General features: G+C 32.1%; 10 protein-coding genes across 19 annotated transcripts in view; 5 read left to right on the forward strand and 5 right to left on the reverse strand.

Annotated features, from left to right (window-relative positions):
- The first annotated feature begins 15,475 nt into the window (after positions 1-15,475).
- Positions 15,476-25,733, forward strand: LOC137811668 (Remorin family protein). 4 transcript variants are annotated; one of them, XM_068613485.2, is made up of 6 exons: positions 15,476-15,712; positions 15,926-16,052; positions 16,489-17,067; positions 17,414-17,903; positions 19,020-19,101; positions 25,351-25,733. In XM_068613485.2, exons 1-6 carry the CDS (start codon positions 15,683-15,685, stop codon positions 25,561-25,563), a joined length of 1,521 nt encoding a protein of 506 aa, XP_068469586.1. In that variant the 5' UTR covers positions 15,476-15,682; the 3' UTR covers positions 25,564-25,733. The 4 variants fall into 4 exon arrangements, 2 of the variants coding, with proteins under 2 accessions (XP_068469586.1, XP_068469585.1); XR_016518685.1 differs by having other exon boundaries at positions 15,480-15,712; positions 16,489-17,024; XM_068613484.1 differs by having other exon boundaries at positions 15,480-15,712; positions 15,902-16,052.
- A 10,346-nt stretch (positions 25,734-36,079) lies between these two features.
- LOC137811664 (CCCH-type zinc finger family protein) lies at positions 36,080-40,096 on the forward strand. Its single transcript, XM_068613475.1, has 3 exons — positions 36,080-36,548; positions 37,681-37,791; positions 37,909-40,096. Exons 1-3 carry the CDS (start codon positions 36,423-36,425, stop codon positions 39,790-39,792), a joined length of 2,121 nt encoding a protein of 706 aa, XP_068469576.1. The 5' UTR covers positions 36,080-36,422; the 3' UTR covers positions 39,793-40,096.
- Positions 40,097-48,614: 8,518 nt separating this feature from the next.
- TOM3 (tobamovirus multiplication protein 3) lies at positions 48,615-54,859 on the reverse strand. Its single transcript, XM_068613476.2, has 11 exons — positions 54,368-54,859; positions 54,149-54,239; positions 53,966-54,018; positions 53,774-53,866; positions 53,600-53,671; positions 51,628-51,700; positions 51,491-51,536; positions 49,967-50,030; positions 49,808-49,861; positions 49,649-49,726; positions 48,615-49,113 (listed from the first exon to the last, which is right to left on the reverse strand). Exons 1-11 carry the CDS (start codon positions 54,530-54,532, stop codon positions 49,021-49,023), a joined length of 882 nt encoding a protein of 293 aa, XP_068469577.1. The 5' UTR covers positions 54,533-54,859; the 3' UTR covers positions 48,615-49,020.
- A 9,376-nt stretch (positions 54,860-64,235) lies between these two features.
- On the reverse strand, positions 64,236-71,852 carry SWC2 (DNA binding protein SWC2). Of its 2 annotated transcripts, XR_016518686.1 has the most exons (10): positions 71,504-71,852; positions 71,351-71,400; positions 71,035-71,275; positions 70,682-70,757; positions 70,462-70,581; positions 70,276-70,344; positions 68,908-69,035; positions 68,229-68,271; positions 67,766-67,831; positions 64,236-64,716 (listed from the first exon to the last, which is right to left on the reverse strand). XR_016518686.1 is itself a non-coding variant. In XM_068613474.1 (9 exons), the coding sequence occupies exons 1-9, from the start codon at positions 71,708-71,710 to the stop codon at positions 64,527-64,529; spliced, it is 1,062 nt and encodes a 353-aa protein (XP_068469575.1). In that variant the 5' UTR covers positions 71,711-71,852; the 3' UTR covers positions 64,236-64,526. The 2 variants fall into 2 exon arrangements, 1 of the variants encoding a protein (XP_068469575.1); XM_068613474.1 differs by lacking the exon at positions 68,908-69,035.
- Positions 71,853-74,329: 2,477 nt separating this feature from the next.
- Positions 74,330-76,628, reverse strand: LOC137811660 (glutamate decarboxylase 1). The gene is made up of 6 exons (XM_068613471.2): positions 76,467-76,628; positions 76,114-76,318; positions 75,559-75,974; positions 75,224-75,477; positions 75,085-75,137; positions 74,330-74,962 (listed from the first exon to the last, which is right to left on the reverse strand). The coding sequence occupies exons 1-6, from the start codon at positions 76,550-76,552 to the stop codon at positions 74,495-74,497; spliced, it is 1,482 nt and encodes a 493-aa protein (XP_068469572.1). The 5' UTR covers positions 76,553-76,628; the 3' UTR covers positions 74,330-74,494.
- Positions 76,629-80,641: 4,013 nt separating this feature from the next.
- LOC137811661 (glutamate decarboxylase 1) lies at positions 80,642-82,926 on the reverse strand. The gene is made up of 6 exons (XM_068613473.2): positions 82,757-82,926; positions 82,432-82,636; positions 81,877-82,289; positions 81,542-81,795; positions 81,403-81,455; positions 80,642-81,308 (listed from the first exon to the last, which is right to left on the reverse strand). Exons 2-6 carry the CDS (start codon positions 82,627-82,629, stop codon positions 80,841-80,843), a joined length of 1,386 nt encoding a protein of 461 aa, XP_068469574.1. The 5' UTR covers positions 82,630-82,636; positions 82,757-82,926; the 3' UTR covers positions 80,642-80,840.
- A 10,887-nt stretch (positions 82,927-93,813) lies between these two features.
- Positions 93,814-96,073, reverse strand: LOC137811659 (glutamate decarboxylase 1). The gene is made up of 6 exons (XM_068613470.2): positions 95,936-96,073; positions 95,643-95,847; positions 95,101-95,516; positions 94,766-95,019; positions 94,627-94,679; positions 93,814-94,524 (listed from the first exon to the last, which is right to left on the reverse strand). Exons 1-6 carry the CDS (start codon positions 96,019-96,021, stop codon positions 94,057-94,059), a joined length of 1,482 nt encoding a protein of 493 aa, XP_068469571.1. The 5' UTR covers positions 96,022-96,073; the 3' UTR covers positions 93,814-94,056.
- Positions 96,074-112,511: 16,438 nt separating this feature from the next.
- On the forward strand, positions 112,512-118,478 carry LOC137811658 (protein NRT1/ PTR FAMILY 8.3). Its single transcript, XM_068613469.2, has 6 exons — positions 112,512-112,613; positions 112,728-113,002; positions 113,940-114,045; positions 114,122-114,339; positions 115,004-115,560; positions 117,302-118,478. Exons 2-6 carry the CDS (start codon positions 112,952-112,954, stop codon positions 118,122-118,124), a joined length of 1,755 nt encoding a protein of 584 aa, XP_068469570.1. The 5' UTR covers positions 112,512-112,613; positions 112,728-112,951; the 3' UTR covers positions 118,125-118,478.
- Positions 118,479-120,226: 1,748 nt separating this feature from the next.
- LOC137811657 (protein NRT1/ PTR FAMILY 8.3) lies at positions 120,227-127,780 on the forward strand. 3 transcript variants are annotated; one of them, XM_068613468.2, is made up of 6 exons: positions 120,227-120,360; positions 120,495-120,600; positions 120,691-120,908; positions 121,256-121,812; positions 126,845-126,932; positions 127,011-127,780. In XM_068613468.2, the coding sequence occupies exons 1-6, from the start codon at positions 120,310-120,312 to the stop codon at positions 127,665-127,667; spliced, it is 1,677 nt and encodes a 558-aa protein (XP_068469569.1). In that variant the 5' UTR covers positions 120,227-120,309; the 3' UTR covers positions 127,668-127,780. The 3 variants fall into 3 exon arrangements, with proteins under 3 accessions (XP_068469569.1, XP_068469568.1, XP_090154834.1); XM_068613467.2 differs by having other exon boundaries at positions 126,845-127,780; XM_090298708.1 differs by lacking the exons at positions 126,845-126,932; positions 127,011-127,780 and adding an exon at positions 123,903-124,510.
- A 14,158-nt stretch (positions 127,781-141,938) lies between these two features.
- ASHR2 (ASH1-related protein 2) overlaps positions 141,939-144,179 on the forward strand; it is a 4,097-nt gene continuing 1,856 nt past the window's right edge. For 3 of the 4 annotated variants that reach the window (XM_068613463.2, XM_090298709.1, XM_068613465.2), the window contains exons 1-3: positions 141,939-141,993; positions 142,099-142,164; positions 143,309-144,179. The exon at positions 143,309-144,179 is cut by the window's right edge. In XM_068613463.2, the coding sequence (XP_068469564.1) occupies positions 143,530-144,179 (650 nt within the window). In that variant the 5' untranslated portion in view covers positions 141,939-141,993; positions 142,099-142,164; positions 143,309-143,529. Of the gene's footprint in view, positions 141,994-142,098; positions 142,165-143,308 lie in introns of those variants that run through there. The other variant, XM_068613466.2, reaches the window with a different exon arrangement.

Raw genomic sequence — 144,179 nt, forward strand, 5'->3', positions numbered from 1 at the left:
GTTATTTTAACCAAAGCGTTTTAAAACTAATAATAAGAACTTCCAACTCAGAGTGTCAAAAGCTTTATGAATATCAACTTTGTAAGCCACATTACCTCCTCTAATCTTTTTAGAAAGCATGTTAATAGCTTCAGAAGCAATACCAATACAATCCTGAATTTGTCTACCCTGCACAAATCCATATTGATTAGGAGAAATGATTCTAGCAGCCACAAGTGCAAGCCTATCCGCCAGTATCTTGGAAATAATCTTAAACTTGAAATTAGTAACAACAATTGGCCTGTAATCTTTAATGGAATCAGCACCCTGAACCTTTGGAATAAGAGATACCACATTACTGTTCATTCCAGGGAGAACCCAGTTTTGTTTAAAAAACTGTTGAACAACATTGCAAACATCTGTCCCAATAATTTCCCAACAAGAATGATAGAAAACACCACCAAAACCATCAGGACCAGGAGCACTATTACTGTTAAGATTAAAAACAACATTTTTAATTTCAGAAAAATCTGGACATTTAATCAACATCATATTCTCCTCAGAGGAAACCATCGCAGGAATATAAGTACCAATAAAATCTTCCATATTATCAGTATCCAGAACATTAGAAATAGACTCAGCATAAAGATTTTTATAAAAGTCCAAAATATGATCCTCAATGATTTTAGGATCCTCCGTAACCTCATTATCAATCCGTAGATGATGAATCCCACTAGAATTATTTCTCCTTTTGACCACAACATGGAAAAAAGCAGTATTTCGATCTCCATCCTTGAACCATAACATCTTAGCCATTTCTTTCCAAAACAAATATTGACAGTGAAGAGCATGATCAAGCTCCTCCTTAGCAATATTTTCTTGACAGACAAGTCCATCACTATCACACAAACTAGCAGTCTCTAAGCTTTTTTGAATACCAAGAAGGATGCCCTGCTTAAGAAGAACTCCATTATAAACATTACCAAAAGAATTTTTATTCCAGTCTCGGAGCTCAAGTTTCAATCTTTTTAACTTATGTTGCAAGATAAACATAGGACAACCAACAACCTTATTAGCCCAAGAATCATGAATAAGCTTTAGACACGAAGTGTCCTGAAGCCACATCGAAAAGAAACAAAAATTGCTAACCTTCCACAAAGAATTACTAGCAAGACTAGCAAGAATAGGGGAATGATCAAAACAATTTTTAACAAGAACCTGATAAGTACAAGAATCCCATTCATCCAGACACACTCCATTACACATAAAGCCCTATCCAGTCTTCTATGTATTCTATGCACCCCTCTCCTTCCATTACACCAAGTATAACTAGATCCAGTAAAAGGCATACAAGAAAGATCATTAGTATTAATCCAGTCAAGGAATTCATTACAAGAAACTTGATTAGGTGCCACCCCCCCTTTACAGTCATCCGTCGAGAGCACATCATTAAAATCTCACAGAATACACCAAGGCCCTGTGAAGAAACTAAGATCCCTCCACAAAAATCGTCTAGTCAAGTATGTGTTAGCTCCATAAACACCTGCAAAGCTAAAACATTTATCACGCAGAAGACAAGTTACAAAGATAAATTGATCATTAACTAAGAAACTTTGGACAAGATTAGGAACCGACAAACACCAAATCTTAGCAACTTTATTAACAATAGGAGATGTAGCCACCAAATGCATATTAACAAATTTGAAAAGGACGTCGAAAGCATTAGTGTACGACATCATGGGTTCAGCAAGAAAAACTAGGAGGGGTTTATGTAGTTTAAGTAAACTAATCAACATCTCCACAGTTTTGTGGTTTCCCAATCCTCTAACATTCCAGAAAAATGAAGAGACCTTCATTACGACGTTGTAGAAAGAACTGCCTTAGCAGTTTTCCTGGATTTACCAGTCCCCTTAGGTGGTCTCCCTGGTTTTCTTTTAGTGCGAACTGCTTCCTCCCCACACTGACATCCTCCTCCATCTCATTGGAGTCAGCCCAAAATTTTGAAACAACCTGATTTTCAATATGATCAGAATTAATTCCAACAGGCGGAATAGTTGACGCTCCAATATGAGAATCACCTCCCACATCTGTAGTTTCCAAACCATCAAGAGAAGAAAAGTGATTTTGAAGGACCAACGATATTGCTTTAACATCCCCAAGATATTTAGCCTTCCGAGGGGAGGTATGAGGCGACTGAGATGGTACAGTCACAATAGCAGAGACCTCCACATTAGGAACTGGTGCATTAGTGTCTGCATGTGATTTAACCCTCCGAGGAGAGGTAGTACGCAATGGAGATGGTACAATCATAGGAACAGATACCTCCACATGATGATCATCAATAAAAGTTGTTGAATTTGACTCTGAGTCCTTAGCTTGCATAACAGCAAGTGAATCCAAAGTGGGAGTGGACAACCCCTGCTTGGGTGAGGACCTATCACGATCTGAAGCATCCTCAAGAGGAGGCATATATGCAAAATCATCATCCCCTCCACCTGTTTCATCAACTTTCAACTTATCAATGAGGCCTTCCACGAGTTTTGTCTCTGGATCTTTTTTTTCTATATTCTTTACATTGTTTAGGAATCACGGTCCTCCCTTGTTCCCGTTCATCAGAAGATGTCTTCTGAGAAGGTTTATGTTGAGGCCCAAGAACACGACCCTGGTCATGGATCGCCCGACACTGAGCAAGCTCGTGCCCAATCATCTTACAATGAGAGCAAAATGGAGGGAGCCATTCATATTCTACACCAGCTACAAAAGCAAAGTCTGGACGTTCAACCAAAAGTTGATCGGAGAGAGGGGACAGTAGATCAATATCCACCAACACTCTAGCAAACATACCCCTGTTCTTTCTCATAGTATGCTCATCCAAAGACAAAGGAGTACCAAGGCCTCTAACGATGGAATATATTGTCTTTGGTTTCCAATACTCCAAAGGCAAATGGTAGATTCTAACCCATGTCTGAGCTTTGGTACTCTTCATGGTAGCTGGGACAAAGTCTTTTGTCCAGGCAAACAATCTCAATAAACCAGGAGATAACTTCAGCGAACCCATCCCAAGGGCCCATCGCATGTCTTCTACAGAAGCGAACTCAAACTCATAGAAACCTTTTCCAAGAGGAATTGCTTTCCATGGTCCAAGAGCTTTCCACACCGGCTGCAACTTTTTAGTTAAATCCAGGTGTGTAAGAGGTTTATCCCCCTTAGATAGAATAATCCGACCATGGAGATGGGTTTTGCAATCCTCAAGACCAGCCAAGTAATCTGCCTCATCAATCCGGACAGCAATCATGTCACCCTTAATACAAGGAGTAGGTAGCTGGGACAAAGGAATGTCACATGTATTTCCCAAAGCCTGAGCAAAAGTCTTCCTTTGACCGGATATAGAATATATTTTTTTATCAGATCATACTTCCCGATCCATCAAACAAGCCCATGGTATGAGGAAACCCGCAGAACCCTCCGTCATTTTAGAAGGCTAACAAGTTGCCGCCAAGAACTTCCACAAGAACACGGAACACCGCGCGAGCCAACCACTCCGCCGCCACAAGAGCCACCCCCTTCACCGGACCTACAGATGCCGCGCACCAACCCAGCAACCACCGCGCTCCGTCGCCCAGGCGCCGTCGCACAAACAAAAACCGCACGCTGCCCATGCCGCCGCACCGGGCTCTAGCATCGCACCGCGTCGTCGTCTACAATTCTCGCACCGCATATTACTGTAGCACTATCGCGCCACACCTCCAGCTATTCCACTGCCGTCACGCACAATGCTGCCGCCTTGCACCGGACACCCTAAGATGCAGAGGCGTTCCGCTGCTGCCATGCACGCACAAGAAACCCTAATTAGGTCTCTCCCGTGCTCTGTGTTCCAGATGGCTCCAAATATTCGAAGCGCACTTTTGATTTCAACCCCTCATTTGTCGGTTGGATTAGTACAATTCTCCGTTCAGCTATGCTTTCTATCAGAATAAGTGGTAATTTGGTGGGTTTTTTTCCTTGCAGTCGAGGGGTAAGACAAGGTGATCCATTGTTTCCTTTACTTTTCTGTCTTGCAGAGGAAGTTCTTAGTAGAGGTCTCTCTATGCTTGTGAATGATAAAAAGATTTTAAATATGGCCAGTCCGCAAGGTTATCTCACTCCCTCTCATATTTTGTATGCTGATGACATATTTATTTTTTGTAGGGGGGATATTAAGTCTCTTAGAAATTTGAGTTCTTTTCTTAAAACATATGGTGATTTTTCTGGTCAATATATTAATAACTCTAAAAGTAGTTTCTTCACCATGGATAATTCTCCAAGATTTGTTGCCAAAATTCAAAATATTCTTTCTTGTAGTCATGGTTGTTTGCCTTTCAATTATTTAAGAGTGCCTATCTTTGTTGGTGCTCCAAAGTGTCGGTTTCTTCAACCTTTGGCTGATAAAGTTAAATTGAAGCTAGCATCTTGGAAAGGTAAATCTCTTAGCATGATGGGTCGAATTCAGCTGGTCAATACGGTGATTACTGGATTTCTAGCTTATAGTTTTAATATGTATAAGTGGCCTGTTTCACTTATTAAGCAAGTTGAGCAGTGGTGTCGGAATTTTATTTGGACTGGTGATATTCTGAAAAAAGGTATTACTACCGTTAATTGGGGGAAAATTTGTTCACCTCTTGAGGATGGAGGCTTGAATATTATTAATCTTCATCATGAAAATAATGCATATCTTCTTAAGCTTGCTTGGAACTTTGCTTATAGCAACAAACCTTGGTCTTTACTCTTGAAAGCCAGGGTTCTTAAATCAAAATATGAATTTAGAACGGTTTATAGATCTTCCTCTCTCTGGCCTGGAATTAAGCAATTTTATTCTACCATACTTGACTATACTTCTTGGACTGTTGGTACAGGTTCTTTTATTAATATCTGGAATGATAAATGGTGCTCTACTACTTCTTTAGCAAATATTGCAGGGTTATCTGATGGTGTTAGCATTCCGGATACAGTCTCTCAATTTTGGACAGGTTGTGATTGGAATATTTCCTTATCTTTACAGCAGATGCCTCATTTTTTTAATCATATCATGGTTAGAGAGGAACAGGATATTCCTAATTGGATTCTAAATGAGTCTGGTCGTTTCACTCTTAAATCGGCTAGGACTTTTTTCTTGGAACCAGGAGTTCCAGGTGGTTGGGGTAAATTCATTTGGTCTTCATCTATTCCACCTTCCAAAACTCTAGTACTCTGGAAAAATTTTCATGGGCGACTTCCTACAGATCAACATATTCAGAATAAGGGTTTGCATATATGTTCTATGTGTTCGCTTTGTGAAAAGCAAGAGGAATCTATTCAACATCTATTTTTTGAATGTTCTAACACATTGCATATTTGGAGTTGGGTTTGACAAATTTTTCTTACTTCTCATTTCTCTAATAAGGATGATCTACTTTCTTTTATTAAGAGTGATGGTAGTCCTTTGGTTAAATTGATTACGCTTGCGGTGATAACCTTTTCTATATGGATGATATGGCGTATGAGGAATTATGCTAGATTTCAGGATAAGATTGAGGTTTCTAAGGCTATTTCGATAATTAAAGATTTAACTTGTCTAGTGGGAAATTCGTCTAAAGCTACAATGAAGAATGATATGTTGGACTTCAACGTGATTAAGTTTTTCAGTATTAAGACTCGTAGTGGTAAAGTTCTTCGTCCTCTTCCTATTAGATGGGAATTTCCTTCACCAGGCTGGGTCAAAATTAATACTGATGGGGCTGCTAGGGGGTATCCTGGTCTTGCTACTTGTGGAGGTATTTTTCGTGGGAGAATTTATTGGTGCTTTTTCAGCGTTTCTTGAAGTTCAAACTGCTTTGGTTGCTGAGTTTTATGAAGTTATACATGCTATGGAGGAAACTCAAAAAATGGGACTTACTAATGTCTGGCTTGAATGTGATTCTGCCTTGGTTTGTGTTGCGTTTACTACTAGGACTAATGTTCCGTGGATTCTTCAGAATCGATGGAATACTTGTCTTAATTTTTGTGGGACAATCAAGTTTAGGGTAACTCATATTTTTCGTGAAGGGAATGCGTGTGCTGATAAGTTGGCTAATTTATGATTTATTCATAGAGAATCATTTCATTGGTATAAAAGACTCCCAGCTAGTCTGTTCTTAGAATTCTTTATGAATAAGTATAATCTACTTATGTATCGTTTTTGTTAACATATGAGTTTTGGTCTAGTCCCCCCATATTTTTGTATTTTTGTATTTTTTTTAATAATATTTTTTTTTCATGTGATGGCAGATGATTGCTGTTACTTGAGGTGTCAGCTTATCTGAGATGTCAAGTTGCATAGTGGTGCCTAACACGAAAACTTTATAAAAAAAAATGGTTATTTTAATAAGTTTTTGTAAAATTTTAAATATGAACTTTAGTATTATATTATAAATTAAAATTATCTAAAAAAAACTATTTGGATCATCTAACAAATTAGTTATATGTGAGAACAAATTGATTAATCATAGTTTCAATCATTCAATTAACCTCCTCACATTATTCTTAACAACTACAACACCATTAATTATTTGGGTTAGCGAATACCAGTTGATTGAAAGTGCAAATCAATTAGATGAACTTAATTAGGTTTGTTAGATAAAACAAGAAGAAACAAAAGTAAAAAATGAACAGGTTTTATTAATAACTTTTTTTATTTATTATTCTATTTTTTGTATTTTTCTTCAACAAAAACATTTTTCACTTTATTTTACTTTTAATCACTTTCACTTATCATTTTAATTTTCACATTTTTTGATAAAAATAATTAGGTGTAATTGTAATTTTCGGTCCCCTATTTTGGAACTTCTTGTTAGGACAATAAATATTTATACATATATCATAAATATTATATTAACTAAATTATTATTAATTATTATATTCTGTAATATCATATTTTAGTCTAATATTAAACTGCAGAATACGTCTAAGCAAAACGTGTGCATGCAATCTCTGCGTATATTTTAACACCTTGTATTTTCTTTACATATATTTAAAAGTATAATAATAAAATATTAAATTAATTTATTAAAGTAAAATATAAATTAAACTATTATATAAAAAAAGTAGTTGTTAAATTGGAATACAAATTTTAAAGAATATTAAAGTATCGTTAAAAAGAAAAAAACAGAACACAACCGGGCTAATGGGGTGATCATAAAACTGTCACATTGTTATTCTCCATTTTAAAAATTTAAAAGATATTAGAATATTTTTTTATCAATAATAACAAATAAAATTATGTTGAACACTTAAAGGTTTGCACCTACTTATATACTAAGTAAGACTCTAATCTCTAGTCGATGTGGGATCTCCAACACCTCCCTCAGATAGCGGCCCGATAGCGGGTGACACGATTGGCCCAACAGAAACACTCGCTAGGATAGGCTCGAAAATGGCTCTGATACCATATTACAAAGTGGACTTTAAGCCTAATTCAATCCCATAAAACCGGTTCATAGGGTTGAGGTTTGCACCCACTTATATACAATGAAATGCTCTAATCTCTAGTCGATATGGGATCTCCAACAAGTTTTGAAAAAACACCTCTCTGTCAAATCTGTATTTTAATTATAACTAAATTCTTACAACAAATTATCAGGTATAGTACTATTTTTATTAGCTAAAAGTACCTTGCATTATACCAAAATAGGTAAAAAAAGATAAAAATAAATTCATCCTAATTATAACTTCTTTATACTTAACAATCAAACCGGATGGTGTATAACTTATATGTATAGTTTACATAGGTAACTAGTTGTTGGTATAACATGTACAACAACATTAACATTAGGAAAGAAAATAATCAGATTTTATCAAAATTTGTTAGAACTCATATAGTTATGAAATAATGATATGACTAATGAAGACATCTAAACAAAATTGAACATAGAAAATATAAAATTAAAAATGTTGGTAGCGTGGTTCATGTAGAATATAGGTTGAACAAACTGTAAAATCAAATCGTAGAATAATAAATAATAATGCACATCATCATCTTAAGGATCTTACAAACTATGATTCTCACACATCATATTTAATTATAATAGAGATAAACACTTACCTTGATCCATGAAAGTTCCTATGTGAGCAGTTTCTTTAATTTTCTTTTCTCAATCTATCTCTTGGCAATTCAGTTTTTGTCACACCCTTTATTAATGATCAACAGTGAGACAACCTTCTTTGTAGAGACAAAACACTATTTTTATTCTTTCCCAATTTTCATCATATTATCTTTTCATTAGGTATCATAATATATATATACTTCTCATATTAACCAATGAACCTTTTATTTTATTAAATCATATTCAGGCCAAAGCCTGAAATCTATTTCATACGAGTCACATTATAAAATTAATTTACATAATTTTCTAACACAAACTACAAAGGTTCTTAGCTAACACACTTTTTGATATTGTACATGTGTTACATCCAAAACAAACTGGATATTTGTCCCAAAAAAATTAATTGATTTGGTGCACTCATAATAAATTGATAATCATGCATGAGAATACAATTAGAAAGAGAAACATCTTTTTCCTGAAATCTTGAAACTATATTGACAAAATCACAGTTATAAACTAATATATTTCAATTTGCAGTTGTCAAAGTAACATTTTCCTTAAAGGAGTTGCATACATATAAGCAAGTTGATCCCTACATATAACACATACCTACTCCATACATTAACTTGCAATTATCTACCTCCACTCCCATTTTCACCACCTTCCCTCTAATACTTACACCAATGCACATGAAAGGGGATATGACTATAACGGCCATAGAAATCCAACCAAATAGAAAGTGTTAAGGTTCACATTTGTTGTTGTGCTCAGTCATATCCTCCTATTTACAACATCACATCTTATCATTTATAACATAACGAAATTGTTATAATATTTTTTTGGTGAACATCCCCTCCCATTACTTCTTATCTGATGGAAAAAAAAACATTATTGAGAAACCTTAAAAGACAATGAGAAAAACAAATACCACCACCAATAACTTTATTATGAAGATCGATTCTCACTAAGTTTGTTGTCAATATGATTAGAATCTGCGAAATCATGTGAGGAGGAAAAACATAAATGAACGAAGTGGTTTGGATGAATATTTCTAAATTGAGAAATTAATGAATAATTAACTTATAATTATGAAAAATAGAGTAAGAATAAACGAAAGTGTCATGAAATTAGCACACAAGAAGGCGGAACTTATTATATTAACAAATGTTAATAAATCACAAATTTCTTAATTTACAGTATTTAATAATATGGATTATTTATAAATTTCTTATAAAATATTTTAAAGATCACCAAACGGATATTTGATACACAAGTACTTTTACTCTTTCTTTTTTATCTTTAACTCTGTTTCTTGTTGGTTCTCTCAAATTAATTTCCAAGGAGTCATTGGCATGCAATCATCTTTCAAAAGATATTATTGGATAATGAACATAGTATAATTGCATATTATATGCCGAATTTCTCATAGCTCATTGTGAAATTTTGAATTCTAGTAAAATTGGAGTTCTTGTATGAAATAGTTGTGCAGCACTATATTCAAAGACTAATTGCAACTTTACTGAGTACTTTATTTTAATAGCAAGAAAAGCTCAAGATCAAGATAATAATAAAACTGAAACAGTTTTAACTTAATTTTATCAGGAATTGCAAAGAATAAAACAATAAAAAAATAGTCTTTAGATTTAGATCGACTTCTTAGAATAATTTATTTATAATTATTCTAGCTTTTTAATCTTAGAACTTATTTTCTTCTTTATAAAATGTTTATGGGATGTATATTTGAATTTATATAAATTTTATCATATTTATAAATTTTTTTAATCCATTTGAAAACATTTATAATTATAATTAAAGATATTGACAACATGCTATAATATAATTTTTTATAATGATAAATTTAGGGTTAAATATGTGGTTATTAGAATTGATATCATATCCTATATAAAATGTACTTCATTGGTTATAATTATAATGAATTTTGAAAAGTACAATTTTTTATCTTGGTTTTAATTATATCCGATTTTTTTTATCTTACCACTAACTTTTAAATTGGTAACTAATATAAAAAAATGTATTTTTGTTATTAATATATGTATTAAATCTATTATGTCATATATTATGTATATCTACTAAAAGTTAAATATCATAAATATATAATCAATTAATTAGAGTTTGTAGGAACTATGTTTTACACATTTAACCGATTAAGATACATAAATAACTGATTAAATGTTAATTATACTTCTATAATTTTCTTCATTTTCAATTTATTTTACTTCAACAAAACATTTATTTATACTAATTTTGTCGTCTCTTATTTTTTCCTTCACTCTTCTATTTTCTAGGTTTCTTTTTCTTTATACTAAGCACAACATTATTAAATTATTTTGTCGTTAGTACCAACTTTTGTTTCTCATAAATCCATTAATGTTGATGCCACATTATATAGCTAGATTTTAAATTTTGGCAAGTGTGGAGTAAGATAATATGTTTTTTTATACATGAATAATCGTTCAAGTAGCTCAACAACTATAACTACATTTATCCACCAAAATAACTATGTGTAATGTTTCCTTATTTTAGCTTGTAAGTACTTCACAGACTCACCAATTTTAATGCAGTATGCACTTTGATTCACCGAAAAGCACCACTATGCACTTTCAGGTAAATGAGAATACTAAAACGAGTCCACCACCTTGTCTTTTCCTTAAATGTAAATATTGAAGTCAATCGCTCTCTCTCACACAAACAAATTGAATCTATGATTGTTTGTAGTTGGAGAAAGTTTACATAACTCACATATAAATAACGTTGTTTTTTAAATTTCATGTTTTAAGTTAATATAAGAAAGTAAAATGCTTACGGAAAATTGCAAAGCCATAGAATTCTTCATTCTTATCAAATGAGAATAACAATCATACATATAGAGTTTGGGATATATTGAAATGATAATTCACGAGATATACACCTATTGAATAAGAAAAAAAAAATTGAATTATTAAATAAGCAACATATGAAAACGTAAATTTCCGAAAAATAGAGTAGATTAAAATGATCTAAGTAAAGTTATAACTCATGTGCTTATATAGAGAATGAAAAAACAAAACAGAACATAGTTAGATGGTTTTGTTACAAGATCACTATACAATCTTATAATGAGACTGTCTAGTCATACAAGAACTATTAGTTGATGATCATTTAGTTTCACCAGAACCACTATATAATCGTACATGATCGTTAATCATTATAGAACCATTAGACGATGGTCATATAGTCTGACCAAAATCGATAGACAATGGGTATAACTCAATAGGATATGGTTGTAGCAACGAACTTTCTTAGACCGGAAGAAAACACATTTAATTAGTTAAAAAATAGTCTTTATACCATTTAGATGTTTGGATTTGGTGTTTATTAGACACTAACATTACTCTATGTTGCATAAGAAACTTTGTCCTTGAGTTGGAAATATTAAGAGTTGACACTATTCCGAGAATGAACAATGTTAGAGTAATGAATTAGGCTAATAAAAGGATTGTGTGGGAGACTTTTAGGAGGTGTGTGGGCTAAATTGGGAAATGGTTATTATCATACTAAAGGAGATATATTAGGTTGGGTCCTAGACACAAGTGATAGAGCAAACGTTGGTGTTGTGTGAGTTTTGGTTGGATTGTGGATGGGGAGTCCAACATAAAGGGATTAGGTGATGTATGCAATGTTAAGGCATAAACAACTAGATACAAGTCTATAAGATTTCCAACAAGTTATCCAAAGTTTTGATGATAACAAATAATTCAAAACTTTTGTATATCTAACAAGTTAGTGTGGACTAATTTAAGTTGCTTCAAGTAAAAAACAGACATAATCTATCATTTGCTAGATGTCTTATGAAGAACCTTTAGATGACCTAAGACTAGACTACATGCAACAAAAACATGAGAAGTATTATGGAGTATTGTTAGACAATCAAAGATTAGACAACTTACAAAGGAGTGTCGGGCGACTCATTTAGAAGTAACATATGCATGAAATGTTAAACTACTGGGATTAGGGTAGTTGATGAATTCTCTTGGCAAGTGAATCAAGTCAGTTGTAGTGTATTGAAAGAAGGTTGTCGTATCCTTAGGGATTAACAAGTATAATACCATTATAATTTCTTTTATAAAGAATTGCATAAACATAAAATTATCAAACTACATAATGGATATTGAAATTAAAATGAGAGAGTTCACAAAATTAGAGTTAAAGGGTAATTGAATATAAGGATTGTAATTCTCAAGTATATATGATTAAGTATTGGGATTGAATGAGACTTGAAAACTAATATGTTTATTGTTTATACATGCAATATATTATAGGTTCTCTTGTTCCATAAGACCAAACTAAGTTAATTCCTTAATCTTGGTTATCTAAGAATCCAATCACAATAAATCAATTTCTTGATTAATGTCGTTTGACTCCCACGTTAAGATCTGAACAATGATAGCCAAATACAACAACATTGTTCCCCAATAGTTGAAATCTTTGGTTGGTTTAGTTTATTTCAGAAAAAGAAAGTATTTCCCAATAACATTCAATTTCTAAAATCAAGTACAATGATCCCTCTAGTGTCAAACATTAAACACAAAACCAAATCAATTAAGAATGGAATGTAATTGCATATATAAATAAAGAAATTAAAAAAAAGTTATAATGTCATTCAATCCCAATACTTATAGAAATTAATTACTCCTGATGAGTAGGATGATTCAATGAGTACAATGATAGTCTGCAACCAAAAATATCAAAATTCTAAAAATATCTTAAGTTATAATTATCCACCTCTTGACACTAGTCTTTTTCTTTCTATTTATATTGCTAGATAATTTGTCTTTGGTTGATTTTCTACACCCAGTCCTTGGATCTTCTGCTCAACAAATTGCAATTCTTCATATGAAGCTTTCCTTTATGTTGAGTTTCTCTATAGCTCGCTCAACGAATTACTTTTCTTCGCTTTGAGGGATTCCCACATGCTGAGCACATTTGTGGCTAGCTTAACATATTCTAAACTTAAAATACACCTTACTTTGGAATATGTCCACTCGACAACATTTATTTCTGCTCAGTGCTTTGAAGTGAAATTTTAGGGTGTTTTCTACCTTAATTATGCTATGTAAATTTCCTGCGCTCACATAAACTTCTTGCGCCGATTCAAATCTACACAACTGTTTCTTGCTTTTTTTGTTGCAAAAAAATATTTAAGCATAGGTTAAGAATTTAAAGTAACTTTTCTAATTGTAAACCTTTTGAATTTCTTAGTTGGTAACAATTCTCTTTTGCTAAAAGTAATGCAATTTGTGCAAATTAAGTGCCTAAATCAAGTAAAATGACAAGTAAATTTGATACTTATTAGTAGGAAACTTCAATGATATATTGGACACCAAAAAAAACGTTTACAAGTTTAAAAAATCAGTCTCACATACTTTAAAGAAGATCCTGACACATAACCTATTAATTTGAATGATGTATACTCGATTTGTATGGTTAGTACAATGAACATATATAGTTATTTAGATGAAGTGTGTTATTTTCCTCAACAAAAGAGTACAATCTTGAAGTGTCAGCCTAAAGTCAAACATTTATATTGAAAAACTTTGACACTAAGGACAACAAAAGCATTGGGTTATAATAGATATTTATGTAACACTTATAAATAAAAATTCATCGTGTATATGAAAACATGACAAACAATCATACGTGCATATGTTATTATTCTTTCATTCTTTAAAACTTATAACGCTCAAGAGATATCACTTTTTAGATGACTTGTATACGAGAGTGCTTAATTTTTAAATCTTTCATTTTTTTGTGAAGTTATTCTCTAGAGAATGAATACTTGTATTACATATCCATTCATTTGAGTGTGAAACCTTGTAAATAAAATTTTACTATTGTACAACCTAGAAAGACTTACTTAGCATGGAGAGACATTCTGCACTTGCGTTAAACTCAAGGGAGTCCCGTGGATAGTCTAAACAAGTTTTGCGTACTTACGTAACACAAAAGTGACAATAAAAAATACTTGAAAACATTTATTTATTTAGTGAACGTAACCCATGATAAGGACAAACTAGTGTAAAAGTTTAAGTGATTATTTTCTTTTTCTATTACTTGAATATTTTCTCATTTAACATTTATAAAGCATTTTAGAAAGTTTTTCTATGAACATTTTGAAAAAAAAATTTGTGCTATATAAGAAAAAAAATTGTTCCTCTTAAAAGAGTCAATCAAGGGGTGCAAAACCATCAAAGTGAACAAGTTATTATTTGGATGGGTAAAAAGGTTGGAAAAGTTTGGATGGGCAGAAGGTTGGAGAAGGTTGAGGGAAGGTGGAGAAAGACAATGTTGTATGAGATGGAAAAAGAGTGGGTTTTATGTTTGAGTTAAGACCAAAGATGTATAGGGAAGTGGGTAAGGGGAAGGGTTGTTGTGGTCAAATGGATGGGGGAGAGGGTAAAGTTTGAGAAAACATAAAGGACGAGGCCATGCCATGTTGGAATTTAATTGAGTGCTAAAAGTTGGAGAGATTTCAAGGTGCTTTTGAAAGTTTATAATTCACCTAAGAAAGTAATATGTAAAATTATGAAGACAAAATAAAAAATAAAGTTATGCATTGCCCTCAAATGGTAAGAAGAGTCGTATATGTGTGTGTTGAGTTCATGATAAAATTACACTAATGAGCAAATTTAGGTTCTTAAAGAAAACATATAATTATTCAAAAACAAGATCTTTAAACCATTTAAGTGTTGTAGTTTATTTAGAGATGGTAATTGATTGCATTTATTACCGATAATGGTTGTATTAATTATAGTAATAATAATAGCTTTGAAAATAGTAATGCTTTTAAGTTGTTTTTGTTAGAAAAAAATCCCATGATGAAAACATCCAGCAATGTTTCAAGAATGTATAATTTTTTTTACTACCTTTGTTTTTCGTAAGAAAATATTAACCATTGTATTTTTGGGTTAATGGATATTTACTCTATATGAGAGTTTGATATTCTCTTAAAACAGGGTTATATATATTATATTATATATTATATGTTTTGTTATATAACAGCATGTAAGTAAATCCTGAAAATTAGATTAACACATAAAATCGTATAAATTAATTGACATGAAATTATTTGTCAAAAATTTATTTCATTTTAATTCCGAAATTTCAAACATGAGGAAGAATTATGAGTGGGTGATTGGAAGCTAAACTCTTTTGTTATGATGATGAATTGCCATAACTATGAAGTTATTAAATTTGATAGATTTTGCATTAGAAGAGAGATAATAATTGCACATAGCAGATGGAACTAAACAAAAAGTAACATAAGGGATTACATTATATATAGGGTGGGAAAGTGGGCCCCAAAAACCTATGTACTACAACAACGGGTCAGAGACAGGTCCGGCTATTACTGCATCTTCTTGTCTACCAACTTTCTTTCTCTCTCTCTGCTCATTCAAAGTTGAAAACATTAGGGAACACTGTCACAGTTGCAACTCAAAAGCTTCAAACCCAAAGAACTACTTCCTAACTTATGCCAGAGATGAACTTTCACCACATTGTGTAAAGATTGCATTTTTGCCCCCACAAGCACACCCCATTTATCCACTATGGTTTACGAAAGGATCCAAAAGCCTCAGGTCTCTCTCTTCTACCTTTTTCATCCACTTCACCTTTTTTTTTGTTTTTGCTTGATTTGCATTTTTCACCATTTCTCTCCCACCCCTGTTGTGTTATTTGGAAAGTGAGTATCATTTTTTTAGTGTTCTGCATAGTGTAAACTCTTGTTTTGATCTGTTTGTTTTTTGGGTTCTTTGATTTGCCTTTAGCCTTATGGAAACTTGGGTTTGCAGAGTGGTGGGGGATTTTCACCGGGAAAATTGAGGAACATGCTACTGGGCGTGGAAAAGAAGAGGAAAGAAGAGGAAGAGCTTGATTCTACTTTCACGAGATCTCAGAATTCGGACATGGATGAATCTGGTACGTATGCTCTTGGGTCTTTATCTTGATGGATGTAATGCGTCCATCAAGATTGCGATTTTGTAAATCTAAAAGATATATATATGTACTTCCTAAAAATGTAAGATTTTGACTGAGTATGGTTATTCTCTATTATCATTATCTCCCATAGTTTTGTGATGAAATTTAGAAGTGTACTATGATTTAAATTGTATAAAAAAAAGGGAGAAGAAAAGGGACCGGACATTCTTTCATATATAATGTACTTGCGTACTTGGTATCTCAAATATGGTAACCTACAAGTTAAAGCTTGTGCCTGTCTTTCTTTTGTTTCAAATTAGTTTATACAATGATATTTGTAAGCAGTGTCAAATATGTAAGTGTTTGTTATTGTGGATGGTGTTTCCTATTCTGGTCGCAGTCGTAAGATTACTTCTATTTGACATATCTGTTACAGGTGGTAGCAGTTCTGATCATTGTAAAGATGTAGATGTTGTGAGTGTCCTTCCTGAATATTCAACTTCTGCTTTAGCTCGCACCAGTAGCATAGAGGCAGTTGGTGATGATCGTTTTGTGAAGGCTAATGCAGCAGTGACTTCAAGGAATAGAATCTTAGAAGACCCTTCTACAGATTATGATAGTGGGCATGATAATGTGAGCATGTCGTCATCAGTGTTTGAATTTCAAAAGGCAGAGCGACCTACACAGAGAGTGCCAGTGAGGCCATTCTCAAAACCAGCACCATCTAAATGGGATGATGCTCAGAAGTGGATAGCAAGTCCAACATCAAACAGGCCGAAGACTGCGCAGGCTCAAGGGCAAGGGGGGCATGTAGGTTCACGTAAGGTTGGTAGTCATGGTTTTGTAAGCCGGCAACCTTCAATGAAGGTTGTTGTTGAAGTTCCGGATCAAAGAGAAATTGCTTTAGATGAACCGGATACCAAGCAAATTGATACAAATCAAACTAAGATGGAAAGTGGAGGACAGAAATTTGTGAGTTGGGAGGCTGATCCCTATGCAATTGCAAGTTCTTGTGGTAAATGTTTGATTGTGTTCTGGAATTCATTACAGGAGATAAAAACATACTTTTAGTTTATTCAAAATGTATATATTTGATTTTTCTGCTATTTTTGTCAAAGATTATATGTTTTAATCACTTGTGTGTGTTAATCACTTCTGTGTGTCGAGTATATATGTTGGCTCTGCAATTCAGATGACACAAGCTTAGTGTTAATTCAGATCATAATTAGAAATCTTGTTCATTAGTGTTGATTTATTTGAAGGAGTTAAATAAAATGTGTTTAGTTTTAGTAATTATAGTTCATTTATGGGACTACTAACTCTTTGTTCTGTTTTCCCTTTCTGCTATTTTATGTTGACAGTTAGCCTTAGCCAGCACAATTCATCTCTTGCCATCCAGAATGCAACAACATTTATTCCTCCCCCTTCAACAGCTCGGTCAGTATCAATGAGAGATATGGGAACCGAAATGACCCCTATTGCTAGCCAGGAGCCTTCAAGAACCGGTACCCCTGTGAGGGCAACAACACCAATGCGCAGCCCTAATTCTTCCCGGCCTTCTACTCCCCCCAGATCCTCCCCTGCATCTACTTTAACTGATCTACATAGTGACAATCTGAATCTCAACAATAATGAATTGTCCGAAAAGGAGCTACAAATGAAAACCAGGCGTGAAATAATGGTCCTTGGGACACAACTTGGTAAAATGAATATTGCTGCTTGGGCTAGCAAAGAAGAGGAGGATAAGGATGCATCCACTTCCCTGAAAACAAAAGCAGAACTGCCTAAGAGTGTTGTTGAAGCACGTGCAGCAGCATGGGAGGAAGCTGAGAAGGCCAAGTATATGGCCAGGTCAGTTTATACTATCATGTAACTTACGTTGCTTTAGGGATGTAAATCCATTTAACATACCCAGTTGTTCATTTATAAATTAAATTTCATTGAGCAAAGGGTGCTGCCCAAAAGCTCCTTGCATGAAGAGCCTTGGCATCTCAAAGATATAAAAGTAAATCAATTGAAGTTGCTTCATTTAATAGCTTAAGCTTTCTAGCGTATTGTTCTTTGTCAATCGTCTATTTAATTTTCTGCTACAAATAGATCCATGCATATTTGTCAATGAATCTGGACCAATCATTCTCTTTTGGTATTTAATATTTCTACTACATTTCTTCTGTAAGTAGCCTTTTGTAAAACTTTTTCATGTTTATGGTTTCCCCTGGTTTCTTTATAATTAGGCACCTGGCTTCCTATGTTGTGTTCGAACAAATCATCATAAATGACTTAGTGATGACAAATCTAGGCAGGAAATGTGAAAAGAAAGGAAGAAATATAGCCAAGGAAAGAAATATAGTTACAAAATTGACTTGAACACTAAAAACTACAGTGCAGAACTTCAAGGAACTAATTCTTTTATTTGTGTAGATTCCAATCATGTAGCATGTATAGTTATCCAAGATAAAAGAAGAAGATTATCATTCTTGGTAGTGTACATGCATACCTCTAGAAGATACTCATTGTTGCCTTACTCCTTTTGACCATGTTTCCATCAATTCAGTATCCTAACATTTGTTTGAAAGTGACTGCAATTATATATCTATCCCTCATGAAATGAAAACAAGGAAACAAATAATAAAAGTCAAGAGAAAAATTTAGAAACCAAGGAAAGATATAAGGCCAAAGTATCTGAATTCTTAAACAACGTGTGGAGTTTATGGCCTATAGGTGTGTGTGTTTAATTTTCATGTCAGTTTCTTCGGAAATAATAGCTTAAAACTTGTCTTCCCTCCCTTAGTCAGAGATATGTTTGTGACAAGATGAATAAAATTTCTAAATATAATTAACCACATTTTCAAAACATGAGACCAATATTTTATGGGCATTTAAACAGTTTCAGAAACACGGTAACATCATTTTGCATTATTACATACTAAAATTCTCTGAAGCAGGAATATGGTGTTAATTACGCAGGTTTAGGCGTGAGGAGATGAAAATTCAAGCATGGGAAAATCATCAGAAAGCAAAAACAGAAGCCAAGATGAAAAAAATTGAGGTATACGCCTATCATTACTAATTATGTTGTTTCCAATATGGTTCTTTAATTTAGTTTTTTGGGACAATTCTTTGGACATTAACTTCTAGTCCTAATTTGGAATAATATATTAGTCAGCCTAACAATGGCAACATGTGTAAGGAGATGAATAAGAAACGCTAAGTAATGTAAAACTTCTGAATGACAAACAGGAGAACATCTAATATATTTGAATCCCTATCTAACCATAATTTATAAACTTGTAAGTTGTAGTCAACTTCATAGGGTCTAGCAGAAATGTATCTCACTTTAATAGTTCAATTTTTTCTATACTTTCTTTGAAATATCTTGCATGGAATCATCTATTTAATGTTCTGCAGAAGTGAACAGTTTACTTTAAAGAACATTTTATTTAATGTGTAGAATGCAGAAGTAATAATTTGTATGATATGGTTATCTTTAAAATTTTATTTTATATTTGTCTACCTTCTATTGTTCTTTTGTTCACTGGTTGTTATGCAACGACTGAAACGCCTGACTTCCAAACATGAGATAATTGCAAGTTATGATGTTGTGTAGCCATAGGAACTAGGAAGGTGATTTTTAATGAAATATCTATCTTGATATTGTATTGCTTCTGAAGATAAAGAAGGAAGCAATGATGTTTATGAGTTTGAGGGAATTTTGTTTCAAGGATTGGCATTGTATTCTGCTTATTCAGAGGGATGTTATCCATTTGGGACGCTAGAGTGGCTACACAGTAGACTCTTCTTGAATCCATTTGGTAGTTAATGTATACTCAAGTGGGTGTGATATGTAAAAAATCTGAATTTAATACCTAATTGTATATTGCTATGGCCTTTAATAAGAGAATGTTCTTCCAAGTTGCAAATATGTTGCATGCTTCGATGCTGTGGTAGTATGTGCTTTGTGCATAATAGGACATCCTTTTTGTTGCCATCTGATGTGATCAGACATTTGTCTTGTGCACCTGATGACTTTGGCTCAATGCACAAGGTGTGGCCCAATATTTCTGTTTTCTTGTGTTACTAATTTGAGAAAGCTTTAATAAAATTCTGACGACTAATTGTAGGTGAAGCAATGTGCTGTTCTCTTATTGGTCAAGACATTGACAACTACAAGAAGTAAAATAGTTTCTTTGTAGAAATACCTCCAAGAAGAATGATAAGAAAACAGAATTCAGATTAGACTTTCCATAATTGTAAAGGGAAATTACAAGGCATGTAATGTAACACATGCCATGGGCCTACTAATAAAATACGTTCTTACATCCATTTTGCAGTAACATATCCTAACAAACATCTTCTAAAGTCTCTTATTCTCCTATTATTAAATGTACTCATTATCCCAATTCCTCCTAATTGTGCTTTGAGGTGTTATAAATTAGGCTTCATTCATGTCCATATCAATACCACCCGGTTCAACAAAACCTTGTCCTCAAGGTTGTAATTCTTGCACAAGTAAACCCACCTCTCCTGTGATGTGTCATTCAAAGGAAAACCTTGCCATTAGAGAAGAGCCATTTGCATAGGTCCATTCAAATAATCCACAAACTATAATTAAGCTCATAATGGTCAAGGGAGTAACCAATGGATCATAATCCACAAACTGTAAGACCTCCTCAATAATTTAGTTAGGAGGAGGTTCAAGGTGCTTTTAGGATAGAACAATGGAAGACAATGTGAATTTTGAAATAAAAGGGTAGGGCTACTTGGTATGGACCCCAAAAGCACTTAGAAAGCTTATGGTACTCCTCTTTAAAAAAATGAAGGTTTGTCTATTTGGTTGCAACTTCACATAAACCCAAGGGTTCACCTCAAAGTTAAGTTCTACAATGTTGATCAATTGTGGTTTTCATAGAGTTGAAAGAAATAGATGGAATGTATTTCTGATGTGTTTTACAAATGTGATTACAGTCTCTATTTATAAACTGTTTTACAACCTAATTAAGGAAAGAAATAATAGGTAATGAAAGCCAGAAATAATGGGTGTTTAAAGCTGTACAAATCAAATAAAATCAAATTACTAACAAATCTGTCCTAATGAATATAGAATGGAATCTGCACTTAATTACAGAATAATTTTCCTGATTATGCAACACAGCATTGTGGGCCTTGGTCACTCTCTTTTGCATTATGGCCAACATCTAATAACAGGTGACTGATGCAAAATCGCACGCATCAATGGAGGATGTGCCATTAACATAAGTAGAAGTGGCGGGTGGAGGCTTGCCATACATAACATGGTAAGAGAGAGATCGAATGAGGAAGGAACTAAAGTGTTATGATGAAACTTTGTCCATGGTAGAAATCAAAGAAGCCAATTTGGTGCAAGTGAAACTCATAAATACTGCTCTATACTTTGTTTCATAACTTCAATTTATCCATTTGTGTGGGTGCTAAAAGGAGCTTATCTAGAGAAGGGTGTGATTGAGTTTAAACAAATTGGTCCAAAACTTGCTAATAAAAATGAGATCCCTTAAAAAACTAAGCTCTTGGCAAATCCATGGCTTTTGCAAACAAGCTCAATGAAAAGCTTTGGCCACTTTGTAAGAAGTAAAGTGAGTTGCCAACTGATGAGTACATGAATAAAAGACCAAGAAAAAGGATTAAGATTAGAATAAAATTGTACATTTTTATATTTGACCTTTATTGGGCCATTGTATTTGTTCCTATATTCTTGTGACTAGAAACTCTCTATGGACATTAATTTCTATCAGCTAATTAAATAACTTACTGGATGAGCCTAGTAGTTTTGGTCCATAGTGTGAATAGACTTATGTTCTCTTTTGTTGAAGTTAAGACTTATTTTATGAATACAAGCTTATGCTTTATGAGTTGGGATGATAATTATTGTTTGAACTTGTCCCAATGTTGACTAGGAATATTCAGATTGATTAAGTATAGGTATGAGTATGAGTAATACTCAATTTTTTAAATTAGGAATGAGGATATGAATGCATACATGTTCATCTCGTCTCCATATCTATCCTTGTTTTAAATTACTAAAACACCCTTAGTTAATTTGGTAATCTATTTTGAGATTTATGCAATTATAATTTTTTTTCATTGTTACTTGGCATTGAAGAGAAGAAAATCATGTTTACCTTTGCTTTGATTTGTTTGTAAAAAAATTATTGAACAAATATTTGAGCGATATGAGTGTGGGTATGAGTATATTCGTTACCCACTGAGTATGAAGATGGGATACAAATTTCATATGCATTGGATATTAGAGATGAGAGATGGGAATGAGTATGAGTTTTTACTTTGGGGATGCGACGGGTATTAAATCCGTACCCATCCCGTCTTGTTTCCATCCCTATTTGTGAGAGAAATTCTCTTTAGATTCTTGAGTAGAACTTTTGATTCTTATATTTGAATTGTTGTTCAAAGTAGCAAATCTTTCTTGACATATCAATCATTCGTGGCTGTGGCATTTTTTTCATCTTCTAATCTCCTTTTGCATTTTTTATTTTTCTTAATTGTTCCTATAAGTTTGTTGAGAAGGATCTTTTTCCATAATCCGTTATTAGATGTTCATAGCTTCTATTCATAAAATGAATCAACATAAACCTATTTGTATTATGATCCAAGAATATTAAGGGCATCCTCTAATTTGTCCTATCCAATAAATTATCTAATTAGCTAATAAAAAATAAAGTCCATAGAGAGTCTCTAATTACAAAAATATACAATTTCTATTCAAATCTTAAGTCTTCTTCTTGGTCTTCTATCCATGCGCTCATTAGCAACCTCCAAATGGATTCTCTCATAAAATCTATCAACCACAACGAGTATCATTGTGAAGCCACTGGGAAGAGGAAGACCCAACAATAAAATCCAAGGGGAGATCCCAAATGGCAGAGGTTGGAGCAGCTTGCCATGTTTATGAGATGAGTACTGAGTCTATTAGCACTAATGCCCTGAGAAAGAAATTGTTGTATATCTTGTAACATGCTAGCCCAAGTAAAATTACCAGCCAATCGCTTCACTGTCTTAGCTATCCCTGCACGTAATCTTATTGGTGATTGATGGAATTAACGTATAAGGAGATCCTTGAACCTTAAAGTGGGGCTAACCCAAATCTTACCCTGCTTCAACTACAAACCTAATGATATTTAAATTGAGAGAGAATCTAGAGTAGTCAGACACTTCTCACACAAATCCCAAAAAGTAGGATCAGTCTACAAGTCCTGTTTTAACTCATCTAAAAACATGAATTGAGGGGTTGATAAAGACAAATAAGAAGTAGGAGTCTCTTTCGGAGGGCACAACAATACTGGTTTTGCGTGACTTATATTTTATCTCGTAATTATAACCCTTCACTTTGGACAAATAATGTTACTACTCAGGGTTTGAATCACTTGGGTCAATAGTTCCTTGAGGCTCTCATGATTAGTTTGAATGATAACGAAATGGCCTTGTAAGTATTGGTGCCAATGCTTCACAACGCTAGTGATTGAGTGCAATCCTACAAAGGAGACATGTGCCAAGTGTGAACAAAAGGGTTTATTGAAGTAAGCAAATGTGTGCCCATTCTGAAGTAGGGCATCACATGTTTCAAAGTTTGAAGCATATGATTATACCACAAAAGGATAAAAAAGGTCTGACAGTTAAAATTAGTGTAGTTCTAAGAGCCCTCTTAAGAACTTCAAACACCTGCTTGAAAATTATCTTTCTTAAGAAGGGAGTTCTAAGGCTCAACAATGGGACCGTAATCACAAATGAACTTGCAATAAAAAAGCCTTACAAACCTAGAAACCTATGTGAGGCCTTATTTGTTATGGGACTTGGTCAATTAAGGAAACAATATGTACCTTGGCCGGATCTAGAGCCAACATGCCCATGAATAAGAAATGATCCAAATAAGCCAATTTGAGATTGACCAAAAATACATGGCTTGAGGAAAAATTGATTCTGAGCATTTGAGACTTAATGCTCCCAATGCAATAACCAAAATGTTGAAGAAGACAATGATGGTCTTACAAAATAGGGGTTGGGAGAGGTCATTCATCATAGCTTGAAATGATGTGAGGGCATTACAAAGCTCAAATGGTACCACAATGTACTCATAGTTTCCATCACGAGTTTGAAAGGCCGCTTCGTGCATATGAAAGCCAGAGAAGTAAAGTCCAAGTTGGACAAAATGTGCATTACACCCAACTTGTCTGGTAACTCTTCTATCGTTGGGAGAAGAAACTGATCCTTGATTGTAAAAGCATTTAAAACATGATAATTCACACACATTTGCAGGTATGATCTTTTTTCTGGGAGTTTCACTAGTTAAGAGAATGTACTAGTTATTGGTTGAATCCATCCATTTGACAAGCATAGCACTTTGATTTTAAATTTCAAGTTTTGTGCATGTGGGTAATGGTATGACCACACATTAACAAGGACGGAATCTGGGAGTAGAGGAATAAAATGGTCACTTGGATGCGAAGGAGATAAATGGGGAGGGTTCCTAAAAAAATAGACGAAATCTCGAAGAATGATGTCATCAAAGCGATCAGGTTGGTTAGATGAATGCTTGGATTGAGTGCCCTCAGCCATAATTGGTGGGGGATGTACTCAATGAAAGCACCAAATGATGTATTATAGTTTCTCTGTATTTGAGGTCAGAGATACCTCCAAGAAGAATGATAAAAAAGAGAATTCATATTATACGTTCCATAATTGTAAAGGGGAATTACAAGGCTACATAACACCTACAATGGGCCATGTGCCTGCTCCTCAGAATATGTTCTTACATCTATTCTTCACTGACAAATCCTAATAAACATATTCTAGAATCTGATTATTCTTCTATTAACAATAAATATACTAACAATGCCTCTTAATTGTCCTTTTGGGCCAAAAAGATTAAGCTTCACTCATGTCCATACCAGTGTAGATGTATATCAAATAGATCTGTATTCTTAGTTCTTTAGACTGTACATTTTCCCTTTAAATTGGGCATTGTGATAACACCAAATCAAACTTTTAGGAGAATAGTGTGATGGGTTGCTGAATTGAGAGTTTGATTGCTTGATTGATACATCTGAATAGGAAAACCAGATGTTGATGTTGAAAATAGTAAGCAGTGGTGACTTTGAAGTAGGTTTCTAACATTTTAGCAAACTTTGTCAGCAATAAGTGAAGAAGTCACCATAATAATACATAGTATTGAAAAACAAAAACTTTGGTTCGTTACCCAAAAGTATAATATTTTTATAATAATAATAATTATTATAAAATGTGGTTGCAGGTAGAAGTTGAGAGAATACGTAGTAAGGCACATGATAAGCTAATGAATAAATTAGCTGGTGCAAGGCATAAAGCTGAGGAAAAACGAGCAGCAGCAGAAGCCAATAAAAATCATGAAGCTGCAAAAACTGAAGAGCAAGCAGAGTATATACGAAAAACTGGTCATGTACCTTCCTCATATTTATCATTTTCTTGCTGCAGTTGGTGCTCTTAAAGAAAAGCCAATCCTTTTCAATGTGTAATTTTTTTGTTCTTTTGGCATGCAATGCCTTTTGCTGCTTACACCCAATCATGTTAAATATGCCTATTGCATTTTCTCCGGGGTGTAAAACATTACCTTCTGCAGAATAATTGCAATTTGGAAGTGCTATGCTTTTTTCTCCAGTTTATATTTTCTGAATTTCTTTTGGGTTTGATAATTATTCCTAGAATTTAGTCTCGATCCAAATTTTGTAAAAATCCATATTCAAAACTAGTTTGAATTAGCATTTTTCAAAAACTACTTTGTTAATTTTTTAGATTTAATCTAAAACATTTTTTAACATTAAGAAAAAGATATCTAACAAGATTTACAATTTGGTATATATTATTTTATTAATTATTATTAATATTTTCTTATGGACCTTTTCCTTTGTTATACACGTCTCTTAATTGGGTTTCTTCTTGCACTCCATCATTCTTTTTGCACCCCATCATTTTTCGAAATCTTGAAATTGTCGTATTTTATTTCAAAATGCAACTTCCATGGTAGTGTATGGGTTGTAGGTGAGATCATGGAGGTTGTTGCAACAAAGGTTAAGATTGGTGAAGGTATAATGGAGTTGATAGTGTGCTGAGAAGGCATGGTTTGAGGTATAAAAATGAGGTGTATTGTACTTTTAAAGGTTAGGTATGGTGGCATGAGTGTTTTTGGAAGTCGGGTTTTGGGAATGAGTTTTAAAATTAGTTTTCTGAAATGGGAAAATGAATCTAGAATTGGAAATTTGTAAGCGAAAAAACGCATTCTACATTCTACTGGAATGAAAAGTTGTTTTCTAAATAGTTTATAGAAGTGAAAAACATCCATTTCGGAATGGGTGTTTTGTAATGCAAAGTTGGTTTCCATAATAGACATTTCAAAAGAGGAAAAACCATCCCAAGGTCATTTTCGTCATTTCAGATTTTTGATGGGGTGTAGGAACGAAAATGATGACAAACCCTTCTTAATTTGGTGTCCAAATACAATTGAGTTGATTTTTTTTCATAAACTAGATCTTTCAAATTGGTTTGACCTTAATCCACAGGAGCCAAAACACTCATAAGAATTTGGTTTTTTTCATAAACTACATCTATCAATTTGGTTTAACCTTAATCCACATATTTCAGAGTCAAAACACTCGTAAGAAAAATGCTCATGGGGAGTCTCATGGACTTAGGTAAAGTCATAAGCTATTTTTTAAAGTGAATAATCTTGTTTAAAAATGAAGATGGAAAAACAAACATTTACTTAAAAATATCTTTTATATTCATGAAAAATATTTATTTAATCTAAATCCAAAGCTAGGACAATATGGATAAAGTCAAGAATAAGTCAAGTTAGACTAGACTCTGACCATGTCAAGCTAGTCAAGACGAGCTTAGTTTAGGTCAAGTTGGGTTATGAAATATTTTTTAAGAACTAAGTTGAGTTAAGAGCAATTATGAATCCTTTTTTTTACCTGTTGAACATCTTCACTTCAAGTCTTCATCTTTTATTGCTTCGTCTTTGACTTACCTGTTGAATGTCTTCACTTCTTCATCTTCATCTTTTACCTGTTGAATTTCTTTAAGGATGCAATAAATGCGCTTCATGCAATATTAAATGTTAATATCCTTTTCAAGCAACATTATGATAACTGGTGTGACTTATCATATCTTGGTCAGAGTGCTTTTATACAAATTAAGGAAAGAGTGTGGGAACGTACGAGGCAATTAGTCATTCCAAAATTGTTTAAAGGGTGCTTTAGAATGTGTGTTGATGTGTAATAACTTTATCATGTATTTTAAGAGATATTTGATAATGACTTGGGCTTTGTTAAATCTTCTTGGTGGATGTGAAGATGAGAATATCCTTTGCAACATAAGATAGATTCATAAATGTAAGTGTTAGTTTGTAGTACAATGTGGATGCATATAGCCTTGTGTGATCGTCGCTTATAAGACGAAACATAGTCAATCATCTGGCAAACAAAACTCATTTAGTCTCACATGATCTATTGTATAATCCTTTCATCTTACAAACAAAATATTTATACTTTAAACTTGGTTGTTTCAAAAGCACTTAATCAAAACATGGAAGGTTTGATGAATTTTTTAACATTTCCCCCTTTTTTATGATGCTTAAAACAATAACATTTAAACATGAGTCTTCATAAGAAGATTCCAATATATCAAGTTTTTGCAAAGCAATTTTTGAAAACATATCTTGAGTACAAGTCTAATGGCATTACAAACTACTTTAACACATTGCATTCCATTAGATTAGATTATATGAAGGCGATATAGTATAATTACAATGTTTGAGAGAGATAGCGTAGTTGCAAGAATCGTACTTTATATATTATTATGTTACAAGAGTTGAAAAATAGAAAAAAATAGAAAAATATAATCTTCAACTTTTTCCTTCTAACACCTTCTCCCCCTTAACACGAGTTTCCCCTTAGCTTGACATTTTTGTTCTTCTTCTCCTTCTTTACATTTTCTTATAGAATTCTACCTTTTTAATCACAGTTTTTCCTTTAACATCTCCTTTGAAATTGTCTTCCACACAAACTGTAAGCCTCATGGTTCTAGTAGTTTCTCAAAGCGAGAAACTTTACCCAACCTATTGGACTAAACAACTTGTCGAAAGTATAACCAACATTCTCTAAGTTAGTGATCCTGAGAGAATGATTGGGAATTAACTAAGCTTCTAGAACCATCAGCTTCAGCGAGATTAATGACAGAAGGGATAATTGATCTTTTGGGTTCCATGGATTTCATTTTCATCTTTTTCAACTTGGACAAATGTATGAATGAGAGGGTCATCATGGCTTGTGGTTTGACATGTTGAATTTCTTCAACATTTATTTGATGTACTTTGTTGATGGATAATAATGTCCTTTTCTCTTTGCTTGTTTTGGAGGTTAAGGAAGACCTTGAGCTCTCCATCATACTCTTCTCGAATTCCCCTTGCATTAACTTAGAAAACTCCTTGTATAAGGATTCATTATCAACACTAAAGATAATATCATCAACATATATTTGAATAATAATATAATTTTTATTATGTCCTTTTCAAATAAGATTGTATCAACCTTTCTTCTTACAAACTCGTTTTTTAAAAGAAAAATTGCTCAATCTGTCACACCAAGCTCTAGAAGCTTGCTTAATACAATAAAAGCCTTTTGAGTTTAAAAACATGGTCTGCTTTAGAAACATATTCAAAATTAAGAGGTTGGTTTACATAAACCTCTTCTTCAATAACCATTCAAAATGCACTTCTATCATTCATTTGAATTTTTTTTTTGCTTTTGTAAGCAACAAAAGGCAACAAAACCTTATAGGTTCAAGCCACAACCAATGGTGAATCCAGTCAAACAATATTTTCAATTCTATAAGAAATAATTAAAAGTTAGTAATAACAGTAAAGTGAATGGGAATTGAGATTGTTGTGAAAATTTTTTTAAAGTGAACGATTGAAAATGCTAAGAACATGTTGAGCCTCAAGTTCATTCAACAATGAGTTCTTCATTAGTTGATATATGTATCATTCATTCAATCTCCAAACAAGATCAAATTGACCAAACATGTGTCATCCAAATCAATGGAATTTTAATTAATGAAACATACATCCATTAATTCATTCAGTACATTACTTGTCTCCATGCATCTACTCGTAAGGGTTTTAATCTTTTACCTATTGAATCATCCATCCAAGATATTGTTCAAAATAATACAAACTAAATAAGAATTCCAATTAAAAAACATAAATAGAATTATCAACATGAATTAAAAAATAATTCCTAAAACAAAACCTAGCGTAGTTCGTTATAGATATTGAAGAATAAAATTGCACAAAGTCTGAAAATTCATTATGAAATCAAAAGAGAATCAACCTAAAGAATGTGGAGGCAAAAAAAAAAAAAAAATTACAAAGAAAAGAATAGGAAAATTAAGAAAACGCTAATGCTTTGTTTTACAAAATTATCCCAAAGTGAGACTCAATTTGATTCCACGATTTCTCCTTGTAGCGTATATGTATTTATAGGTTTCTTTCCTCCATTGATTTAGGAATTATGTTATGGTTCCAATATTATTCATGAATTCTTAGTTTCCATCTTTCTAGAATTTTGGAATACCATTTCTTGTTTTGACATGAGTTTTTGTTTCTTCTTATTTTTCCAGATGATTTGCTTCAAAATCTATTTATGAGATATTTTAGATGTTATTCACTAATTTTTTTTACTCAGATTTTGTTTTCTGTTTTGATTCACATAAATAACTTGAACTTTGATTAGTTAGGTCCACTCACAACAATAGACACTCCTTAAGACTTGTGCATTAGTGTAGTAGACACTTGTATAAAACCATCTAGTCTAACACGTCACATCAGACTTTTTCTATACTTTCGTCTTTATTAAACTTAATGTTGTTGAGGTTTTTTCTTCAGCTAATTATTTGTAGATGAGTCATTGGACTGTCTACTCTATGTAATCACTAGACAATTTGCTCTAAAATAGATTATACTGTCTATTGTGAAAGAGATTAGATCGTCTATTATGACTAAAAATGAAAATTTAACATAAATAAGAGTTAAAGCCCAAATAAAACAAATTACATGAATATTATTAAAAATAATAGATTTTCATAATTTAGTCAAAAAAACTATGATTAAAGGTTCTAAGTGTGAGTAAAATTATGTTTATTATCTAGTCTTTATGTTCATTTTTGTATTCCACAATCCCAAAAGAAAGGTTCACCTCACTTATCCATTTCCTTCAAAGAACAAAACATTCAAGAGTATCATAGTAACAATGACATGTGTCATAACACAATGGTATGAAAGGAATGTTAACTCTAGAAATGAGGTGTTTGAATAAATCTTTGAAAATTTCTTAGGAAGATTTTCACAAATAAGCCTATTAAACCTTATAGGGGTCATGGTTTTATAAGCAAGTTCACCAACAATTTTTATAACTTTTTAATGATGGCCAAGAAAGCAATATTCTTGTAATAGAAAAAAAAAATAATAAACACTTTATTTTTATACTAATTCACCTTGAACTATGGCTACGCCAATCCTCTAATGCCAATGAAAAATGGTTTCACTAAATAATCAAATGTTTACAAGTATTATCATTATCACTTATATGTTATAACGAGTACACAAAGTCTTTTCATGTAATTTGGTAAACTTCGCTTAAGTTATAACAAGAGTATGTAATGCCTTTATAGGTTAAGTACACAAAGCCTATCCAAAATAAGTATATAAAGTCTCTTTTAAGCTATATAAAAAGAAATATTGTTTACATGTTTCACATTCAATGGATATGGAATACAAACACTCTTGTTCTAAGATATAACTTCACAAACATGAAGGACTTACAAGGAATATCATTCTCTATATCTAGATTGTCTTGTAGATACTTTAAAAGAACATATAATCTTTCAAAATAAGTGAAACTCGTTTAGTTATTCAATATCTCTAATCTTTCATATGCATGGTGAAACTTCTACTTATAGGTGTCACAAAATGATCATTTGTGACCTAGTGCTTGTAGATTGTACTTTGTTTCATAACTTTCCATTAAAAATGTTTGATTTTATATTGACATTTTACTATTATACTCCTTTTCCTTTTGTTAAGAAAAAGATTTTGCTTTATGTTTGAAATATATTCATTGTATTTAAAAGGGTTAAATATATTTCTGGTCCCTGTACTATAGTAAGAAATTAGTTTTCATCCCTGGTCTAAACTTTTAGACCATCTACTTATAATATGGACATGATTGAAATAAATCATTTTGTATGTGATGTGAAATGATTGTTAATTTTTTTTCAAAGATTGTTAGTTTTTTTTTTTAAATTCGTTGTTATTTTGATTGCGTGTTGTTGTCCAATATAACTACTTCTAATGGATTGATGAAGTAGAATCTTAAATTGAACCAAATCTTCATACAAAATGACCAATTCCAATCATTTTAATGCTACAAACACTATTTAAAAATATTATAACAAGTTAAAGGTATTTAAGATAAGGACTAGGTTTAAATTTTAATTTTTTTTTCATAAATAAAGTTTCACATTTTCTTACGTTATAAAGAAAATATCACTATCAAAAGATTGTTTTAAGCCAAGGATACATGTTTTAAATGGAACAGATTATATATTAAAGTTTGGTTAAGTTTAATCAAAAGTTTTCAAAATAATTTGGTAAGGAGACAGACACTACTTAATATATCAATTACTTTGAAATTTGTTAATAAAATAATTAAAAATAGTATATTATAAAATAGAACTTACAAAAACTGAGAAAAAACTTATTAATAAGTTTCAAATAAATACTTAATCAACTATTATAAGTGATAATTTATTATTCTGAATCAATCAATTATCTATAAAATTACATCAATTATCATGAGAAAATTCATTAATAAATTTTATATAAATAAATAAATAATTATTATAAGGTGATAATCTATCAAGATAACCAATTAATTATCTATAAAATCACATGAATTATCATAATTGATCATATCAAGATAATAATATATTATATTTTTTTAACATAAAATAATTTAAAAAAAATATTTATAGATGTGAGATAAGATTTAAATAATAAGCTTATCTCAATAACTTAAAAATTCATTTAAATTAAGGTAAGATTTACAATATTACATAAAAGTATGAATATCTGTTACTACTAGAAAGATGAGACCTAAAGAACTGTTGAGAAGCTTCATCTTCTTCTTCTTTCCTTTCTTTCCTTAATCTGTTACTACTAATGGTTGACCAATGCTTCAGCTTCATCCCTTAACCTCCTCGTTAATCCTTCAGTTTTAGTTGCTCGTTCACTCGGTCTTCTAGAGAATACCGAATGAGGGGTATCTGTAGAAGGCACTCTGACACTCAAGTCAGCAAGAGGGATCGACACTCAGATGTCAGAGTACAGTAATTAATGACGTACCTACTTCTTAGAATGTGCGCTATTTATATTATTTTAATGGGCTTACCTTGTTGGGCCGAATTAGTGAGATGGATCGTACTTAGAGGTGTATTACCTAATTCTTAATGATGGTTTAGCTTTATTGACCTTGATTGAGCGTAATTGGACCGAAGGAGTATTACTCGATCATCTGGTATCTTATCTCGGTCGCATGGAGTGTTCGGCTGACGAAGTATATCAACCATTCTTCTCCCTCCACTTCCTGCACCAGCGCGACACTAACCGCCTCCTCTGAGACCGCTAAGTACACCAGGATAGACTGATCGGTCCTCGACTTTTGAATGACTGTCGGTGATGATAGAAAATCCTTCAACTGCTTGAAGATTTCTTCGCACTTTTCATCCCAACTGAAATTGGCTGCTTTTCGCAGTAGCTGCACCATCGGTCTTGTTCGTTCGGCCATGCGGGGGACGAACCTGGAGAGGGCCGTGAGGCGCCCTAGGAGTTGATGCACCTTCTTTGTGTTCTGGGGGCTTCGCATGTTGGTGATCGACCGACACTTGTTTGGGTTGGCTTCTATCCCTCTATGGGTCAACATAAAACCCATAAACTCCCCCCACCCTCAACCCCGAACGTGCACTTTTCAAGGTTGAGCTTCATGTTTGCCCTTTTGAGGGCCTTGAACATCTCCTAGAGGTCCTCAACGTGTCGGTCGAAAGAGTCGGATTTTACGACAATGTCGTCCACATATACCTCTACACACCGACCGATCAGATTTTGGAAGATCTTGTCCATAAGCCGCTAGTAGGTCGCTCAAGTGTTATTCAGGCCGAACGACATGACCTCGTAGTGGTAGTTGGCGTCGACTGTCATGAAATATGTCTTCTCTTTGTCCCGAGGGTGCATGCTTATCTGGTTGTAGCCAGAGTAAGCGTCTAGGAAGCTGAGAATTTTATGATCGACCGCTCCATCCACTAACCGGTCGATGTTGGAGAGTGGATATGAATCCTTCGGGCATGCACTATTCAAGTTTCTATAGTCGACGCACATCCTCCAGTTACCATAACAACATTGCCCAACCAAGTTGTATATCAGGCCTCGCGTATAAACCTAACCGACAAAAGCTTTTCAGCTTCTGCTTTAGCTACCAGACGTTTCTCATCGTCATAATCACTCTTCTTCTGCGCGATCGGTCGCACTTCCTTGAATACCGACAACTTGTGGGTGATAATGTCTGGGCTTACCCACGACATATCGGACGAGGTCCATGCAAACAAATCCATGTTCTTCTTCAGCGTGGCGTGCATCATCTCGGCCTCAGCAGCCGCCATGGTCATGCCAACGTAGGTGTTGTGCTTCTCGTCCAGGAGGGGTACTTGCCGTAATTCTTCTCTGGCTTCCAGCCTATCTTCGTTCGTTTGGGGTCCAGGTCCACCAAAGCGACTGTGGGTTCCATCGGTGTCGACTGGGCTTCTCGGGGAGAGTTATTTCTCTTAGAAGATTTGTGTTCAGGGGAGCAGTCATTCCTCAAGGGCTCCACCCTAAGGCTCTCGGCATAGCATTCTCTTGCTTCTTTCTGGTCGACATAGACCGTGAGGATGTCTCCTAACGGTGAAGGGAACTTCATCGCCAAGTGGGGTGTTGACACGATCGCCATTAGCCGATTGATGGATTGTCGTTCAGGGAGGATGTTGTAAGAAGTATTTGCATCAATCACCAAGTATCTATTCTTGATAGTTTTGCAATTCAGTTGCATGAACTTGGTTGTTATCTTCCTAAGTTCGTCCAGGCTAGCAGCCAACTGCATACAAAGATTGTCGACAAACGGTCTCGGTCGCAGGGTTGTAAGCATATGGTGCATGGCAACGTCCACGCTAAGGTTTTGGATACTCATTGCCACCTTGCTGAACTTGTCAACGAAGGTCCTTAGCGATTCTTCCTTCTCCTGGCGAATGCCCACCAGGGCAAAGGAGGTCAGGTGGTGCAACTTGCTGGTAGCGAACTGGGTATCGAACTTTGATACGAGTGTTGCGAAGCTGTCGATGAAGTTGGGCGGGAGCTTGGTGAAACAACTAAGGGTTCCTCCCTTCAGGGACGTGGGGAACAATCGGCACAGTACTGCATCGTCCAACGTGTAGAGACTCATATGGGTGGTATAGTCGTCCATATGCTCGTCTGGGTCAGTTGTACTGTCATACCGGTCGTTGTTGAAGCCCTTCCACTTGTACGACAATGGAGCTTTTATGACGGCGTTGGTGAAGGGTTGTCGACGAACCGAGTCCAGGGTGACAGTCGTTCTGGCCGACTTGTTGAGACAGGATTCACCATCCATCTCATGGGTGAGAACCTTATCCTTGGTCTCCTCAACCGGTCTCGGGTTGGGAGGGGAGGTGTATGACCTGCCGACAACATTTGTCGGCCCAACGGATGGTCCTCCCTCCACCAACTTCTTCTTCATCTCCTCATTCTCCGCACGGAGAGCTGCATCTCTTGCTCGTTCTTCCGTGAGTTCCTCATTTTTTCTCTTCATCTCGACCATCTCTCTTTGCAGAGACAACAACAACGCCATTTGGTCTTCTTCACTCATCCTTTCCATGCTTCGGGTTGATACCATCTACTATTGCTCTTCAATTAGTTTCTCTCGGCCCCATGGTGGACGCCAATTATTCCTACTAGGGAGATGAGACCTAGAGAACTGTTGAAAAGCTTCGTCTTTTTCTTCTTTCTTGTTAGACGGTTGGCCAATGCTTCAACTTCCTCTCTTAAACTCCTTGCTAATCCTTGGGTTTTAGCTGCTCGTTCACTCGGTTTTCTAGAGAATACTGAATGGGGTACATGCAGAAGACACTCCGATGCTCAAGTGAACAAGGGAGTTCGACACTCAGATGTCAGAGTAAGTAATTAATGACGTACCTACTTCTTGGAATGTGCGTTATTTATATTATTTTAATGAGCTTACCTTGTTGGGTCGGATTAATAAGATGGGACATACTTAAAGGTGTATTACATAATTCTTAATGATAATTTAACTTTACTGACCTTAATTGAGCGTAATTGGACCGAAGGTGTCAGTCGACCTCATGAACGTGTATCGTTCAGTCGACCCGATTGCGAGAACCGAAACATGATATTGACTGTTTGGCTTATACCACTACAATATCTATCATCAAAACAACCTTCTATAATAGGTTTTGATATCCTCCCTTATTATTGACGATGACAAAGCAATAACACCATTAAAATTTGATGGAATATTTTATTTTTCCCCTTTTTGAAATCTAAAAAGGTGTTTATAAAATCCAAGTGTTCGATTAATATAATGTTATGTTATTTTTGGCGTGTATGAAAAAAAAATCTAAGGTGAGTAATTTTTGTGTGTTATTTTAATGGAATTTTTTTCTATGCTATCAATATGTTGTAAAATGAAAATGTAAAAAAAATAAAAAAAATTATTATCTTATTGGCATTAGAGTTTGAAGATAGAAAAGATAATGGACCAACGGAAATAAGGCAAGTGTCCCATTACATTTTGGTATGAAACATCGAAAAAGAATCATTAACACACAAACACAGAACAGACACATTAATAAGAATTTCTACAAAAATAATAAATAAAATGAAAACAGAAGCCGAAACCAGGCTTGGCTCACCCTTACCCTTTCCTCTATGCTCCATATAAGCCCATTACATTCACATACTCGAACCCACTCTCGCTCTCTCTTTCTCTCTCTAAGCTCTCACCCCAATTTCTGTGGCGGCTCTCTCTCTACTAATTCTCTCTTCTCAGATTGAGATTTGGATCCATCTTCTTCTCCTGCTCTCTGTCTCTGATTTGATCTTTTCCTCCTCTTCGTTTTTTCTTCATCTGGGTTGGGTTGGGGTCTTCAACTTCAACTTCAACGACAGCTATGGTTACCCCACAGCCACAGCTTCAGGTTCAGCCACCACAGCCCGCGCCATCTTCGCAAGACGAGGCCTTGAAGAGGAACACCGATTGTGTCTACTTCCTTGCATCTCCTTTGACATGCAAAAAGGTTCTTTCTAGCACTTTTTATTTTGTTTTTTAAAGGAAAGAGAGGGGAAATCCCCTTTTTGCCGCTTTGGGAATTCTGTATTTTTAGGGCTTCAGATTCGTGTGTTTCTGCGTTTGGTGGGTGTTTATTTTCAATGGGGAAATCGAATTTTGTGTAAAAGGGGTTGTGGGAATCTGTTTATGAATTCCCGAATTTTCAAAATTGGGGAGAGCGATGGGGTATTTTGTGGATATAGAGGGTTTTCTTTAACTTTTTTTTGGATGTCTAGTTTTTGTGAAACTGTTATTATTGATCATTGTTTACTAATTGGATCTTTTATGGCTTTATTTTATTGTATTCTTTCACCCTTTTCTCTTTTATTTTATAAGGTGAGGGGAATGAGGGGGAATGGGGTTCTTGAACTCTATTACGATTGGATATGATTTTTTTCAATTTTCTTTAATTTGGTCAATCCCGTGGATCCCGCTGATAAAACATAAGGTTGGATCAATCATGTTTAGTTTTTTTTGTATGGTTTAAAGTGTTATTCAATGTATTCATTGTTTCTGAAAGCAAAGCAGAAAATTTGCATAATGAATGAACCAAATGTTTAACAAACTGCTACTACGTGGTGGCTAGAGCGTGTACGAGTCATGTTGATCGATTAGTGTTCTGTTAGCAAGATCTGGGATGGCCACTGGTGTTGCTGGCACTCTTTTGCATAATCCTTGACAACATGTTACTTTTATCATCAAACAATTTTCAACATTTTACATCTTTGTTTTGATAGTTTTTCTGTCAAATGCGTGTACTTGTTTCCATAGTTCTTCTATTAATGTCATGCCATTTTTTCGTGGCGAACTAATCAAGTATTTTACTGTCGTCCTGTTCTTTTTGTGCCGTGCTATTCAAGTATTTTTTCTATCTCGCAGCTTTTAATTTTGACCGCAGTGCATATAAATTAATTTTAATGTGATGCTGCTTTTTTGGTGCCGTGAGTATGTAGCATTGCAACGTTTTGATATATGGTTTTTGCATATCCGAAAGAGCATGTATTGGTTATCAATGTGAGGTTGTCTGGTCATCTAAACATTTTGAACTCTGGATTTTGTTGCTGGCGTCATTTTGATTTGTTTTCTTTTTGTTGGAACAGGGAAATGAATGTGAGTACCGCCACAGTGAGTATGCACGTGTTAATCCTAGGGATTGTCGCTATTGGTTGAGTGGCAACTGCTTGAATCCCAAATGTTCATTTCGTCATCCAGTGAGTGTCTTTATTTATGACAACCAAATTTTATACTTTCATGCCTATTTGTCTATTTTCCTCTGTTATTGTCTCGTTGTTTGGATTTTGCTAACTGCATTTTGTTTTTTCATTAAGCCTCTTGATGGGTTGTTAGGAACACAGGCAGCAACAGCAGGTGGACCATCTGTATCTGCACCCCAATCACAGATTCCAACAGCATCTGCAACACATGCACCTTATAATTCCAGTAAACAAGCTGTCCCTTGCTTTTTCTTCCAAAAGGGGCTTTGCTTAAAAGGTGACAGATGTGCCTTCATGCATGGACCTCCTGCTCCTAGCACTGGTAATAAAGTAGCTGCTCAGGTTCCAGTTACCAGCCAAGGAGCTGAGAATCCAAGTTTTAAGAAGCCTTTTGGAACCAATGACAAGTATACTCAGGAAAGGAAAACTTCCCATGGAAATGTTGCAAAGTCAGGTGGAGGCCCTGAACTGAAACCTGCCCCAAAAATTGAATCTGCTCCTAAAAGAAATATGTTTGAATTGGAGAAGGAAATGCCACCACCCACTGTAGGATTTGATAATGAGACTTCTAGGTTTAAGACAAGTTCTCCACCAGTAACAAATGGCCCTACTGTGGTCCGGTCAAACCGTCTGCATCAAGCTCGTGTGCCAGATGATCACAATTTCCACAGTGGCAAGGATAGTGATGAGTTTCTCAGAGAATCATCTCCTGGGTTCGATGTCCTTGTAGCTGATGAACTTAGGAATTCTGATTACTACCATGGGGAGGATGAATTTGGTAAAGCAAGAGGTCAAGATGAAAGGAACCTGGACTCTTTGAATGAATATGATTTAGGGCATTCTGGTGATTATGGTTTAGCAGCTGATATTGATCGGGAAAGATTTCGCGTGCCCCAAGGTTATGAATCATATGATCACATGCAGGAACCATATGTTTGGGAGCAGCATAGGAAGGCTTCAGCCCATTTAGACAGAAGGACTCGCCGCAGATCTGACAGTCCTGAAAATGCAGAGGTCTCAGATCTCCGACATCATTTATCCAAGCGCAGAAAGGGCAATGGTTTGAAATCTGTTGTTAGTCATGATTATGCCCTTGAGGGTCATGGTGAGGAACAAAGTCATCGATCCTTTCCTCGGAAGGATTCACTACCTCTGAATGAGAGCTCCCTCGGTAATCGCTTCCGGGGTAGAATAAAAATTCCTGCAAACGGTGGCACTGATCAGCTAGAGAGGGATGACAGAGGGAGAAATAGGGGCAGGCTGTTGTCTGGAAGGTTGCAGGCCACTCAGCAGGGAAGGATCCATGATAGAATGCGAGGCAGGTTGCAAGATGATGAGAGGAGAAACTCAAAGGATCGATTGATGGGGAGAGAACTAATAGGTGGTGATTGGAGTGATTTTGCTGGGCCAAAAAGTCTTTCTGAGCTTAAAAATGGGAGGAACACTGAGAATAGGGAACTACAACCACTGGGAAAGAGAGGAACTTTAAGAGATGATCACCCACTATCTGAAGATGATCTTCAGTTTGATGGTCCAAAGCCTCTCAGTGAAATTCTGAAGGAGAAGAAGAGAGGAGGAGCTGGAGGCAGAGCTGGTGCAGACTCAGGGAATGGCAAATCGTCTGATATTAAAAATGAAGAAGTTACCAATGGCTTAGATCCTACACCGGTCACAAACACACAAAACGGTGTGCTGTCTGAGACCAAGGAATATGTCAACAATCAAAACAATGAAGAATCCAAGCTTGAGGTGAGTGATGCAGTTGGAGGAGACACTGTTGCAACTGATGGTCAATATGAGGAGGGAATGTACGATGAAGCCGGTGAAGATCAGTATTACGAAGGTGATGAACCGAGAGAAGGTGATTACGAATATGAGCAAGGTGATGATGGTTACTACGAGTATGAACAAGGTGAAGAGGGTGAAAATCAAGAGGAAGATTACGTGGATGAAGATGGGGATGATTTTGCTAAGAAGATTGGTGTCATTCATTCATAATTGTCGAAAATCTGAGAAACAAGGGAACCTACTCATCATCAAATCTCTTACAGGTCTCTCTCTCTCTGACTGGGCAGCATTTCTGCTTAAAATTTGCTTGTAGAACTCAGAACAGCTATCACTATCAGTTTGTTTTCTTGTATTAATTAGTCCTTTTTACTTTTAAATGTATTTTCATCAAATTTAATGGATATTTTTATGTGATCAGTGGGGCTTTTTGCTGTGCTCTCCGCATATAAATGTCATGCAGAGTGGTGCAGGCCTTTAACCTTAGAAAGTTAATAACATTTGCATTCACATCTCACTTTTTTTTATCTTATACTTTAATTCATCTGCTCAATTACAAGCCATCCTAGCATTTCTTTACTTCTTTATACTCTTCAATTCAATTTCTTACTTCATCTTCAATGGAAGACTAGTAGTTATATCACAATGTCTTTACATCTGTTTTTGTAGATTTTCCTAACTTAGATTATCTTTTAAAAGTTTTTTTAACTTTGTTTCGATGTAATGTAAGAATTTATAAAATCTATATTTGTTAGTAGAAGAAATATTTTTATTTTATTTTTATGATTCAGAATCTTGAGATACAATGGTTTAAATTGTGTCATATTAATATCTTTCAATAAAACATTTTTATAAACCTCAGATTCTAGACAATCTTGAAATAACTTTGAATTAAGGTGGGTCCAATAGGGCACTTGGTGGCTTGTTCACAAAAACAAAGTTTAATATGATTTTTATTAAATTTGTTGAGCAAAATGAAAAGAACGATTAAATAAACACTGGACATGATTTTGTTGTTTTCATTAAAGTGAACAAATTAGCGTTTGGTAAACAACCTGGATATTAGGATTGTTTCTACAAACATGTAAAAAGTGTATTCATTATTATGTTTGTTCTTTGATTTCTTTTTCAACTTCGAAAATATTCTCTAGATTTAGAAGGTTATTTCTACAAAAAAAGTAAAACTAAATTCTTTCTTGGAATTTTTAAATTAAAAATAACATAATTAAGAATGTATAATATTTTTAATGGATAATTAATGATTTGAAAATATGTGATTTGTTTATTTTGTTGTTTATCCTATACTTTGTGTTTTTAATTTACTATTAATTTATTATAATGTATTTTTTACAAATTAGTATTTTTGTTGTTACCAGCATTATTATTACCATTACTACATAATCTTTATTGTAATTACCATTGTCACGTACCGTGAAAACATTTTCATCTCGATAATCATTGTTATCCCTATTTGTATTAACATCTTTGTTATCATTATTATTCTTGTCTAGCCATTGTTATTTTCATTATTATTACCATCAATATCATCTCATTATTGTCTTATTGTCTCCATTATTATCATTACTAGAATCCTCATTGTTACTGTTACTTTCATTATTTTCACTTTGGACTTTCATATTAATAATATGATCATCACAATCTAGTCTTTATAGTCTATTACAATGTTGATAAAATAATTATTGTATTTTCAAATAATATTAAATTTTGATGAACTAATTTTTTTAATATAATTGAGATAAACGAATAATTCAACAATTATATTAATTATTAAACTATCAAACAATAGAATGTCACTTCAAATAAGTTTCAGATGACAACATATAAAACTTAATCACTTGAAGACACAATGTTCAAAAACACACTTTATTATTCTAATTCCAATGAAAATTCTAATACAATAGAACAAACATTTTCTCAAAATATATGCTAAATTTAGTGTTGTCAATAAAAAAGAAATAATGTTCAAACCAAAAGGTATTTTATACAAGTTGAGGACTACAAAGAAATTATCAGCTAAAAGCTACTAACCCTAATAAAGCTCTAACACCTAAATAAAAGATTTACCATGCTGAAACAACAAACAATATTGTGTAGACTCATTCAAGGAAGAAAGTTAATTGATTAAAGTTAAATAAAATATAATAAATTTTATTCTTTTATTCAAACATAATAAATATTTAAAATATGTAAATGTAAATAATAATTTATTTATAAATATTTTATTACTTTATAATAAATTGAATAATTAAAATAAAAATATGAAAATAATTAATAAGATGAAATTAATTTAATTTAATATTTTGTTAATATATATTTTATAATAAAAAATAAGTAATTAAAATAAAAAAATATTAAATAAAATTAATTAATTTAAATTTTGACTAATTATTTTAATATATTTTTATTCTAAAATATATTTGTAAAATAATTTTTATTTTTATTTTGAATTTCAGTTTGACTTTAATTTACATTTAAAAAATATATATTTCCTTACATACAATTTTAAAATAAAAATTATTTAATGTTATTTTTTAAATATATTCATATACAATTAAATTTATTCCATCACATTAAATTTAGCACAATTTTTTCACATATACATCTAATCTCAGTTCTCATCGTTCTTTTCTTTCTGTTTTTTTTTTTTTTTTTCACTTTTCTCTCAATCCAAACAAAATATTATATAATTTATCTTTTGTCTTCCAAATAACACTATTTATTGTTGTCAAGAGTGAAGTAATAAAATATTAGAAAAACCAAAAGTAATTTAGTGAAAAAAATATATTTGTGTGATTTATCTTAGTAGGAGACAAATCAGATAATTAGAAAGAACTTTGTATACTTGTGTATGTTATAAGTAACAATAAAAAAATACTTGTATAATATTATAATTACAAAAGAGTCTTTTAAGATTTTTTTAAAAGAAAAAAATGAACTTAACCAAGTTATATTATAGAGAACTAGTATAAGAAGCAAGTTATTACCTCTACTATCTTACACAAACTTTGCAGAAATATTTTTCACTTAGTTTTATTTGTTAGTAGATAAACACATATATCTTCTACTTATGGTGTCTTTTGAAATATCAAATCTTTCAAAATTTATTTTTAAGTTTTATTCAATCATTCTTTCTGAACTAAGAAGTTATTTTCATTCATTGTTGTCATCATGTGATCACTACTTATCAATATTTGGTCTTCATTGTCAAATAAATTAAATGATTAATGTTTATTGTATTTTTATTTCATCATTTTTTCATTAATATCATATTTTGAGTATAAAATAGACAAATTATTGATATATTTTATTAATAACTATACAAATATTATCTTGAGTTTTACAATTTTGTATGTTTATAATGTACAGATAAAATGAGTAAAATAAATTATTTTTACATGTTAAAAATATGTTTTTTTTTATTAAAACAAAATAAATCGATATCAAATATGCAACTTGTAATTTTTGTTTAAGGGTAGGCTAATTGTAATCATAACTTCCAAATTAATAAAAGTTAAAAAAAGTTAAAAACTATATAAAAAAAACTTTTACAAATTAATTTCAAAAAAAATAATTTTAATTTTTTTACTTTAAAAGTTTTTATAACAAATCCAATGCAGAATTCTAAAACAAAGCATTTTAGTCATTTATGACATTTTATTATACTTAAATGATTGGAATATAAATTTAAAAAACCAAACCTTGATACAGGATGAAAGAATGTTGTAACTCTCTTGTATTTTGAAGTATAATAATTTACATTAAAGACGTAATTATTAGTTTATGTTTGTTTATGTTATGCTATATACTTTAATTAAGATGTAAAAGTTAATTTATTTAAAATATGTATAAAATAAAAGTTTATAAGTAACTTAATATTTGTTGAATTAATAATTTTTTTTTTCTTGTTTCGCTAGTCAATTAGCGATTTGGATTTCAATTTTTGTTGTTACTTTGTGTTATACATCCATGGCCTTTCAAACTTTTTTTAATAGTTATTTTATTTATCTGATCCAATTTATGATAAAAATCATATTATATTAAAAATGCAATAAATACATATATCATATTTCTTGTAATATTTTTTTCTTTCTCCTACCTCAACTCATTAATTTTATTTTGTATGTAAACCTATTTAAAAATAACATATACACTTAATATGTAAATTCAAATAAAATTATCATCTTTTATTAAGAATTATATAAATATTTAAAATTCAGACAAAAAGTAATACATACTGTTCTACTTTAATATTTCTTTTTGGTGGAAAATTTTCTTATTTACTTATAGTTATTAAAATATTATGTATTTTTATGTTTTTATTTATATTTTTAATATCATTTTACTTTTGTTAATATGATTTTTATTACACTAATTTCATTTACATTCGAATTATGATATTTTATGCATGTCTGTTAAATTTTTTAATTTTTCATGTATGTATTATGATTATAAATTATAAATATTATTGTCATGATCTATTGATCTAAAAATATTGGTTGAAAATATTTAAATGTGACAATGTTATTTAATTACAAATTTCAAGCAACAATAGTTATATATATATATATATTTTAAATTATAAATATTATTTTTTTATTTCAAATCCAATAATAAAAATATGTGTATAAACAGTATTTTGGTCAATTAATAAATGATATAATTTTTTTTTTTATATTTCAGTCACATTAATCACATTATTTATAATATTTTCATTCAAATTTACTCATTTTTCAATCATTCAAACAACATAATTTTTTCACTCTCTTTCCTCTCATTTTCTTTCCTTTCTACTCTCACCCTCATCCAAACAAAGACTAAGAGTACACAAGGAATCAAATCCACATTCAGAATATAAGAGTATAATTAATCATATGTATGTTTTTCTAAGGTAAAATGAAGCATGTTAGTTATAAAATAGACATTTTTTTAGTATTTTTTTCAATTCAATCCCTTCTAACTTAATTTTTTTTTTGTACTTATTATGCTTTGTTTTTTTTTTCAAAATTTTTATTTATCCGATCAATTATTTTTAAATTACATCTTATTATATTTATATTTTATTTTTAAAAGGTAAACAAAGTAAAACATTTTATTTAATATATTATTAAGATTCATCAACTTAAATAAAAAAAATATTTTCTACTTTCTCAATTTATCTTTTTAAATGTTATTGTTTTAGTGTTTTTGTCTAAATCAATTTCACTTTATTTTATTTAAATATTTTCTAATTAGCGAACGAAATTGAGTGTTTACAAGATGCAAAAATGACCACTGTCTTTCATCTGACCAAAGAGGTCCATTCAAGATAAAAGTATAAGTCAATATAAAGATCACGAGCTAAAACTACTTCTTCACTAACCTCTTAACACAAAAAACTTTTCAATTATGACCCAATTGTCTGCTCTATAGATGTGCTCTTTTACCATAGATTGGTGCAAATGGTTATTGTACCTACATAGATGAGCATTGTTAGCTATCAAGAATATTGCATAAAGAAGAAGTGCATTTAAAGTTGCATGAAGTTCATTTATGTAACATCCATATTCAAATCTCAATAGACTCAGAAAAGACATCAGAAGAGCTGATGTTATTCAATAGATAGAAATTGTCTCTTAATGGCTATCTTCTTCCAGTACTAATATAAAGTTTTTCACGAAGAAGTCTAATAATTATATTCTTTCAAAAACACTCCCTTAGTCAAACCTAATGATCAAATCTTCAATCCACTTATGTTAGCTAGGACTAGCTAAAGGGAAAAAAAAATACTTATTAAACCTAGAGTTGTTGTGGAAAGAATACTAAAGGATGTAGCCAGTTGTGGCTAGAAACTCAAAGAATACTTCTTGACAGGGTCAACCAAGAGTGATTGTGATTCAAAAGAATACACAATTATCCAAGAGTAGTTAGATGCAAAGAATACTCAGTGGTCAGTCAGGATTGACTTGAATACAAAATACTCAAAGGGTTATCCATGAGTAGTTATAAGCCCAAATAATACTCAAGGGAATAGCCAAAAGTATCTATAAGCCAATAGAACACTCAAGTGTACTTTACAACAGTATTTGTCTAGTTGAACTTGACTTGTTGGTCAAGAACTTGATGTAGTCTATTGAGACAAACGAACCAATATGAATTGTTGCGTACTTTGTCTTTTTTCTTTAGCTCATTTATATTACATGATATTATTGTTTGTGCTAACTTAAGAAAGAAGGTAGCTATGAACAAGAATTTAGAAAATAATTTCAAACACATAATTTTGTCAATTACTTTACGTCTGTAACGCATAGTCAAATGTGATATGATTGTACAAGTCCGGTAACAGATTGCATGTTAACAAAACTATCGTCTGATTTCAGACGATGATTGAAAAAAAAAACTATTAAAAACATAATTCAACCCTTTATTCTTATGTTCTTTAATAATTTCACAAAATTACTTGTTGAAGTTTCTTTTACAAAATCAATGAATTCAATATCTCAAATTGAGAAGATCATAAATGATATTGCTATTTCTTTTATATGTCATTTTTAGTTGAAACTTTTTCAAGTAACTTTGTATTTGTGCTTGCTTAGTTTTTTATAAGAATTATCAAGGGTGTGTTCTTATGACATGGTTCCACAAATAGTATAAGAAAGCTCATTGAGTTCAAGATCTTGTGGTATATAGGATTTTCTTCTTTTATTGGGGTTCTTGTAAGACTTAAAAATTAGTGGAGTGACATAATCAAGGTAATTAGACAATTAGATGTAACTATCTTGTAAGGTGAACCAATATACATTCTCTTGTTTTTATTTTTCTTTTGTCTCTTACATATTATACTTAAATTGAATATTAGTTGTATGCTTATGGAAAGTAAAAAAAACATTGATATTAACATTTTTTGAAGTTGGAATTATGGAAAGTTAAAAAGACATTGATATTAACATTTCTTGAAGTTGGATTTCTTTTTAGTTGAAAGTGCAACATGTTCAAAAGAAAATAATTTATTAATTTGCAAAAATATTTGAGTATTGAGTACATTTATTATTATTTTTTCTATATCAAACTCTTGTTTTATGGAACTATACCAATTTGGATCTTTCACAACTTGCTTGACAATTTTTTGGTTCAAAATATATAAGAATCATCAATATCTTTAATTTGAAAAGTTCATTTACAAGTTTTTATTGTATGAGTGTTCATGGGAGAAGGAGATGACTCAGAACTAGATGGATTGCCTTGTGGAGGAAGATGACGTAAATATTGAGATAAAAATTAACTAGTATTTGATGTAGAGTTGTCGTGTTATAAATATGAAACTAAGAGTTATGATCATGAGAAAAGAGTAACAGAAACATAAATAATAGGCATATGTTGAATGAGGAAGTATGGGTATGTTGGCATTGGAAACATGTGGAAAAAAGTTTATATAAGAAAAAATGGATTAATTGAAGAGAATATCTTTAGCATACACAAGAAAAGCACATTCTTGAAATCTAAAATCAAATTTATTTTTGTTATAAGCTCTTAGGAGAGGAAAACACGAACAACTAAAAGTTTTGAGAAAGCAATAATATCCAATTTGAAATAGAACAAAATACAGAGTGTTAAGATTAGAGGTTGTAGGAAGTCTATTGATGAGGTAGACGACAATAATAAAGGCACGATCTCATGTTTTAATGATGAGTATGAGGATATATTACTCTATATTGTATACATCAACTAAAAACTTTGATAAAGGTTTGAACTAACCACCCTCAATTTGTTTGAAAAAATTGTAATTCTACCAAGACTTAAACTATTCAAAAGTGTTAAAGTATTAGATGTTCTTGAGAATATAAATCCATGTTGTTAGGCTTTGACAATTTGATCAAAAGAGTGTAATATCAATAATTTGATCAATGACATTTTACTATTCATCGACCAACATACTCTTGATTAGATTCTTGTAGTTTTAATCTTAACAAATTATATTAAGTTTTGATGAATTTTATATATTTTTTTATCTAAGTGTGATAACTAGATAAAGTAATCACACTAGAAGAATCAATCTTAATCTTTACAAATACATTCGACAATCTAATTTCCAAATATATACTTCATGTATAACACCTAAACAATGCTCACAAGAAACTCACTCAAAAGAAGACAACAATACTCAAGACACTACTATCATAATAAGACACAAATTCACTCTTGAATTCTTTTAGACCATCTTAAAAGCCATGAATGATTGACTCATACATTCTCATAAAGATTCTAACATAGCAAATACTCTAGAAAGAGATATTTAGTACTAAGGCAAACACAGCAACCACATTCTAACACCGAACAAATGCAAACATCTAGAAACAAATTTTTAAACGTACCAACTGAACGCCACTCCTAATATTCTCGTGTTTCTTTTTCAATAATTCAAACCTACCATTCTTTTCGTGGATTATGAACTAGGTCAAACCAAACATTCAAATACCAACTGGTAGATATTTGATACTAATACTATTTGAAGACGAAACGATTGGCTAAAATAGCTAAACCACAATGCCGAGTCCTCATCAAGCAAGAGCCTCAATTAACGCTAACCAAAATCAAGATTTTGATTAATGGTATCTTCGAATTGCAGCAAATATGCCCCAGGTATGAATTCTGATCGTTCTTGAGAGCATACTTCCAAATTCTGAATGCTTTTGTTTTCTGGGTACGTTAATAATCTTAATGTGGATATTTCATGATGGTTTATCAAGGAACAATTCAACTTGGAAATTCATTAACGTATTGCTACTGTTAAAATTTTAGGATTTTGTAAACAGCTATGTTGATATAGATTCAAACATGAATGCTAGAGAACGTTCCAAAATAAGGAAATTTCCATTTAACTTAGTCTCGGTTAAAATTTTAGGGATAATCAGATACAACGTCGAAATTTGAAAGAAGCATAGTAATATCAACTAAAATATAAATTTAATTTAGCCGTCGCCAAATTCACCGAAGAAATGGAAGTAGGGAATGTAAAAGGATTGAATGAAGCAGGAACGAAACCGAAAAGGAACAATACATTTTCACCAACTTGTAGCAGTTACAAGACTTAAAAGCTATTATACAATAATTTATATCAGTGTCCTTTTCTCCCAAAAAAGGTTGCTCACTCATTGTGTTGAATTGTGGAATCTGACTGAAACGGCAACCACATTTTCCTAGAGACAATGCAAAATATCACTTACATAACACAATCCACCACGTTTGACAATCCATTAAATGTCACGTTTGAAAACCTACAAACCTTAGGAGAACTTTAAAACAATGATATTAGCTTTGTCACTCAACAGAAGAAAGACTGACTTCTGTGTCCTCTAGAAATTATCCCTCGGGTGTGAGAAACTTCAAAGAAATCAGAGAACCACCAAGGAAATACTGACTTAGTTTTCTTCACATGCTATCTTTTCAGCGAATGGGATGATATTGTGTGATACCACGCTTGGGTGGCAGCTTCCTCAAAATGAAAAGGACCAAAGAAGAAGGCAATATTTCCACCATCTGCACAAAAATGTGAAAAGGATGAGGTAAATGACCTAGGACCCCCTTTTTTTTATTACTTACCCTTGAGAGCAAACGTAAAATATCTACCTAAATCATTTCAGTTCCTTTTTAATTGACTTCAGAAAATTAATTAGCCGTTTTTTTTCCAAGAGAAAGAATTCCACCAGAAGTTGAAAAGTTTATCAGGATATCAACCCCTAACAACATGAATAGGAGGATTTGAAACAGCAATAATTACTTGGTTATCCAATTTATCAAATCTATCGCCTAAAATTATGTGCCAAAAAGAAAAGACGAATTTATATAGGTTCATAAAACCAATGCATGTAATTTAACAGTGTCCAACAAAATTTAAGTAGGGAATGTGTCAGCTTTCAGAATTAATCTCAAACCAAGATTAACCATATAAGCCCAAAATAGACCTAAATATAGAAATGATATAACTTGAACAGCACAACAATGAGAAAAAGTGGGGAATATAGAAAAAACAAAGTACCACAATGAAGAAATACAAACAAACATACAAACTCACCAGGTAATATATAAAATTCAGAATGGGATGGTCCAAGACATCAAGGTTAGCAGCTTTATCAAATGCATTAAAGCACATCTGAAAACAAAATATGATCAAACTCAAATTAAGGACCAGGCAATAAGAATCACTTTAGTCTTTAGAGAAAAAGGGGCTAACCATGACACATCTGATAAGGAAACATGAAAAGCATATGGTAGTCTCATATCCAACCTGCATTAGAAAGATCAGGTAGATTAACTCTGGGTAAAGGAAAGGGAGGAGTGAGGAGCAGACTAGATAAATACAGAAAGTTTCCTAGTAAAACAGAATACACACCTCTTGCAGCTTCTTACGTCGGGCTTTGGATTCAACAGGAAAGCGTTGCAGCGTCAAGAATAGTCTGTCATAGAGGAGGGTCAGAACAGAAATACAAAAGATAGAAGAGAAATGAAACAATACTAATACTAAAGACACATACACATGAAGTACACAAATAAAATTTAGAATATAACAAGTGACTGGTAAATTCCTCTTTTGTTTTCTAAGGAGTTCACAGGCTCTCAAAGCTTCACCCTTTGACCCATTCAGAAATCTTTTGTTTCGGGTGAAGTACCTGACAGTGTCCACTCAAATTATTTCTTAAATAATCTGCTAGCCAACAACGTTATGTACAACATAAGCTCTGAAACTATGACCCACTTATTTCAGCATTTTAAATTAACTACTTTCTTCGGGAATGATATTTTGGGGCTTTTCACGAGAAAGTGCTTCAGAGCTGTTAAGGAAAAAGGTTCTTAGATAGTGTGTGAGTGTGATATATGCAGTTTCTTTGGGGCTTTGAAGCAGAAAGCACTTGTTTTCATGGGTTCTGTACACTTGCATTGAATTTCATTCTAAGGCCTCTTCTTTGGTGCCATTTGCTGGCATTAGATCTTCTTAGCATCAATCATATCACAAAAAAGAATCATAAGACTGTCACTGGGAAAATGTTAACTTTTTTTCTGTATGATAACTGGAGATCTTGGTTAACAATCACTATACCAAAACTAGTATTTTAGCTTGATTATGCCACATAAATATTTATTATTTACTTTTATATAATTAAAAAATCATGATAAAATAATATTTTTAATACATAAACTATATTGTAATTGAAATTCATAATAATTAAATTTTAGATTTACAACGAACAATTTTGATAGTAATATAAGACTTTAACACTGGCACTTTTAAAAAATACAACTACTGAAATTCAATTAACAGATAGAAAATAAAAGAGACTAAATTGAAAGAAAGATGGTTAGAAAGACGAAGATATACAAATAAAAATGAAAATATTGTAGTTTGAGATGGTAAGGAGTGAGGAGAGGGAGAGAAGAGAGAGAATATGGAGAATGTCTAATTGAGAGAATGAGGAAAGTAAGAGTCTTACTCTCCGACTTGTGTATTCTAATTTATAATACAGGCGTATATTAAAGAATTACAACTGGCCACAACTCCACTTTCACCCTAAAAGCTTATGAAGTTATATTTTAGCTGCTATTGAGAATTATGACCATACAAATTTCAAGGAAGGGGCCTAAATACAGACAAAGTCCTAACAACAAAACATGTACAAGGCATCAATGTTTTTGCACTATTTAAATTTCATCAGTTCTGACAGGTGGTAAATATTTGAAGAATTCAATTGGCTATATCTAGTAATATGAATTGATTTTTATTTTTTAGTTTTTCTCTTCTAAGTTCAGACAAGGCAGAATTCCAAACTTAGTGTAATTCTTAAATACAGACACATTAATTTCATTGCACAATCTAAACAAATAACGGCAGATGCAATTGAAAATTGAAATAGACAATCACCTCCCACCGTAGAGAAGAAAGCCAAGGGCTGCAAACAAAGAGACCCCTACATATATGGATAGGAAAATATGATTAAAATCATGATCAGTAAATCTGATAGTTAACCCCTCATAAATCACAAAATATCATAGTTAAACCTGCAAAGAACATCTTAGACAGGATGACGAGTATGCTGATAGGTTTCCACCATAATATCAACCATAAAGTAATCTGAAACGCATGAAAAAAAATTTACTGTTAGAATGGCATGACAGAGAGGTTGAGAGAAATCTGAATAATTATTACTGATATCTGAACTCATAATCTGAGATACAGAAGATTCCTATTCATAGATCACTATAGTTGATTAAATCTAACAACTGTCATTTAGTCTCAACAGAAACATAACAGAAATGTGTGTTAGAGACAGCTGTAAGTTCTAACTGACTAAGTCTGGGACATACTCTATAATTTACCAAAATAAACAAAAACAGAAAAATCTACAAATTCAAAATCAGTCAACATTAAACTCCAAATAGATATCACAGAACAGAAGAATATAGGCCACAGAAAAGTTGAAAAAATAATAAAGCTACACTGACTCAATAATGAAAAATCAATTTGAGGACAAAAATGAAGTGAAAAACACAAACTTAAAATATTTTCTTAATAAATAGAAAATATTTTACATTATCTTAGAACGTCTTGATTGTTTACTTTACAAAGTTATGCATATTGTTAGTAGACTTGGCACGTACTAGTAGTATTAGAACATGACTTAATTATTAGTATAAACAAGAGTATTACACTAAGGTATTGGAACCCATTATATCTGTCAAATATATTTTCAGTTTTTAGTTTTTAGTCTTGTCTTTATTTTTTCCTTCTTCTCCAACCCTGAACCTATGACTTTATAACTTGGTATCAGAGCAGTAATTTCTCTGTATTTTGAACCCCAACCTTGAAAAAAATAATCAACAGATTATGATGTAGAACACATTTCAAGGTTAGGAAACCCTCTAGTACCAGTCATTTGAAGTTTAAGGTGGATGGGGAGGAGTTGTCAACAGTAACCAAGTGGAGAGAGATGGTAAAAGGACCAATGGTTAGGAGCTGGCATTTAGGATGGGGTTGGGGGGAAGGGTGCAGGATGAGAGGTGGAATCAAGAAGATGCTGTATGCTAGTTAATGTTCGACAGAGTTGCATGACAAAAAAGAAAAAGAAAAAATGTATTCAGAAAGAATACAGCACCAAGAACCTGAGCTGCCTAGATGGTTTCACTTGTTAGGATGGCCCACTCTGTCATTTGGAGGGGCAGGGGATATCTTTTTTAATAGTTTGCACAGCAAGGACCAGGTTAATCAACTTAGATCCAATTATGTTGTGTTGTGAGGTTAAAATGGTTCAGTTCAGGTGACATGACCTGTTTTTATGAACTCAGTAGAGGTTTAGATCAAAGGGAAAAACACCCAGAAGTGGCCACTGATGGCTTTACACATTTGCCAAAGCCAATATTAAGCCCGAACCCAAAGAGTCATATGCAGCAGCCTTGTCATTGTACTCAAGCACCGACAGTGAATCTGCTACAGAGAATTTTATACCAGTGGCACCTTCTAGGTTGAATCAGAAGCAATTATTTCTTCATCCATAACAATTAAAGACAGCTAGAATTTTTTATAAGCTCCAAAATAGCCCACCATTTCTAACTATCATAGATACATCTGATAGAGATTAACACACAAACCTGGGCATTAAACAGTTCTCTTCTGGGGAAAAACATAGGGCAAATAGATGGGTTCAACTTGCAACAGATCTAACAAAGAAATAACTACGGAGGATTTTGGAGCTCCTATAAAAAATGGGCACAACTAGAAGTGTTATGCGAAGGACTATTTCTACAAAGCATAACGTGAGGAGGGTCAACCCATCTTATACAGCCCTATCTGTACCTTTAATAACTTCAGTATCGTATTGATTGACACTATTAGTTGTAGTTTCTATAAAAGTCAAGAAATGCAATTAAAAATGGAAGCAGACGGCACGCCACATCCATGGTCTCAAAAAGAAGTTCAGCCTAGTGTGCTGAGTGGGAACAGTAACAAATGCAATCGTGAGCAAGAATTTTTCACCTGAATAACATAAACCACAGCATTAATAGTATAGAAACTTGGTTTGAGACCATCAGTAGATACAGCACGGGCCTGCAAACATGCAACATCATAGACACATAATCAGCCCACCGAAATAGCAATATCCGACGCTAATAAGAAGAAAAACAGTACATCACCGAAAGTTGAACTTGCCTGGTAATAAATCTCAGCCCAGAACAGTACTAACAGAGCATAAGTTGTAAAGAAAGCCAGACTAGGCATGTCGAGTAAGATATGTTGAACAATCTACACACAAGAGGCTGAGCATTAGCTATGAGAATATCAAATTTAATTTACGATGGAATTGAAAAAAAAAAAAAAAAAACTGAAACAAATTATCTCTACCTCTGGCTGTAACTTCTGCACATCCCGACGGAAGACGAAAACAAAACACCGAACTGCAAAACCAGAAAGAGCTTAAACTTTGCGCCAGAAAATCATCAAGCATCATATAAATGAAAATATTCAAATTACGTACATGCAAAAAACAAAACGAAAAGAAAAAGGTTAGATTAGAATGATACAAACCCCCATTCACCAAGAAATTGAGAAAGTGAAAGACCTTCTGCGTGGTCCAACCATATTCCGGCACTCTCAATTGTATTCGCACTAATTGAACCTAACATCGTAAGATTACAATCACAACAATCAGCGAATAATAAAACAAGCACAGGGAAAACCCTAACGGAACTCGAAATTGAAATCTGGCATAAGAGAGACGTGGAAAAAATGGCGTAGAAGGAATACCAGAGCGATGGCGGCGACGATTCCGTAAAGGATGGCGAGGAGGTGAAAGATGCGATCCTGCCATAGCGGAGAGTTGTTGATGTCCCGCCACCAGTTGGAGGATTCCGTTAAGTCAAGGGCAGCCACGGCCGCCGCCGTCATCGCCGGCACGCCTCTCGCCACCATGGAATCGCTGGATGAATGGTTGGTTCTACACAAAACGGAAGGAGATTGGTTGGATGTTGTTGTTCTGAGGGAAAAGAAAGCAAGAGTAACAGAATCCAATTTAATCTATATAACTTATTATTATTCTTTCGTTATCGTTTTCTCCCAAATATTCAAATCTTTTTTTCCCTTTTCTCAAACCATTTACAATTTATTATTTATTATTTATTATTGTTGCTGTTCGGGTTTTATTTTTGTGGCCGGCGATTGCGAAATTATTTGGATTCAGAGACAAGAGAGAGAAAGGATTAACGGAAATCCAAACCTCCTGCTCGCTACACCTAATTATCTATCTTACCCCTTTAATAGAACCTCCTCATATTCATTTTATTTCCTATTCACAATTATTTTCTACTTTTAAATCAAATTATCTTATATATATATATATATGGAAAATACTATTAGACGTTAAAATGATTAAAGATGTATTCAATCAATTTTAAAGTTAAACATTTTATTTTAAAGTATTAACTAAATAGTAATCGTTTTAGTTATAAATAACATAAAATCATTAATAGTTTATCCGAGTTATTTAAATATTTGATAAATGAAGTATCATTAATTATATTTAATTATGATTATATCTCTAAATTTTATGGAATTTATGAAATAGCTTACTGTTGTGAAATGTTATAAATACTTATAAATTTTAAACAAAAATTTGTTAATTCAAAAGTTGTTAAAGTAAATGCTTAATATTTAGAATATTTTGTGTTTTTAATTTAATAGTAACATAAATTTGAGCAAGCATTTAATTTAGTTGAAATTGATTTTAATTAACATATAATAAAATGAATCTTCCATGATAATAAGATGTTAATTTATTTGATGGAGCATGGCAACTCATATTGGCATGTGTCACGTGCTCCCAATAATATTTTTTAAGCCATACAAAATTTCTGTCTTCTGATTTGCGTTGGCGCCATTCTGGCTCATCAGCTTTTCCTGAAACGTGTCAGTGAACTTGTTGGTAAAATAAAAGAGAAAAAATAAATGGAAATTGGAAGGATCTTAGTTAGTGTTAATCCCTTATGCTAACTTGGTGTTAATGGAATGATAATCCACTTTCTCAAAGACAATTGTAAAATATAAAGTCTTCATCAAATTGTAGCCTTTGTGTATTAAATTAAAAAACAAGAATCTTAAAAATAAATAAATTTTGTGATTTTTTTTCAAATTTTAAAAATATGGTATTTTTTGTAATTAGTTAACCTACGCCACTTAATTAAGATGGGATTGGTTTGGATTGTTTAAGATTATAGAAACTCAACCTAACCCATGTCACCATCATCGTTATCCCTAATGCAATGTTTTTTTCTTTAAAACTCAAGCCCAAGACAATCTTATTCGTCACTAGTATCAATTTGTTGAAAGAGTCATAATGGAATTTGAAATTTATTTGAAAACTATATTTCACCACTCTAATTCTTTATACAACCCAAATGCAAAAATAATGTCCACATCAATTTAAATTGATGAGAAATACCCACATACATATACTCTACTACTGATTTTTAGAATAAAAATAATAATTTATTTTATTTACCTGGAAAATGAATTAGAGAGTGGATGGAGTTTGGTGGATGAGTCTGTAAACATTTAAAGCATGTCAATTTTTTTGAATCTGTCATTCTATATTAATTAGTTTGTCTAATCTCTTAATCCGATTATCTATTTTTTTATATTTTTTTTAAGAAAAATCATGCTTTTAAAATTAAAATTGATGTTTTATATAAAATTTTATTTATATTAATTTTTTATACATAATTTATTTAGTTAAAGTATAGTTGATATTTGTTTTATTTTATTAGGTATTTTTTTATTAAAATATTAAAATATGATTTTTTTTTATATTTTATTATTCAAAAAATGATATTAATGAAACCAAGTAAATAGAAAAAAAAGTAATAAAAAATTAAAGAGCATCACAATTTCTTCCTCCATCTCCATACCTTTTTCTTCCACCTCCATATTAATTGTGAAAAGTCCATTTGAACATTTTTTAAAATTTTAAATAATCTTAAATGAAGCATAACCACGTCTGCATCTCATACCTCCCTTCCCTCCGCAACATTTTCATTATTCTTCAATCCTGGAGTTTGAAATAACAATTTCATTATTTGAACATGTGTGAGAGAATTTACAAGAATATTCGTTGTAATCAACGTTTTCGGTGTGATTTTTTTTTTAGTTTTGTGCTTTCCTATCCCACCTTGCTAATTTTATTTTAGTTTTAGTTTTTTTGACTTAAAAGAAAAAAAACAAACAAGCCAAAACACAATTATAAAACTTACCTCAACCTCTAAGATTTACTATATAAACAATTATCACCACTTAAAAAGTAAAAAATAAAAATCATTATTAAAATTAAAAAATATAATTATAGAAAAAAAGATATGAAGGTGTATGAAAAATTTGTCAAAAAAAGTAATGAATTTACATCTTATAACAACACGAACTACTAATTTTATTTTGTATAATTTTTACAAATAAGCTGAATCCACCACACTTTTGTTGGATTGGCCAAAAATGGGCTGAATTGATCTTGGCACCCCTGGAATGAGTATAGGTTATGTTTTAAGTTGATACATGATTAAGGTGTTTTGTCTGCAGTACTATAGAATGGAAAATATTTCTCCCACTGGATCTGTGTACACTACTTCCAAGGAAAACACTCATTTATTGAGAATTTGGCTTTATCGGAATCCAATTCTGACCTTGTTTTGGAAATGTAGATGACAAATTTTTTCTTGAAATTGGGTTTACAGGGTCTGAGTTTTGGGGGTGGTTTGCAGTGGTGGAGAAGAACGGTTCAGTGGGTTGTCAGAGTTGGGTCTTCGAGAAAATTGAATTCACCTAAAACCCCATTAGAGTTCATTTCATTTCTTCCATGGGTGTGAAAGGTTGCTCTCTTTTTTGCTTAGTAGGGGAGTGGGGAAGAAGAATGAAAAATAATAGGATAAGATAAATTTTAAAATGTTTTGTAGGTAGAAAATTAATTTAAAAATTTGAAATAAAATTGGGGAGAACAAATTTGAAATAGTTTAAGGAAAATAATTTAAAATTATGTAAGGTGGAATATAATCTAGTCTCGTAGAAAAATTGAATATTATAAAATTTAAATATTGACGGAGATTAAAAATGTGTGGATATTTATAGTAATTGGTGAATTAAAAATTGAAATAATTTTAAAAAATGAAATAGCAAATATGAAATGGAAAAAAAATATGTACTACAGTTTTTATAATTATATGGATAACGAAATAATCATGTAAAAAATTTATTGTTATTATATTTGTTGAATTAAAATTTTGAAAGGATAATAAAAATGAACGAAATGAAATATATTTTAGGTATTTTGAAATAATTAACTATAATTCGGGAGAACAAATTATGGCTTATTTTGTTTTATATTTTTATAATAAATTTGAATCGGGGTGAATAAATAGTAATAATTCAGAATTAAATTTTGTATTTTTAGTTTGTTAAAAAGTTTAAAGATCAATAATAGAAAATTGAAATAAAAATATTGATGTGTTTTTGAAAAATAATAAATATTAATTCAGTGATTTAAAAAATTAAACATAAAAAGTTAATTTATTCAGATGATATGTATGTAATGATAAATTAGTTATTGAATGTTGAGGAAAAAAACAGTGATTGGAAATCTTTCTTACACATGTAAATTTGGATTGATAAAAATAAAGTATATAAATTATAATTTTAAAATATGAAATTAAGAAATAGTTGATAATTGAAATAAAAGATGCTATAATAAAAATTGTTTTTTTATATATTGTAAACTATAATAAAAAAAATAGTATTTGGTTATAAATTTATATATAAAAAACATAAAAAAAAAACGGAATAAGGACTGACAACTAATTGAAATATAACTTATATATTAGATAAAGGTGTATGAAAGATAGTATATGGAATCGATAAAATAAAATTATAATAGTAATGAAACTACTAATACTTTAGAAAAATGTGGATCTTGTTTTGTCGAGATGGTTGATATAGATATTGTCCTTTAAGTTTTGAACAAGTTCTTTAAATGTTGTATTATGTCAATTTTTTTTAGTCGAATCTTTACGTTGCACATTGGGGTTAAGAACTTTAGTACTTATTCAACGGTTAATCACTTGTTGGATGTCAACATCATTTTGTATTTGTATTATGTATGTTGAACAAGATACTTTGATGTCTTCAAAATCGAAGTGGAAAGCTTGAAGACCCTGTTGTTGTGTGTGTTGTTTAGTTGTTTGAAACTCATTAATTCACTCCTTAAGATGATTCAAGTTCAATTGAATCTTTACCTTTGAAAACATAAGTTTTCTAAAAGGGTGTGAAATTTCAACCTGTTGAAATGTCGAATCAACCTGTTGTTTGACACTTAGTGGTTTTTAAAATGGTTTGGAAAAGCTTAGCTTTGTTTGTCTTTGCTGCCAAACAGAATCAACTAGTTGTTTTGATAAATCAACATGTTTTGTTTGGAATACTTTTCCTTGTGTATCTTCCTACTTTGGATCCTTATTCAGATTATACCCCCATTGGGAATGACATGATTGCTAAAGTTACATATGATGAACTCCCTAGAGGTGATATGATATGTCCTGAGAGGAGTGCCAACATATTTTCGAGAATAATATTTTCTTGGTTAAATCCCCCCACGAAACTAGGATATGAAAGACGACTGAATGAGAAAGATATATGGAAATTAGATACATGGGAATAGACTGATACATTAATCAATAAGTTCCATAAATGTTGGGTTGAGGAATCCTGGAAGCCAAAACCCTGGCTTTTAAGAGCATTAAATGCCAACCTTGGAGGAAGGTTTTGGTGCGGAGGCTTTTGCAAGATTGGCAGTGATATTTCCCATATTTTGGGCCCGCTTGTATTGAATCAGCTGCTACAGCCTATGCAAAATGGTTAAGATCAATATTGGTGGTTGTTGTATTTCGCAAGTCTCTAAGACTTACTCGTGAAGCACGAAAGTAATTTACAACTGGAAGATTTGCTCTTAGCAGAAGAAAGAATACTTCTACCTAATCCACCTCTTGATCCAATTTTACCAGCTATCTCAATCAAGAATGGATACTTTTCTTGGGATGCAAAGATAGAGAGCCCTACATTGTCAAACATAAATATGGAAATACATGTTGGTTGTCTAGTTGCAGTTGTTGGAAGTACAAGAGAAGGGAAGACATCATTAGTGTCTGCAATGCTTGGAGAAATTCCTCCAATTGGAGATTCAACTATTGTTATGAGAGGAGCAATTGCTTATGTACTCAAAGTTTCATGGATTTTTAATGCAACTGTACAGGGTCATGTTTTGTTTGGTTCTGTCTTTGACACAAGATATCGAAGGGCAATAAATGTGACCGAACTGCAACACGACCTTGAGTTACTTCCCGGTGGTGATCTTACTGAAATTGGTGAAAGATGGGTTAACATCAACGGTGACCAAAAGCAGAGAGTTTCCATGGCTAGAGATGTGTACTCCCATTCTGATGTGTACATCTTTGATGACCTCCTAAGTGTTTTGGATGTGCATATTCTACTCAGGTACAAAAATGTATTAGGAGGGTTTAGGGTGGTTCTAATATTATTTGGATGCTATATCGCCATGGAAACCTTATGGATAAGTAGCACATGGTTAAGCCATTAGACTGATCATACTTAGCTTTCTCATTCTTACCATTGTAACTCACTTTACAACACAATGTGGAAATCTACGTTGGATTCCTGATAACTTGAACAAAAGTCATCTCCATTACTCTTTCTTCTTTTTAGATGGACTTAGCTCCTTAAATATATTGGTGTACATTATTGCTGCCAAAAAGTACATCCATTCTCTCAGTCTATTTGTGAAGACAAATAGGGGAAGAAATTTGTGGTTTCTTTAATGGTTTTAATTCTACTATTGTCATAGTTCTGATACACACCATGATTTTGCTGCACACAACACTATTTTGCCACTGTTTTAACTGGGTTTTTTTTTCAGCTAATGGGTTATGTAGAAAACTGGTCATGTGCGTGCCTTATAAAACTACTTTAATCGTGTTGCTATGCTTGCTTTCTATATGTATAAATTTTGTTTTGCAGAATCTTTCAAGTTCAAAAACTACAACACAAGCAAACCAAGGATTTATCTTCATCAAATAGGGGAAATTGTTGAACAAGATGCTTTGATGTCTCCAAATCCAAGTGGAAAGCTTGAAGACCCTGTTGTTGTGTGTGTGTTGTTAGTTGTTTGAAACTTGTTAATTCATTCCTTAAGATGATCCAAGTTCAATTGAATCTTTACCTTTATGAAAAGATGGGTTTTCTAAAAGGGTGTGAAATTTCAACCTGTTGTTTGACACTTAGTGGTTTTTAAAATGTTTTGGAAAAACTTAGCTTTGTTTTGTCTTTGTTGTCAAATAGAATTAACCGATTGTTTCGATAAATCAATTGGTTATTTTTATAAAAACCTTAACAGAAACTTTATTTCAATTGATTGATTTGGAAAACAACTGATTGTTTTCATAATAGAATTATGTTAAGTGTTTTAAACTGTTTTAAATTATTCCAACTGATTTTGGGTTTTGATTTAACTGCTTTGACCACTTGATTGAGGTTATAGAAAGGTAGTTCAACACTCCTTTGTATTAACTAAGAATGAGAGATTATTAAAAACGATTTTCTAGATTTCAAAAGCTTTTGATCATCTCAAGTGTGTTGAATATGATTGGGTTTTGTATTCTTTTGAACTTAAGCTTTGTATATTCAGGTGTATTTTATTTTGTTCTCCTTTAACATTGTATTTCTGTGTTCTTGTGTATGACAGTTTTAGAAAGGTGTTTCTGGAAACTGTGGTGTTTTCCAATAAGTGGTGTGTGTTCTTGAGAGGTTCAAGATCATCACTCTTGGTGTGTGTTTTGTAATCTAGGTTTGATTATATAGTGAAATCTCAGTGGTTAGCTGAGGACTGGATGTAGCTCATGGTTAAGAGTGAACCAATATAAACATCTTGTGTGATTCTCTCTTTCCCTACACTCATAATATGTTTTAACACTATTTTTAAATTCTACTAGTATAAACAACCGGTTGTTTTCTGAAAATAACTGGTTGATTTCTTGGAAACAAACTTAAAACAATAATTTTATTGAGTTGAACAAAAAATCAATTGGTTGATTTTTCAGAGTTTTTCACTATACCTTCAATCTTTGCGAAAATCTTTCAAAAATAATTCACCCCTCTTGTTTAGGCCTCTAATTCAAATAATGTCGTGTACAAGTTTTCTACTGATAATTGAGTAATATTTCATGCAAAAAGATAGATATTTATGCACTTTAATTATTAATAAAGTTATAATAATTCAACCTCTAATTTAAAAATTTAAACCTTTTTACATATTTTTTGATTATAAGATGAACAAAAACGATTTATTCCTAAGTTTGTGTTAATTTCAAGAATCTACGGGAAGATAGAGATAAAAAGGCTAAAGGATAATAAACAAGTTAAAGACAAGATGAAAATGACAAACTTGGATCATTGAAAACTCGCCCAATGAAAATGATAAGTGTCATAATTAAGTAATATTTCATGAAAAATGATAGGCATTTATGGAATTTAATTGTTAATAGAGTTATAATTCAACCTCTAATTTAGGAATTTGAACCTTTTTATATATTTTTGAATTATGAGATGAATAAGAAGGATTTATTCTCACTTTTGTGTTAATTTTAGGAATCTAGGAAAAAATGGAGATAAAAGGACTAAAGGAGAATGAACAAGTTAAAGACAAGATGAAAAGACAAATTTGGAGGAGTAAAACAAGCCCAAACTCTCCCAAGCAAGATAACCCCAGAGGAACTCACCTAGGATTTTTCCAAGGCTCGCTTAAGCGAGTTCACTTCAGTGAAGTTGGACTTTTTCTCGTGAAACTCACTTAAGCAAGCAATATCTCGCTTGAGCGAGATGTCACTTAACCTACATAAAATTAGGTTAAATAGAAGGAGTGAAACATAACCATAAAGATCAGAAGGAGGATGATCAAAGATAGAAAAACCTAAAGGAGGCAAACCGTCAAGGAGAAACACCCTGGATATTCTTTTCTTGCTTTCCATGCTTATAATTACCAATATGAGTGACTAAGTCTTCCCTTCAGGATTGAGAGTAATATGTTCAAACTCTTATGTATTGATGTGATATTTATTTATAATATTTTGTTATTGATTGATGATTGATATTATCATTTTATTCTTAAAGTTTGATTTGATTGGAAAGTACTTCTAAGCATCTGACTTAAATGATAATACTTAATAGATTTGAAATGTTAATTATTTTTTAACATTTGTTCATAATGATAAGAAAGTTTTTATAAATATTCTAGAAATCAATATTTATGAGACAATTTTAATAATTTTGTATGTTAGGAATCAATATAAATGATTTTTATATGTGCATCAATGTCAATCAAGATGGAATGCTATATGTTTTTATTAATTGAAAAAACAAACGAGTGAGAAGGATTAACCCGAAACCAAATCTTTATAATTGAATAATCTAAATCATTTACTTTATTTTTATTTAATTTCTTACAAACTATTCATGATATCAACATTTCAAATAAACTTTGGTACATCTTTACATATTTAATGAATATTGTGGGTTCGATATCTATCCTTAGAGACAATTTATTACTTTTGTCTCGGTACACTTATCGAATTAAAGAGTCATCAGTTAGCCGTAGTTGTATGGGATGCATAATAATTTAAGAGATAAACATTCAAAATGGACAACATAAAAAAAATACTACAATATAAAGATCATAAATAAGTAATGAAAATTAACTAATTCAAGTTATAATCAAAACATCATTCACAAATCAATATAAATCAAAACTAGTAGTAACATTGCACAAACAATTAACCAATGAAAAATGACTCAACTTCTTCATCTAAATGTATAACGTGAAGAATTATGCAACATTAAACTGTTTATCAAAACCAAATATTTGCGCAAGACAACATCTACAACACCTGACAAAATTATTTCTGATTTACAAGATAATATCCACATCCATAAACCCAATATAACAAGTTCCATACTTAACTTAAAATGTATACGTTTTAATTTCAATTATATAATATTTCAATAAGTATTTTTCTAATGTTACTACATATATTATACTTCAATAAATATATAAAACAAATTATCTGTCAAATAACTATTTAATGACAATGTTTAAATCCTTTATTTTACATTTGTAAAATTTAATTTTCCCATTATATTCACTATTAATAATTTTTTTTACTTTTATCACAAAATTTAAAACATAAAATAACTTTCAGAATGTATTATATAAATAATCACATTTTTTCCAATGTATAATTTAAAATTTTCAATAACTGCTTTTAATTTCTTTCATCATTTAAAAAATTAATTATCATCATACACATATTTATTAAAATAATTATAATAACAATTTATATACTACATTTGTTTACAAAACCCAAATTAATATTTATTTAATTTAAATCACTTTATTCTATTATTTATTTTATTATTCACAATCCAAATTTAAATTATATTCAACACTTTCTATTATATATTTTAATTTTTAAAATTTGCCTTCCCCTTTTTAAAATAATTTGCAAAATAAAATAAGAAATGCCAAACCAGAAATAATAGAATTTAGATGGTTTTCAGACCAGAAATACAAGTCTTTGGAGAGTATAGTGTGCTATTTATGTAAATATTATATACAGGGTGCTATATGAATAAATTTAACACCAAAGAGTGCCATCTGGGGAAAAAAATATTGATGTTATGTCAACCTAGGTCCTGATCATGATATAGTAGAACCATGCATCTTTCACTATAAGCCACTGACATTAATAGCATGGAACATTATGACAGGCAAGAAATATTAATTACCAAGGCAGCTAGTCAGAATCTTCATCTAGTCAGAATCTTCATCCTCAAAAACAGGAATTCTACGAAAACGAGCTAAGGAGCGAACATCTGGATTGACGTTTTTATCTGGCATTACTGATCTCTTTTGCTTGATTGAAAAACCACATCCAGAAACAGAATCATATAAGCCTCCCATGCTCATATCCTTTCTGGGGTTAGCACTTTCATTCAGAAAGCTGCAAAACAATCAATCATTCCCCATTAATATCAATCTAAACCAATTAGTAAATAATCACTTCATTACCTGTTTTCGACAGGATATTCAAAGCACATACCAAACTAAATGAATAAGAACATGTAATTTGCCACTTCATCTTACAGTTAGATAGGATGGTCCCAAATAGGGCTGTTCAACATTACCTAAACTCAATTGGTACACTGCATTGAAACAATGATGGTGATGCTGCAGTGAATTTGGTAGACTAGAAATGACTGAGAGTCTAAGATTGAGGGAGCATCTCAGTTAAAGGAGCATGCTGTTGAAACTAGTACCTTCATTTACTCATGAATCAGGGTAATTGATTCTGGAGCTCAAGATCTCATCTTCCAATATGAGCTGGTTTGTTCATCGAAAAATTAAACCAATTTCATATAATGGTAGTGTTGTTTCAAGGCTGAGATATCAGGCATAGTTCATACAACATATTATCGTGTTGATAGATGTTTTATACTTGCCATTCTTTGCATTCAATTTGATTTCAATATCCACACCAATGAGCTATTTATTTTCCTTTTCAGGTGATGCTTGTTACATTCAGGATCCACACAAGAGGAGTATAGGTTTTGGTAAGGAAACATGTTACATCTTCCTTTCCAGAAAAATCTGAAACAAAATGTAATTTTGGCTTTTCTATTATTCATTCTGACATTTGGGGTACTGGCAGAGTCACATCCTTTGGGTTTTGGTATTTTATGTTTATTGATAAATAATCTTGTTGTACTTGAGTTTATTTAATGAAAGATCGACCTGAATTGCTATCTATCTTTCTATCTGTCCTTATTAAAATAAAAAAACAGGTTGGCAAAGTTATAAAAGTTTTGAGAAGTGATAATGCCAAAGAGTACTTTTCTTTTGACTTATCTACTCTTTTAAGTTCACATGAAATTCTACACCAGTCCACTTGTCTTCATGCCACTCAATAAAATGGTATAGCAAAAAAAAATGGACACTTGGTTGAAACTATTCATACCTTAATGTTATTAGCACCAGTTTATCACTAGGGTGATGTTATTCTTACTGTTTGTTTCCTCATATATAGAATGTCTCTTCTTATATTGAAAATCAAATTCCATGTACAGTCTTATTTACAGATGAACTTTTATTTGATGTCTCTCCACGTGTCTTTGGGTATGTTTGTTTTCAATTCCTTCACCATCTTCGAGTAATACCACAACTCCTAATAATGAAGATCCGCCTAGCCCATAGCTCTTTAGAAAGGTACTCACTCTACCCAAAATCCTCATCATATTTACAACTCTCTTAAGTTACCATTAGTTGTCTCTTTTTTTCTCCTTGCTGTCCTCTATTTCTATTCCTAAAAATGTACAAAAGCATTTCATCATCCTAAATAGCAACAAACAAGCCATGATCGTTGAAATGTAGAAGACTCTTGACCAGAACGACGCATCAAAACTTACTCCTCTTTAACCTAGAAAGAAGACATTTAGATGTAGGTGAATTTATGCTATTAAAGTTGGGTCAAATGGTCAAATTGACTGAGTGAAAGCATGACTGGTTGCCAAAGGGGACACAATACCTCGGATGCAATGATTGACCTTAATGATGTCATCTCAACAGACTTGAAGTCGGAACAGTTATGGTGATACCTTTTCTCCTATTACCAAAATTAACCCCTCCATTAGGTGGATATCAAGAATGTTTTGCTTCATGGTAATCTTAAAGAGGAGGAAATCTACATGGACCAACCTAGAGGGTTGTAACTCAAGGGAGGTGTGGGTTATTTTGTAAATTGCATAATTCTCTTTATGGTCTTAAAACAATCTCCATGTGTTTGGTTTGACAAATTAAATTTTTGGGTTGCAACATGGTGAGGCATATCATTCAGATTTTTTTTGTCATATCTCTCTAGAGAAATATGAATACTTAATTGTGTATGTTGATGATATAATCGTTACAGGGAATGATGCCACTAAAATTTCTCAACAATTTTGAATGATTTGTAGATATTTTGACTAAATCCTTGAGAGGTCTTTAAATTCAATTTAAGGTTCCAAGCTTGATACATACAATATAAGTCTCTATGATATGATCCAAAGAAGTAGTGGTTTACTGTGACAACAATAGTACTCTCCACATTGTGGCCAATCCAATCTTTGATGTGTAAGGTGTTCTTGACTCATGAAACTATTGCCAGTTCCTTCAATGCACAACTTGTTGATTAGTTCACTAAGGGACTTCAAGCCAAGCACTTCCATCACTTCCCATCCAACCTAACCCTCAGCTAGTGAGGGGGGTAATAAGATGAGCAATTAAGCAACACACACCTTTACACGTGTTTTGTTCTCCATATTAGATTGTAGTCAACTCTCACGTTTCTATTGTTTTTCCCTTTTTCTTCTTCTCGCCTTTTTTACTACAGCCATGCAACACCTATATAAGCGGTGTCCTCCCACTTTATATTTTTCTCATGCGAAATGTTATGCTTGAATTTAATATCAAGTTTGTTTCCCCATATTAGACTTTCATTGTCATTCTTCTTATTTAACATGTCACAAAATAACTCCCATCATTTTATTACAATTTTTATATCAAACACCTAGCCATTGGCTTTCCAATCAACTATATAACACCAACTTCAAGATTAATGAAAAGAAAAATATTAAATAAAATAAATATAAGAACTGGTTGATTAAAATTAAGCATCAATTTGTCAACCATATTATTTCTTCTTTATGACAATACATCTGAACTGTACCTATTGTTTCCACTTAAATGCAAAAGTATACTACAGTTTAGTCAATAAAATTTATACATATAAAACTTTAATCTGTATACTTGACACATTTTTCTTTTACTTTCTACACTCTTCAATTTGGCTCCTACATAAAAAATATCTACAAATTGGTCCTACCATTTGTAAAACAGTATTCTTGCTAGAAGAATAAAAAATTGAAATATATGATTTTAGAAAACATATTTGAAAAGGGGAAATGTGACAAATACTATCATAAAAAGAGACTATTTCCAAACCAGAATAGACATACCGTTCTCGAATTATTTTGAAAGCTTCTTTTGTAGCATATGGCAGGCCAGTCTTTGGATCACGGTACCTATATTATTCCAGAGAGAAATCCTTAACAATATGTGGGTATAGTGGAAATAGACTAAAGAAAATCTTCCAAATAATTTACGGATAATCAATGACAATCATAATTCGTAACAGTAGATAAGCATGATGCAATTTGAAAAATCAAGGAAGAACCACCAGTGTTCTAATAAGAAAGAAAGCATAATAATCTGACCTAATTTGATCACAAAAATGAAAGTGGAAACAATTTAACTTCATAAAACTGATTGTTCCATGCAAGGAAAGCATGTCCAAACTTCCCATCCCAAAAAAATACCCAAGTCCTAATAACATAAATAACAAGAATATAAGCTACCCAAAAACTGCAACATTAGAAAAGGAAAATGCAAGAACTACCAAATTGATAAATGAGATCTTACTTGGCAGGCAAACCAGTAATCGAGCAAATAGGTTGTTCTGGATCTGAAACAAAGTATAAATATCATTAAAAATAAAATAAAATTTGTAAAATAATGTTACTTGGAGACATGTTTTGCATGATTATCAAAAACAGAAGGTTAAAAAACATACTTCATTGAAGCTCTATTTTTGAAATAAAGCAAACTAATCAGAAAAGACTAGGCACGTTATTCTTTATATTTATGTTTTATTTAATATTTTTGGTCCTTCCTACCATGTGTTTCCTCTAACTCACCGGATCAGAGACTAATCTCACTTGGGGATGTTTTATTTAATTTAATTATGTATATTTCAGATCTACTAGATGGCGCTTTTAGTATGTTATATGTTGCATGCAGTGTGCCAGAGTGAGCCCAGGAACAATAGTCAGGATTATATAAGGTGCAAACTTTTATAATCATGAATATCTAGATTATATATGTACTATTAGGAACATCTTTATCTATTCTTGTATCATATCTTTATTATTAGAAGATACCAAATCTCCTCTACTTATTGTATTGATTTTGTTTTCTCGATATAAATAAACCATGTGTTGTCTCAGAAACATTCAGTTTCAGCTCAATGTCTCTCTCTTTCCTGTAGTTTAACATGGTATTCTGCCACAAAGTGTAGAGGAAGAAAAATTCACACAAATACCTGAATTTTAGTCAATATTCTTATATGGCGATCTTTTCTTTGGAATCCAGGCACTCTTGGTATGTTGCAATGATAATACAACAATACCCAAGCCTGATTCCTGCTGAGTGGAGTCAGCTACATTGTACCTGTCATTGAACTTGATCATGTTGGGATATATGATGAGAGTTGAATAAGTTAGACCATTATTTTGTTGGAGTGTTGGACTACTTAGTTAACCAGAAGCGATCACTTATAACTATAAGGGAATCAAATTTTGGGAGGGTATTCTGCAAATTTGACAGTTACTGTGAATGAAACAAATTATCTTTTGGGAAGGAGAAGCCCTTGGGGAGAATTATACTCTTCATATCATATCTGTTTTGTTCTTCAATAAAGTTCTGTTCTTTAGATTCTATTCTACAGTTTCCATCTTTTTTTTTTTCTGGATTCCTATCTTATCATATATCGTACATGCACAAAGCTGTGAAACTTAAATTTTTATAACAGTTCTTCAAGTCTCATCACACTGTTTCTGACATCCTCGTACCCATTTCTAAATTGGCCTCATCTTATCTTTGACTTCACATTTTACCAAGGTATGCGGTAGTCATTTGCTCTCAGATCCCAGAACCATCTTCATCAACCATCCACTTTTATCATTTTTAACTGTCATTCCAATTTTCTCCCTAATGAAGCCATCATTTTTATGTATAGAAGTTACACCAACCTTCTCCCTAATGAATTCATTCCTGAACCTATTCAAATTGATATACTCACTCATCCATTGCTTCATTCTCATTTTTTCAACCTTGACCTTTTTGTTCATGATTGCACATTATTGCCCAGGCTTCTGATCCAGATACAAAATTGCATATCTAACTACAATTTGGCAAATCTTCAATACCAATGTAAGGCATTTTAAGGTCACACAAACACCTAAAATGTTTCTTAGTTCATCCATTCTATTTGGATGTTATATTTGACACCTGAATTACCTCTAAAGCACTCAGTTCTAGACACTGCTATATTATCTCCAACTCAGCATTTACTATGTCATTAATCTAAACTACTAAAATGATATCATCAGCAATAAGTTCAGTGAGTTTTGTCCATTACAGAAACAAAAGGCATGGATTAAGATTCAGACCTCAATGCAAGTCAGATGCTATCATCAATAACTAAATTAAATTGAATCAGAAAAAAAAAAAACTCAATTAATTGGTCAATGTAGTGTGAAAGCAATGCTATAGCAATTTCGCTGGGAATTTAATTTTCACTCACTGCAACATTAATGGATAAAGGAATACTATATACAATATTTTTTCAACATAAAAGTAAAGCAAATAGTCAATCTTATTTGAACTACAAGTGTTCAGAGAGACTCACATTGTACAGGCCCTGTGGAAATCTCTGAGTGAAATGATGACCCTTTAATGAACTCTAAATAGGAACAACCTGGGAAGATTAACAGATAGTCAGATGAAAAATGTCAACAACAACCAATACTAATAAATTAAGAATGTAAGTATAATGCAGTGCATGTCCAAAGACACCACCATATAGGAATCTTACCATTTTTTGATATATACCGTATCTGTGGACCATTATAAACATTTTTATGCACAATTGCTCTTCTTTTAACCTCTTCCTCTCTAGCTAAAACACGCTCCAAATTGCGCAAGTTTATGATCTCTGTAAAGTCAAAATTATAATTTAAACAGTGAAGGACCTTCGGAAATTCAAACAAGATAAATAAGGCAATCAGTAGATTTTAAAGAGTTGTAATCTTAACCCGTTTGAGCAGCTTCTAAAAGCATCTCCTCTTGTGTCATCCTCTTCTCCTCACCTTCCTTTTTCCTTTTGACCGGCTGAGCCCCCAAAAACCAAAAAATAAATAAAACCTTCTCAGACCAGGATCATAACTTTGCTAAGGTAATAACAAAAATAAAACCTTTATAAAAAAATTAAATGAATGAATCATGTTCCACTGCTCCAATGTACAAGGTTGAAGAGCAGGTAAATAGTACAACTAAAAATCACTAAGGTTATCTCATGAACACATCCCAGATGAGTTTAACAAAAGGAAAGTACCATTTACTAAGGAAATCACATGCAGTGAGAAAAATGAGAAGAGAAAGAATGGACCTTGATGGTGGCTTGGAGGGCTGCACGAATGGCATCTCTCTCAGCTTGGCGAACGATGACAGAAGTCCTAGTGGACTTCCTGATCATTCTCTCCCCAGTCTCATCCTGGTGTTCCTCAGAAGCTTTCCCAGAATGCTCCTCCTCCTTGGGAGAACCTTCTAATTTCGATAAAATTTTCTTCTTTTTCTTCTTCACAGCCAGAGTCTTCCCAGGAAATACCAGTCGCTTTTTCTTAAGCATTCTTTCAAACACAAACAATACCATTAGAAACATAAAAGACAGGGAAGGAAGAGGAAGGAAAACGGAGAGAACAAACCTTTCTTCAGCGTCATATTTGTTAGGGTCTTCTTCCTCGGGCTCCGGCTCCTGAAGAAAGTATCGAACCAACGGCGTCAGTGTAAAATTACAAAAGATAAGAAGAAGAAGAAGAAAAAGCGCAAAAGAGTTGAAAGAAAATGTTGCGAAATACATCTTCGTCGAAATCAGAGTCAAATTCATCGGCGATCTCAGGTTCCTCTTGGTAGTTGTCGTCCTCGTCCTCGTCTTTAAGAGCTTCCTGATTCCAGAACAATTCATCTTCTTGGATTTCATCATCAAGGAGTTTCGTTAACCTCTTGCCCCGAGTGGCTCGTGAAGCACGATCCAGCACGACAACATCTTCGCCTGATTTCTCCATGCCCACCACCACCTTAACTTCGGCCACTGTAACTATTGCCTTTTTATTTATTTTTAGCTACGCAAATTCAACAAATTTAAGATTACATAGGGCTTTTATTTACTTTTTAAAATTGCCAAAGATCAAATCCAATTTATGCCACAGAAGAAAGAAATTTTTTTAAAATGGCTTAATTTTTTCAAATAGTTTAACTTCAAAATATAAAAATATGACTCTTTTTAGGTGTTATTGATTTCTAATTTTAAAAATATAGCAAAATGACTTTTGGATGGATTAAAATTGATGTTATTGATTTTATAAATTCTCACTGTTTTAAACATCACTAAGTTTAAAAAAATAAAATTGAGTGAACATTTTATTTATAATGAATTCAAAGTAAATAGAATAGAATTAAAATGTAATTCGTATTTTATAAATTTAATGAAAAAATAATATTTTATTTTGGAAAATAAATGTTTTAGCTTAATATAAATTGTTTGATAATTATAAATATAAATTAAATATATTTTTAGGAAAGATATCAAGAAATTTCAAAGGGTTCTAGCATAACATTTTTACATAAATGTTGTTATCATTTTAAGTAAATGGTTAGCTTAAAAACTGAAAATTTTGAATAGGACTCAAAACCATGGAGGTTACCTTGGATTTTTTGTTTTATCTTATAAAAACATTTTATTTCAATTTAAAACATAACATCTCAAAATCATAATATCAAGAATGGGAACACATTTATAAAATGCTTAAAGACAAATAAAAATTGCATAGAAATATGAGATGCACAAAAATCATAAAGAACAACAATACAAAATATCATTCTTTAAAAATAAATAAGAATAAAAGTCTTATCACACATTTAAATGGAGAAACAATTTTCTAATAGCAAAAGTTTTAAGAGTTAGTTTATAATCATATTTATTAACTCAAATACTTTAAAGAAATAAAAAGTAAGGGAATGATTAACTTGTTTGACAAGTTGGTTAAAAAGAAAAAGAGAGGAAAAACTCACAAATGACTAACCTACATATATGATTTTCAATTTTGTTATTAAATCAAAACATTTAAGTTTTTTTTATAAAATTGTACAAATAGAATACAACCTAAAAGTCCATTATTAAAGGACAGATATTGTAATCAATCTTTAATACTCTTCCTATGAAATAAAATAAATAAATGCAACAAAGAGTGAGAAACAAAATGCAAGAAAACCAAAGGTCAATTCACATATTCATTCATTTCTCATCATAGTTCCATGAAGATTAAAATCCTAGTTTAAACAATTAACTAGTTCAATTAATTAATTCAATCGAATAAATGTCATTAAACCAAAAATATAAATCAAATTAAAATATCATTTAATTTAATATGTATCTAATTATAAAATCAAGATTCAACCAATTTATAATTTGATTTCTAAAATTAGAAATTAAGATTATATCCCAAAATGCAAATATGAAATTAGATAGAAGAAGAATAAACTTGGAGCGTGAAATTATCAATGCAAAACTCAATTCATGGGGTATGCTTTTGATTTCATGAATTGAACTTCAAGAATTAGTTCATCATGGATGAAAAATGAAGAACACAAAAGGGAGAGGAAAATGATAAAACAAATATGAAATTAAGAGAAAAAGGAGAAGAGATAATTTCTAAAACTGAAAAATTAAACAAATGAATTTCGTCTCCCTGTTTAGGGTTCATTTAGTTTATGTACAAGCTCTCCAATGAGTTGAAAATGTGAACCTAATTAAATCTAATTACACAAATCAAAACTAAAATTGAGAAAGTCAAATTTGTTAGAGTTTTGATTACAATTTTTTTTGTAAATTTATCTCAACTTCAAGAAATCATATAAAATAGCAAAAGACTTCCAATCTAGCAAATCATATGTTAATTTTGAAGTTTTGAAACTTTAGAATCCAATGCAACTAAAATCGATAAAGAAAATGATATCTAAAAATAATTATGAGCAAAAGAGTAAGTAAAAATCAAATTAACTGATAATATAAAATTAAAACATATTATGTACACTAAGTCCAATTTATTACAACTTAAAGAAAATTATTTAAAAACGGAAAATAAAGCATATTGAAAATATTTTAAATATATAATAAATTATATATACAAAAGATATTGTGTTAACGACCCACAATAACATTGGATTTTTTTTATGTTACTTTTGATAGGTTATATATTATATGTTAGTGGATCTAGAGTTGTCAACCTCAGAGGATGGCTTGTTTCCCCACTGTTACTTGAGCACATAAACTCCTTCATATAAAAAAAAATGTTAAAAGAGTTGTGGGATTCTAAGCGTACCTCTTATCCCTGTTGATTTCTTTCCATCATAATTAAAATATAAACAAATATTTATCATTTATTGCTTATTACTATTATTTCTTCATTCAAAAAGGTTATTCATTGTTACATTAAGCAATAAGCGTACCTCGTTAATATAGTAATGGATCGCAATTTCTCAAGATCTGGTAGGGGTGGCTCCTCCACTCTAACTTAGTTTTGCTAATGATTTTATTCTATTTGTTGAACCTAGTAATGGATAATCAAAGATAAAACTAACATTGAAAAACTTTCATAATCAAGTTACGCTGGCCTAACATTTTAAACGTAATACATGCCAATTACAATCTCAATTGACATCAAACTATAAGCAATTTTTTCCCTTAACATTCCGGGAAAATAAAGTAAGTATAGTTAAGGGTGGAGTATGATTGGAATTAGAACTAATGCCTCCTTATTTTATAGGTATAGTGAGAAGGAGCCCCCTAGCTAGGCAGCCATAATTTTCTGACGCTTGTTGGATTCTTGAACAATGATTGCTCTTGGTGCGTCTAATGCAGTTTCCTTCACTCCAGTTTCAACCAAGCCCTTGTTCTCTTCTTCACTGCTATTGATCATTATGGGGGCATGCACCTTTTCAAGCTCATTCAGCACATTGTGTATGTCAAACGCAAGGCGTTGAGCAAGGGTGCGTGAAAACTCAGCCCTTATCACCACGCGCAGTACATTTATGTGCTGAGCAGCAGGTGGCATTGGATAGGCTGGAACAATCCAACCATGGCGCCGCAGCATCTCTGATATCTTGTACTCATCGTACTGGCTACGGTCTTTCAGAGAAAATGCCACCACAGGAACCCCATTGTCTTTTGAAACTATGTTAAATCGTCCACTCTTCTCCAAATTTTCTTTCACCACCTTTGCATTTTCTCTGCAGTTCTCCATTATGCTTCGGTAACCCTGCTAAGTCCAATAAGAATGTAAGGGAATTGTGGTAACATGATAGAATTGAGGAGAGGGGCATAAACTATAATTGAAATATAGAATTATATATAAGGGTTTAGGGTTTAGGTTTAGCTGACCTCTTGGCCAAGACGAATTAGCTGATAATATTGAGCAATGATCTGACTAGAACCTGCAAGTGAAGATGAGAAGGTAAGTATATGGTATGATTAGGTAATGAAGGTGTTGAAGGAATAGACGTAGTTTGAAAAGAAAGACCTTTAGAGAAATTGAGGGTGAAGGTGGGTTGGTGAGCTCCAAGGTAATTGATATGGAAGATAAGGTCTTGGGGCAACTCCTCCTTGTTCCTCCAAATAACCCAACCAATACCAGCATAAACAAGCCCATACTTGTGTCCACTCACATTTATGCTCTTCACCAATTCCAGTCTGAAATCCCATTCAAGCTCTGGATAAAGGAAAGGAGCAATGAAACCACCACTAGCACCATCCACATGAATACCTGTTTCCCATCTGTAATATCACAACACAACTTTACCAAATTAGAAACACTTTTATTTGGAGACCAGAGGTACATAGTGGAACATTGCTTACCCAGTTTGCTTATTCTTTTGTAGCAGCAAGTCGTTTAAGAGCTTCACATCTTCAAACTCTCCATTGTAAGTTGAGCCCAAGATGGCAGCCACACAAATAGTGTTCTCATCAACCAGCTCAACGGCTTTCGCTGGATCCATCACGTAGTAGCCTTCTCTCACCTCCACTTCCCTCAACTCCACCTCAAAATACCTTGCAAATTTCTCCCAACATACTTGCACATTGGAACCAGTGACCAAGTTTGGCTTATCATAAGACTTTCCCTCTGCCTTGCGCTTGTTCTGCCACTTCTTCTTGAATGCAAGTCCTGCTAGCATTATGGCCTCTGATGATCCCACCGTTCCTGCTCCAACTGCATTCTCATTTTCTCCAATTTCAGCATGGAACAAACGTGCTATCATGTTCAGGCACCGGTTCTGTTTCCATTAGAGATACAACACAAGAGAGTAGAAAAATTATTGAGGGTGGTCAAAAACCAAAAATATGTAATATGTATCTGATATCCAACATATAGAAAATATTGGAAAAGAAATTAGCTTGAGTATGAGAAGGTACGTGAAGGTCTGTGGTGATAGGATACTCATCCATGTCAACATAGTTCTTGTTGATGGATTCCATGATGAGTTTGTTGCACTCTTCCTCCATGGAAGTGGTGACAAAGGAAGCCAAGTTAAGCATTGGAATGGCATCAAGTTGCAACTCATCGTGTATGTTCTGGTAGGCAGCCTCCTTAGGCATGGAGTCCTCAGGCATGCTGAACCTGCACCACCAAAACAACACTTCATCAAGTACCACCCAGACAGAAAATCATGATCAAATAGTACATTGAAGTCAAAGATAATAATGGTATTCAATGAAGACGAGCCATGAAGAAAAAGAAAAAAGAAAATGGAAACTGCTTATTATACCTAGGAAGAGAGTCTCTTGCATAGCGAGAAGCAAAGTTGGAATGAAGAAAGAGGTCAGACTCAGAAGGAGGTCTTGGAAAAACCATGGTGAAGTGTTTGATAAAAGTAGTATAATAATGTTACAGATCTTACTTAGAGACAAAAAAGACTAATAAGTTGATGATGAGGTTTGTTTGGAAGTGTTGAATGAGAACAAAGTTGTGGTATATTTATAGGTTGTAAAAACGTGAGAATCATTAATGGCTTGCGAATTACTTTTCCATGCATTAATTAAGTACGTACAACACAAGGCAGAGGACTTGAAACTGCCTTCACAACTTTAGCTCTTTTCTGAACAATTTAATTTTGTAGAAAGAGGAGATAGCGAAAGAATGTGATTATTTAGAATCACTTATGTCATATACGTAGTTCGTGAAACAACTTTTTTTGCCGTCTTTAGAATCCCTTATGGGACTGGCGTCGTCCCAATAGAAACTGATATCACACTAAGCTAGCTAGCTAGCTATCGCATTATAATTAGTGGAAATTATAATTAATTAGGAGTCCGTTTGCGTAAATTATTTAACAAGAATTTATTTAAAGATAAAATAGGGACTAAACTAAAAAAAATAAAAAATTTCACAACTTAAAATTAATTTATGTATTTATTTTTTAAAAACCATTTACTTGATTTTTTTTTCATGATTTATTTATTTATTTTAGTTTCATTATTTCATTTTCTTATACTCCAGCCGTCATATATTCAAGTAAAAGAAAATTCTCATTTATTCGCCAGATTTACTTCAAATGACCAATGTTCAGCTTTTTAATTTCAACCCTGTTGCCAAATTGTCAGTGTTGCTTTATTTGTAACCATATTAATTAACAACCATGTCAAAAGAAGTGGCTCAATCAATAAATTCTTTTTTGTTTTGTTTTGTTTTGGAGATCCTATTGTTCTTGGTCATAATGATTTTTTTTTATCAACAATAATAAGTTATCTATTTTTTCTAAAAATACAAAATTATCCGTTTCAATGATGTTAAATTATATATTTTTTAAACCAACAATACGAAAAGTGTGAATTAATGTCGACAAAAAATATATGAAAAAGAGACAAAAAAAATTTGACACCTAAACATCGGTTATATGTGCATGAAGTAGGAGACGTTAAAATTTTAAAAACAAATGTATAAATGGAATGCAATAGCGTGAGTCAAATATAATCGCAAAGAATGATAACGAAGTTTCAATTGATGTCTTATATATAAAAGAAAAGTACAATAAAAAACTAGTCATTAACTAGTAAAATTAATGGATATTCTGTATAATGATATATATACATATATATATATATATATAAATTGTTTAACAAATTAATTCTTTTAAATCTTTAACAGAATTGATTTTGATAAGTTTGAATTGTATGAATTAATCTTAAACAAAAGCAACTCACAGTTTGTTTGTTTTAAATTTTTATATATAAAATTAGTTTTAAACTATCTAGTACAAATAAAATATTTAATTAAATTAAATAAAAACATAATTTTTTTTAGCGAAACATGTGTTGAGTGTGCCAGAATGCATACAAATTTGACCATGAAGAAGAAAAGTGTGGCTACTTGTATATTGAATTTTTTGATTGATTTTGATAAACAAGTGTAAAAAATTGAATTTGAACATTTTTGTTTAAGCACGTAGCCCCTTAACTAAGAAATATTCAGCAGGAGGTAAAAAGATCAACCTTCATATCCTTCAAAACTAAGTTTTGACTTTTTGATAATATGAACATCAAATGTGGTTAACAACATAACATATCCAATCGACAACGTTTTGGTGGAAGATTTGTCAGAAACATTTAATAATTTAAAGAATAGTTTAATAATTTTGAAAAATGAAATTAAAATTATCTCTTTAAATATTTTGATAAGTTGAAATTAAGAATTAAAAGAATTTAAAAAAAATGAAGAAGTTGAAGTTGTATCACCATTACTAAAATAAATAATTTTTTTATTAAAATTATATATATATAAACATAAAGAGAGAAATCCATTTATTCTAAGAATAAGTGAAATAATTTACTATATTAGTGTTAGTATTCCTTTTTAATTTAAATTAACCATTCAGATTCATTAGGATTAGGTGATAAAATTTGTCCTACTTTATTTGACGTTCAAGTAGTAGAACTTTAAGTATTAATCATTCTTGTAAGAGTGTGATTAAAATTCCAGCACCTTAGCTTAATTTTACATCAAGATCAAGAGACATACATATGTGAGGCAAATATTTCATTTTGTTCTAACTTGTTAAATTTATAATTGGTTAGTTTTTTTATTTTTTCTTTAAATTTTAGGTACAATGTCAAATAATGTTGAAGTTAAAGCATTGATGAAAGAAGATGTTACGAAAGAGTGAACTTTAAGCTTAACTCAACCCCATAAAACCAGCTCAATAAGGTGAGGTTTGCACCCACTTATATACAATGAAAGGTCCTTATCTCTAGTTGATGTGGGATCTCCAACAGAAGGTATGAAACTCGAAAGAAAACAATAAGAAGAGAATAAAAATGATTTCAGAAAGATTGGTTTTGCTTTCAGGTTAATTGGTTTTGAAGTGAGAGAGTTATATTGAAGAAGAAAGTTATGCTTTTATATTTTTTAAAACATGTGTTAATAGATTAAAACAAAAATGCTAGAACTGTTCTTTATACAAGTTGCAGATGAATAATAAATTAATGTTTGAATCAATACAAAAGAACCTAAAATATATGTCTCCACGAATCTTTAAAATCTTTATGTAAATAGTTGGATTTTTTTTTTTTTATAAAAGTTTTTATGTTAGACATTACTATACAACTTGACATCTCAGCTAGACTGACACCTCAAGTAACAACAATCATCTGTCATCACATAAAAAAAATATTATTATTAAAAAAGAAAAAGAAAGAAAATACAAAAATATGGGGGGACTAGACCAAAACTCACATGTTAACAAAAACGATACATAGGTAGACTATACCTATTCATAAAGAATTCTAATAACAGACTAGATGGAAGTCTATTATACCAATGAAATGATTCTCTATGAATGAATCCTAAATTAACCAACTTATCCGCATATGCATAGTTGGATTCATCAAATATATTAATCATAGCTTCAATACTAGTTCTTCTTATTGGATGTCTAATTAATGACAAATTGTGTTCCTTTATTATTCATCAAAGAAGTTGCTTTAATGTGACAAACACAAGGATAATAGAAAAGCTTGGTTTCTCTATTATTCTTATGCTAAACCATATAAGGTGCAATGATGGATGGTGAAATACTAGTCAACAAGAAAGTCCTCATAGGCTTTTTAGTGGAAAGTGTAAGGATGATGTTTTATGTTATGTTGTGCCTATGGAAAAGTCACATATTTTTGCATGATAGACCTTGAAATTTTGTTGAAAAGAAATTTTTTAAATGATGATCTTATCAATAAAGAAAAGTTAAACACCATTTTGCATATATAAATTTTGATTCGCATTCCTTCGATGTTAGTCAAAACAAAGCTTTTAAGTTGTGTCATCGTAAATATCTCAATGTATTCAACTCTAGCATTCTAAAAGAAAATATTATTCCTATGCTTCCAAATTTTTCCAATATATAAGTAAACATGCTAACTCATATATAATTGATATTTGTCATAAGTTTGATTATCCTAGTAAAAGTGGATATAAAAACATGTTATTTAGATAGAATATTTAGACGAGTACCTAAATAATTACTCAAAAGTCATCTATATGGTAAGAGTCCTTTTATGATGTTTTAATTTACTCTCTTTTTCATGTTTTATTGTTTACTTTTAAGAATTTCTTGCTTTTTTTTAATCCAATGAACCAATATTATAAGACTCACACTTCGATTAATATTGTATTTAGCTATCGATATATTTAATATAGAAAAATATTTCTTTCTTCTGATTCATAAGCTTATACTTTATATTATCTTAAAGTATTTTAATGGGTACCACCCATTAAAGTTATAGCTTCTAGGACAAAACTTTCTATGTAGTTGGCTAGCATTTAAAATATTATTTCATATTTTAAAATTAAAGTATAAATAAGTGATAGGACTACTAAGTATAAACATAAGAAAAAGCTCTAATAATAACAACTTTTAGAACAACAATAACGCGAGGTGCATATTTAAAAAAAAAAACTACTTTATACTGAACTACAGGGTTGTGAAGTATATGTGTTTTATTTTTGGGTGTTAAAGAAATCTTTTCCAACCAACAATGATAAGCCTAACATTTTCAGAAAGAAAATAAATGAAATACAGGTGGATCATGAATGGAGTTTAAACAAATAGAGGCTGCTTATTTAGTTGGCATAGTGAAATCGATCTCCCTAGTTAGGCAGCCATGATTTTCTGACGCTTGTTGGATTCTTCAGAAATGATTTCACTTTGAGCATCCATTGCAGTTTTCTTTACACCAGTTTCAACCAAGCCCTTGTTCACTTCCTCAGTGTTATTGGTCATTATGGGGGCATGCACCTTTTCAAGCTCATGCAGCACATTGTGTATGTCAAACGCAAGGCGTTGAGCAAGGGTGCGTGAAAACTCAGCCCTTATGACCACACGGAGTACATTTATGTGCTGAGCAGCAGGTGGCATTGGATAGGCTGGAACAATCCAACCATGGCGCCGCAGCATCTCTGATATCTTGTACTCATCGTACTGCCTTCGGTCTTTCAGAGAAAATGCCACCACAGGAACACCATTGTCTTTTGAAACTATGTTAAAGCGTCCACTCTTCTCCAAATTTTCTTTCACCACCTTTGCATTTTCTCTGCAGTTCTCCATTATGCTTCGGTAACCCTGCCAAGTCCAAGGTAAGGGAATTGTGGTAACATAATAGAATTGAGGAGAGGGGCATAAACTATAATTGAAATAGTGAACTATAGGAGCTAACCTCTTGGCCAAGACGAATTAGCTGATAATATTGAGCAATGATCTGACTAGAACCTGAAAGTGAAGATGAGAAGGTAAGTATATGGTATGATTATGTAATGAAGGTGTGGAAGGAATAGACATGGTTTGAAGAGAAAGACCTTTAGAGAAATTGAGGGTGAAGGTGGGCTGATGAGCTCCAAGGTAATTGATATGGAAGATAAGGTCTTGGGGCAACTCCTCCTTGTTCCTCCAAATAACCCAACCAATACCAGCATAAACAAGCCCATACTTGTGCCCACTCACATTTATGCTCTTCACTAATTCCAGTCTGAAATCCCACTCCAACTCTGGATAAAGGAAAGGAGCAATGAAACCACCACTAGCACCGTCCACATGAATACCTGTTTCCCATCTGTAATATCACAACACAACTATACCAAATTAGTAACACTTTTATTTGGAAACCAGAGGAAATTAGTGGAACATTACTTACCCAGTTTGCTTATTCTTTTGTAGCAGCAAGTCGTTTAAGAGCTTCACATCTTCAAACTCTCCATTGTAAGTTGAGCCCAAGATGGCAGCAACACAAATAGTGTTCTCATCAACCAGCTCAACGGCTTTCGCTGGATCCATCACGTAGTAGCCTTCTCTCACCTCCACTTCCCTCAACTCCACCTCAAAATACCTTGCAAATTTCTCCCAACATACTGGCACATTGGAACCAGTGACCAAGTTTGGCTTATCATATGACTTTCCCTCTGCCTTGCGCTTGTTCTGCCACTTCTTCTTGAATGCAAGTCCTGCTAGCATTATGGCCTCTGATGATCCCACCGTTCCTGCTCCAACTGCATTCTCATTTTCTTCAATTTCAGCATGGAACAATCGTGCAATCATCAGGCACCGGTTCTGTTTCCATTAGAGATACAACACAAGAGAGAAGTAAACAAACTATTGAGGGTGGTCAAAAACCAAAAATATGTAATATGTATCTGATATCCAGCATATAGAAAATATTGGAAAAGAAATTAGTTTGAGTATGAGAAGGTACGTGAAGGTCTGTGGTGATAGGATACTCGTCCATGTCAACATAGTTCTTGTTGATGGATTCCATGATGAGTTTATTGCACTCTTCCTCCATGGAAGTGGTGACAAAGGAAGCCAAGTTAAGTTTTGGAATGGCATCAAGTTGCAACTCATCGTGTATGTTCTGGTAGGCAGCTTCCTTAGGCATGGAGTGCTCGGGCATGCTGAACCTGCATCACCAAAACATCACTTCATCGGGTACCTTCCCCAGAAAGAAAATCAAAGTAAAGAGCATACATAAGGAAGTCAAAGATGTAATATTGATAATAATGATATTCAATGATATATACCTGGGAAGTGAGTCCCTAACATAGCGAGATGCAAAATTGGAATGAAGAAAGAGGTCAGACTCAGAAGCAGGTTTTAGAAAAACCTTTGTTAGAATATGTTGGTGATCTTAAAGACAGCAAAGAGAGAAGAGTGGGTACTAAGATGTTTGTTTTGAACTCTGTTTAGATGTGTTAATGAAGATTGAAGTTGTGGTATTTATAGGTTGATAAGACGCGGAGAATAGTTGTTTGTTCTTTGTTTGAGAATTTTCTTTGCATTAGTCAAAGCAGAATAAGAGACCTTGAAACCGTGGTCATAATTTTCGCTTGTTTTGTTTTTTTTTTAGTATTTTCTAGAAATCGCAGAAGACGAGAGAAAGCTATTGTTTTATTACACCTTCTTATTTAATATTTAGCAAAAAAATATTTTCAAATATTTTTGTTAATTTCAGAAACTACTTTCAAATTAAAATTAAAATAATCTTAAAATTTGGAAGATTGAAAAAAGAATTATCTCTTAATAATAGTAAAATTTTTATATTAAATATTTAAAATATCTTAAATATATTTAAATCATAATAAAAATTTCGATTAAATTTTTTAATATATATTTGTATTACAGTCTTCTAACACTCGTAAACTAAATAAAATTAAGATTAATAACGAATATAAATAATGCTAACAAAATAATATTTGTTTCAATATTTTAATATTAAAACAATACCTAAAAGATATTTTAATATTTTAGTGCAATCAATTGAAATATTTTACTTTAATAAAAAGTGTACCGTATTAATTCTTCTAATGTAGTTGTCTCGGTTCCGAAAGACTTGACACCTTCTTTTATTTGTTTTCACTTGATTCACTCTAGTGGTAAGTTTCCAAACCTATCAAGCTTTAACTTTGATATCTGAAGGTGATAGCATATAAACTTTTTCGTTGAGTTCTTCATGAAGGAAAACATTATTAACATTCAATTACTTTAAATACCAGTTATGGTGACTGTCATAGCTAAGAAAATTCTTACAATGGTTAGTTTAGCAACTAAAGAAAAGTATCTAAATAATCAACTCCCTTTAACTGAGTATAACCCTTGACAACAAGTTTTTCCTTATAACGTTCTATGTCTTCTTTGTCATTGTATTTTATTTTATAAACCCAATTACATCCAATGGATTTCTTTCCATGCTGAATTTCAATTAGTTTCCATGTTTTGTTATGTTCCAAAGCTTATATTTCTTTCATCATGGCATCACACTATTCTAGTTTTATGATGACTTCATTGAAACTTTGAGGCTCTTGATTAGATGACATAGCCAGGGTATATTAATGATGTTTTGAGGTCAGATTTTTGTAATTAAGATATTCAGATATGGGATAAGCCTTTTTTATTTGTGTTCTTAAGATTTTCAATATCAATATGGTTAGACAGTTGATAGTGGTAATTCTGTAAGTAACTAGGAGCTTTCCTATGCCTAACCAAGCTTCTAACATTTTCCCTTTCATCTTCAACATGATTATGTTGATTATAAATTTCTCTAGTTTAAGAACTATCATTCAAAAGAATAGTCAAAAACATCAAACTGTTGATTGTTATTAGTATCAAGTGTAAGGACCGAGAAAAATAGTCTTAGAGTTGAAATGGTACAATTAAAATGACACCCAAATATTTTATTATTAAATTGAAAAAGCTATATAAATAGAAAATTAGTTATTCAGGTTTCATTTTAAAAGAACCACCATCTCTCTAAAAGTTCATTTTCCTTTCCTCTTCCTTCTCTCTAAGATTCTGACCTCCTCGATCATCTGTTTGACGATCGGAGTCCACCATTAGACTCCTGGCAGCGAGATCTACAAGACTGCCCGATCAGAATCTCTTATTGATGTGATTCCAATAGCCACATAGAGAAAGGTTCTTGACCTTCTTAGGAATCAACTTGAGTTGGACAATAGTTAGGCACTTTTTCTTAGAATTGGATCATTGTTCTAAGTCAAGAACTCTCCAAAAACTAGCACCAATTCCAAACTCATATGGAAGTTCCAATTATAGTCAAATTGAACCGAACAAAATGGAACAAAAGATAAGCAAACTGAATTAGAAGTGCTGGAAATTAAAATGCACCAAACCAAAATAGAAAAGAATAAGAACAGCTGCTGGAAAATGAAAGATAACCAAACCAAAACTCAAGAACACAAGCTAAACATGAACAATTGAAAGAGTAGGAAGGAAGGAGAAGAGAAAAGCTTATGGAGATGGAAGAGTAGGTGAGTGATCACGCCACTAGAAGGATGGTTGCTCCTAGATGAGTGTGCTGCCGCCACTTGAGGACACCATGGATCCTTCAAGATAAGACTAGAGAAGAAGGCTCAAAAGCTCTCCAATGCTCACTCAAAAATTGAGTATAGTTTCTTTACTCTCATTTCAATTCTGAATTGTACAAGCTAAACACCTTTATTTATAGCCTAGAGGTGCTGAAAAATAGGTGGGAAATTTTAAATAAACTCATTTGAAATTCCCACCAAAAACAAGTCACATGGGAGGTGTGACCTTTTTCTACTATGACACCTCCTAAAAACTACACCTACATCACTCTCCTAAGTCACATGGACAATGTGACTTTATTTTACATTTTCACACTCCTTTATTTAATAACCACACCTCCTAAAACTATACAAGAGTATTTCAAAGCTTGGCCTTGCCCCTCATGGGATGGACTTGGACTCTTTGGGCTTTGGGCTTCTTGGGCTTGGGCTTTGGGCTTGGGCCTCATCTTTTATTTTATGTCTTCTTTTAATTTTGAGAGAACTTCAAATGTGAAGGTGGATGTCCTCTTCCTCCATTAATAAAAGCCTCCTTTATTTGATTCTCATCACTTATAGAGTAAGTTTTGTTCCTCTTTTTTTCTTTTCTCTCCCTTTTCTTGAAGATTCTGACTTACTCGCTCGTGATCAGAGTCTGCCGTTGGACTCCTGGTATTGAACCCTATAAGTTTGTTGGATCAAAATCTCAGATAGAGTAAGTTCCTTCTTGGCCCCTTTTTCTTTTGAGTTAATTTTGATCTTATTAGATTTTGTACGAGTTAGTTTTAGATTTTGTACGAGTTAATCTCTGTTAACTCAAGGTCCTAGTTATATAGTTAGATTTTGATTAGGACTCTGTGGTGTAGGTTAATTACCTTTAGGCTTTTGGTAGATTTGGAGCTCCTAGTGAGCATAGGTTACAGTTCAGGTAAGGGAAGCTATATTTTTAAATTGTCAATCGAACCATAGGCTAGAAGATTTGGATGTGGGGGTGACGTGGTCACCAGTTTCAAAATTTTCTTGCAGGATCTCTTGTTTGGTATAGATTAGAAACTGTTTGAGATTGAAATGTAACATTTAGATATAGTAGATGGTGTAGAATGTATATAAGTTTGGAATTGAATGAATTACTGAATGTATTTCAATAAGGTTTGTGATGATTTTTTTTCTTGACAATTTCAGAGCATATATTTTGAATATTTCCTGATGATTTAGTTTATGAACTAAAATTGTTGGTGACAATTTTTAAAGTAAATTATGAGTTGATTATTTTGAGACCTATGTTGGTTGTAATCTGAATTCTGGTGTTTTTAAGATAAGTTAGTTGTTGGGTTTAACAATTGGTGATCAAACTTTAATTTTCATGTTATGGCTTCCTCATCCTTTTATTAAATACTGTTGGATATAGTTGTAGTTGAAAGATAATTTTATTTCATTCTCTTTTTATTGTCTCTCTTTTTGGATAGTAAAACTTGATGTTATTTAGATACACTTTGGAATCCTTTTGATTCAAGACATTTATATGATTAGTGAATGAATTGTTGTGTGTTTTGGAAATTCTAAATTATGGAATGACTTGATTGTTTGATGTTGGAGATTTTAATGTTTAGAATATATTTTTTTAATCAAAACATAGTATTTTCAGGAAAGAAAATACCGTGTTAAGATTGTTTAGGATGTGCATTGACTAGGGATTCGTCTAGAAGAAGAAGATATCCTGACTCTCCTAAGATAATGAAATCATATAGATGAAGTTATTCAGGTGGTGAGAGTCGAAGGAGGTTCATATGAATGGGTAAGTTATTTGAAAGATAACTAACTTGACCTGTTATATGAGTTAACCCTCTCATACTAGGAGAGATATGATATTGAGATTCTTTATGCACATAACTGTGTGGATTTCACAGTGAGATAGTATGACAGGTGCAGATCTCTGAGTCTAAGTCAACGCACGAGTCTTCCGGAAGTAGAGTCAAGAGTCTATGTGTTATGAGTCAGTAGAAGTCCGACATATGAAATATGAATTTTATGAATGTAATAGACACTTGATGGTTTGAGAAATCGCATGAGAATTGATGAACTATGCTTATTAATTTAAAATTTGAATTATATCAAAACTTTTTATATAGATAGCTTACCCTGTTATTTGTTTGTGTTTGTTTCTTTATCTGTGATGATCGTGTTTTACACGGGAGCAGATGAGATTGCAGGTAATAGAGCTCCTTAGTGAGTAGCTGGAGGATGAGATAGTTTTATTTGAATGTTTTGTTTTGTTGTTAAAACTTTTGATGTATATATTAAATCCCTATGAATAGGGATATTTCTTTTGAGATACACATATGAGAAAGTAGTATATGTTATTTGTAATTAGATATTGCTTGTTTTACTTTTATTTCATTATATATGGGTAAAAATTAGGATGTTACATCAAGATTATGCTTGTAATTACTAAAATAAGGATAAAAATTCTCAAAGACTTTCACATTTCTATACACAAATATTTCTCTATTATGTATGTCTAGAATCACAAATCTTTAATTCCAGCCTTATAATTGAGAAACACACACTTTATAGCTCTTGGATCAAGTTTAGACCTGTCTCTTTGTATACTAGAAGCAAAGCATAAGGAACCAAAAACTCTTAAGTTCTGTAAGTTTGGTTGTTGCCTGTAGACTAACTGATACGGGGTATTTCTATTTATAATTTCTGAAGGGATTCTGTTTATCAAATATGTAGCACGAATCACAGCAAAAGACCAAAAAACAGTAGGAAGTTTAAACTGAAAAAAGTAAGCTACGCCACATTTAAAATATGTTAATGCTTCCTTTCAACAACATAATTTTATTGAGGAGTTTCAATGCAACTTGTTTAATGTATGATGCCTAGACTATTGTAGAGATTAGTGCATAAGACTTCACTTCCATTATCACTTCATATGGTTTTAATAGTAACATTAAACTGATTATGAATCAAGGTAATTAATCTATATAGAGCTTCTCTTGTCTCAAATTTAGTTTTCATCAAAAAAATTCATGTAAACCTACTGTGATCATCAATAACTGTTAAGAAAAACCTATGTCCATTCATAGAAGCAATATTGAAAGGTCGCCAAATATCCACATGAATCAAGTCAAAAATATTTTTTCCATTAGTATTATTATGGGTGAATGACAGTTTATGTTGCTTATCATAATGACAAGCATCACTAGGTTTATGTTCATTGAATTGAATGTAAGGAAAACTATTACTAATCTGCTGCAAAAATTTGTTAGATGGATGCCCGAGTCTGAGATGCCACACATTTTCTGGTTTTCTTTCATCAGTTGATGTTCCCGTAATGTTTAGCATGACTTCTTGTTTTGGAAGTTCCATCAAATACAACAATTCGCTTGGTTTAGCATATCCAATCATCTTCAATGAGTCCACATCTTGAATTTCACAAAACTCAAAAGAAAAAATCAATTTACAATTGTAAGATTTAACAATCTTTTGTGTTGAAACCAGATTAACTAAAAATCAGGTATATATATAACATTATATATAAGAAGATTTTCATATAATTTCACAGTTCCATCATGATAAGCTATGACAAATGATCCATTCGGTAGTTTAATGCGTATAGAATCTATCATTCAAAAAGTAATGAAATTATTTTTTGAAAAAGTTACATGATTTGTTGCTCTTATATCCAAAATCCAAGAATGTTCATTCATTTTACCTTTTGTAGCATTATCATCTGAAGATTCACCAACAAAATTGTTCACCTTATGCTATATAGAATCACTTTTCACTTCTTAAGTGATCTTCATAATCTGATGTACCTATTCTTGTGTAAAATGGCTTCCTTCTTGACAAGGACTGGTTAATCAACTTCTTCATTTATAATAGTCAGCTCCATGACACTGTTGTTGACAACCTTCTCTATTTTTTCATCTTTCCTTTTGTACCACAGAGAAAATTCATGTTTGGAGTAACACTCATCAATTGTATGATACAATTTATGACAGAAAGTACATTGCTTACTATTATTTTGGTATCGATTTCTTCCTTTACCATGCGATTTCCATCCTTCATTATGATGTGTTTTCCAACTTCCTTCCCTACATAAAGTATTTAATAATATTTTGCTATTTACCATTGCATTCCCATTCAATTGACGTTCCTATTGAATAACAAGAGAAAAAGCATAGTTGACACTTGGTAGTGGCTCCATGAGTAAGATTTGTGTCTTAACAGTAGCATAGTTATCATTCAAACCCTTCAAAAAACACAACACGTATTTTGATTCTCTATGCTTCACAACATTTTTATCAATGCACAACTGCATTTAATCTTGCAGACACAATCCAGAGTTGGTCTTAAGGATTCTAGCTCCTCCCATAAGGTTTTTAATTATGTAAAGAATTCAGTAACACTGCATTCCCCATGCCTTATGGAATGTATCTCATGCAAAAGATCTGAAATCTAAAAATGATCACCTTTTGATAAACTTTCCCGTAAATCTTCCCACAATTCTCTTGTGTTTTCAATGTAGACAATATTTTGGGCTATTTAAGTATTCATCATTTTTGTTATCTAAGATATCACCATCGTGTTGCATCTTTCAGACTTCATGTAAAGATGAACTAGATTGAGGTACGAAAATGTTTTCATCAACAAACTTGTGTTTATTCTTCAAAAGAAATGTTATTTTCATTCACTGTGAATCGCAAAGAGATGTCCATGGCGGAGAGAGAAGAGGGACAATAGACTCACCGAAGTGTCTAGACCCGAAAGAAAAAAGTCTGTTATATTAATATAAAGATAAAAGTATTGACTAACTCTTATATACCAAAAAAAAGAATCCACACACCGGCCTTGGGCCAGTAACCTTGGAGGATGCCATGGCTCCACAACCTCGCTCTGATACCTGGTGTCACTTATAGCTCCAAGCATGGTGATTTCCACCATCAAGTTGTATATTGATTAGCACCATTTGTGGATTTTCTCCAGGATGCAAATAGTAGGGACTTGATGGATTCTACGAATCATTTGAACTGGTTTTGTTCTTTGAATTGGTATTATTTTTTGTAGCCATGATAGACCAACAAAAGAAAAGGAAAAATAGAAACAAGAACGATAAAAAATGCAAGATGAAAAGAAGAAAGGAACACCGGACCACTTTTGATACCATACTGAAATCTGATATACATGATGACACTGAATGTTGGCAAAGGATTAGATCATCACAAGCTTAAGTAGTGTCCCTACTAGCACTTTCGTGAGAAAGGAATGAGAAAGAGAGAGAAAAAGTAAAGTAGAAAACTGAATACTTTTTATTATCCACTAGATGCATTATATATACAAAAGAAAAGAAAAGAAAAACTACATATGTGGAGCTACTCTACATTACATTAACACCCTGCTTGCTTCTAGGTGTGACAACGGAGGAGGAAGGGGCGAGCGGGAAGAACTTTTGTTTGGTTCGGGGTATGTGAGAGCGTGGGTGCGAACGAGCGAGTGAGTTCAGTAGTTTTCTCACTTCTCGCAAAATTGAGAAGAGTTGCACTGATTCTAGAGGCGCAAATAGACATTTACGTTGCTACCCTTCCATCAATTCTAATATTAAACAATGTGGTCATAAGTGAGTTTTCAGTTTCCTTCTTCTTGATTACCGTGCCTGGTGCAACAGTTTTGTGAATTTTCTTTTCTTCTTTAAAGTGGTGGGTGCAAAAGAATCTTGATAAAAAAGTTTATACCTATGAACCCTGAACTTTGTCTATAAATAAAATTAGCTTGTGATACCCTATGGTTTGCTCCGCTCCTGTGCCCAAAACAAAACGAACGAGAGAGCTGATACTTTGAGGAATCAGAAAGGTGGTTTGAGGAACGAACTAACTGGTTTGTTTTATTTTTTTTAACAGCAGTATAGATTCAAAATTATTTAAAATGATTATGGTGGTTGGTTTGAAGAAGCAGAATTGATTTTCCAAATTTTGGAAGTGCATAATCGATTTTCGTCTCTTTGTAAATTAGTTGAGAATCGATTTTTGATTTTTCCAAATGGTGCGGAATCAATTTTCCTATCCTTGTAAATTGGTGCATAATCGATTTTCGATTTTTCGAAATGGTGCATAATCGATTTTTCGATTTTTCCAAATGGTGCAAAATCGATTTTTGATTTTTCCAAATGGTGCAAAATCGATTTTTGATTTTTCCAAATGGTGCATAATCGATTTTGTGGCTTTTAAAGGTAAAACGAGAATTGATTCTATGCCTTTTAAAGGTAGTAGGAGAATCAATTCTCCCTATGTGAGAAAAGTGTTGAAATTGATTTTTTTTTTTTTAGATTGCATCTTGGAGCAATGATTCTTTGGTTTGTTTTGTTCGTCATAGACTTTTTTCTTCTTCTTCTCCAATTTCTTCTTCTTCTTAGAAGAGCCTTCATCCTTCATGTAAGTTTTTAATTTTTTTTTATTTAAAATTTTTTTTTATTAAGTTTACTGTTTTTTATTTTTAATAAATGTAATTATATTCTTTTATCTATGTTTATTGTTTACAGTTTTTATTTTTCTAAATGTATTTACTTTTCTTAATTATTTCATTATTATGTGTTGATTTTACAGTTTTTATTATTATGTTTACTATTTAGTTTTTATTTTATAACTTTAATATTTTTATTTGTTTTTATTTTTTACATTATTATGTGTTTAATGTTTTTACATTTTTTATTAATACGTTTTATGTCTTTTTTATGTATTTATTATTTTTAATTTTAATAATACTATTTTAAATTGTTATAAATACATTTACATTTTGTTGATGTGTTTATTGTTATTAATTTTTATAAATTTATTTATATTTTCTTATTATATTTTTTTTACTGTTTTTATTATTTTTTATTACATTCTCATACATCCCATCTAATCCTTTATAATCCACTTATTCCTTCCCACAATTCAATCAGGTCATAAAAGTTTAATAGATGTGTGAATGAAGAGGGGGTAGTAGTATTTATTAATTGCAGATTTTCTTTGCATGTTTGTAACTTTAGCCTTCTGTAATTTCTAGGGAAAGCAAATGAGTTATTACTATTGTGTTGTTAGTGACTACTTATTACTAGCGGATCTACTGCTACTATTTATTTTGTTCCTAGGACACCTCGCCTATTTATTGTATCTTCCTGCCAACTTTTTCAAATCTTTTTTTATATATTAATAAAATAAAATAGTTAGTCACAAATATTATATAATAAATTCATTTCTTTTATTGTAAATAACTTAGCAATCAACACCAAAATTGATTTTTGCAGCAACCATTTAAAGTTTGAAATGTAAGGTTTATGATTCACAACATAATTTGAGTTGTAGCTCTAACATCAATAGAGAAATTGTGGAAATTGTAATATCTGTGCTCAGTATTTTAATATGTTTTACAAATATTCTGATAAGCTAGTTTTATATTCTCATCACATGTACAAGAATGTATGTACTTTATTCAGAAATTAAATTAAAACTTAAAATAATCAAAATATTTAAATTATTTATCTCTTAATAATAACAAATAATATTAAATAATTAAAACAACATATATAATCCTATAACCCTATAATATTAAAAATTTAGATACATTCTCTCATTTAGTTTACACAACTTTTTTTCAAAATTGCCTAAATATATAATTATTTTCTCCACATATAATTCATATAACAGTTAATAATTTTCCTGCAACTGTTTCATCCAACTTTTATTTGTTAATATATTTAAAAGTTCATATATTTTTACAACTTTTTAATTTTAATATTGAATAATGAATTAGAATATTTTAAAAAAATGTAAATTTATTTATTTTATAATTTTTAATTACAATATTTAATAATTATTTAGATTACTTTTTCAAATGTCAACACTAGCATAGCACCTTATAAGTTTTCAGCTAGTCCTTTCTGTAGTGTAGATAAAACAAAAACTAACATGTAAAATAAAATCGTAAAATATCACATTGTAAAATCTGGGTATTCAAACACACAATGTAATCTTCATATTCTTGCCTCTAACAAATTTATTTATTTTCTTAATGTTATTTCCTCAACTCAACCTAAATATCACTCATTCACTTGAGGTTGGGGCATCATCCACTTCACATCATTTTTTTGTTATTGATATCAATTAGGTTAATCGATGTTATGAATTCTGTTTCTTGCCTATTGCCTAATGTGATCAATATGTTTTTTGTCAATAGTTTTTTTTTACCAATTAATAAATGTTTTCTTGATCAACTTTGATAGAACTACTTTTCATCTTATAATAATCAGATTTTGAGATTATTTTTTATCAATGGAAGGAAAAGTTTCTCAAATTTGTTTTTTCAATATTAATCAAGATTTTCCCGTTAATACTAACAAAATTATTTTTTGAGGGAGTTTTTTAGACATATTATTCTTAGTTTTTTAAAAAACAACATCTGTTTTATTAAGAAAAGAATTATACGGATAATTAAAATTAAGGGATCAAAATTAAATAAAAAAAAAATTAAGAACCAAAGTTATGCATAATTAAAAATGAAGGAAGTAAAATTTGGTAAAGAAAATCAAATATATAATTCAAAAACAAAAATTGTGGATTGGTAATAGTTATACCAATGTACTTATTGGAGTTCTTTCATACGTGGATGAAAGTTACATTAAATTTGTTGGTTACACCAATTCTCTAGTACAACAATCAGGAACATATAAAGCCTTTAGTGTGAAGTTTTACGTCAAGGAGTATTACAGTGTAGGGAGTAGAAAACCATACAAATGCATTAACTGAGATTTCACAACAAAATCAATGTGGTGGAATCTTTGAAAAAATACATTAATGTGAACTACGTATCTCAATTCACATAAATTTGTAGGAAAATAAACTAATTGGGTAGTAAGCTAAATGACATAATTTTAAGAAAAGAATGAAGCAACTATAGTTAAGGTGTATTTTGGATGGAGTTAGAACAAATAGTGAAGCCTTCTAATTCAATTAGCATGGTGACACAGTGTTCCCTAGCTACACAGCCATGATTTTCTGACGCTTGTTGGACTCTTGACCAATGATTTCCCTCTGTGCATCCAACGCACTTTTCTTAACCCCGCTCTCAACCACATCCTTCTTCTCTTCCGTAATGTTGTTCATCACTTTCGGAACATGCACCTTTTCAAGCTCATGCAGCACATTGTGTATGTCAAAAACAAGGCGTTGAGCAAGGGTGCGTGAAAACTCAGCCCTTATGACCACACGGAGTACATTTATGTGCTGAGCAGCAGGTGGCATAGGATAGGCTGGAACAATCCAACCATGGCGCCGCAGCATCTCTGATATCTTGTACTCATCGTACTGTCTTCGGTCTTTCAGAGAAAATGCCACCACAGGAACACCATTGTCTTTTGAAACTATGTTAAAGCGTCCACTCTTCTCCAAATTTTCTTTCACCACCTTTGCATTTTCTCTGCACTTCTCCATTATGCTTCGGTAACCCTGCAAAGTCCAATAACAAGGTAAGGGAATTGTGGTAACATGATAGAATTGAGGAGGGGCATAAACTATAATTGAAATATTGAACTATATATAAGAGCTGACCTCTTGGCCAAGACGAATCAGCTGATAATATTGAGCAATGATCTGACTAGAACCTGAAAGTGAAGATGAGAAGGTAAGTATATGGTATGATTATGTAATGAAGGTGTGGAAGGAATAGACATGGTTTGAAGAGAAAGACCTTTAGAGAAATTGAGGGTGAAGGTGGGTTGGTGAGCTCCAAGGTAATTGATATGGAAGATAAGGTCTTGGGGCAACTCCTCCTTGTTCCTCCAAATAACCCAACCAATACCAGCATAAACAAGCCCATACTTGTGTCCACTCACGTTTATGCTCTTCACCAATTCCAGTCTGAAATCCCATTCAAGCTCTGGATAAAGGAAAGGAGCAACGAAACCACCACTAGCAGCATCCACATGAATACCTGTTTCCCATCTGTAATATCACAACACAACTTTACCAAATCAGTAACACTTTTATTTGGAAACCAGAGGTACATAGTGGAACATTACTTACCCAGTTTGCTTATTCTTTTGTAGCAGCAAGTCGTTTAAGAGTTTCACATCTTCAAACTCTCCATTGTAAGTTGAACCCAAGATGGCAGCCACACAAATAGTGTTCTCATCAACCAGCTCAACAGCTTTGGCAGGGTCCATCACGTAGTAGCCTTCTCTCACCTCCACTTCCCTCAACTCCACTTCAAAATACCTGGCAAATTTCTCCCAACATACTTGCACATTGGAACCAGTAACCAAATTAGGCTTATCATAAGGCTTGCCCTCTGCCTTGCGCCTGTTCATCCACTTCTTCTTGAATGCAAGTCCTGCTAGCATTATGGCCTCTGATGATCCCACAGTTCCTGCTCCAACAGCATTCTCATTTTCTCCAAGTTCAGCATGGAACAAACGTGCTATCATGTTCACACACCGGTTCTGTTTTCAACACCAGAGAAAGAAAAAATTTAGTCACTGGTCAAAAACCAAAAAATATCTTCTCCAAAGTATGAAGATTGAACAGGAAATATTGATTGTTGTTAGCAGTAAAAGATGAGAAAGTACATGAAGGTCAGTGGTTGCAGGATACTCATCCATGTCTACATAGTTCTTGTTGATAGATTCCATGATGAGCTTGTTGCACTCTTCCTCCATGGAAGTGGTGACAAAGGAAGCCAAGTTAAGCTTTGGAATAGCATCAAGCTGCAACTCGTCGTGTATGTTTTGGTAAGCAGCATCTTTAGGCATGGAGTTCTCGGGCATGCTGAACCTGCATCAAAATTGTGATATTGAATGCACATAATAGATGGAAAAGAGCATGATAAGAAGGAGAAAAGTGAGAAGGAAAATGTGTATACCTGGGAAGAGAGTCTCCGTCATAAGAAGAGGCGAAGTTGGAATGAAGAAAGAGATCAGATTCAGAAGAAGGTTTTGGAAAAACCATGGTGAAGATGATGGTGGTGTGAGACAGCAAAGAGAGAATATTTGAATGTTGGATGAGGAGGGTTGAAGAGGCAAGTAGTGGTATTTATACTTGAAAATTAATGGTAGATAGGTGAGAACTTAGAAGGGTAGAATCCTTCTTAGGCTTTGGAATTTTCTCTGCAGACTTTCAACTGCATTCATAACTTTCCCTTTTTGTCTTAATATTTTAATTTTCTACAAAAGTTGACTAATTTTATTTTATCACGCCTTACAGCAAAGACATTTTCAAACACAACCAACTATTTTTATATGATTATAACTTTATTCAAAATAAAGTAAAAAAATTTATAGACCATATTTTAATTTAATATTTTTTTCTTTAACATGTTTTATTCTTTTGGAAGATCATTTAAATTAAAATGCAAAGAGAAGAGATTTTATCAAAAAAAAAATATCGTATTCTCATATAAAATCTCTATATAACTAAAATATTTATCAGATTTTGAATTTATATTAAAATGAGTCTACTTCTAACTTAATCCTAGACGCGTTTGATTTTAACAAATAGTATATTGATATATATTTCAAATATTTGCACATTTGGATGAACTAATTAATAGTTATTATAATGATAGGATGATTTTTTATATATTTATTTATTAGTCATCTCATAAATAATATCCTATATTATTAATTATTCTAAACCTTAAATAATAATATAACGCAAAAACAACTATATAAATAAATAGGATCTAACTAAGAAAAACAACTTATATCATTAATTGATTTTTTTAAAATAAAATAATCAAGAAGAAAATAATGAAATAGAAACTAATTTTTAAAAACAAAAAATAATATACATTAGATATCCTTTTAGAAAATAAAAAAATTAATTTTTATTTCATAATTTTCTTATATCAGTCCTATCTAACTTAACAAATAATTTATTATTAAAAAATAGTAATAAATGAAAAAATTAAAATAAACATATAAAATGTATGAGAACAAATGAAAAAAAAATAAGACTAAAGCAAAATTTACAAAATTATTAGAGACTAAAAGTTTATATTTAGAAAAGAATATTATGAATACTTAGTAACCAAATTAAATTTAAAATCTGTATCGAGAACTAAAACGGAAGAAAAATGTTAAAAACATTAACATGCAAATTTATTAAGGATCAAAAAGTTATTTAATATTAACTTCTTTCATACGTTGAAATTAATTTATACGCTTTATTTTTTATATTCTTATATTTGTTTTTAGTTCAGGTATAGAACTTGATTTTAATTTATAAAGAAAATATTTCATTATCTTACAAAAACTTACAAAAGAAATGAGTTAAAATTGATTCTAAATTTTGCAGTTATAATAAACTATGGTCTTTGGAAAAAGCAAACAAAGAAACAATAGATGCCCATGGATTTAATGCGCCAGCAGTAATTAAAGTGTGTCATTTGGACATGTATTTATTTTTAAACCATATTTAAATACATTTTTATTTAATCAAATAATAAAAGAGAATTTTCATTTGCATGATCAAGTTCAGTTGAGATGTGGTGAAGAAGATGAAGTTTCTCCCTAGCTCATGGTTTTGTTGCAAACTAGGAGCAGCATGTTCAGAAACCTCTGACAACAATTAATATGTAATTAATTATCATATACCACATTAATGCTCTACTTTAAGATCCAAATAATAATAAAAAAGAATAAACACTTTTCATAAAACAAATAAGCCTCATAAATCTTTTAACTTTTCCTTAATTCTTCTCTAGAAAATACTTAAAATCCCCCATAAAAATTCATAATAAAAATCATTTAATAACACTTAAATGGATCAATTATGATAAAATTAAATTTAAAACATGGATTTACTAATTTATCTTCGGATGACGAATGTGTTATTTTTTCCTATTTTACTTAATTACGCAATTCTTTTTCACTCTTATTATATGTTCCTCGTTCAAAAACACAAGCATGAAGTTGGTTACGTTTCTGCCCTGACAAAAAGGAACAGGTGCATGAAAAACAGAACAACGACCTGAATAAGAAAAAAAAGTCTTTGAAAAAAAGTCTTTGGAAAAAAGTCAGAAGTCAGAAAGAAACCCTTCATCTAGTTCAAAACATTGAACTATTAGAGAACATGTTATTTTTAGATATAATAATTATTATTATTATCTGTTAATGTTAATATTAATAGTTAAATTGATATGAAATTATTATTTTAATTAAATTTTAAGTATCTAAAAATTTAGATTTTTTAATTGAATTTCTATTATAAAATTTTATTATATTGACTATTTTAAATATTTCTTATTTTCATCTAATTGTTTATGTTTGATTTTGTTCTTTTGTCAATGAGATTATTTGACTATTTGGAGAACAAATAAACGAGTTAACAGGTGAATTGAAGGTGATTAAGGAGAAAAAAATATTTAAATTTAGCAGTAAGTTGAAGACGGAAAAACATATTTATAATTGTAAAAAGCAAACATCAAATTTATGAAGTATTTAAAACTTAAATAAACTTAAGTTATTTTTTAATATTTTCTTAATCTTACCTTTACTTGAACAATATCATGTTATTTTTCATTAACAAAACTCATAGTTAATGTTCAAAACATGTTAGATGTATCTCTTTGAGTTAATATTCTCTTCATGAATAATTATATTTATTTGTTCAACACTTACTTCAAATAATTTATGAAAATATTAGTCATCAACATTGAAGTTATAAAGATAAAACATCACTATAATTGTAATTTACAATTACATTATTTTTAACATCAAATAATATTCAACTAAACCATACATATATAATTGTTGCATAAATATAGAAAAGGCAACAGTTTTACAATTGATTGATAAAGAAAAAATTTATGAAAATTTGTGTATCATGTGATAGTGTGATTGATTAAATTTTTTTAAATAATAAAATATAAGATTAAAATTTTGTCACTATCATAAAATTAATTAAAAATTATTATTAATCATAACTAAATTAGATTTTGAAAATATAATAAAAATAATTTTAGTAATATATTATTAACCACAAACCTCAAACTAATTATTTAAAAACATTATTCTTGCATATAAACTATCATCCAAACAAACTAAAAAGGTGAAAAAATAATACATAGCTGGTTCCAAATCTCTTCTAACTCGTCACCACTTGTACTATCATAAAGAGTCACATTTGTGAACACCGAAACCAATTTGTAACCATTGAACAATCCATCATCAAAACCGTAACCATCAACAATTGCAGAAGAGAATCAATTATCTACTTACATAATCGATTATGATTAATTAATCACAACCATAATCAATTATAGTTCATAATACAAAACCACATAATTGATTATCTACATATTGGGTCTAGAAAACTATTGAGAGGATTGGTCTTCTCCCTTCTTGTCAGTCGGTTGTGCTACTCTTCAACCTTCTTCCTTGCTCGTCTTCGCTCAAGTCAGCAAAAGGGTTCGACACTCAGTTGTCAGAGTACTGTAGATAATCTCCTACCTGTGTTTTTGGAATATGCTCTATTTATATTACATGTGATGGACTTTCCTTATTGAATCATGTTAAGGAGTTAGACCGTGTTTATGGTTGCATTACCTAACTTCTAAACGCGGATTAGCTTTGCTGACATTGGTTGAACGTAATAAGACTTATACTATCGGTAGGCCTACTGAGAGTGGACCTTAAGTCAATTGGTCCAATGGTAAGACCAAGGCATGTCGTTGGTCATTTGATCCATACCAATACATAATCCACTAAAAATTAATTATGGGTGATGAAAAATCGATTATGTTGTTTTCTTACCACGTCAAAACTCATTTTAGTGGCGTACATTCTTATTCTCAAGCCTAATTTAGAACAATTACAATCTTGCATTTATACTGTTAAGAAATTAAAATCATTTGTACTTAAATTATAAATATGAATACAAAACTTGAAAAGTGAGACCTCGAACTACTTAGAAGTAAACATCTTCATTATTCTTGTTATCTTTTCTTAATACTCTAGACATTACCTTCATATATTAGTAAAATTAATCTCTTAACCTCTTCCATTCAAACATATGAGAGCAAAATGTTATATAAAAAATTGAAATATTTATTATAAATGTAAAATAGAATTTAAGTATTTTAAATTTTTATATTTCATGTCTATAAATTCAATAGTTTAATGTTATTTAAAGTCGAAAATAAAAGGATTTTAAACATAACTTATCAACTCTAAAATGAATAATACTTTACTTTAAATATATTATTTCAATAAACTTGAAGGCAGAATATAATAATAACGAAATTTGAAGTTGTAAAACAAATAATATCATCAAATACATAATTGATTATAAAGATGCTATCTGGACATTCTTAAAGTTGAAACATTTTAAAATTTAAACAGGATAACATATTATATATATATATATATATTAAAAAGTATTTATTTATTATAAAATTATTTTATGTACTGGGATGACCGGTCGGTCTGTTGACCCGGTCAAACTACGCAACCAGTTCCCACCTCAAGGTACGAGGTCGACCATGTGGCATATGTGGCCGACCGACACAAGATGCTCAAGTCAAAGGTTGACCCGATTAGCAAAGGCTAACCCATGGTTAGGAAACGACCTAATCCAACCCTAATCGCTAAACAACCCCCTAATCCGGCCCAACAGCAAGGGCCCATCAAGGTAATATAAATATCACGCATTCCAAGGAAGAAGGTACGTCATTATCTACAGTATTCTAACCAACCGAGTACGATACCCCACTGACTTGAGCGTTAGAGTGCCATCTACAGGTACCTCACCAGTCTGAGGAGCCGTTCGACGAAGAAGTTGGAAGGAGGAGTGTGACACAGCCGACTGAGTGGCATATGAAGACAATAGTTCTCCCAGTCCCCAAACTAGTTCGAGAACAATTGGTGCCCACCGTGGGGCCGAGGAGAGCCAGAAGAAGCCATATCAGTAGATGATATTGACCCGCAGCATGGCAAGCATGACCGAGGCAAATCAAACGGCAATGATGATGGCCCTTCAGAAGGAGCTAGTAGAGATGAAGAAGGCGCATGAGGAGGCCGCTAAGAAGAACAAGGAGGAAATCAAAAACCTCCAAGAAGAAAATAAACGAATGAAGAAGTTGGTCGAAGGGGTGTCGTCCCTCGCCATGACCAACCAGCCCGGCAAGTCTTATGCCACCGGCGCCGGCCTCCAGGCCGAGAAAGAGAAGAAACACGACTTCACTCTGAAGATGGATGGGGAATCCCATCCTAGTAAAACGGCCAACACTACCGGCATGGAGGGCCCGGATCGGCGCCATCCCTTTACTGACCGCGTCATGGATACCCCCCTGCCTGACAAATGGAAAGGCTTCAACAGGAATCGGTATGATGGGACGACCGAACCCGACGAGCACGTGGACAGTACACAACACACATGAGCCTGTACACAATGGACGACACGGTCTTTTGCCGAGTCTTCCCCACCTCCCTAAAGGGAGGGGCTCTGAGTTGGTTCACCAAACTCCCCGCAAATTCGATAGATCGTTTCAAGACCCTGATAGCAAAATTTGACGTCCAGTTTGCAACAAGCCGCCCCCACCACCTAACATCCATAGCACTAGTCGGCATTCGCCAAGAGAAGGGAGAATCCCTGAGAACGTTCATCGATCGGTTCAGCAAAACCGCTATGAGCATTCGCAACCTTAGTCCCGAGGTGGCAATGCACCACATGCTGACCGCCCTGAGACCCGGTCCGTTCGCCGATAGCCTGTGTATGCAGCCCGCAACCAACCTCGATGACCTTAGACGCCGAGCGGCAAAATTCATGCAACTAGAAGAACTCCGCGAATTCAGGAACAACGCCCGGGCCGAGGCAAGTGGAGAAAAGAAGGAGGACAAGGAACAACAAGGAAGGTCACGGACTGGCCGGGACCAGAAAAGGGACAACCGAGGACCCCGCTTCTCCCGCTACACACCTCTGAACGCTGATAGGAGCAAAATTTTGCAAGAGGCCCTAAGTGCCGAGTTGATACCACCACCCCGGAGGGCCTTGAGTCCAGAAAACGCCGATCGCAGTAAAAGGTGCCGGTACCACAAGAATACCGGACACTCCATCGAGGAATGCCAAGCCCTGAAAGACAAAATAGAAGAACTCATTCAGGTCGGACACCTCAGACGCTTTGTGCATAGTACCCGTGAAACGCGTCGTTCCCCATGCAAAGAGCAAACGCCTAGGAGAAGAGATCGAACCCTCCCGGGCTCACGAGAGGGTGATAGGCGTGGAGACCGACGAGGACGAAGAGACGACCCCCCACGAGCCGACACTCGTAGGGGTCGAGAGGTAATCAACACCATAGCCAGAGGGTTCGCTGGGAGAGGCAGCTCCAACAGCGCACCAAAAAACACTTGCGGGCCATCCACCAAGTAAACCTCGTCTCTGCCCGGCCGAGGATGTCTCCGATTACGTTCACAGATGAAGATTTCAAGGGGATAGACCCCACACATGACGACCCCATGGTGATATCGGTGGATATCGACAACTTCACAATCAAGAAAACCCTCGTGGACCAAGGAAGTTCGGTCGACATATTATACTGGAAGACCTTGAAAGCCATGAGAATCCCGGAAGAGGAAATGATGTCATACAACGACCACGTGGTCGGTTTATCTAGAAAACACGTAGGCACGAAGGGTTACATAGAACTGTACACAACGTTCGGCCTTAAAGGGACAAGCAAAACCCTTAAATCAGATACCTGATCATAAACGCCAACACGTCCTACAACATCCTCCTCGGCCGATCATCCCATTACATTTTATAAAAACAAATTAAGAATGGATTACTCAAATATGAAATGTCTAATTTTTTATTTGGTCTTTGGTCCCAATTCTATAACCTAATTATTGTTCCATCCTGAAACCCGCACGCGAGTCTATGAAGGTGGTGACATGTCAGAAAAGGTGGCTGCAAACAACAAATCACTAACTACTCACATTTTTTGTTCTTTTAATAATCTATATATGGACTAAGTCACCATATGAAACGCGTTGTTAACAAAGATTAAATTCTATTTCAAATTTTAGTCAAATTCATTTTAATCAAATTGACTCAGTATTTATTTTTCCACACATTTCAGATAGTCATTTTAAAATTTAATGTTTTCCTCATGATTTTAATTTTACTAAGAGTTTTTAATATGTTAAGAAATAATTATATTTATAAATATGTTTGATTTTAATCCCTAAATGATGTAATACTTAGGCAAATGCATAATATGACAAGTTTATTGAAATTGAAATTTTTTATTTTCTATGAGATACTGTAGTTCACGAATAAAAAATATTTTTTTATAGTAATTAACTTAAAATTATAGTAAAGGTTTGGATGGATTAAAAGTGTAAAAACTTGAAAAAAGGTTATGTATCGAAAATGTAAAACAAAACTGTTAATAACAAATCACTATATAAGATGGTTTTGTTAATTTTTTACAACAATTATGTTCAAGTCACATCAATAATAGTTTTTATATTGTTCTAAATTTTATATTGAAACGCGTATTAGAATGTGCCACTATGGAATCATAATTGAGAATAAAAAGTTGAGCAGAAGAAGGTGAAAAGATCAACATTCAACAACCTCACGTTTTGACTCATTTGGTTTCATTAATGAATATATATTGGTTAATGTATCCAAGAACAAGGTTTGGGTGGAAAATGAAACACCACACCACACAACTTCAATGGAAACATTCTTCAGTTTTTCATTGAAACTAACGTTTTGTTTTAAGAATGAACATGTTGAATTTCTGTCTTTTCAATAAAATTATATTAAAATCTCATAAAGAGAGCTTTAATCCTTTTACATAATGTTTAATCTAATTTGTTTATATTTTTTTTCTTAATGTAAAAGTGGATCGAGCAAATAATTAAGATTTTAAGAAAAGCAAATTTTAGAAACCATCTATTTAGAAAAACCAGCTATTTAAGGCCACAATACTTCTATACTTCTTCTCTTTTTTATTTCAAAATTTGAAATCTAAGAACATATAGTTCAAGAAATATTAACTACTGAAAATATCATTTTTAAGTTAAAATATAAGTTTATCAAATAATTAAAATTCTTATTTTTAAGCTTAGCTTTATAAACTTAAAATCAGGTAAACTAATATGAATTAATCAAATTTGAATCATGTTCAACCCCAAGAAAGTAAATGGTACTAAACCTTTTATTTATACTTGCAAGATACTTTATTTTTCACGGTAACTTAATCTAATTCTGACCTCTTAATTTAAAGAAACTACACCTTTAACACGAGAGAGGTATACACGGAAAATAATTTTATAGAGTTATTAGTTTGTTTTTTATATTAATATTAATATTTCTTAAAAAAAATTGAAAACTATAATAAGAATTACTCGTTTTATTTCATTTAAATAACACGATAGAAAATAAGATTACATAATACATAAATTAAGATCAATAACCATAAAAAAAAATGCATGAAAAACAATGTTAAAAATGTTTCAATGGTGTTTGTTAATCTTTGAAATCAATACCTTCTGTAGACAAATTATTGCAACATTGATCTTTCAGTCAATTCAACTACAAATGTCATCTTCCGTGTCATTCTCATAAATATAATAAAATCGAATAAAATCGAATGGAATCATTTAAAACAATATTAATCTATCATATGATATATAAAAAACAATATAAAACAACACATGAATTATGATAATGATATATCCTAAAATATTATAAAAAACATATATGAAGTGCAATTTGTTTTTGGTCAGCATATATAATGCTTATCAAATAAGATTAGTAACCTTCATTTTCTTATACTAATGTAGAAGATATATTTTAGAAGAAAATATTAGTTTTTAAAGCTATTTTATAATTTCTGTAAATTTTATATTTGTTTTCCTTATTGATTTTTATTGAATTTAATGAAAAAAAATACTTTTAAGATATTAATAATGAAAAATAATTTGATATATCAATAATAAAAAATTCAGCTAAATTGTTTCTATTAATCTGTTGATTACATTCAAATTATTAAGGACTCCAATAATAGTTAATGAAATATTAACTAAATTATGTAACAATCAATTCGATGAGATAGATAAATTAAATTAACTTTGAAATTAAAATTTCTAGAAATGTATTATTCTTTATATTTTAAAATTTTACCGCTAAAAAATATCCAATAAAGCTAAAATTAACTAATTGATTGATTTATAATGATTGTATTTATGCACTTTTTCATATTCTCACAAAAACTAACGGTAGATTAGATGTATTTAATTTCTTGTATAATGAATCTTAACTAGTTCGATACAGGTGCACATTTCTTCGGAGAAAATAATTAAATAAAGTATAATAAATAAATTATATAATATGAAAATATAAAACAATTAATTAAATTCCTATAATTAATAATGCGAGAATATAATTTTTTAAGAAATATAATGAATAAAAACTTTAATATATGATACACTAAAAATAACTTAATGTTATAAATTATAGTTAAGAAATAATCATTCCAAGTCACGAGAAACAATGAGACTTCTATAATAACTATTTAAATCATCAGGATATGAGAAATTTTTTGTGCACTTACATCATTAAAAGCGCAACATACAAATTTTGTGTCTATATACAAAGATAAAGATAGTCACGAATAACTTCTCATATGATATTTGGATGGTCCGTGAAAAGTGAGATGGAACGAGTTGAGTTGTCAAGGTTATATGAACTGAAATTAGTAACTTGTTTGTCATAAATTAACTTGAAGGGCTAACCCACCATTTTTCAATTTTTATTTTTATTTTTTTTTTGTTTTTGGATCTATTTAGTTGGTTGTAGTTATTAATATAACTTTTTGGAAAATAAGAATATAGGAAAGAGTATCAAGATTGAATCAAACTTTAATATTCTAATCAAAGAAGGTTTAATGACTACACAAATAAAGTAAATACCAACCATACTTGATCATATGATGTATAAAGAAATTAATGTAAATAAAGTTTTATATAAAACATTGACCACCACCAATTTTAATTCCAAAAGCATGAGATTCCTCTTTAAAAATGTCGAAACTAAAGAAAGGCGGGATAACGGTCTAACCCACTTCACCTCGTCCTTAGCCCACCGGATTTGCTAGTTAGATGGGTTAGGCTAATATGAACTTACAAATTCAAAAGTTTGACCCACCCTGCCTATATGAGACAGGCTGGCGAGCAGGCCCATTAGGCCTGACCTACTTTACCATCCTTATATGATATAAAGATGAGGTTGAGATTTATTTATTATCTATAATGAAATATATCAATAAAAGAAATTATCTTATCTTCAATTTAATTGGTAATAATTAATTGAAATTAAAATCGTTATTTAAAATAACAACCACATAACCCGGTTAAAACTTAGACATTTTAATAATACATTATTGGAAAACAAAATAAGTAAGATATAATGGATTAAATGATTAAATTGTTCCAATTATGTTTCAAGAAACATCCCAAAACAAAATAATTGATTAAGCTTCTTTAAAAATGTTTCTATAAATTGTTTACGAGGTTGTCTAAGAAAAATATTAATTATTTTCAATACTACTCATTTCATACATCCAATAAACTCTTAAGCTTAAAACTTTTTGTGTTCATAACTTTTAAGAAAAGTTCTAAATCAAGGTATATGTGATGAAGTTGCTCTCTTATTTTGTGTTTTGAATTTCAAAAATCAATCACAAATAAGTGATACTATTCCGATTACTTTAGGCATTCTTTAATATGTCTTGTAAGGCATATTTTTTAAAGTACTGTTCTACATATTAGTAATCTCTTAAGGGTTTCTGAAGGGATTTTAGATTCATATCTTACTTGATTATATTTGTTATATGTGCAATGTGGTTGTTATATGAGACTTGTAAGATAATAAAAAAAAATCAATCTAAAGTTAAGCTGAACCATGCTGGATGTAGAATCAATTTGATTCGAATATATAAGTCTAAAATTATCTTATTGCACTTTCTTTTTCTTTCTCTTATCTTTAGTATTTATTGTTTGTTTTATTTTTTTTTTCAAAACCCCCATCTTTTAATTTAATTGTTTCAAGATTTTTTTTTCAAAATTTGTTAATAAATAAATCTTGATATTGTACAATTTTATTTTGTTTACAATCAAATTGATTAGTGAAACCTTAATAGTTCTTAAAGAAGAATAAAATGTAGCTCATGTTGAGTAAATATATAGAAATCAAGTTTCTCTTTGCGAAAAACTTCTTACAAATTGTTAACTAGTAGATGATTCTCCTCGGATTGTTTATTCTATATCTTCTTTCAAAAATCTTTCAAAGCATTTTGAAGCTTTACTCAATCCTCTTGCTAAGTTAATATGATATTTTCACTTGTATCAAAATTAACCTCATAAGGTTAATTCTTTGAGGAACTAAAGAAAAATACCGAACATTGTTATTAATAATGAATGACAAGTATTACAGTCAAAATATGTTAACAACAAGTTATAAAAAAATTACCTCTATTCAAAAGTGAAAAGTTCAACAATTGAAAACAACACATGATAGTATTATTTAAGTTTTGACATATAAATATGACATCCAAATTACATTGACCTTTAATATAATGATTTTTCATTTTATTATTAATTTAAATTATTTTAAGTGTGTATTTTTTACTTAATTGATAATGAATTTATATATATATATATATATATATATATTATATAAAGAATGGATACAAATGATGGTAACATTATTAAATACACAAAATATAGCATATTAAAGAAACAAATTATTATTAGATGCAAAAATTATATAGTTATTCGACATAAAACAATAAGATTATTTGTCATAAGAGATATATCCTAAAACATATTGGCAATATTTTCATAATTACAACTAAAAAAATATATCTAATAAGAATAAAACATTTGTCTCTCTAAAAAGTCAACAAAAGATAAGTTAAAATTCCTATTGATAACGAGTCCACTACATCATCACTCAAACTCTAATCAATATATTAATCCTTAATAATTGTAGTGTAGCCAGTTTGACCATTAGACAATTGAGATAAGTGTCCATAATAAGAAGAGGCATACAAACTACACCAACCATTACTTATTCTCCATAATAGATGATAAAGCAGGGAGTTCATAGTGAACTAGAACAAGATGGTGTTTCTTCTAAGGTAGATTGAAAAAGTCTATTATAAAAGAAATTTCATAATCAATAAATGGGTTAGGAACTAATTGATCTTGATACAGATATAAAAAAATTATCAAAAGAACCATTAAATCCAATTTATCATCCTCTATAGGTGGAAGATGTGATACATAATTAACTCTAATGTATCTGAGATGTGCTAGTGAAGCCAATGAGGTATGGACATTAATAGTAGTAATAGACATAAATATATACGAAGATAAAAGGTAATAGTAAATATGTATTAAGTTCAAAGATGAAATCATATACTCATTCTCCAAATGGATTATTGATGATTTTTCTTTACGACAAGTATACCGATGAACATATATTTATTCATACTTAATAGCTTTAATCATAAATTATTGGACTATAATAATAAATAAATTCATTGTTTTAAATAATATTCATATAATTGGGTTTATTTAAGCCTTAATTATTATTTTTGTTAATTTTATGTTTTTAAAGTAGATGGTTAGAAGGAAGTGTCTCCCTTTGTGAATGAGCCAAATATCCAAAAGTCTAAGTTGTTTCTTTGAATCAAAACAAAAAAACAAAATCTGAGGAGAAGAAGGAGGAAATAAAAGCCACAATATCTAAGAAACCGAATTTGAACCAAATATTCTACAAAATACAAGAATTATAGAAAATTGGAAACGGTTAAAAAATCTAAACTACAATATTTTTCCAAGATCCTTTGAGTAGAAAAATCTATAAAAGGACACCAACATCAAGTAGTAAGAGGGGAGCTTCATAGGGTTTTCTTAGTTTCTTTTCTTCTTTGTAATTCTTTTGCTTTATTTCCGCATGGAAGGCTAAATCTTTTTGGTTGGTTCTTTAATACTTCCCCATTGAGTTTTGAAGTTTTGATCAATAAAAGTTATATTTTTTTATTTCTCTATAGCAGTTGTTTTAATATTCTAATCTTCTTGAAAGATGGTTTTTGTGAGATGTTGTACTTGAACGCATGATTGAGAATCTTCTTTATCTTAAACTTTGGTTTCTTAGTTAATTCTCACCATTATATTAACATCTCTTTAATATTAGACAAGTCTACATTGGAATTATTTTAATTTGACACCAAAACGACAACTATCAAATTTGGTGTCGTTGCCGAAAAATCCAATTTGAATTTGGTTATTAGGTCTTTTTTATCGGCATAATTTTTTTATTTTCCTAATTTTATTTTCTGCATATTTAACTAGTGTTTTCTTCTTATTAGTTTTTATTTATTTAGTATAGCCTAAAAAAACTTAAAAAATAAACTAAAAGATAAAAAAAATCTAATATTCAGGATACTATTTTCTTATTTTATTTTATCTCCTTATATCTCTTATCTTTATCTTTTGATTTGTTTTTATTTTATTTTATCTCCTATCTTTATCTTGTTTTGAGTTGTTTTTATTTTATTTCTTTATATCTTTATATATTTTACCTTAATCTTATTTTGATTTCCTTTATTTAATATCTTTTTTTGTTTTTTTAGTTATTATTATTTTTTTGCCATTCTTTATTTATCTATTTATTGTTTCTATTTTTATTTTCTATATTTTTTTTGCATTTTTTCTCTAATTTTTGTTTAAGTATTAAGTGTAGCATTTGCATTAGTTTTATATAAAGGATTTTGCATTTAGGGTAGACACTTCAATTGCTACTCTTTGATTTTTTTTATTGAAAGCAATTCAGGGAAAATTTTGGATAGGAAAGACTTGGTTTTTAAGTTTGTCCATATGTGACTCACCTCTCTTTCATGGAATTGGCTTGGGTTGTTTCTTAAAAAAAAGATTTTTCTTTGAGGAGTCTAATAGGTATTAGTGTCCATTCATATTAGGGATTTCATTGGTGCATGACTAGGTCAAATTCATTACATTCATACTTCTCTTGAAAGACATGTCTAGTGATACAAAATCTTCTAGTTCATTGTCAACTGTTGTTGTAAATCCTAATTTTGAAATTATGGACGAACGAACCCTCAGAGAACTTGTTGCTCCAGATGTTTCCATCCAAACTATGTGTATCCAATACCCAAATCTGGATGTGCAATGTGAGCTTAAATATGGTTTGATATACTTGCTACCTAAAATTCATGGCCTTGCAGGTGAAGACCCACATAAACATCTTAAGGAGTTCCATATAGTGTGCACCACCATGAGGCCAGTCGGGGTCTCAGAGGAGTACATAAAGCTTAAAGTGTTATCTTTTCAATGAGAGCAAAAACATTCCTTCCCATAAGGAGTCTTAAAGGGAACGAAAAGGTAAACATGGGAAGAAATGTTTATTCTCTCATTGAAAAGGGAACACTTTAAGCTTGATGTGCTCCTTTGAGACCCCAACTGACCTCATGACGGTACACACTATATGGAACTCCTTAAGATGTTTATATGAGTCTTCACCTGCAAAGCCATGAAATTTAGGCAACAAGTGTATCAAACCTGATTTAAGCTCACATTGCACATCCAAATTTGGGTATTGGATACACATAGTTTGGATGGAAACATTTGGAGAACAAGTTCTGCCCACCACCAACTCATCACTTAAGCATTCAACCCAACGTTTGAGCGTCCCAGATATCAAATATCGCTTTAACATTTATTCTAACACTTGATCAATAAGTGTCAAAAGGAGAGAATTTGGTCTTAGTCTCCTCTTCACTCAAACCCTTCAAGCTATGACTTAGACACACCAATCTCAATTGTACTTATAATTTATTCCAACCTAAAAATATAAATATGTATCTTTACAATTATATATATATATATATATATCACTTGTACAATAATGAATTTCACACACAATTAATAATCAAACCATTTTATAGATATAATTATTAACTCTCTTACCTTAAAAGGGAAAATTTGGCTACTAACAAAGGTTTCCTTCAACCACTTTCAACAACTAAAAACAGTTAAGATAATCTACCAAATCAAACACTAACCACACATTCTCTTGAGCCAACCATCCAAATGAAGAGAAAATAAGAATTAAAACATAAGCAAGAAACAATTTACTCATCAAGACTAAGAACTTATTGGTCATTCAACTTTTATTCTTCCGGCTCCTTATCAGAATCTTCTATTACTTTAGAAAGAATATAGAGAAATGAGTTTTAAATAGAAATAACCTTCACAATAATAAAAAATAAACGATTAACTTGCATTTATAATTTTTTATTCATTCAAAATCTATCTCTAACTGAAACCCGGATGTTACAAATTACGGCTAGTCTTAAAAGATAAACAAAAAATACAATTCAACTAATTAAAAATTAAATTGTTTTCACAGTCAATAAATAGTCCAGTTTAGTGAATAAATTGGAAGATATATGAGAAAAATAAAAGAAGATAAATTTGAGAAAAAAAATCAGAATTAATATATTTATTTTAAAAGAAATTATATAAAGGTAAAAATAATACTCAACTCAACTTTTATTTTAAGGAAAAATAATTCGTAAAAAAATTACTTAATTAGTTTATTGATTATCTGCAAGTCTGAATACGGTCCATATTGTGGGCATGTGCATTGATTGCCAACAAATAATTATCATGAATAACCATTTGTTGTACTCTGAGATTCTAGATTCAAAATGGTTTGACCAGAGGTTTCATTCATTATTTGAAAAAAATTATTAGCTTACCTAATCAATCTTATAGAAGGATAAAATATTACAAAAATAATAATTTTTTATATACCACAAAATAATTTGCAAACTGCATCCATAAATATCGACTTTATTTTAAAGTAATGACTTGATTATATTTATTTATTTTATTTAATTCAATCTACTATTAATAAAATGTTCAATTTTTAAAATCAGACGACCTTCCACATAATTATCACTAGATGCTTCGCAAATAAATATTGATTATTTTAATTTACATATTATTTTTGCAGGTTGAAATATCTTATGAGAATCTTTAAATATTTTTTCTCTTGTTGTTATGTTTCGGTATGGTGGGATACCTTCTAGCTAAAGTCAATGTTCATTTTATATGTTTGTGATTATAATTTTCATTATTTTTTTTTTATGTTAGTAGTCTTTTATTTATAATTTTTCTATGAACTTTTTCCTCTCCTGCAGAAAGATTAAGGTAGGTTGATCTGCGCAAATACATTACATTAAGTTAAAATTTATCTTAACTTAATAAAAAAATAATTTTATATTATTTTGCTCCATCATAACATGGGGTCACACTTGGAGAATCTTGCTCAACTTTTAATAAAATATTAAAAAAACTTCAAACTATTTAACCAGATGTGGAGTTTATTAAAAAAATTATAAAGCAAATTATTGGAATATTTGGGAAGTGTTAAAAAAACTATGCCAAAAGTGTTTATCCACATTAGACGACAAGCTGTTACAAGGGTTTGTTGTTGGTGTGAGTGACGCTAAGTTATCGGAAAATAGATAAACCTCAGATATTTATTATTATTATTTTTATTTTCTTATTATTTAATTTAACTGGGTTGCTTCCTCTCTTGGATTTCTAAAGGTGGTGGATGCAATTGAGGAAGACGAAAACTTTCACTCTCTCTCTCTCTCTCTTTCTCTCAAGTTGCGTCTCTCTCTGAAACAAACTCCATTGATTTGCAACTTGAAAGTGTTATCGGAAAATAATTGCGGCGTTTCTTGCGCATTCCGAGGAAATATCATTTTTTAATTGTCATTAAATTCAACGTTGCTCACTCGCTTCTCCTCCTGCGATAGGAACGAGTTATGGGTTCTACGGAGAATGATCTATCGCTCGCTGAAGAGGCTCTTCTTCAGGTTACTTTCGTCCTCTACCTTTTTTCATTAGCCATGTTCGATTATTCTTATTCTTTTTGTTATTAATTTGATTTTTTTATTTATTTCCATAATCAATCAGCGTCCTCGTAAGAGCGCTTTGACGTGGGCTAGGTTCTATAATTTTTTAATTTATAGTTTACCGGAGGAGTGTAATTCAAAATTACTTGTGTTTTGTGGATGTTGCTTATTGGCAAAATTTGTGTGTTGTGAATTGTTTATCGCTTCATGTTATATTTGCTTGGAAATGTGGAATGAGAATTGGTGCGAGGTTCAATCGGTTATAGACTCATCTTTGACTGTCGTAATGAAACACAAACTGTGGTGTATTCAAGCTGCTTCTTGTAGAAGTTTGTATAGTAAAATGGGATGAAAGGATTTTCCAGTGATTTGGTAGGGTAAATAATTGCTGTACCTTTCAATTTTTCCCCATCCTTTGGATTTTCATGCGGTGTTTATTAGGTGGATGTAGTTGTAACTCAAACTCAAACTCAAACAAATGAAGTTTACTGACAATTCCATCGGTTTGTCTGATGTTCCCTTCTCTTATTGGTTGTCAGTAATTTGTTTTCACTCTTGATATTTTGTAGTTGTAAATTAAACATGAGAAGAAATTTTATTTAAATAGTTTTGCTGTTTTTGGCCTTAAATTATGTACTTGATTTGGTTTAGAATGAAATATCAGTCACAACCAAATCTTTCAACATTATAGCAATATCATCCGCCTTTCTTTGACTTTCAAATCGACTATTTAGTTAATTGTCCCCCTTTCCTATACCTCTTGATAGTCAAACATAAAGTTGTGGGGCAACGAAATGTTTTATATAGCCAGTGTCTTTCTTGTCTATTCCTTGTTTGGATCTTTGCCAGAACGTGTTATTTTTCACCAATGCTAACAATTGGTTGTTTTATACTGAAGGATGAAGAGAGAAAACTATACACAGGAGATGGATCAGTCGACTTTAAAGGGAGGCCTGTTCTTAAGAAGAGCACTGGCAATTGGAAAGCTTGCCCATTTATCTTAGGTAAGTTTTTTCATTGCCTTATCCATAGAGATTATTCATTTTTGTTGATTGCCTTTTTATGAAATGTGAATTGCAGGCAACGAGTGTTGTGAACGTTTGGCTTATTATGGCATTGCAACAAATCTTGTTACCTATCTTACCCAGAAACTGCATCAAGGAAATGTCTCTGCTGCACGAAATGTCACCACTTGGCAAGGCACTTGCTATCTCACACCTCTCATTGGAGCCGTTTTGGCAGATGCTTATTGGGGACGATACTGGACAATTGCTGTTTTCTCCATGATTTATGTCATTGTAATTACTAAATTTTCCTTATCAAATGATTTTCCACACACATCCCCCTCTTGATATACAGCTGGAAATGTCTTACACAATTTCATTGAGATAAAGCAAAATACATGCCTGCCATACAGTGAGGATTTATCTGGGAATAGGATTTGCGGACACAGTCAAGGAATATTTTTATACTATTTTATGTTGTTATTTTTAGTGGTGATAGGATTTTATTGGATCATTTTCTAGGCATTGCTTGTGTGCAGAAATGAATTCTCTTACATTGCTTGTCACGACATAAAGAAAAAAGAAAATGGTGAAGGGTATGAAAGAATGGCAAATATTATGCTGTCAGAAAAATTTGAAAATAGGAGAATCAGAGGACCAGTTTTTAGTGTACTGTGATTCAAACTTTTTTCGTCCATTGCACTGCTCTACATGATATCCAATTTTCTTACCATGTAGTAAGGAACTTTCACAGATTTCTCGAGAACTTAATATATTTTCAAATGCATTATCACATTTGAGAAGTTATACAGTTAGTATCTGGAACACTTTGGATTTGTTTATCAGCATGTTAGTATTCTTTGTCATACTTTTGTTTATGTGCATATTTTGCTTCTATGTGCTTTGTTGTTCAGTGGTCTATACATAATTTAATATGTAACATGGCCATTTCATTCAGGGAATGGGTACGTTGACTCTTTCTGCATCGGTACCTGTGTTCAAGCCTGCAGAGTGTCTGGGTGCTTCATGCCCTCCAGCTACTCCTGCACAATATGCTCTGTTTTTCTTTGGTCTCTACCTGATTGCACTTGGGACTGGTGGTATAAAACCATGTGTGTCATCTTTTGGGGCAGATCAGTTTGATGATACTGATTCCGGGGAAAGGATTAAGAAGGGATCCTTTTTCAACTGGTTTTACTTTTCTATCAACATAGGTGCCTTTGTATCCAGCACTTTTATTGTTTGGATTCAAGAAAATGCTGGCTGGGGTCTTGGATTTGGCATTCCTGCTTTGTTTATGACATTAGCCATTGGAAGCTTCTTTTTAGGCACGCCCCTTTACAGGTTTCAAAAACCAGGCGGGAGCCCTATTACAAGAATGTGCCAGGTTGTGGTAGCAGCTACTCGGAAGCGAAATCTGGTTGTCCCTGAGGATAGTAGTCTCCTATATGAGACACCAGATAATAGCTCTGCAATTAAAGGAAGTCGGAAACTGGAGCATAGTGATGAACTAAAGTAATTTTATTTTACTTTTGTGTTTACTGTTACTGTGTCATTTGCTTTCATGCTCCCAAACTCACAATACAGGAAAAGAAGTGTCTTATTATGCATGTTAACTTATTCCTGATACTCTTGTTAAAGTGCAATTTGTCTTTGTCCTCCAACCCATTTCAAACTTGATTGTTTAAGGGTAATACTAAATAGAGATTGTTCATGTTAGGCTCTGACCAACCAGTTACGGTTAGCTAGACCTTAAGTGCTTAGGCCTTATCACACAAGATAAGGCCTGATAGGATAACCAATATTAGGTGTTTGGTGTGCATAACAGAGAGAACAACACTACCTGGTCTTTTACTCATGAGGTGATTTCTTGTGACACCCCACTGTAACCCTTGTTACACCTCTTTTTCTACTCTAGGACTGTTGCCATATTTTGTTACCCATAAGCTGACATCCCCTCATTAGATACCATAGTTGGCACAATCATCAAAGTTGGAATAGTGGGAACAGATAATTTGTAACTTTTGTAACAACTTTGTGCTTCTAATGGACTCGTTCATAAAACATCATCTTTTAGGTGAAAGTTTTTGACTAACTAAAACTATCATCTTTAAATATGTATCGAATACCAGAAAGACCCAACTGTGTTTATGAATGTCACTAAACTGTCTCATAAGGGGGATTTCTTTTAAGAGAAAAATATTATTCTTTTCCTTAATTCTCCCTTTTTATTTTCTGCTTCTTTTTTCATATCTCGAACTCCCTTCCCCACATCTCTCTGGTTCTATGGTTGAAGTTTATTGTGAGGTGTGTTTCCCCTTGTCCGTGAAATTTTATCAAGTTATAACAGAAAAAGAAATTGGTTTGCATGAAATTTGGTAGTGTCTTGATACGTAAGGGTTTTAGTGTGTTTCCTATTCAATCTTAGTCAGGAATCGGAAAAGCATGATAGCTTTAAATGCTTATTAGGTGGATAGTTTTTATCCTACCCCTTCTTTATTTAGTGAATCTTTTCCTATCCAGTGTGCCAAATGAGGCCTTAAACATAAGAGAGTAAAAAAGGCCCGGTATATATAAAATTTATTGATGCTGATTAAATGTACTGGTATTTATTATTGCTGTCGTTTTGAGATCTACGAATATAAGTAACAAGTTTTCTTTTTATTTCACTTTGCCCGTAAGTTTGTATTGCAGTATCTGTTTGATATGGAACTAATGGAAGCATATGTTTTTAAGAAAAATGATCATCGGATGCTTATCTAATTATTATGTCTTCATTTTGTTGCCTTACTATTCATAATTAAATTTTCGTTCATGGCTTAACTTTGCACATAAAAGTCTCCTATTCTGGATTGTTAGAAATGGCTATACAAAGTTTATTTGCTTGTCTTATTTGGATGTCATCAAAGAATGAGCTTGCTATGTTTAATCATTTGTTTATTCAAGAGGGATAAAAAATACATCAGACTGTTGTTACTCTTTCGAGTAGGATACTGGAAGATTTATTGTTTTTTTTTCCTTTTTATAAGAATATTATGGTGTTGGAAAGATTTCTTTATAACCAATTTTGGTTTAGAAAATCTCTATAAAGTTGAGAATTTCTCAAATAAAATTTTAAATTTTTAGCTATTTTCCTAATAATGTTTTTCTATTCTACTATTGATAATAGTTAAAGTAGCCTTATCCTCTTCAGAATATTTTACACTCAATGTGGGCTTCCTGTTATCTAAACCCCATTTCTTTTGTTTCATTGAAGGTGTCTTGATAGGGCGGCTGTAGTGTCTGATGCCGAGAGCAAAACTGGTGACTATTCTAACAAATGGAGAATTTGCAGTGTTACACAGGTGGAGGAATTGAAAATCTTGATTCGCATGTTTCCAATTTGGTCTACTGGGATTGTTTTTGCTGCTGTTTATGCCCAGATGTCAACATTGTTTGTGGAACAAGGGACGATGATGAAAACAAATCTTGGTTCCTTCAGGATTCCTCCTGCTTCCCTCTCAAGTTTTGATGTGATAAGTGTTATTTTCTGGGTCCCCGTCTATGACAGCGTTATTGTTCCTATTGCAAGGAAATTTACAGGCAAAGAGAGGGGCTTTTCAGAGTTGCAAAGAATGGGAATTGGCCTTTTTATTTCAGTCCTGTGCATGTCAGCAGCTGCTATAGTGGAGATTGTACGTCTGCAGCTTGCAGAAGAGCTTGATCTTGTTGATCAACCTGTTCCAGTACCCCTTAATATATTTTGGCAAGTCCCTCAGTATTTCTTATTGGGGGCAGCAGAAGTATTCACATTCGTGGGGCAGCTTGAGTTTTTCTATGACCAATCCCCAGATGCCATGCGGAGTTTGTGCAGTGCTTTGTCTCTGCTGACTACTTCTCTGGGAAGTTACCTCAGCTCATTTATTCTTACTGTAGTGACTTACTTCACCACAAAAGGTGGAAATCCTGGATGGATTCCAGATAACTTGAACGAAGGTCATCTCGATTACTTTTTCTGGCTTTTAGCTGGACTTAGCTTCTTAAATATGTTTGTCTACGTTGTTGCTGCTAAAAGGTACAAGCAAAAGAGGTCTGCTTAAGATTTTTCAAGCATTTATTTGGACAGCAAGGATGTTCTGCTATTTCCTAATGTCAATGTCGTGATTGTTCTGTATGTGGAATGAATAATGATGTTCTACAATTATGTTCGTTTCTTTCACTTAAAAAGGAAAATCTGTGTCATGCCCAGTTCAAAACCGCTTTCTCTCTGCCCTCTCATGAAGCCTGGAAGTGATGAGATTAGGTGATACCCTTGTAAGCTTATTATGGGAAGTTAATGTTCAATTTATCTAACATTGCGACATTTACACTTGTAATTATTGATTGATGTACAAAGGTTGTTACTCTTTTTATGTGCTCCATCGTTTCATAATTCCATCAAGGATTTATTGTCATTTGAGTTGCGTGTAATAGTATTAATTTTAAAAAATAAAACTTCAAGTTAACTTCTCGATTTCATTCGAATTAATTAAGGTCTTGTTCCCTAATAAAACAATAGAAGTTTTTTTATCAAAAAAATTTTAATATAAATAGATAAAGTGAAAGAATTAATATAAATAGATAAAGTGTAACATTTAAGAATATTCTAACCCAAATCAGAGAGTACTCCTATTTATATATTTATATCATGTACAACACCCATGGTACTCTTAAGCTATTTTAGATTAAAGCCAATCTGCAGGTCCTCAAACACACATAAAATAATAGAAGTATTAAAAAGAATAATAATAAAAAAATTACAATCAAATGAATGTTTTCCATATTTAGAATTATAAAATTAGATACCACAGCAGATAGTGACTCAACATGTAGCTATTGGCTAATGACAATCGCATAAAATACCTTTTAAACTTTTTTTCCAAATTCTAGAGTTTGAAAAGTATTTTCTGTGTTGAAAATACATTTAAGAATTTAAAAGGTATTTTTTGTGTTTCAAAATAGATTTCGAACTCTAAAATTCATAATATAATTTTGTTTTCAGAATTTTAGAGTTTGGAATATATATTCAAATCCAGAAAATACATTATAATTATAGAATTTGAAAAATTATTTTATTTTCGAATTTTAGATTTTAAAATGTATTTTTAAACCCATAAAATATATTCTGAATTTTAGAATTAAAAAAAGGGAAAGATACCTCATTGAAGAAGATGAAGAAAATGACTTTTATGTCTTCTATGGAGGTGCAGGAAGAAATTGCCTGAAATGTGACCTTGTTCTGATCCAAATCGAACTGCAGAGGGTGCACAATCTCATCGTTGAAAATTCTTCATATTTTTTGTATGGCAACTATTTCCTATATCGATCAATTTGAATCCGCACTTGGTTTTTATATGAAATGAAAAAAATGTGGATAAAAAATATTTATGAAAACCCTTTCTGAAACACGTTTCTAGATTTAGATTTTTGAAATATTTTTTTAAATTTTTGAAATTATTTTTGAATATGTTTCCATTTTTTTAGACTGTCTTTCCTGTAACGTAATTTTTGAATTTTGGAATCATTTTTCTAAATGAAATTTGACGAATTCTATTTCAAAATTTCATTTTTGAACATCATAATATCTATTTTGAATTTATTTTTTTGAAGTACATTTTTTGAATTTTGAATTTTTGTTATTTTTGAAATGAAGGATAATTTTAAAAATTTTGAAAAAAATAAATGGAAGTCACAAATTGATAAGGTGCTGGAAGAATTTGCCTTTTTGGATTTGGTTTATTGTACATTTCAAGGTTAGTAATAGGCAAATTCATTGTATATTTTATCACTATTATTTCTTCAATGATACATTTAAGTAAATTATATTTTTTCGAGTACTGATAATGACTTACCTAAATACAATTTTAAATATTATTTTATAAATAAAAAAATAATCTAAAACAATTTACAATTAAACCACAATGTAAACAATCTAAAATATAATTAGACTATATTAATAGTGTAAAATTTCCAAGATCACGTATTTTAAAATTACTGAGTTTTATAACAGAAAAAGGGAAAAAAATAAAAAATTACCGAGTTTTATAATAATTATTTTAAAAAATATAGAAGATAATATTTAATTAACAACTAACGAAAATATATTTACCGTATCAAAATCAAATTAAAAATCTATATATTAATAGGATATTTTAACTAAATTATATTATACATGTTTAACTGAATTCCTTTCATCACTGAATCAGTTTAGAATCAGAAGAGAGAGAGAGGGTTCTCACCGAAGGCATGGGTTCTACCCTTGAGGATGCAGCACTTCGGGAAGAGGGTTTTCTTCAGGTTCTCCTTCACTCCATTTTTCTTTCATGTGGAGCTAATTACTGTATACAAGCCTTGCCATAACACAGCATATACTAAAAAAAAAATGGTATTTTGCTATGATATATGATTGTTTTGTTTATTTAACTGTGAAGGATGAAAGGGGTGAAGAGTACACAGGAGATGGCACTGATGACTTTAGAGGGAGGGCTGCTCTTAAGAAGAACACTGGCAATTGGAGGGCTTGTCCTTTTATCCTAGGTATCTATGGATTCTATGCTTCTACATTCCTCTTATTTCATTAAATTGTAAGTTTTTTGTTCATGTCATTTATGTGTACATGAATCTCAGGTAATGAGTGTTGTGAACGTTTGGCCTACTTCGGAATTTCCACAAATCTTGTTACCTATGTCACTACCAAACTGCATCAAGGAAACGTTTCTGCTGCAAGAGACGTCAGCATCTGGCTAGGCACTTCTTATCTCACACCTCTCCTTGGAGCCGTTATAGCAGATGGTTACTGGGGTCGATACTGGACAATTGCTGCTTCCTCTTTGATTTATTTCATTGTAATAAACTAAGATCAGATGGTACTCTTTTCCTAGTGAAATGGTTCTTCACACACTTATCTCTCTTGATTGCCCAGTAATGTGGCAGTCATGAAAGATAAACAATATGAGCACCCCTGATTTTGTTTTGGTTCACATGAATTGTATACTTGATAAATTTAATTAGAATGCACCAAGAGAGTTTTCCAATCATAGATTTTTTCTTGACTTTTGTAATTATTATTTTAAAAGAGGATTTCTAAGGTGTGATGCTGACCATGTATCAAAATTAAACTATTAACTGCATATATGCTTTGTTGTTTAGTTGTCTTTTCATGTTGTAATGGTGACATGGGTACTGTGTGCAGGGGTTGTGTACCTTGACACTTTCTGCATCTTTACCAGCTTTGAAGCCTGCTGAATGTTTGGGTTCTGTGTGCCCTTCAGCTACTCCTGCACAATATGCTGTGTTCTACTTTGGTCTGTACGTGATAGCGCTTGGGACTGGTGGTGTGAAAGTATGTGTGCCATCTTTTGGGGCAGATCAATTTGATGACACTGATCTCGAGGAAAGCATTAAGAAGGCGTCGTTTTTCAATTGGTATTATTTTTCTATCTATCTAGGTGCCATTATGTCATGCAGCTTAATTGTGTGGATTCAAGACAATAGAGGATGGGGTCTTGGATTTGGCATCCCTGCTTTGTTTATGGGATTATCTATTGTAAGCTTCTTCATGGGCACACGTCTGTATAGGTTTCAGAAACCAAGGGGAAGTCCTCTTACAAGAATTTGCCAGGTTTTACATGCGTCTGTTCGGAAATGCAATCTGCCTGTCCCTGGTGACAGTAATCTCCTGTATGAGATACCAGCAGAAACACATGCAATTAGAGGGAGTCGCAAACTGGTGCATCGTGAATATCTAAGGTAATTAAACTGTCTGACATATTATTATGATCTTCTTTCATTATCATAACATAGGCGTAGGATTATCTTTTTTATACATGCTGATTTTCTAATATTCTTTGAAGTGTAACTAGTCTGATATCAAATTTGGAATTAGGTGTTTGTGGGGAAAATGTTCATGTGCTGAGCCCTGCTATATTGTTATGCAGTTGTAAATTATAGGGTCTAATTTGTCACTTACAAAATACAAATTATCTATACCTGTAGGCCTTGCTTGGCTCACCTAGTAGTAAGGTCTGACAGGATGGAATGACTAATATCATTCTGATTTATCTGATGTTTGGAACACATGATAAATTACATAATACTATCGAATCCCCTCCTTTCATCAGTTAATTGTTGTATGATACTACTGATGCAGTACTAAGGAGCATGCACTGGAGCAATTATAAATTTATAACCTTTTTTTGGATTGAGATGATTTCACTATCTTGTTTCTTAAAAATTGCTTAGGGGTTTTGTTCACTTATTTAGGTGAACTAAGGTAATTATGGCAGAACTAGAGTCCGTGTTTGATAATATGGATAAAGATTTGCCATCTATATTATGATGCTATTTCTACTGTTTATTTGAAGTTATATAGTGAAGGTCAATCATATTGTTCTGACTCATTTAGTTAGTTTAATGTATTCAATTTCATTAAACCATCAATGAGAGCACATGTGATTCTGTGATTTTATCATAACTGGGAGCTGAACAACGCCAAGTTGAAGAAAGGAAAATAGTTTAGTATACCATACAAATTAAAAGAAAATATCCAATTTGGTCTTTCTAAAGTTATGTGTCACCAAATTAGCCTTCCAAAAATTGTAGTCGCCTAACTAGTTGTTGCTGTATAGTCCTCCCATCCCAATATTTATCACCGAGTCAGCTCCTAAAAGATTTAATCTGTCATTAATTTAGTCTCTCAGATTCTTTTACTACAGCTATAGTCCTCCATATAGACAAATATGGTGACACTTTAGATCCTTGAGTGATGATGACAGATTAAATCTTTGAGGGACTAATTTTGTGACAAAATCTTGGGGAACAAATATGGTGATGATATAAATCTGTGCAGGTCTAAGTAAGTAAGTATTTTTTTTAAAGGATTAATGCTGTAATTGATATAACTTTAAGGACCAAATTGAGAGTTTTCTAAAAAATCTTCTGTTCAATTTTTTATTGAATTATAGTGCTATTAGATCTATTTGCATAGGGAAAACCTTTTTATGCTTTTCACTTCACTTTGCTTTATGTTATTTTGTAACCATTTTATGTCAAATTCTTTGTTATATTTTTCTCCTTTTCCCAATTGTAAGCATGTTGTGGTCTTTGACACTTTTCTAGGATAGATTACGTTTAAACATTTTTCTTTTATCCTGTCTTCGTTGGGTTGAGAAATCTTGTGCTAAAGTTTAAAGCTGTTTTAACATTTTTTTCTTCTTCCAATAATAATTTTTAGGATCCTCACTTGCTTAAAAATGCTTCGCCCATAATGTCAACTACAACCAACTACTGTTAAATTAATGGTCTGTAAAATCTTATTTTTTTATTGTGGTAATTATGTTTTCTTATTTAAGTTAGTTTGCTTATGTCAGTGATAATGTTCAGATATTGATTTGCTCTAATTTTGGACAGATTTGTACTCTAAATGTAGTGGGTAATGATCTGTTGCTAACAACATGCATGAGTATGATGATGGACTGTCATTTCTCCTGTATTTACCCTTAAATATGATTCAAAGTATGAAATACAATATGGTCCGGTAGCAAATACGAAAATTGCTTTGTTTCTCTTCACCAGTCTTTTCTTTTCATGTTATGGAACTGTTTTATGCTTATATTATTTAAGTTAACTGTATTTAGCAGTGGTATCTAGAGCAGTGTTCTTATAGGTTGTGAATTTGAAAGAAAAAAAACTGAGAGGAGAGTTCAAATACTGTTGAGAGATCAAATGATTTCAGGGAACAATGTTGTTTCACTGTTTCTCAATTTTTTGGGGAAAATTATCACATAGGGGTTGTCAAATGAGACAATGTTTAAAGTTCTTTGGCTTATGGGAGTATGCAGATCAAGATAAGCTGGTACCACCATTGAGAGCTAATCCTACCATAGCTCAAATGAAGCAACGTGAGGAGGAGATTGTGAGCAAGGAGAAAGTTGTCTCATGTTTTAATTCATCTTGACAGATGAGGTGTTTACCAACATTATGCATATAAAAAAGGCAAAGCAAATATGGGATGAATTGAATGAAAGATATGCAGTTGATGAAAGGATAAGGTCAATTAAGCTTTTGACTATTAAAAGAGAGTTTGAAATGCTAAGAATGATGGGAATGAGTCTATCAAGGAGTACACTTCAAAGTTGTCCCATTTGGTGAATCAAATGAGGCTATATGGAGAGGTTGTAGAAAACAACAAGGTTATAGAAACATTGTTGATTATCCTACCCTAAACCCTAAGGTCCATGAAGCCAAAGTTGCTCTTATTTGAAGAGTCATGTAATCTTAAGAAATAAAATATTTCGGAGATGGTTAGTAAATTGCAATCTTCAGAGCAAAGGTTGTCAATATGGATGAATGATGTAACTGAAGGTGCATTTCAAGCTTGACATAAGGGGAAACAACCGGTTTAGAAAAATCAAAGGAAGCTGAACCATTGAACAAGTGGTGATCAAAATAGGAAAAATAAGATGGATGAGAGTTCAAATGAATCAGCTGCATGGGGTAATTTTCCTTCTCGTACTACATGTGAAAGAACAAATCACTTGTCAAAAAATTGTTGTTTCAAGGGTAAGCCTCAAATTCAATGTAACAACTGCAAAAGGTTGAGACATAGGGGGAGGTATTACAGATTTAAGCCTAACCAAACTCAACAATAACAAGCACATCAAGTCAACTTGCAGTTGAAGACGTAGTTTCTCAACCCTCAGCTGAAGTAAAGTATTTTGCTGTTGCTTCAAATCAAGCTCGGGATAAAAAATGTTTTGAAGACTTAAATCATATATAGGAGAAAGCTACTGTTTTATGGTGTGACAACAATTCAGTCACAGCTGTTGCTGAAAATCCAATTCAACATGGGAGAACCTAGCATATCAATGTTGCATTTCATGCTACAAGAGAAGCTGAGCAGAATGAAAATTTTCAATTGCTACATTGCAGGTCTGAAGATCAAATTGCTCACATTTTAAGTAAAGCACTTCCATGTGCTAAGTTTAATGAGCTAAGAAGCAAGATGAGAGTCTTCAAGAAAAGTCATAAGGAGTGTTGCTAGTTTCCTACTTTTATTCAAGTGAGATACCACCTAAATAGGTGATATTTTTGGACCAATAGAGGCCTCTTACTACAAAAGCAACAAAACACGTGGCAAATTCTCCCTTCACCTCCATTGCTCCTTCCCGCACCTCCATATAATTTTGAAAAGCCAAATATACTTGATAGTATACTGGATTGGCCAATTTGGACACCTCTTTTTATTTTGAATACCGGCTTGTACAATCCGGTAGTTGAAACTAGATTTGGGGTTACCAGATTGTACAAACCGGTTTGTTTTTATCATTTACAAACCGGTTTGTACAATCCGTTTTACAAGTCCGGATCCGGTTTCAACTATCAGATTGTACAAGCCAATACCCAAATAAAAAAATTTGAATTCCGGAATGGCCAGTCCAGTATTTGATTTTGTTTCTTGACAGGTTCAGTATATGAATACCCTTTGGGAGAAATCCAGGCGTGATGTGAACTACAAATCAATGATAAGGAGAGCCAATCAGTTTAGTTAATATTATTATTATGAGTAAGTGATGTTAAGGGTAACTTTTTTTCTCTCAGAAAAGCGTACCTATAAGATTGCTTGACAAATTGATAGAGAGGAGACTGAAGAAGTGTGAAAGAGAGGGATGGCTTTTATACTAATGCCTGATATATGAGCAGCAGTTGAGGCTGGGTTTAGGGACTGCACCAGACTATTGGCATTCAGTATCTCTTTGGAAATATTGGCATCTGGATGTCGTATCAACTGAGATGTGCTTCTTGCAATTAATCTACCATCATCAGGAGAAGGTGGGAAGGCATGCTTCCAATGCTGTCATCACCAAAATCATTATCAGGAGGTGGCTGCTGAATTTCGAGATCTTTCACCCACTCATCCACTCTGCTAAGCGAGGATGATTCTGTTGAGAAAGCCACCCATTGATTTTGTGGCCAAAATCTAAAATTATCTTTCTGAAATCTGCTCCACCGTTGGTTATCAATCGCAGCTTTTTCTGAAAATATTCCCCAAATTTTTCTTATTTGAATACCAGCTTATACAATCCGGTAATTGAAACCGGATCCGGACTTGTATACCGGATTGTACAATCCTGTTTGTAAATGATTAAAACAAACCGGGTTGATCAATCTGGTATACTGCCGGTATATTTGGCTTTTCAAAATTATATGGAGGTGTAGGAAGGAGCAATGGAGGTACAGGGAGAATTTGCCAACATATGTTGCCCACAAGGACCCATTACATGATATAATCTTTCATTCATGAAGGTTGGCTTTTCTGTCTTGAGGGTTTGCATGATAGGTTGGGCCGTGCTGTATTAAGTGTTAAATTGATGGGCTGTAAAACTCTTCTTTTTTACTACTGTAATTATGTTTACTTATTTCAGTTAGCTTTCTTGTGTCAGTGGGAATGTTCAGTGATGGTTATATTCTGATTTTGGTAAGATTTGTACCCTAAATGTAGTGCGGAATGATCTTTTGCTGAGAGCATGTTCGAGTACGATGAGGGATTGTCATTTCTCATGTAATTACTCTTAAATAAGATTCAGAATATGAAATACAATATGGTTCAGCAACAAATACGACAATTGTTCTGTTGCTCTGTACCTCTCTTCTCTTTTCATGTTATGGTTCTATGTTTATATGGTTCAAGTTATCTTCGTTTAACAACTACAAACAGGACTTTACTGCACATAACTTTCTTAAAATCTTATGTTTTCTTTTCTTTTTTCCCCCTTTAATGAAGGTGTCTTGATAAAGCTGCTATAGTATCCGAATATGAAAGAAATAGCGGTGACTATTCTAATCAATGGAGACTTTGCACAGTAACACAGGTGGAAGAATTGAAAATCTTGATTCAAATGCTTCCGATTTGGTCTACGGGGATAATTTTTTCTGCTGTTTATGCCCAGATGTCAACATTGTTTGTGGAGCAAGCAACAATGATGGATACACGTATTGGTAACTTCAAAATACCCCCGGCTTCCCTCTCAATTTTTGATGTCATTAGTGTTATTTTGTGGGTCCCTCTCTATGACAAGATAATTGTTCCCATCACAAGGAAGTTCACAGGCAAGGAAAGGGGTTTTTCACAGTTGCAAAGAATGGGCATTGGCCTTTTCATTTCAGTCTTGTGCATGTTATCAGCTGCTGTTGTTGAGATTATGCGTCTGAAAATTGCAAGAGAGTTTGACCTTGTTGATAAACCTGTTGCAGTGCCCCTTAGTATATTTTGGCAAATCCCTCAGAACTTCTTCTTAGGGGCAGCAGAAGTATTCACATTTGTGGGGCAGCTTGAGTTCTTGTATGACCAAGCTCCAAATTCTATGAAGACTCTAGGTACTGCACTGCCACTTCTGAATTTTTCATTGGGAAATTACTTGAGCTCTCTCATTCTTACTATCGTAACTTACTTTACCACACGAGGTGGAAATTTTGGTTGGATTCCTGATAACTTGAACCAAGGTCATCTCCATTACTTTTTCTTCCTTTTAGCTGGACTTAGCTTCTTAAATTTGTTGCTGTACATTGTTGCTGCCAAAAGGTACAAGCAGAAGAAGATTTATTAAGATTTTTCTGGCATCTATTGGGACGGAAGCATGTTCTGATGTATCCTTCCTTCTGTCATTGCCGTGATTTTTCTGTTAGTATTTTTGCTACCAACCTGTGTATTCTTCTTTTACTTAGCTGGCTTAAAAGTAGTCTTGCCCTTTCCTCTAGGTGGAAAATTATTATTACTTTCGTTCGATCAACAATAGTCTCATTCTTTTAGTGATGTGCATGAGATGTGTTCATTTCAATTTTTGGTTAAAAAACTGTCTCAACTCGTACATTAGTAAAATGGAAACAAAACTATGTCTAAAATCATACATTAGTAGATATATCACAATATTATAATATATAAATAGAAGAAAAAATGGTTTCATCATATTGAGTTAAATTTAAAATCTAGTATTAAGTCTGGTATGTCCCATCATGTTAAAAATACTTGTAAATACAATCATGACCTATGTTTGTTAAAATTGTGAGTACAGTCAAATCCTGGATTGTTTTTTGATTTTTTTGAATTGTAATATGCATAATAAATAAAATATGATATATTTTTAATTAAGAATAAGTGATATGAATAAATGTTCAATCCATAAAATCAAAATAGAAGTCAAAATATTCAATCCATAAAAATAAAATTAAAATATGAAGTCAAAATATTCAATCCACAAAATCAAAATATAATAAAATGTAAAATGTTTTCTATATTTAAATTTTACATCCTAATCTTATATTTTCATTCATCATCTTTGAGACTAACGTCACTTAGATAATTTTCTTTTAATATAACATTTTCTTACCGTTCATTTTCATCCTCTTCCTCCGCATTTTCAACCATATATTCAATTTCATTATGATTTGTGATTGTGGTAGATTTTTTCTTTCTATCAACCTTAGTAGTTAAATTTCTTGGACTTATTAAAGAAAAAAAATTATTATAAGTATTATAAAATTTATGATTAATTTAATTAATTGTAAATGTTTTATAATTTAAACAAATACTCATTTCTTTTTGTTGCTTGGAGCCCCTTCTTCAAGAGTAAAAGATTCCATCCATGAAACATCATTTGGTAGGAAATGATCATTCTTTTCAATAATTCACTTATATCTGATTCCATATCAGATAAACATACAGGATCATAAGTATATATTTTCTTATGATCTCAAGTTGAAGGTTATACTTAACAAAGACAAGAGCATTTAATTTTTGTTGTTCTAAGTGATTCATTCGTTATGTTCCAAAGTCTTTTGCATCTAGTCGCACTACAAGTCAGACTTCTTAAAACTTTTATTGGTAGATTTTGTAGCTCTTTACCCTCTTCACCATAACTTTCTCCCCAAAGAGCTGCAATTTTGAACAAAACGCTAACATTAATAAATTGTGATCCAAATTGTTATGTTTTTTTTATAAAACTATTAGGATTAATTAAATGTTTTAACTTGATGTTTCTTATCCTTGATATCCATTGTCATGCTTCTTCCAAACAATCATTGTGCTTTGTTGAATCTGTTAAGTTGTTGAACAAGTTGAAATCTAACCATTCTATTTGAGATCATTTTTTCAATGGTTTCATATAAACCATATAAATTTTCACTATTCACATTGAAAGTTTTGTAACAATAAATATGATAAAAAAATTAAAATTAAAATAATTATAAATTTGAAATAATGATTAAGGTAATAATAGTTACTTACGTAGGATTAAGGTAGTAAGCAACAACATGAAGAAGTTTATGTAATTGCAAATTCTAACGAGTAACAATTATTTTTCATACATTTTTGTATCAAGAGTCTTGATTCTTGAAATTTGAGGCTATTTATTCTTTAACTCTATCAATAACTTCATATATATATATATATGGCATAATAGGTTTTATGTCTCCGTCTACTAGTCTTAATACTTTCACAAGTGGAGTTACACACTTCAAACAATATTGGATGGATTTCTAGAATCTATCATCACTTAAATAAATTTTCACCACTTGTTTACCTTCATTTTTACTAGCATGATTACTTACTGTCCATTCTTGTAAAACAAATATAGTTTGAAGAACATTTTTTTGTTATGCTATGGATTGTAAGGTAAGAAAAGCAATTGCAAATCTCGTGACCGCTAATTGAGCTAATATGCTTTCTTTGAAATACTTTCCATATTAAGAAAATAATAATTATCAAAATTATATGCAATATTTGACGATATTGTACCCAATTATATGCAATTAATTTAATAATTATAGAATCTCATAATTAGTATCCTACCTAATTAGATTGTAATTTGGGGAGAGAAACTCCCTATATATTACATGAAGTGATGTAATACTCCCTATATATGAAGTGATGTAATATACACATAAGAGAATAAGAAACATCTCTTCTTACCATTTTTTATCATTTTCTTATATGGTATAAGAGCACCGGTGCCCTGACAGCCTTTCCATTTTTATCCCCTAAATAAAAAATCATGTCTGACAAAGAAGACACCAGTAACGAGTCCGATAGAAACCTCGTACAACGCTTCAGTGCCGAACAAATTCAGTAATTGGCAAGGGCTATTTACTTGCTCAATAATAACGGTAAAAGTGACACGTTTGTTAGCTCTGCAGGTCTGCTTGCCCATAACTCCTCTTCTAATTATGCTTTTATGAAACCATGGATTTTGGATAGCGGAGCAACCGATCATATTGCATCTGATTCACAATTTTTCACACACTTCATCATCATTTATTTCAAATGTTAATCTGCCCACAGGCTCAACTGCGCCCATCTCATCTACCGGCACAATTAAATTCAACGACAAAATCACAAAGATGTTCTTTGTGTTCCTTCTTTTAATTTAAATCTCATGTCCATTAGTAGGATAACCAATTCACTAAATTGTTGTGTCGTTTTTACTCCATATGGTTGCATTTTACAGGACTTGGCTACGGGGAGGATGATTGGCTTGGGTAAACAACACACAGGCTTATGCTACATGTCCCCTCTTCCAAACCAAGCCCACGCATCTCAAATATCGACCGATCCTGATTTATGGCACAAATGCCTTGGACATCCTTCTCCGGCATGTCTACAACTTGTATCTTCCTTACTACCTATCCCTATCAGTAAAAATCTCATTCTCATTCATAATAATTGTAGTATTTGTCCCAAAGCTAAACAGACAAGGCTACCCTTTCCTTTAAGCACAATAAAATCTCATTCTCCATTTAATCTATTGCATTTTGACATTTGGGGTCCTCATAAAACCCCAACTCATTTTGGAAAACGTTTTTTTTCTCACTATAGTCGATGACTATACTAGATGCCTTGGACTTGGCTATTTCTTATGAATCACAAATCTGAAACCCAACATCTCTTAGAGTCATTCATTACACACAAAATCAATTTCAGGCATTTATTAAAACCATCCGCGTTGACAACGGACTGGAATTTATTTCAATGTAAGATTTTTTTCTCAAAAAAGGTATTGAATGTCAACGCACTTGCGTCTACACTCCTCAACAAAGTGAAGTAGTAGAACACAAACATAGACATGTTTTAAACACAACACGAGCCCTCCTATTTCAGTCCAATTTACCATTAGAATTTTGGGGAGAATGCGTTTTAACCGCCACATATATCATTAATCGCTTGCCATCACATTTACTAAAAAAATAAATCACCTTTTGAGCTACTCTATAATTAACCACCTTCACTTTCTCACCTAAAAACTTTTGGTTGCCTCTGTTACGCGACTGTTGTTTCACCTAAGCAAAAATGTGATCCACGCGCCCGACAATGCATCTTCATTGGTTATCCTCACAGTCAAAAAGCATACAAATTATTTGATATAGATGCAGAAACTTTTTTTACAAGTCGGGATGTCATCTTCCATGAAAGTGTTTTCCCATTCTGCCAACAGTCACAGACACAATCCTCAACTCCATTACAAGGTATTTTGCCCACTATTGACATTGACTTACCCACTCCTGTCCAACATTCACTTGATCAACCTTCTTCTCTTACTCATCACAATGCACCTGAACCTCCATCAACCAACATTCTTCTCCTACTCGTCACAATACACCTGAACCTCCATCAAACCAACTCTCTTCTCCTACTCGTCACAATGCACCTGAACCTCCATCAAACCAACCTTCTTCTCCTACTCGTCATAATACACTTGAACCTCCAGTAGACCAACCTTCTTCTCCCATGCCAAGAAGTTTAGCACCCATTACCAAACCTTCTCCAACCGACCTTCCTGTTCGACGATCCAGTCGCACATCAACCCAACCTTCCTGGCTTCAAGACTACGTAACGGGATCCCAAGCCAATCATTCGACCACTGCCCAAGACCGACCGAAAGGAACCAGGTATCATATGCATCATTTTATTTCTAATTCACGATTTTCTTCTACACATAGTGCATATCTTGTTAACATCGCAGCCACCAAAGAACCTCACACTTATGCTCAAGCTATCCTTGATCCAAATGGGCAAAAAGCAATGGACGAAGAGCTTTCCGCTGCGCAGCTAAATCAAACGTGGACCTTGACACCGTTACCCGCTGAGCAGAAACCCATCAGATGCAAATGAGTCTATAAAATAAAGTACAACTCAGATGGTAGCGTCGACAGATATAAGGCGCGCCTTGTCGCAAAGGGGTACACTTAGATTGAAGGTGTCGACTATTCTGAAACTTTTCACCAACAACAAAATTAACAACTTTGAGGTGTCTCCTCACCATTGCAGCAGCCAAAAATTGGTTTACTCACCAGCTAGATGTGCAAAATGCCTTCTTACATGGCACATTGCATGAAATTATTTACATGGACTTGCCACCCGGGCAACATCGATAGGGGAGAACATTGTATGTCAACTCAACAAATCCCTTTATGGTCTCAAATGAGCATCTCGAACATGGTTTTCAACATTTTCTCATGTGATTAAATCTGTAGGATTTCAACAGTCCAAGACAAAATAACTCATCATTTACTGCCCTTTTGATTTATGTGGATGATATTCTTTTGACAGGAAATGATTTGACAGAAATTTATTGTGTTAAAGATTGTTTATTACAACAATTTCGCATTAAAGATCTTGGAGACCTAAAATATTTTCTAGGGATTGAATTTTCCCGTTCCAAAGCTGGTATTTACATGTCCCAAAGAAAATATGCGCTTGATATTTTGCAGGATACGGGACTCACAAGTGCTCGTCCAGACAACTTTCCAATGGAACAATACCTAAAACTCACACAAGACGATGGAGAGTTATTAAAGGATCCAGTCAAATACAGGCGACTCGTGGGACGACTGATATACCTCACGGTTACTCGGCCTGACATAGCATTTTTGGTTCGGACCCTAAGTCAATATATACAGGATTCACGGAAGCCTCATTGGGATGCCGCAATTCGAGTCCTAAAGTACATCAAAGGATCACCAGGACAAGGATTGCTATTGCCATCCGAAAACAATCTGACATTGACAGCTTATTGCGACTCAGACTGGGGAGGTTGTCAGACAACTCGGAGATCAGTATCTGGGTATTGCATTTTTCTTGGTTCCTCTATTATCTCATGGAAGTCAAAAAAACAGACAAACGTATCAAGATGATCAACGGAAGCAGAATACCGCGCAATGGCCAATACTTGTTTGGAGATAGTTTGGTTGCGATATCTGTTGCAGGATTTAAAGGTGCCATGTAACTTGCCAGCTCAACTTTTCAGTGACAATCAAGCGGCATTACATATAGCAGCAAACCCAATATTTCATGAACGCACAAAACACATTGAGATAGACTGCCACATTGTGCGAGAAAAATTACAAGTTGGATAATCAGTCCTTCATATGTACCGACACAATATCAGCTCGCAGATATTTTTACGAAGGCATTGGGCAAGGAACGATTTTTGATGCTACGACACAAGTTGGGGGTTCTTGATCTTCACCTACCAACTTGAGGGAGTATTAAGGAAATAATAATTATCAAAATTATATGCAATTATTGTATGCAATATTTGACGATATTGTACCCAATTATATGCAATTAATTTAATAATTATAGAATCTCATGATTAGTATCCTACCTAATTAGATTGTAATTTGGGGGGAGAAACTCCCTATATATTTCCTATACATGAAGTGATGTAATATACGCACAAGAGAATAAGAAACATCTCTTCTTCTTACCATTTTTTATCATTTTCTTATATTCCATACATGTTTAGGACCTATGTGTGCCTATAAATGAAAGTTGTGATAATTTTGGTATTTGCAATGGTATTATAAAATACTAGGAGCTGGCCAATGTCTTAGAGAATTAAATCATGGCAATGAGTTGCACAAGGAGACCAAAATAATTTTGTTCTCTTCTCCTCTAACATTTATTTTCTGCAACAAAATTAGAAGCACCTTCAGTTACACATTGAAAAACACTATCCTCCTCAATTTCTTCTACCATAGAATCTAATAGTTTAAACATTTGTTTGACATCTTTGATCTAGTATCAATAGATTTTAAGAAAATTATTCCACTTGGACTATTCACCAAAAAGTTGGTAATAGACTTTTCTTTTCCATTTGTCCAATCATCACACATCAAAAGTACACCCATATTTCTCTCATCCAACCTTATATTTCTCCAAACTAGCTTGGTTATTGTCCATTGTCTTTTTCAAATAAGACATCCTAACTTCATGATAAGTAGGAGACTTTAGACTCTTTTTATATTTAACAACAACTTTTTAACATTTGAACAAATAAGGAAAATCTTACTTAATTAAATGGTAAAGCATCACTATATATATGCATTTGCAAATGTTTGTAATCATCAATTCTTTATCTTTAAACATTTCATTCATGGTTTTCTATTTCCCCTTCCTAGAAAATGATTTCAATGTCCCCTTCTTATTACAATCTTGGATATCCACTTCTTCAAAATAATCTTGACGATTTGCTTCTTTGATTTATTTTTTCTTTATCTTCTAATGATAAACATGTTTTTGATATTGTTTAGAAATAATGTACATGCAATGACATTTTCTTTTGTACCACCAAGGTGATGTTTCATTCTTGCCATACCACCCCAACAAGTATGTAAACAATACTTACATTATACCAAAAATCTATTCTCAATGATTTCATGTAATATTTATTCCTTTCTTTTACTTTGTTTGACTCATTGTCTTTACCAACAAAGTTAAACAAGTAATAACTAATTTTTTTTTCTTAAAATAACAAAATAAACATCCTTAAAAAACTCACTTTTAAAGAAAAAAAAACCAAAAAATATTATAACAAAATGTAAGTACTGAAAATAACCAAAAATAAAAAATAAAAAAATTACAAAAACAATCTTATATAATAAAATGCAGTTTTTTTTAAATAATCTTATATAATAAAATAAACATAAACATAAACTTAAATAATTTTATATAAATAAATAAATTTAAGAATTTATTTTAAAATACAATTTTAAAAAATTATCTTATATAATAAAATAAGTACTGAAATAATTTTATATAAAAAATAAAATAAACTGAAACTTAAATAATTTTATATAAAAAAATAAAAAATAACATAAATAAATATAATAATTTATTTTAAAATACAATTTAAAAAATATTATATACTAAAATAAAATAAACAGAAACTTAAATAGTTTTATATAAAAAACAAAATTGATTTTTCGAAAATAAATAGACCAACACTAGCGTTTTTTTCAAAAATTGTTTTTTTTTAAAGTGATAGTGATACCAAAAGATATTAAAATTTGAAATTGATTTAGATTAAAAGTTACTTTACTAAAAGAAGGTTTTCTTCTCCATTGATGATCTTCTTATCTAGTGAACCATTTTTTACTGAACTCTTCTTCTTCACTAAACTTTTTTCCGTGTTTTTCACTTTTCTTCTTCTTATGCGTTCTCCTTATGTTCTTCTTCTCCATCTTTCTTTGTCGATACATTTCTATTTTTTATTGATTTTATTATCTCCTTCTCTTCTCCACCTCATTCTTTTAATCTTTCTCGATTTATAGACAAAATGTGTGACGGTTCATAATCTTTTCTATGATTGTCCATTTTCTTTTTTCATTTTTTTGGGATTTTTCAAGAAATAATATAAATCGTGAGTAACGAAACTGAATCGTGAATCACACTATTCATTCGATTCATGTAACGATTCAAGTCATAAAATGATACAACTTTCATATGTATTGGCAAAGCTATGTTTTGAAATGAATCACGATTGAAATCTTATGATCACGCGATTCTAACTACCATGTATTCGCATACTCTATAATTTTGTTCGAGATTAAAGTTTTAAAGAAAATGCATATTTAATACATTGATGTGAAAATGAGTTTAATAAAATAAGATGTGTTACAAGTGCTATATATCTTATATGTTATTTGTGAATAATCATCTTCATCAGATTGACTTAACGGTTTATTATTATGTTATAATCAAATATTTTTATTTAAACTCCATTTTTTTGAGAAAAAATATCCATTCTTTTATTATAAAAAAAAAATGTTAAACAAAGGATTATAAAAAAAAAACCTTAATTTTGATGCTTTACATGCAAAAATACTATTTTGACATGTTATTTTAATAAGTCTTTTAGACAAAAGACGTCTTTCGTGTAATAAATAAAGTTAGTTTCATCAAGAAGTTTTTAGAGAAAAGTCTTCACAACGAAAAGACACCTTCTATATTTTGAAGTAAAAAATACTATGAAAAGAATTATAAAAACAATATTAGTACGAGTTATTAGTTGACACAATAGTTATGTTATACCAACTTTAATAAGATCAACAAATTATTTTATCATGTCAAGAAATAAAAATGATAAGATATATTAAATGAGATTTGTGTGTAACAAAGAAAGAATATATAAGAAATCTTCAATACCTTTTAATAACTAGTTTCCTCACTATTGCTCACACACAAGAGAAAATACTTAACATTATGTTTGCTTTTGAGTGTGTATTGTTCATTGGGATAGAAAAGCATAAACCAACCATATTTGTTTCTGATGATTTGAGAAGAAAGGCGAGGATGGAGATGTGGGAAGGGATGATTTTAAGGCATCCTCATCTTTAAGGAGAAAAATTCATAAAGTCAATCTAAGAACAACATGTTTAGTTTGTAACCTTGCTTTTTTCCATTTCACTATGCATTTCATGTGGTTTGATTCATATTAGTTGTGCATGGTAGAGATTCCTTTTGCGTGGAAAGAATCCTTGACCAAACAATAATGATGACCTTACAATACGTTTCAAAATGGCATTATAAACCCATCAACAATCCCATTTACTTCACAATGACTACTCCATTGTTCCTTCTTGCTTTTTTCTGCTAAGCCTTGTTGCTTCTTGTGTGATCTCAATGTGGTGGTTGGCTGGTGAGAGTGTGAGTTTGGTGGTGGTTGTATTGGTTGGTTCGTTTGGTGGTTGTATTAGTTGGTGTGTTTTTTTATGGTGGTTATTGGTGGTTAATGTGGGTTGGGTTTGTTTGTGTGTGATTGTTTAGCTTGGTTGAAGTGTGAAGATCAATCAGGTAACAACTCCTTTGTTGGATGCATGCACGATGTAGATGAAATGCTTGGATTGTGGTTGATGATTGACTCAGATATATGATGGCACCAGAGTTGTGTTGGAATAGAAGGGATAATTGATTACCACAGACACCATAGTCAATTATCTTCCTTGTGTAGGTTCTGCAAATGGTGTCTTCCTTACGTTGGCTCTAAAAATGGTGTGTTCAGTTGCATGTTAAGTTGTTGATATAGATTAAGAGCCTTTTGTAATGGATTAGTGCATGGTTTTTATTAACAATATTGAAAAAATATGCAATATGTGTTGTGTGATTGTATGTGAAGGCATAATCGATTAAGATGTTGGTAGAAATTAATTATGACTTATTTTAGGTGCATTTTTTAAATGAAATATGCATAAGGAAAGAATTTAAATTGTATTGGGACATGTATGATAGGTATTTATACCAGGGTTTCAAATAAATCATATTGGTGAATGACATATGTACATTCAAATGAAATAATTTTCATACTATTTATTTGATTAAAAAATATTAAATATTATAGATTCAATTTATAGTAAATGGTGTATAATATTTTAAATTAAGTTTGATATGTACAAAAATTGTGTATTTGTAAAAATAATTTTGACATGGCATACACAAAATAATTTTTTGGTTTAGAAGATGGAGACATAAATAATAGTGTTATAGGTGTGAATTTAAGTTTAATTTCACACTTACAATAATGGTTAGAAAAGTGTATATAACTAGCAACACTAACATACTTTTGTATCGTTGCTTATGGATTAAATATGTGTCAAGTAGTACAACAAATGATATTAGAGATTTTATGCTAAAGAAATAGTTATGCAGACAAGAGTTTATGTCATATTTAATCACACTGAACAATGTTGTGAAATTATGCACATGACACCAAAGGCATTCATCAACTTATGTCAAGGAATAAGGGGAACTGATACAATAAAGGATGCATTTCAGTTAATAAATATGGAACAAGTTGTTAAATTTTTGCATATATTGGACATTACGTAAGTCTGTATTTTTTTTTTCCATCAATTTGAGGAAATCGTTAGTCGAAACTTCATAATGTGTTGAATGTAATAATGATGGGAGAGAGAATTTTTAATTCAATCATCTAGGAGTGATATGCAACCTTCATATCCTACACAATAATAGATTTTACCTATACTTTAAAGTAAAGGTGTGACAAAGTAAAGTGTTAGTTGGCATACTTCTAGTCTAAAACCATATACTTAAATTACACTATGATTTTGTTACCGCTTACTAGTGTTTAGGGACCATAAATAGAATTCATGTACGAGTAACGGTGTCAGGATCAGAAGCCCCTCACTTTCGTGGAAGAAAAGATTGGCCAACTCAAAATGTATTTTCAAGTTGCCATTTTAACATGAAATTCACATATGTTCTAGACAAGTGGAAGAAACAACACCTAATTTAAGAATATTTAAGGATGTCATTATTAGAGAGACATCATTTAGTGTAGTGGAATGACTTAATTATGCAATTCTAGTGAGTATAACTACAACGCTAGTAGGGAAATATCATCTTAAGGATGTCAGATTTATGTTAAAACATCAGTAATAACATCGTATTGAGGCATTAAATACGATTTGAAAAAGTACTCCCAAAGAGGTCGGCAAGAGTTATTTAATCATTTTCATTTGTCACTTAGAAATGTAATTGAAAGAACATTTGGTGTGTTGAAAAAACAATTTCTCATAGTAGCTAGTGGAACAAAACCTCATTATTCTTTTGAGATGATGATGAATATAGTTTTAACATCTTGCATCCTTCACAACTTTCTTTACAGGGTGTGGACAATGATCAATCATTAGTGCACATAAATGTTCAAGTTATACTATTGCATTTGATTTGATTGGATTGCATATGATTTAATTACACTCAATTTGAGGTGAGAACATATCTTTTCAAAAGATTTAAAATAAAGATATATTAGTGAATTTTAAATTTTTAAATAAATAAATATGTAAAATAAATTAAAAAGACTTTTTTCAATATAAAATTTGACCAATAGTATTAGAATGACCGCACTTTCAGTTTAACCTATTAAAAAGAAAGTTAAAGAAAAGAAAAATACATTTAGTTTCTTTGATGTTACCAGAACATTCATATTTATTTTTTAATTTTAAAATAGACATTTTTTAAATTAAATAAAATGATATTCACGTCAAAATACCCATTTATCTCTTATGTTTTTAATAAATGATATTTACATGTTTTATAGAATGACACTTTCCTCTTACATTTTGTTTAAAAATATCACATCAAAATTTAAATAAAAAATTATGAAAAGTAAAATTAGAATTTCAAAGTACAAAATTAAAGATTTTTTTTATAAATAAAAAATTAAATATATGATTTACCATGGAGGTGGTGAAAAGACAAAATTTCCACTGCTTCAAATTTATAAAATGAATTTTGGATTATACATTTAAAAATGAATATTCTACATTCCAAAATGCATTTCTAGATTCAAAAATACATTTTTTTATTGGCAATAAAAAATAATAAATGTGAACCATTTTAGGGGTGGTCTAACCCATATACAAAAATAAATAACCTTCAACCTCCTCCTCTAGACATGCTCCCATAAATGCCTATAAAGAAAAACACTCCTAACTGAATCCAGAAAAAACCACCTAAGGCAAACAAACACTTGAGAAAGTATATCATGAAATCATTCTCATATAAGTCAGAGGATCGATACACAATTTAGAAAAGGAGAAATACGCAGAATGTGACTTGGATGTAACATTTGACCAAACCTTTAATTGAACTAACGCAAACCGTTCTAACACATCAACTACACCTCCTTTAAAGATTAAGATGTTTCTATACTTTCATACCTCATTGACTATTGCAGTCCAAATCACTCCTCATACCTCATTTATCGAAACATCCAAAAATACATTTTAGATTGTGCATTTTGAAATACATTTCTACATCTGTAAATATATTTCGGATTGTACAATCTAGAATGCATTTTTTACTTTGTATTCCACAATGTACAAAATGAAATGTAAAATTTATTTTATGGATTATACAATCCAAAAAATATATATTTTATTTTCTATTTACAATCCACAAATATAATTTTTGTATTTTGAATTTTAAATTTTGAAATATAAAAATATTAATTTTTCATGTTTTGAATTGTATAATAAAAAACGATTTACATAATCTATAACTAAAAATCAACATCCTAAATTAGAGAATAAATTTGGAAAATTAAAATTGGGTTTTATTTCCTTCACCCCCAAATTTTGAACCTGCATCCCATGTAAGGAAATGAAAAAAATGCTCTCCAAAGTATATAATTAAAAACTAGGGTTTTCAGTTTCTTCTATCTCCCTTCTGTGTTTTACTGTTTTGGTGGGTTGCATTGTGTAATTCAGAGTGTTTGTTGTTTTATAGGATCATTGTGTTTCGTTGGTGATCTACATTCTTTTCTATCTGCTTTCCGATGATCATTGATACCCCATTGATACACAGTTAATCGCTGATCATGGTTGAAGTTCACATAATTCTTTTCTGTAATTTCGAAAATCTTATTTTAGAAAAATTGTTTTTTTGTTATTTTTTTCTATGTTGGGTTGTTTTTAGGTGTTATATATTAATTATATTGATGTATATATAGAGCAACATGGTTAGAATTAGAGGAAGGTTAGAATTAGAGGAAGCGGTTTTCAGTAGAGGTGGCAATGCGGGTCGGGCTGACCTTTATGGGTCGGACTGACCTTTACGGGTCGGGTTGGTCCGTCTCGCATAAGAGTTGGCTGCATGTTAGCCCGCATAAGAAATATTAAAAAAAATTGAATATTTTTTATTTAGATGCATTAGGTAAATTGTCTCATAATATTATTTTCACGAGATATGTGTAGTAAAATGTTATTAAAAATTTCAGAATGTCAAAAGAGACTACATGAAGAAAATATGGAGGTGCAGAAAAAAATTTCTACATTTTAAAGTTATGCGGGTTATGCGGGTCAACTCGTCGTGGGGGCTGCAGATTATGCGGGGTGGACCTAAGCGGGCCAAAGAATTGAAATAAGCAATTCGCCCTGCATTTTTTCAGCAGGCTGCGGGCGACCCACCCCACTTTGTCACCTCTAATTTTCAGACCAAATGTGTTACGTTCAATTGGGGGGTGGTGCTAGTAATATTGTGGTGACGAAGGTGAAAAATATGTTATAGCTGAGAAGGCCCATCATACAATTCCAAAAAAAATATTTCGAAACAAAATGTCAAAAGCCAAAATTAATTATGGATTACGTATTCCAAAATGTACCATTAAATTTCAGATACTCCATTATGGAATGCAATAGTTGTCCTAGAAACACGTTTTGTATTCTATAAGTGTCTTTGGACTCCGATTTTCAGAAACTTCATTTTTGCCATTTCATACTACATTACTAAAAAAACCACCCCCTTCATACTAGAAACAAACTACCCAAGCTTCTAAACACCACTGCCTCCACCATCACCTTCAGCCAGCAAAAGCCTATACCCTTCCATGGAGCAACCACGTTTAAAATAAAACTTGCAAAGCCAATTTTGCAAGAGTTTGTGGGTGTGCAGGTTCGAATTGAGGGGTGCAGGAAGCAAAAGCTTTTTAAATTTATAGAGGTGCATGCATTAACCTCGAACAAGAAAGGGCCCGGCCCACTCTAAAAAACCCTTTGTGAAGCTTATGAATTGTTTCTCTTTCCGCAGGGTTTATAGCAACAATGGCTCTTCTTCCTTGAAATCTTGGTGTGAATGAGGTGAGTGAAATGCCTTCTATTTCTAACCTAATGCTACTTTGATTTAAGGTCACTATAATCATAGCAATAATGGCGCTTTTATTTCTTCATTGTTGTGCTGTGCAGTTTCATTTTCCAACAACTATTTATTGATTTTTGTTTTGGAAGCTGCTCCAAGTTTGTGAGTGACGGGTAAGTTATATTCGTCATCGTTATGCTCTGTTTGCATAATTTGTAATTCCTGTTTTTCCGTTTTGTTTTTATCTCAATTTCGTAGTATACAGAACTTTTTGAACAAGGGTTGTTTCCTACAAATCAAACAACTGAGAATTGTCAAACATCACATTGTTTCTAGGTATTGAGGAAAAAGAAGCAATTTATAGTTATTGGATAATGATGTCCTGTTTGAATGCCCCATTCACCAGTCCTATTTAGCTCTCGCATGGTTAGATTAAAACCAGGAAATTCTTTAGGTCCATCCCTCTATCCTCTTTGCCTATACATAAATGTTTCATCACAAGTGGTAACCTCAAGGAGCTCGATGTAATTATCTCATTTTTGAATTGATCTGAGTTCATGAACTACATGGACCTTGTTTAGAGATAAGTCTGTGTTTGTGAAAGTGCTTTGTTTGTCTTCTAACAACCGGAGAACCATTGGGCAGAAGTTGTTTGTTCTGACTCTAAATTGGATTATGTTTATGGTTTTGGGTATAAAAGAAATCACCTGAAGGTTAAGCTTAGGTAATGAGAGTTTTGGTTCAAAATGCTCCCTTTTTAAATATCATCACCTATGAAGTCCCAATATAATCAGAAGAAGAAAGCTGCATAAGCATCCTCCCCTTGAGCTGTATTGATTATTGAAAAATGAGAATAACTGTCAAGGTTTCAATCATAATTTCTTCTCTAGAAATGCATCTATCAATCTCAGTATTTATTTCATCTGGGTCACTGAGTGATAGAAATGAATTTTATGAATTCTTATGTTTTGCTAGTTTACAAGAAAATAGTACTTGGTTATTTAGACTAACTGAAACATATCCACTGAAAATGGCATCACTAAAAAAATAGATTTTCTGTTGTACTCAGATAAATCAAAAAATATTTGGATGGTTTTATCGTTATGATCAAATGCAGTTCCCTAATGACTTATTTAGTTATAAGCTGTACTGCTACTGGCTTTTTAATGTGATGTACTGATTAGGATTGGATCTTTATGAAAAGAAAAGGCACATTTACTAAATTATGTTATTGAAAATTTACCACAATTCTTTCATACGACAGATAATTGACTGTGAAACCTTTGTCACCCCATTTTATTATGGTTCATCTTGCAGCTGTTTTCTGGCTGAGTCACTCGGAGTTCTTGTTGTATAGTTTGTACAAAATCTGGAAGGTCAATTAGTTTAAGGTATCTTTTATCTCAGTAGCGGAAAGCAAGAAAATATAGCCAACAAATTTATTGCTGTCAGGGATACTGTGGAAATTCAAAAAAGGTGCAGCCTGCCCAGGGTTACCTATTTAGTTTTGGAAGTTGGCAATTTGAAAATACTTAAAAATGTCTTTGGCTGCTCCGAGTTCCCTTTTGAAGGTGGAGGAAATACAAGGAAGAGGGAGGGGAATGGTTGCATCTCAGCCCCTTAAAGCCGGTCAAATTGTCCTAAAAGACTCTCCCATTCTGCTGTATTCAGCTTTGCCCTTGATCAGACAGTCTTTGTCATTGTCGTCCTCTGCCTCAATTTCATGTTTCTGTGATCACTGCTTCAGAACCTTGCCTCCAATTTTACAGGGAGATTCTTCATTATCCACAGTTTTGTGCCCCAATTGTCACTACCATCGCTTCTGCAGCTCAACTTGTCTTTCAAAGGCATTGAACTCCTCCCATTCTTCTTGGGTATGTCAAGCGTTATCTAGTCTCAGAGCCAATTCTCTACTGCTTGAACAGCCCCTTGAGTGCCAAGTCCAGGCTAATTTTCTCGTAGCTGCCTACAATCATGCCAATATCTCCCCTTCAGACTTCCAAATTATGCTTTCTCTCCAGGGTTCTCCTGATGATACCACCATTGCCGCAGCCCAGTTCCTACACCCTCTTATTTCATCTCTCTGCTCACTTTCTCTCATTAGTCCCCAGAATGGATTTTCTTTAGAACTCACTTGTGCACTTCTTGTCAAGGACAAGCTCAATGCCTTTGGAATAATGCAGCCCTT

The sequence above is a fragment of the Phaseolus vulgaris genome, chromosome 2 (genome assembly GCF_051622355.1).
Source record: "Phaseolus vulgaris cultivar YP4 chromosome 2, ASM5162235v1, whole genome shotgun sequence".
Classification (NCBI taxonomy): Eukaryota; Viridiplantae; Streptophyta; class Magnoliopsida; order Fabales; family Fabaceae; genus Phaseolus; species Phaseolus vulgaris.

Excerpts from the sequence above, each read along its gene's own strand:
- LOC137811658 (XM_068613469.2), top strand. The coding sequence starts at position 112,952 with ATGGGTTCTACGGAGAATGATCTATCGCTCGCTGAAGAGGCTCTTCTT. Across the intron at positions 113,003-113,939 it reads CTGAAGAGGCTCTTCTTCAG|GATGAAGAGAGAAAACTATA; the intron begins GTTACTTTCGTC and ends TTTATACTGAAG. Across the intron at positions 114,046-114,121 it reads AGCTTGCCCATTTATCTTAG|GCAACGAGTGTTGTGAACGT; the intron begins GTAAGTTTTTTC and ends TGTGAATTGCAG.
- LOC137811668 (XM_068613484.1), top strand. The coding sequence starts at position 15,683 with ATGGTTTACGAAAGGATCCAAAAGCCTCAG. Across the intron at positions 15,713-15,901 it reads AAAGGATCCAAAAGCCTCAG|CCTTATGGAAACTTGGGTTT; the intron begins GTCTCTCTCTTC and ends ATTTGCCTTTAG. Across the intron at positions 17,068-17,413 it reads TGCAATTGCAAGTTCTTGTG|TTAGCCTTAGCCAGCACAAT; the intron begins GTAAATGTTTGA and ends TTATGTTGACAG.
- LOC137811659 (XM_068613470.2), bottom strand. The coding sequence starts at position 96,021 with ATGGTTTTTCCAAAACCTTCTTCTGAATCTGATCTCTTTCTTCATTCC. Across the intron at positions 94,680-94,765 it reads CACCCTCAATTTCTCTAAAG|GTTCTAGTCAGATCATTGCT; the intron begins GTCTTTCTCTTC and ends CTTCACTTTCAG. Across the intron at positions 94,525-94,626 it reads TGATTCGTCTTGGCCAAGAG|GGTTACCGAAGCATAATGGA; the intron begins GTCAGCTCTTAT and ends TGGACTTTGCAG.
- LOC137811661 (XM_068613473.2), bottom strand. The coding sequence starts at position 82,629 with ATGCCCGAGCACTCCATGCCTAAGGAAGCTGCCTACCAGAACATACAC. Across the intron at positions 82,290-82,431 it reads CTATCACCACAGACCTTCAC|AACCGGTGCCTGATGATTGC; the intron begins GTACCTTCTCAT and ends TAATGGAAACAG. Across the intron at positions 81,456-81,541 it reads CACCCTCAATTTCTCTAAAG|GTTCTAGTCAGATCATTGCT; the intron begins GTCTTTCTCTTC and ends CTTCACTTTCAG.
- TOM3 (XM_068613476.2), bottom strand. The coding sequence starts at position 54,532 with ATGGTGGCGAGAGGCGTGCCGGCGATGACGGCGGCGGCCGTGGCTGCC. Across the intron at positions 54,019-54,148 it reads CAATTTCTTGGTGAATGGGG|TTCGGTGTTTTGTTTTCGTC; the intron begins GTTTGTATCATT and ends CTGGTTTTGCAG. Across the intron at positions 53,867-53,965 it reads TGCAGAAGTTACAGCCAGAG|ATTGTTCAACATATCTTACT; the intron begins GTAGAGATAATT and ends TCTTGTGTGTAG.
- LOC137811664 (XM_068613475.1), top strand. The coding sequence starts at position 36,423 with ATGGTTACCCCACAGCCACAGCTTCAGGTTCAGCCACCACAGCCCGCG. Across the intron at positions 36,549-37,680 it reads CTCCTTTGACATGCAAAAAG|GGAAATGAATGTGAGTACCG; the intron begins GTTCTTTCTAGC and ends TTGTTGGAACAG. Across the intron at positions 37,792-37,908 it reads AATGTTCATTTCGTCATCCA|CCTCTTGATGGGTTGTTAGG; the intron begins GTGAGTGTCTTT and ends TTTTTCATTAAG.
- LOC137811660 (XM_068613471.2), bottom strand. The coding sequence starts at position 76,552 with ATGGTTTTTCCAAGACCTCCTTCTGAGTCTGACCTCTTTCTTCATTCC. Across the intron at positions 75,138-75,223 it reads CACCCTCAATTTCTCTAAAG|GTTCTAGTCAGATCATTGCT; the intron begins GTCTTTCTTTTC and ends CTTCACTTGCAG. Across the intron at positions 74,963-75,084 it reads TAATTCGTCTTGGCCAAGAG|GGTTACCGAAGCATAATGGA; the intron begins GTCAGCTAAACC and ends TGGACTTAGCAG.
- LOC137811657 (XM_068613467.2), top strand. The coding sequence starts at position 120,310 with ATGGGTTCTACCCTTGAGGATGCAGCACTTCGGGAAGAGGGTTTTCTT. Across the intron at positions 120,361-120,494 it reads GGGAAGAGGGTTTTCTTCAG|GATGAAAGGGGTGAAGAGTA; the intron begins GTTCTCCTTCAC and ends TTAACTGTGAAG. Across the intron at positions 120,909-121,255 it reads CCTCTTTGATTTATTTCATT|GGGTTGTGTACCTTGACACT; the intron begins GTAATAAACTAA and ends TACTGTGTGCAG.
- SWC2 (XM_068613474.1), bottom strand. The coding sequence starts at position 71,710 with ATGGAGAAATCAGGCGAAGATGTTGTCGTGCTGGATCGTGCTTCACGA. Across the intron at positions 71,401-71,503 it reads ACTCTGATTTCGACGAAGAT|GAGCCGGAGCCCGAGGAAGA; the intron begins GTATTTCGCAAC and ends TACTTTCTTCAG. Across the intron at positions 71,276-71,350 it reads AAATATGACGCTGAAGAAAG|AATGCTTAAGAAAAAGCGAC; the intron begins GTTTGTTCTCTC and ends TGTGTTTGAAAG.